The following is a 144,179-nucleotide window of genomic DNA, read 5'->3' as shown; positions in this document are numbered from 1 at the left end:
GATCTGGCCCACACAATCAGCTTTTGCTTGGCCCACATGCCGCAGTGAATTACGGGACATGATTGGACCAAGTCTGGGTTCCATACAAGAGCCAAACATGGACCATATCTGGGCTAAGTCTTAGCCAAGTTAATAACCCATAACTGAGCCTGAACTGGGCCAGATATGTTGATGTGTGAAATTTTCTCTTTACTCAAAAATAATTTTAATGTATTTTAAAAATGGGTCAAGATGGACCAAATTTAAGTGGCCCACATATAAATATTTAACATCTGGGTCAAATACTACATTTGATATCTGGCCCAAGTCTTGTGTGCCACCTTGAAGACGGTGCTACCTCTGCCAAACCAGGGGCATGTTTGGCCCACATGCTGTATGCCAGTGCTGGAAGAATGCCAGCTGTGCCAGCTTCATGCCAAATCTGGGCCAGAATTCTTTGCTACCTGAGATGTTTATACATGCATAAAAATCCTCTCTATGTTAGACAGAAGTTGGGAAAAATATAAAAGAACAAACATTTAAGAAAAGGGCTGATAAAAGCTAATAAAAAACTTCAACTATATATGTAACCCACCAGTCCTACTGCACCCAACCTACGCTGAACTGGGATCCAGCCAGCAAGTTTTCCTTTGTTACACTAAGCTCCCTAAACCCTATTCCCATCCCTGACAAGTAGGGTTGGGCCGATAGACGATGCCATCGTCCATCGCTAATGGCCAATAGACAACACGATGCTGAGCCGGCATCATCGATCCTCCGCACCGCCCCCGTTGCAAACCCGCTCGCAAAAAATACCCTCTTAGGCCCTGTGTACTCTAATACGTCTTAGTATTAAAATGGCATTTTAGTACGAAAATGATCCACATCCACACTGTGTTTTACCTAGCATTTCTAAACAGCCCTCCGTCCACTGAAAATGCACATCACGTGACCACACACACACAGCCACACACTGTCATGCGCTTGTCTGAGCTCCAAAGAGCAGTGCGCGTCAGACAGTTTATCAAGGATGTACCGCTGGATCGCGTCTCACTATAGTTGTTAAACGTGATATTTAATTAATCTTGTCTCTATCTCACGACTCTTCGGTCGTTTGACTCTATCAGGTAACGTGTCACAGCATCAGTACACTGCTTCAGTCTTTCACTTTTACACTTGCACTTAGTAATTTTAGTGAAAACCTCAGATACTGTTGGTTGTGCACCTTTTTAACCAATCAACCTCCCACAGTAAAGGTGATTGACAAGTGGTAATTTGTGTGCAACTTTATTTATTTATTTATGATTTGTTTATGGGTAAAACAAAAACCATGCGGGTCAGGTAGTTGAAACGGTAGGCTACAAATAATTAATTTGTTATGAATTAATTAATTATTCATAAATAATTAATTCACCTCCACCTATGACGACAATGCCATCGTCCATTGCGATGGTTCACATTAGACATCGTACGATGCCTAATTGGTCGACATTGCCCAACCCTACGGACAAGCCCCCAAATGTAACCCACTGGGCCTACGGCACCCAACCCATGCTGAGCAGGTATTAAACCAGCGATTCTATCCATGGGAGTCGGTTGCTCTAACAAAGAGGCTAAAGACCATGGCCTCTAGCGTCTGTGATTATAGCACCTTTAGAGGTCAGAAGAGTGAGGTTTACCTGCATAGCAATTCGCTAGCTGGCTTACGTTACACTCACCCCACTAAACTCCACTCCCATCCCGGACGAGCCCCCAAGTGTAACCCACTGGGCCTACAGTACCCAACCTGTGCTGAGCAGGGATTGAACCAGCGATTATTTGCATGGGAGTCATTTGCTCTAACAAGGAGGTTAAAGACAATGGCCTCTAGCGTCTGTCACTAGAGCACCTTTAGAGATCAGAAGAGTGAGGTTTACCTAAATAGTACTCTGCTAGCTGGCCTCTGTTATATAGACTTATAATGTCAAAAATATGTTTTTGTCCGCATTCAAGTGGCGATAAAAGACATGAAGTCAAAATAAACTGCTTTTTTGTTTAGAAGCAGAGGATTGGTTCTTTTTTTTAAAATATAATATGGTCATTTCATATATTCATAGCAGAAAATATTCTGAGAGTCATCAAATTTAGGTGAAAATGATAAAAAAATGCTGGCAGTGGTTTGCAACTTAAATAAAAATGCTGGCAGGGAGAGTTAATTTTGTTTTGTTGTTTATTTTGTCATTAAAGTTACATTAACCTTCTTTCCCTATAATTAAACGTTGTCGAAACCCAATTAACTAATTTAACATCACTTCTGATCAGACTGAAGAAAACGCATCTTAAAAGCAGGTTTAAATGGGGTTCCTGAGTGTGTGCCTATAACATCACATCAGAGATCTCAGGCTGTAGCTTGAACGTTTGGATTGCATCAAACACTCGCGCCTGCACTTCATCTTCCCCATTTGTTTTTGAAAGGTAAACACTTTATAAACTGGCACCTCCGTTGTTAACGTTAACATTTTCCAGCCATTAATCCATCGGAACCACCATACAACCATCCTTCATGCTCTCAGACAAAAAGGGTCCTCGGCTCACTTTAGCGCGTAACAACCTCAGAAAAGTCATTCACAAATTCTCATTAATTTGCGCATAATTTGACACGGACCTGTTGGAAAAGACAAAGAAACGCCATCCGTCTTTGATCAAGGAACACTTTCATTTGCACCTTGTCTGTAAAAAAGAGACAAGAGTTTTGTATGCTGAAGAAAGACTAGCTTAGTTTAATGAGTAACGGAACGCTGAGGATAATTGCTGATTGACAGTTACACAAAGCGGAGAAAGGTTAGCAATGACGTAACCAGTACCAGCAATACAATGAGCTGAAGTGTCAGAGAACCTGCCCTTTCTATGCCAGTCTCACATGGGTTTCGCTAAGGTTTGTTAAGGTTGAGAACGAAGTGTATAAATGCCTTTCAATCAGTATGAAAGCACAGTGTCTTTCAGGATGGCAGGTGAACATGACCTGTCAAGAAGGTACAGCTAATTTTCGGCTACTCATGTGTTGACTGAACTGACGCAATACAGATTTCATCATCCTATTCAACGGTGTTCACGACTCTGTTCGGCTCTGTTCACATAAAACTTTTGTAAAAATGTTGCATTTATCCTGTCACAAAATGAGTCACGTTGTGTTCTTATTATTTTATTATAAAAGATTGATAACATTTCTTCCAAAAAAATGTCCTTTAGAGCATTTTTTACTTGCTGATGCTGATCAGAATGACAAATGTTTTCCTTTGTACAGGTTTTTATACTAAATACTGATGTCATATTCACTTGGAATACTTTACAAAAAAGGTGGTAAATGTATATGTATTTATTAACATGTGTAAACAATAAACAATACCTTTATTACAGTGTTCATTAATCTTTGTTAACATCAGTTAATGGAAATAAAGTTGTTCATTGTTAGGTTTTTTTTTAACTCAAAGTGCATTAACTAATGTTAGCAAGCACAATTTTGGATTTTAATAATGCATTAGTGCAGGGCCGGAGTGGGACTCCTTTTCAGCCCTGGAGTTTCAAGCCATAGACCGGCCCACTTCAGCTCAAGACTGACTATATTAAATTACGTCATTTCCAATTCAGTTTCTAATGACACGATCACGTCTTTTTCAAGGAAACAGCTGCTTTAGAACTTCAAATGTTTTTCATAAATATGAGAACATTAAAGGGTAGCTAAATCTCCGGAACTGTTCTTTAAAACATCACAATGTCCTTTCCTGCAATATCTGTATATTCTGTGGAAAATTCTTTATAGATATCCAGTCCTTTGTAACGGTGGTCCCACAAAAATAAAAATAAAATATGTACACCTACATAAGTAACCCAAACAGTATTATATGTCTTATTAAATAAATAAATAAATAATAATAATAAAAATTTACTCAGCTGAGGTTTAAACTGGGGTCCACGGTGTCTTAACACAACTTGCTGACCACTGACCCACTGTTATGCTGATAGGTTTGGAAGAAAAAATAAGTATTGAACTGTTATCTACAAAACTCTTTTAACCACAGTATTATTTTCTATTGATGGCTTAATCTTTTTCTCCGCTTTTTACATTTCTGATCAAGTTATGCCAGATTTATTAATGAATCATCTGATTTAAATTAAGCAGGTGTAACATTCGTTAATATTAATTATTCAAATTCTTATTTTCAATAAGGTGCCGCTGTTTGGGGTTGAATGATAGTTACATCATCATTAACCTGCAGGCTGCATTTCTCACGGGGCTGCGAGAAAATAAATAAAAAGAGCGGAGCTGAGGCAAAATAATGAATAAAAGAGTGAGGCTATGGTCAAATCAATAAATAAATGAAAAAAAGTGTGACTGCTGAGAGTGCAAGCAGTTAGGGACACCGGCCCTCCCAGCCAAAAAAACGGACCGGCCCACCGGGAATTCTCCCAGTCCTCCCGATTAGCCAATCCGGGCCTGCAATAGTGGTTTCAAGCAATTTTAATCTACTAGAACTTCTATGTTAAGCTGCTTTGACAATCTACATTGTAAAAGTGCTACAGAAATAAAGATGTATAGAACTGAATTAGTAAATGTTGAACTATGATTAATAAATGCTGTACAAAATCAATCATACTTAATTCATGTTTGTAAATTATTTTAAATCTTACCCATAATTCTTCTAGTATAAAACATTGTATTTGTGTCCAAATTTTATGTATGAAAACATAAAACAAAAATACAAAAAAGTGTATGTTTTATATAATATATTATATTTTAGAGTAGTTTAGAGATTATTATAAAAAGTAAGAATTATTCATAAATCCTAAATGTAAAAGAAAATCCTCTTTTTAGATTAGAATTTACATTTTTAATCTAATATATTGCAATTAAGATTTATTTGATTTCATGAGTTTCATGCTAATGGTCTAAACCAGGGGTGGGCAAACTCTTTCCTGGAGGGCCGGTGTCCTGCACATTTAGCTCCAACTCTAATCAAACACACCTGCTTATAGATTTCTAGTGATCCTGAAGACACAGATTAGCATGTTCAGGTGTGTTTGATTACTGTTGGAGCTAAACTATGCAGGACATCGGCCCTCCAGGACCGAGTTTGCCCATCCCAAATGGAATCAATAATTTATGCTAAGCTAAGCTAAAAGTGCTCTCGCCAGACCTAGAAATCGACTGAATGGAATCAAAATAGGTATATTTCAGCTGTTATTGTTTTTTATAAAATTATTACACTTTCTTCTTACTTTTATTCCAGATATTTATATACAGGAGAGAAAGTTGACCAGAGAGTGCAATAATTTTCCAGTTTAAAGCTTGACTCTGCTGTGGTTACATCGTTTTCTATGAGACTGATGAAAAATTAAAAGTTGCTAATGAGCTAGATGCTAATGGTCTAATCCGATTCAATTATTTATGCTAAGCTAGGCTAATAGTGCTTCCGCCAGACCCGGAGATGAGCTGAATGGATTCAAAAAAGGTCTATCTCAACTGTTTTTGTTTAGCAGAAAATAACTAGTTTACTTTCTTCTTTCATTTTATTTCTTACATTTATATACAGAAGAGAAAGTTGACCAGAGTTTTGATGATTTTTTATTTTAAAGCTTGACTATTCTGTAGTTGGAAAATGAAAAGTTGCTAATAGTGGTGAGCCAAAGAACAGTGAAGTCATACGTTTGCAAATCTCAGGACTGAATCTACTCTATGTACTTACTGCCACCTGTATTGAAGAATCTCACGGTTTTGTTTTATCAGTTTGAGATTTTTTCCACAGATTAAGGTCATGTCTGGTTTATCTGAGCTTTTCGCTCACGTGGAACGGTCATGGGTCCCTCTAGGACAATTTTGTTGTACCAAAACGGTTCGTATTAATGATTGTGATCTCTGTGTGTAATCCAGGACTTGTTTTTGATGCAGAGATTAGGGAATCGTTTCGAATAGGACTGCAGGATTACGCTGGATTAAAGCACTTTTCTTTACACAGAGTCACTTTTCTGAGCCCATTGATTCTTTTGAAGAATGAACGTGATAAGAACGTGATAATTGGCTGGAGGTTGGATTGTACCAGTTTTTTTTACCTGGCAAAGTAAAAGGTAATAGGAATATCTTTTTTAAATGATGGGGAAATTGATATCTTGTTCGCAAAGGAACTCAAATTCAGGAAAAAAAATCCTACATTATTTCAGTCCATTATGCCCTGTTTTTTTAACCATTTTCATAGGGTAAAATTATTGTACTGTTTATTTATAATTACATTCATTAATATGAATCACTGTTTTGAATGAACTGTTATTGGTATATTTTTTGAAATGATTTATTTTTTTATTTAATTTAAGAATTAGCTCCTATTTTAGTTTTAGCACTTCAATATATTTTATTTTTATTAATTTGGCGTGGAGATATTTTTCACTTTTAAACTTGCCTTTTTAATCTAGTAGATTCAATTTAGGTTTATTTAATTTCATGATTAAGAAAAAAAATACAAGTTTTAAAAAGTGGCAGAGAAAGTTGATATTACTATAATTTTTTATTGAAAATCTGAATTAGATTTTATTAGATATTACATGCTTTCTGTTTTCAACTGAAGTTATTATTAATTTAATAATTCATTTGTATTTTAGTTTTGGCACTTCAATAAACTTTATTTCATTTATTTACGTTTTTTACATTTGTAAACTTGCCTTTATAATCTTGCATATCGTGTTGCAGATTTATCTGATTTCATGATTAAGACAAACTATATATTTATTATGATGTGTTCACATCAGACGCGACACAAGGGAATAAATCAGGCTATTTGCATGCAAATATCGTATGACATTAGTGTTTTAAATTCGCTGTATTCAAGTCAAATTCACTTCACAATAGAAGTGGATTCACGTCATGTAATTGTTTCCTGCAATTGCAACTTAATTACAATTACACCTTAATTGTTTTTGTTCAATCCACTTAAATTTGGTAAAAACAAAACAAAACAAATGTTAACTTAATTTCTTCATGTTGTCCCAACACAAATCGGTTGTGTGGAACCCAGCATTTTTTTGTGTATGTAGTCTCAAACACATATTTTTGACTAAACCATGCATCAAATTTTAAAATTAGTACATCCTCTTACCTTCCTCTTAGCACGTAGCTGTCCAACATAATTGTCCGACGAGTCTCCAGGAATCTCTCCTCCCCAAAGTGTAACCCCGACTATAGTGTAGGTGATGCCCATCACCACTAGGGGCAGCATGTAGACCAGCACCGTCACTATGATGTGATACCTGCACAGGTGTGAAGCCAACAAAAACAAGTTGTAAAAAAAAGTGCCCCAAAAAATGATAACGCCAAGTAGCTAATGCTTAGGGTTGGATATTTAGACAATCAATTAGGATGGCGAGTCTGTTTACTCTTCTCACACACCATTTGGTCACTGGTAAACAGGTAATGTGTTTGGTTTTCGGCGTTTCTCGCCTCACTGCCAGATGGCACTTAGTGTAAAGAAAGATAGCAGAAAATGTAAAGCCAGAAAGAGCAATACCAATATTTGAGTGGAAGTACATGCTGTTCATAAATCACAATCAAGCAGAAGAAACGCCAATCAAGCATTGAGAAATTCATCAGAGAAAAACCTCGCATCTGGCTTCTGAATCCTCAGCGAAATCCACCTTATTAGTGATTGATTTGGGGCTTTTTGCAGGGGAATAAATGTCTTACATGAATGAATCCTCAGCCGGTCTTGGCCAGGCGACGTAGCAAATGGTTCTGCGAGGCATGGTTCTCGTGGTGGAGTAGAAACACAGCGGGAAAGCCAAAATCACTGCCAGTGCCCAAATACAGACAATCACCACTTTAGTAGCCGTGGCTGACAGACGAGGCTTCAGAGGATGTATTATGGCCATGTACCTGCAAAAATGGTGAGATGTTAAGTTAGACTTTGAGCGACAGGTATTTTAAAGAATGCACAGAAAAGATGTCTTATAAAGACCAAACTTTAATAATTGCATTTTCCCCTTCATAGATAAGACGTTCTCATATGCTGTTTACACTTTGAGCTATTTACAGTGCACAATATTTGAACATGAAAATGTAGTTTCGTTTTTTTAACACCCTGAACTCATTATTATTCCCATTCAAAAGGGTTAAGTTGCATTAATAGAGTATTGCCGGCTGTTTTACAGATCTAAGATATTTTTCCATCCACCTATTTTAGGATTATCACATAAAAAATGTGCAAGATGAGCATACATTTTGAAAATACACATAAAAAACATAAGTGAGTAGGATAAACTTTGTAATTGATAAGAAAAAATGTGCATAAACTATATGGAAACACTTTCCCCTTAAAATTACACCATAATTTACTCACACTCCTGGCACATCCATGCTATAATAATGATGTTGTAATATTGGCCATATTTCAAACTTTTAAAATCTGTCATAAAACTAACTCAAATGCCACAAGAATCATATATTTCACAAATAAACACACACACACACACACACACATATATATATCAGGAGTTTAAACTGATATGGCTTTAAAATGCATGTAGATTCTTAGTTTGTTGCTGTCGAAGAGACTGAGACACAAGCCGTAAAGGCCCACTCTTTTCCCCTCATTTGCATTTAAAGAGACAGAAAAAAACAGTGATTTGCTTCACCCAAAAATTAACATGATGTTTTAAAACATGATCTGTAGGGCTTTAACTTTTCAAACACAACGTTCTAGGAATACTCAAGTGTTATATAAAAACAAGAAATGTTTACAGATCACATAGAGTTTTTGCTCTAAGGCACCTAAAATGAATGCTTATGTTTAATAATGTTAAAATAATTTTTCTTTATAGAATTATGTAACGACAGAATAATTAAATCTATGATGCAATACGTTATCAGTATATCATTCATTTTTATTCGTTTTAACCATTAGCATGAAAATGCACAATTATTTGCAGCTGCAGATTACTGAACAACCACTGGTGTCACTAATAATATGCACTATCACTGGCCAATTAATTAGGAACACCTTACTAGAAACAGGTTGGACCCCCTTTTGCCTTCGGCACTGCCGTAATCCTTCATGGCAGAGATTCAACAAGGTACTGGGAAAGTCCTCAGAGATTTTGCTCCATGTTGACATGATAGCATCACGCAGTTGCTGCAGATTTGTCGGCTGTACATTTATGATGCCAATCTCCCGTTCCACCACATCCCAAAGATGCTCTATTGGATTGAGCTCTGGTGACTGTGGAGGCCATTTGAGTACAGTGAACTCATTGTCATGTTTAAGAAACCAGTCTGAGATGATTCGTGTTTTATGACATGGCAAGTTATCCTGCTGGAAGTAGCCATCAGAAGAGGGGTACACTGTGGTCATAAAGGGATGGACATGGTCAGCAACAATACTCAGGTAGGCTGGGGCATTGACACGATGCTCAATTGGTACTAATGGACCCAAAGTGTGCCAAGAAAATCGTTTTGAGGCAGCAGATCGTCTTGACCATGTCTACATGCCTAAATGCATTGAGTTGGCTGAATAGAAATTTGAGTTAACTAGCAGTTGGACAGGTGTACCTAATAAAGTGGCCGGTGAGTGTATAACCCATGTAAAATAGATAACAGATCATAACAAATATTAAGCCTGATTCATATTGTTTAATTTTATCTTAATGATCTCTGAAGAACTTTAGAGCATTCTCAGAATGAAGTACTTCTAATATACAATAGTTTATTGGAAAATGTTTCTGTTGCATTTTTTTGTCTGATTTCTAGTTCAAATATCTAAAAATTCTTAAATCAAGAAACATTATTTAGACAAGTAAAAAGCACTGTTTTGTTTTCAGAAATATGTCAAAATTATAGGGGTTAAGCAAACAAAATAATCTGCCAATGGGGTAAGCAAAATAGTCTTGTTTTTGCTTTAAAATATGACCCTTTATCTTACTTAATCACATCATTTTTACGTAATCACTTAATTATTTCTGAGAACAAGACAATATTCGTTATTTGTCTGGAAAATACATCTACATTTAAGAATCTTTAGATATCTGGACTAGAAACAAGACAAAAGAAAGCATTTTTTGCAGTGTATAGGAAGCATTTCAAACACCAATATTGGATTCTCCTACGTTTGTATGGTGTTAAATGAATGCTAATACGATTACAACAATTTAGTCCGTAAGACTCTGCGTCCTGTATGCTTCCTCAAATCAAAGTGTAACAAATGTGAGCGATTAATTTGAATAATCTGAGGTGTAACCTTTTGCTAATGGGAATGAATAGGTGAGCTAGCATATGTACATGAACACTTGCGCATGTGAAAGATTAGGAAGCAATGTTCTCCGGCTCCTGCACAGTCACAGACTGAGCTTGTAATCTTTTAATGAAGGAAAAGCCCCCCAATGCTCTGGATCCTGCTGATCTGTATCAAAGATCTCAGCTCATTAGATGCATTTATTTCCAACGGGATGTTATGAACTTTGCCTGTGTAATTCTGAAAATGGACAGGTTAACAGAATGAAGATAAAGAGATGTTTTGATGTTGCCATATATCGCTGCAGCTCACCTACAGGAAATGAAAGTTGCTCTTTTTCATTGCAGCTAAATGACAGAGGGATCAAATGGATGACGCTCGATTTATGAGCTCCCCCCGAGGAGGCTATGGATGGACATGCAGGAGGAAGGAAGTCTATGCTGGTGGTCCTTAAAAATCTGTTCCTCTCTATGTGCTTTTCAAGCCCAGCTGGTCAATTTTTCATTCATCACTAGATCAACAGGGTTCCCACACCTTCTGAACAATGAATTCTCATGACATTTTAAATCTTTAATGACACTTTATATAATTTCCTATTAAAAGAAAAATAAGTTGGCATTATAGTTCTGAATATTCAGCAGCAAAGATTTAACATACAGTCAAGCCTGAAATTATTCATAACCCTGGCAAATTCTGACCTAAAATTTTTGTTTGAATGTAAATAAAAACTGAAAAATATAATTTATTTCACAATGATGCTCTTGTACATCGTCTTAATATCTTATGGGAGAAGCCTGTGTCATTTTAGGTAAAAAAGAACTTGCTGGTCGAATAAAAGTTTATACTTTAACCTCCCAAGGTACTTTTTTTTACATGCATTTTTTTTATTTCTCTTTGCTATTTGGGCTTATTGGAACCTAATTAGAATAAAAACCTAAGTATCATCTTTTGATATGATTTACTTTTAGAAAAGAATTATGTCCATCCATATATGTTGACTCGTGGTCCGAATTTACATAAAACACTTTTTCCTGTTTTGTAATGCTCATTTAACATAGAAATTTGTTTAACATGCTTATCATAATTGATTATCAGAGAGTAAAAACAACATTTTCTCTCCCATTTGGACAGTTAAAAATAGTGTTTGGGACATTTCATATGCTGCAAAACAGTTGCAGGATGACACTGTATGTCTTTAACAAAATATAAAACATTCAGAGTATTTTAAATAGCCAATTAAGAGCTAAAATGTGCTGTCCACGTATTGTGGACACTCAAGTTCTAGAAGGTTAAGTCAGAATTTGTCAGGGGTATGAATATTTTCGGCCTTAACTGTATATTAATGATTTGACGGTGTTGATATTGCTATTTAACATGAAAATTAAATCAAAAGTGAATTCTGTCATCACTTACTCCCCCTTTACATATTTTAAACTTGAGTTTCTTACTTCTGTCAAACACAAAAGAAGCTATTTTGAAGAATGCTGAAAACCGGCAACCATTGACTTTCATAGTATGTGTTTTTTCTTCTATTAAAGTCAATGGTTACATATATTTTTTAGCTTTCTTCAAAATAGCTTCTGTTGTGTTCAACAAAATTAAGAAACACTTTAAGGTTTGAAACCACTTGAGGTAAAGTATAAGTGAGTAAAATTTTTTTTTTTTTGGTGAACTGTCCCTTTAAGGAACAGGGCAAGTCACTTTAGAGTCTGGTTTACATATTGTAGTGTATGTTAATAGAAAGACCACCAAACAAGTTAATTTGAATGATTTATTGATTTTTTTTTGTTTTTAAATAAAGACAATGCATTTACAGATATGCTAAAATTCATTCTATATATATATATATAGCCAACTTTGTCAACTAAAATAGTCCATTTTACAATAAAACTAAAAGGTACGTAATAGGTCTGACTAAAAATTGTACATGTCAACACAACCTCTCCTTTAATTTAGCAGTACAGACTGACTGTACCAGCACACAATTACATGTCGCTTTCAGGATATATTTGTTCCCTATTATTTTGCACATTTTTATTGAAAAGTGAGACTCAAATCAATAATTGTCAATAATTTAGAAGGGCTCTTAATTCTGACCTCAACTGTATATATATATAATTTTTTTTTAAAGATTAAACATTTTGACATGCCCTTGCAAATCCAGACTCAATGATACCATCCTAAGCACTGAATAATGCATGATCAAAATCTTTTAGCAATAATTAAGAGCCATATAAAGAGGGTCACCTGTCGACTGCAATCGCTGTCATGGAGTAAATGCTGGCAAACACGGCGGTCACAGGGAAGAAGTTGTGGAACTTGCAGTAAACCTCTCCGAAGTACCACTCTCCGTGCGTGGCGTAAATGAAGTTGATGAGCGTGTTGAAGGCGGCCATGGACGCGTCGGAAAACGCCAGGTTGAGCAAAAAATAGTTGGTGACGGTGCGCATCCGTTTATGGGCCAAAATGATCCAAATAACAATGAGGTTTCCGAACACGGCGACCGCGAGCACCGAGCTGTAAGCGACCGACCAGACGGCGACCCGCCACGGCGGCTGCACGAACTGATTTGTGAAATTACGCGTCACATTTGAGCCGCTCTGAGGACCAGCCATGGTAGATTTAACCGTGAAATCCTTCTTAAAATGTTAGGCTTTGGTTCTGGGACATTTAAAAACGCTTCTGTGGTATCTAGTAGCTATAGATCTGGCACGTCCTCGCGCGCATCGCTCCATCCAAAGTGTCCAAAATAGCGGTGACGCGCAGTCATGTCTCATGTATGACGGACGTCTGGAGATGCTGCTGCTCCGGCCACATGTTGCTTCGCGAATGAACAGGGAGACAGGGACAGGAGATTTACAATGGACTTGAAATAGCATCAGTTGTCATAGATGCGTCAAAACAATTCCAATGTGAAAAGACTTTTGAACAACATGAACATGAGTCATTCATTGCATTTCAGAATGTAAATAAGATGTGCACTTATATGTGACTATACTGCAATTAAAGCAAAATAGTTTGGTCTATGATTGTTCAGTGTGGACTACCAGCTCTAAAAACAAAGTATAATCCAGCTTCAGTTCCAAATCTTTCACATGTAAACATGACATTCATTCAGTTTTTTATTTTGGTGGAAAATAATTGGCAAATATTCAATTTCCTTTGGCTTAGTCCCTGATTTATCAGAAGTTGCCACAGCCGAATGAACCGCCAACTATTCCGGCATATGTTTTATACAGTGAATCCCATTGCAGCCGTAACCTAGCCCTGGGAATAATTAGTAACTATTAAAGATGAATTACAGCCTGATTATTTCGAGGACATTAAATAAAAATCTCAGCTGGCCACATTTTAATTCAAGAATGAAAATGAAGACAGAAACAAGTAAGATTTACAATGGACTTAAAATAGTTACACTTCAAGATGCGTCAAAACAATTTCAATGTGAAACAACTGTTCAACAACACAAACATGAGATGTGCACTTGTATGTATCTACTGCAACTAAAGCAATAATGAAAAACAGTTAAAAATAAAAGTGATTTGGTCCATGATTGTTCAATGTGATCTATCAGCTTCAGTTCGAAATCTTCCACATGTAAGAATCGCATATATCCATTGTTTTTTCGAAAGACATGCGCTATGGGAGAATTGAATGAACTAAATTGACAGTAGTGTATGAGTGTGTGTGAGTGTGTATGGATGTTTCCCAGTACTGGGTTGCGGCTGGAAGAGTATGCACTGCATAAAACTTATGTTGAAATAGTTGGCGGTTCATAGATGGCAACGCCTAATACAAGGGGGTTAATAAATGCGTGAAATATTATAGTTTTATATTAGCCAAATATTCATTGAAATTGTTATGATGTTTAAAATATTATTTAAGCTCATGGATAATTTGTAAAGAGAGTGTTTAAATAGTTTAGATAGTGACTGATTTATGGTGTTTTGACATTCTTCTGTATGTGAATAAAAGCATGCAGGCTATGCTGAGTGAAGCGTGTGTCGCTGTCTAGCTGCTATAAACTGTAATTGGCAGACGAGTTGCTCTGTGATGCCTCCCTACATTAATGCACAATCTTTGAAGTCCATCTTAAAATGCCAGTGAAGTGTCAGAAGTCTTGAACTTGTTCAAAAGCTTCTTGTAGTATATGTTACTTCTTCTCAAATGAGCAGTGTTCACTGTCCATAACTGTCTTGTCACAAAATTCCACAATGATCTTTGTCTGTGGGCTGACAGACGACGCAAAACAGACTAGTGTGATGCGAATTTAAATTCAGCGCAAGATGAGCATCTTGTACAACATTTGAATATCAGTGACAAACTATTGAGGTGGCTCAGTAGTTAGCACTGTCGCCTCACAGCAAGAGGATCGCTGGCTGGGCCAGTTGGCATTTTAATCTGAGTTTTGAATGTTCTCCCCATGTTGGCGTGGGTTTCCTCCGGGTGCTCCGGTTTCCCCTACAGTCACATGCGCTATAGGTGAATTGGGTAAAACAAAAAATTGAAAATAGTGTATGAGTGTGTGTATGTGAAAGGGTGTTTTCCAGTACTGGGTTGCGACTGGAAGAGCTTTTGCTACGTAAAACATTTGCTGGAATATTTGGCGGTTCATTCCAGAGTGATGACCCCTGATAAATAAGGGACTGAGCCAAAGATAAATGAATAAATAGATGACACACTGTTTGGTTAGCCTCTTATGATAATTTACTCAAATTCATCTCAGTAAATAATCTTCAGTTTATTCACATACAAGAGCATGTTTGTCAAAACATAATTAAAGACTTAAAGAGCCCTGTATAATAATTATGCAAAAGAATTTCTTAAGGATCCAATCAAAACGAAACATTTGCCGGAGAGGAAGACTATTTGAATAAAGACACATTTTCTTTCATTCCCCCCCTCAAATACTTCTTCCTAAATTGCCAGGCAGTGAGTTGTCAGGTAGTCCTGACCTTTTTTAAAAGCACTTTTTTTTTTTCAAAACACAACATGACTCATGTGGAGAACTTTCTGAATGTCATTTTGAATTTCACCGAAGAAAATATATTAATGTTATAACATGAGGATGAGTTTTATGACATAATTTCCATTTTGTTACTCTTTTAAAATACACGGTAAAAAATGCAGGGCTCTACACAATTCCTTCATATTGTCCAAACACAAATAGACTAAGTTAACGCAATCATTTTGCTAATTTATGTAGATTGAACTTAACACAATTCAATTGTCCCAAATCACTTGCAACGAGCAACAAAATAAATTTTTTGAGTGTAAGACCTGCGTACTCCCAGCTAACAAGATACTTCATTATTGTTTCATCAAATTATCGCATTATAGAACATTAGAATAGATTTTTAAAAATAATTTAGGCCTATATTCCTGAACAGTCACACTGTGAAAAACGTAATGACAACAAATATTTTTATGTTGCTTTAACTTATTTGAACAGGTTAACAAGGTTTCAACTACATTTTGTAAGTTATACTTAAACTTATATAGTATTGTGGAAAAAGGAATATATCATTTTATATTTTTGTTTCTTTTTCTTTTCATTAAACAACTGTATTTGTATTGCTTAAGGTGATATGCATTAACCAAACTTCTTCTCGAGTGTAATATGTTTTGCATACTAATAAAGCATTTTTGCAAAAGTAGATGAAGCTGATAGAAATGCAAAGGCCTGTTTGTTTAAAATTAACTTGAGGTCTGCAGAGAAACGTCCTGTGATCACAGAATTTGCAGTTGAGAAGTCTTGTGCTTTTGACGTTGTGCAGAAAATTAGTAGAAAAAGAGGACGTATGTATGGGTGCGGCCAATGGAGGACTGGAGAATGACGAATTCCACTAAGCTCCACCTGTTAATATCAGCTACAATTAAAGAAGAAAAACCTTTCCCGACCTTTTTTATTGAACACGCATAGAATTGATTAGATATTCCAACAATAGTTACAGTAAGTTTAACTTAGTATTTTTAATCAGTTCGATTGATGTAAGTTGATGACTATAAAAGATCATTTGATTCAACTAAATGAAGCAAGATTTTTTTTAGTCACTTTTATGGAAGCATTCCACATTTTCATATTGGAAACAACACATAAAAGGTCACAAATCTATCTACAGTATGCTAATGTTTTGATAATGTTAATGAACTATATGCACAGCTAGTGTTTTTCAGCCAATCATGAACTTCCAGTGAAAGCTTTATGTGACAGTTTTCAATTTTATAAGGTTTCTTTTACAGCAGGGGTGTCAAACTCAATTCCTGCAGGGCCGAAGCCCTGCACAGTTTAGTTCCAACCCTGCTCCAACAAACTTACCTGTAGGTTTCAAACAAGCCTGAAGGACTCAATTAGTTTGATCAGGTGTGTTTAATTAGGGTTGAAACTAAACTGTGCAGAGCTGCGGCCCTTTTGGAACTGAGTTTGACACCTGTGTTTTACAGCATGGATGTTGTACTGGAATTAAAATAAAATCAGTTAAATAGACTTAAGCATCTATTAGGTTGTTAAAGCGTATAAAAAGACGATAGACCATTTAAACGCAGGTGCTGTCATTAGCAGCAGGCTAGTGCAGTAATTCCATTGAAAATACTGGGCTAAAAGTAATTTCCATTTTTTAAAGACATGGCACACAAAAATATAATTTAATGCAGTGCTTCTTGTTTGGTCTGATACACACTTTATATCATATCTCAGCCAGGCAGAGAACATTACTGTTTTTTAAAGAAATCAGATCTTAAACGCGAGATGAGATGACAATTAACCGGAAGGCCTGGGGCTGGCTGACTGACATTAAAAGTCCGTGTGCATATACCCCATTGAACAAAAATCAACCCAGGCTCAATGTGGATACATACCCAGATCTGCATTTCTAGAGACAGTGAAATCCACAACCAGAGATACGTCTTCTCGCAGTTTTTGCAAATCCTGCAAAAAGAGGCTGCTGTGTACGCTTTCGATGATCTTAAATTTCTCTCGTGCATCCTCTTCTCGCGAAATCCAACAGAGGGCGCAATATACACTTCAGCCTACCAGGCTAGCTTGCTGTCGTCTGACTGACAGACCTACTAAACCCACCCCCTTCCCTAAACCCAACAGAGTGTTTTTAAAAGCATTCTAGAAAAATAAAAGCTGTCGTGGTTGCGTGATTTCACCATTTATTTGCTTTTGTATTACCTGGTTTCTGGAATCATTCTTCGACAGATTTGAATTCAGTTGTTGCAGTCAACTCCGAGTCCCAAGTCCAACGGCGTACACGCTCTCCAGAAATGTAGACCTGGGACCATATCAACAATAACCCTGTGTTGACAAAAATTCCATTAATGATTCTACAAATCTATAAATTATTTATTTCACTTAATTTGATATTGACTAAATTAATTTACACCTAACTTAGCCAAAAACGTTCTGATCATGCAAGTTTGTTTGTTTGTGTGTGTACTTACTCTCATGCCTGTGTTTGTCTGTGTGTGTTTTAACCACAGAAAGGCCATGTTACACATCTCCCCACGCACACAGGGTTCAGGTGGTTTTGTACCTTTCATCTTGGACCATTTCATTAATCCTCCGACGCTTCCGCAGGTGTTTGAGCTCTCCAGGAAGACGCTGCCCTTTTATGCAGATCTGGCAACCTCCACTGTCGCAGGAGTCCACCTATCCAGCTCTCTATGGGCGCCTGGGGAAAAGCTCTTCCAATTAAAAGGGATTAAACACTGATTGAAGCACACTTAATGAATCAGATCAACAGTTGCTTCCACTGTTTCACAATGGGGAATGATGCAAGTTTGTGTGTTGGTATTGGGGAGATTTTAGCAATTGGAATCTGATGGGGAAATCACTGTACACAACAGGTAAATATAAAGAGGGGGAAATTAGTAATGAGCACGTCACCATTTTTTGCCAAGGTGCTGTTAACTTGAAATTTCTTTGTAACAAACAAAGAAATCCATATATGGAAAGAAACAAAACTAATTTGTTTACAATTGAAGTTATGTGTAATGAAATAAAATGACAGAGAAAAATGTGTTGAACACATGAAGAAAGAGAGGTGTAGTTTGGCAGTAAAAGCTCAGACAGCAGCTGAAATCTGTCAGTAGTTCTTCAGCAACCCTCTGTCTTTCATCAGTGTAAATTATGATTAGCTGCTTCAGTCCAAAATCTACATTACCAGGATGATGAAGATGTAACCAGGGTTCAATTCCATGTCAACAGCTCCTTCAGAAATATAATTCCCAGGAAAAAAAATGACGTCAATACTTATTTCCCCCTTTCTAACTCTTGTTGCTTAATTCTCAATTAGCAGGTCGGCACAATTAAGTGGAAAAGAATTGTGATATGGTAAGATCACAATATACTGTGTGTTTCAGACTGAAGCTTGATGCTGGTAATGGAAACAGCTTTTTATAGTGTCTTGATTTGCTTTACATGTTGTGTGTTGCTTAACATGTATACAGAAACAATGTTCCTAACAATTTAAAATGAGAAGCAGTCATAAACTTGCTTTTGTAACAAAGGAGATGCTTTAAGATTCTATACTCAGATTTTACACCCAATAAAAAGGTTGTTGCTGGATATTGTAATTGTATGTGTCCTTCAAAATTAAATCTTATTATCATAGTCATATTTAGAGAAAATACAGTACTCAGGATAAATGAGTAAACCCCCTTTAAATTGAAAAAAAAAAATCTTGATCTTGAAAAAGTGATTTTTGGTGCATTTAAACTATTTTTTTTATTAAACAGATATCCTTTAAAATAAGAATTTGGTCACCTAACATATCCTCCTCAGACCCAAAGAAAAAATTTTTTTTTCTGTGATTTCCTACATTCTTTGGGTTAAAAAAAATTCTACAATTTAGAGTTTTTACATTTTGTTTTTATTTTTAATTTTACATCATGTCCACTGTAGTGGACCACAGGACCATTTTAGTTCGAAACGACAGCCAAACTCAGACAACAAAACTGTACAGAATATGGCTGTAAAGGCATAGCCTATTGATTCAATATGGATGTAACAAAAACTAAAAAGCCATTTTTTTCTTTTTTGTATTAAAATTCCTGAAGATTCCTAAGTTTGAAAGAGAGCCGAACAAAAAAAGATATATATAAATAAATAAAAAATCTCATTCTCATAAGGATATGTAAATGAGTTATTGCAATAAAAATTACAAACAATGAAATTTCAACTAATTTTATTTATTTAGATTTTTCTTGTTTCATTCATTCATTTCCTTCAGCTTGTTTTTATGCAGCGGATGCCCTTCCAGCCGCAACCCAGTACTGGGAAACACCCATATACTCTCACATTCACACAAACACTCAGAAAGTATGGCCAATTTAGTTCATCCAAATCACTGCATGTGTTTGGACTGTGGGGGAAACAGGAGCACCCAGAGGAAACCCACGCCAACACTGGAAGTACATGCAAACTCCACACATAAATGCCAACTTGCCCAGCCAGGACTCGAACCAGCAACCTTTTTGCTGTGAGGCGACAGTACTAAACACTGAGCCACCGTGCTGCATTTTCCCTGTTTATTAAACTTTAATATTTTCCCCTTACATATTAGTTTAGGTGTACTAACTTTCAGAACTGTATACTTTTAGAAGTATTTTGGTTAGATTAGTTCCAGTTTTGGCTTACTGGCTAAACTAATGTATGTATATGCACAAATATATTATTGTAAAGCATCCTATAGAACATTGTCATTTAAAAGAATCTGTGAGGGGTTTCTCGTTTATGCTCAGCATTGTATATATTAAAAAACCTTTAACCAAATTCATCTGCCCTTCAAACAAGCTTAGTAAATCTGAAGTTTTTAAACTCTCCGAAAACATAGAAATAGCAAAATTGCATTATAGACAGCAATAGAAAAATCAAAGCAAATCATAAAAAACATGCACGCATTACGATAAGGATGAAAGACTAAGGATCCAATTAACCTCTGCTGCCACGTGTGAAGCTGTATTAAACAGATACCAATGTTGTGTGGCTTGTATTCATCTATAAAATCACAAAATAAAAGAATAGCTTACCCAAAATTTACAATTTGCTGTTAATTTAGTCTCTCTCAAGCCATTCAAGATGTACATGACTTTTCTTTCTTCAGAAGCACATTACAGAAGATTTGTGGATGAAACTGGTAGTGGAAACAGGAAGCTCAAAATTTGCAAAGGCTGTGGATTAAAGGTAATAATGCTGTAAATAATGATCATTTCTTGCAGAGACCAATCATATTACTTTTTAAGAACTCATCGGGAGCCACAGGTTTTATTTTTGCCTTACCTCTATTTGTTTTTTGACTCTAAAAGTGTCAGCAACTATTAACTTGAATTATATAAAAGGAAAAAAATGCAGTTCTCGGTTTTCCTCTTTATTTCCACTTCCTCCGTCAGCTACAATCCTGCTGCGAGACCTCCTGAGGAAAACAAAATCTGTTAGTTCAGTAGGTGTTAATGAAGCAACCAGGTGGTGCATTGAATTTATAGCTTTGCACTGGTTTTAATCTAATGCTGGGTTTCGTTCGGAAGGGCTCATCCCTATGCCCTAATCCCTTCGAAGAGTCCCTCTAAAGGGATTAGAGTAGGGGTGTCCAAACCTGGTCCTGGAGAGTTTAGCTCCAACCCTAATTAAACACACTTGGACCAGCTAATCAAGCTCTTACTAGATGTACTAGAAACTTCCTGGCAAGTGTGTTGAAGCAAGTTAGGGCTAAACTCAGCAAGACACCGGCCCTCCAGGACCGAGTTTGGACACCCCTGGATTAAAGCATATAGTTGAGTCCTCAATTGAGTGCAGTGTGTGACACCAAACAACTTTACTGCTTAAAAGATGATGGCCCAAAATGTTTATCAGATGTATACTGTATGTAAAAATCCTCCATTCCAAAGGGTCTTTCAAAGCAGCCAGTTTTGATCACTTCGGTTTGGAACGACATTTCAATATGGCGGCCATGACTTTGTTCACTCTGAAATGGCCATCAAAAGGTTAAGTATCTCATTTGAAACGCACTGATAGACTCTATAAAAAATGCAAGTTGTGATGCTGCTTCTTTCCATTACAATGAATGAATGTAAAATGTTTAATAACAATAATACAGACATAAGTCGCAAAAAGAGCCTTGGCATGCATGGTTGCAAAGAACTTATGTCAAAAGTAAAAAAAATAATCATCGACAGGCTCGTAGCCAGCCTGGTAAATGGGGGGCTTCTTTTTTCTCAAAACGTGGACCTTTTTGTAGCTATTTATTTCATTTTCTATTCAATTATGAGGTTAAAATACTGCATTTAGAGATAGTTTAAGCACTATTTTTAGCTTGATTAGCTTGTCGGATGGTCATCATAACCACATTTTTTGATGCACTAAAATATTTCTTAAAGATTTAGAATTATAAAATCTGAAAATATACTTATTTTTAAAATACAAATTAATTACATCATATATTATTAGGAAAGAAAATAAAATCGGTTAGTTTTGAATTAAAAACTCTTGTTATTTATTACGCAAAAAGCAAACCAAGCAGCACATTCAACTTTCCTCAGTCAGAATTTGCCCATTTGAACATTGATCAATTAAAACTTAATAGTAATAATACATTGTAAAACCCATCAGTCAACTTTATCAAAAGAAATGAGTGTAGTTGACTCAAAATTGACTGAAAGTTAATTCTATTCATTCCCAAGGAGTTTTAAACTCCGTTTTGAAGGTAATGAGTTCATTGAATACATCATAACTTCAACTTAAATGGAGTAATTTCAGAGTATTCATATAGATTTTTATTTATTTTTTAACTCAAATGGTTTGTAGCAATCGGTTTCTTCAGTTGGTTTGAGTTGCCTTAACTTATTGGGTTTTACTTTGCTCAAATAGCTTCTTTGTACAAATGTATTAAGTTCACAGTACTCATTAGGATTAATTTTTGAACATAAATGGTTTTTAGCAATCAGTTTCTTCAAATGGTTTGTGTTACTTTAACTTTTTGGGTTTTACAGTGTAATAATAATAATAATGTAGAGCTTAATATTTTTTTCTAGCTTATCGGGTAAAGAGTACTTTTGAAAATTCATAATTAACAATAGCTTAATTAGTAGTAAAATTTGCTAATTTCTTTTCAAAATTTGAATAAAAGCTCATTGTTAAAAGTTTTCTGTTTATCAGCAATACAGTAGGTCAGTAATGAAAGATGACTTCACTTACATCAGATTCCACTTGGTCTTAAAGCCTTTGATGGGTTATTTTCACAATTTATGATGGCTTAGCAGTCAAAATAGGACAAATGAGCTCAAGTATGGGACAAATTCTGGAAGCTTGTCAGTTGGTTGTGGGTCTTTTGAACCACTTAAACCCCCTTGCTAAGATTGACAATGATTGATTTTAATCTCCTAATTCAGTTGCTGATGTGGTTGCCACTTTGTCCAAAGTACTGTCCATTTTCCGAAGGATGTCCAATTAGGATCCACAGGTTGAAAACATAGTGACAGTCAAAGCAAAGTGACTAATTTAAAAAAAAAGGAAGCATTTAATGAGACGAATCTTGTGCGTCTCGACTATCTGAAACTCCATAGCATGTCACTACCATCTTCACAGTACACTCTTGTTGCTGAAGCTCTCAGCAGGCTCTTACTTCACATGTTTCTGGCTCTTCAGAACATAGATTGCCTTCAATCTCTGATTACATCCATTGTGCACACAGCTAGTTTTAAAGACCGCTTTCTCTGGCTTCAACAAGAGAAGCAGCAAACCACAAAAAAAAAAAAAAAAAAAAAAAAACGGACTAGCTGATTTCATTCAAGTTCTCTCCAATCTTACATCTTTAATTTCTGGGGAATTTCTGAATCAACTCTAGCCGCCTAAATTACTCCTTTCAGTCAAACTGCAATTGTCAATTTGAGTGGCACTGCTGCCGAGATTGAAAGAGAAAATTGTTGGCAGCTCCTATGCTCTTATGTGGAAGTATGACATATATGTATGATGTGGGACCAAATTGCTGTAAAATACGTTATTTATAGTCATTTCCTTTTAAAGTTTGAGTGAACGCCTATTTTATATCCATTAAGAGAGAGATAATAGGGGAAAATATTAATTATGTAAACATTACATTATAAGCTGTAAGCAAAACTATTGGGAATACGAATCTAAACATACACTTTTTGATCGCTGATTAGGAAAATGACTATACTTTACAGTATAATCTTCTGGCTTGAATCCCAAATACATTCCTCATAAACCCATTTCAGGTCTTGGGCTGTGTTTAAAATCACCCCATACTTTCTTTCATAAGGTTTTATGAGAGAGGACACTTTTGGTAGTGGTGACCAAAACTATTTTCTGCTGCTTGCATTCGAGGGGGACATTAAGCTTTGACATTTTGATTACATGCATCACAGTGATGCGGCAAAAAATGTCTAACTGGCATATACGGCTTGAAGTCAGATGGACTGTATGCGAAAACTGGAAAATGTTTTATTTAAAGGATGAAAGGTAGGTATGCATCATTGCACATCCCTCGCAAAAAGATTGCTTTTAAAAATATTTTAAAGTCATTTCCAGTGGGAAGTTAAATGTTATCCCCAAAGCTCTCAATACTTTGTTGCAGATTATTAAAAGCTGCCTTGGAAGTTTGTGTGATGCACACTTCCACATACACTGATAGCAAAGTCACAGCTTAATAGAGCAGAAAAGCAACATTCACCTTCCTATTGCTTTTAGATGTGGTCAAACACATTTAACAAGTAAAAAAATTCCCAAAATGAATAGCAAAGGTCATACAAAATAAAATCCCGCATCTCGTCAGGAAATAGTGCCTGCAGCTAAGTCGCTCCTTAATCTATTTTTCAAACTGATGGTCCAATAAGGGTACAGCACACTAAATCTCTTCATTTTTAAGAGTTCTCACTTAGCTGATGATCGATTATAAAGCTAGTTTGGCATGCTGCCCCAGGAGAGAGCCCTGAGCTTATAAGATCCTCGAGCCCGGGCTCCCTCCCGTTTGCAAGGCGAGAGGGGAGTTTGAGCTCAGGTAGATCTCGAGAACTCCCCTGCTGTAATGAACAGATAGTGATTGCTCTTAAGAGATAACTACTTACAACTCAGTCAATTAACTTAAGTTGCATGTTTTTGGACTGTGGAAGGAACCCTGGGGAAACCCATGTGAGCACAGGGAGAACATGTAAACTCCGCACAGAAAAGTCGGCTGGGTTGGTAAAGACTAGAACCAGTGACGCTCTTGCTGTGAGGCAACAGTGCTAACCACTGGGCCATGGTGCCACTCATCTGGGAAAAGAGGAGTAGGGGTGGAAGGGGGGATTCTTCAAAACGAGGATGGCTGTTATATAGAACTTACGGAATTTATAGTGGCTTAGGAATCGTCTGATTGGTGAATCATAAATTGAATAATGCAGGACCAGCCGCAAGCAATCATCAGTGAGTGACCCTCTCGAAATTAGTTTATCAACAAACTTCACTTTTAATGTACTTGCAATATTTTGCAATCACTTAATACCCTTTACTGGTTACAAACTTGTAATGTTTTAATTTTTCTGTGTGTACAAAAAGAATATCATTTTTGAAGAATGCTGGACTTCCATTGTTTTTTTTTACTCTATATTTGATGCCAACACATAACAGTTTCCAACGTTCTTCAAAGTATCTTCTTTTTTGCTCAAAAGAAAAAACTCATGAAAATCACTTGAGAATAAGTAGGAAATGTAAATTTTTGGATGAACTACCTCTTTAAGTAATGAGTAATAATATTTAGCAGCATGGCTAGGGCTAGGAAAAGGGTTATGTTTAGGTTTAGTTACTTGTAATCATGCATATAATTACAGTAGGTACTTGAAATGTGTAACAAAGACTGTAAAAAGATGTTTTCATCAATTTAAAATTGATCATTAAGCTGTTTAAATACAGCTTATGATGTGCTATATTCCATGACATTAACTCTTTTGGAGTCTCTATCAATGAGCAGTTGAGTTGAATTAAGCGTGATTGTTTAGGAGGAGATTCACAGTGATTGGAGTTACTCCAGGAGCTTTGAAAATTTATGATGTAATGAAACGTACTTTCCAGAAGAGGGCAGCAGAGTAAGCATGCTGAAAAAAACATTGTACATTTAGGGAACAGTTTAACCCAGTGGTTTCTAATCCAGGTCCCGGAGTACTCAATTTTGGCGCATTTTAGTAGTCTCCATAATAAAACACACCTCATTAAACAGATCATGACAAGGAAATAACATAAAACTACTAAATGCACCACTACAGAATGTTGTACACCCATAGCCAATGACGTTCATAGTAAGGCAACAAATAATGTTAAATTAATGGATATTCATTTTCAACAGTCTTCAAAATATCTTCTTTTGTCTAATAGACAAACTCAAATAGGTAAGAAGAAATTGCAACATGAGTAAACAATGACAGAACTTCAGTTTTTGGGTGATCTATACCTTTAAGTAGGAGGGAACTGTGACAGGAAATGCTGGTTTATTAAACCACTTCCCATCTAGCTGTAATGTTTAGCTGGTAACCAAAGCACTGCAGTCCTCTCATTTGACATGTTTCTCCTCCCACTCTGTCTCGTCCTTCACCACATGCTCTCCTTTAAGCGCATGCATTAGTCAGCAAAACATTAGCTCCATGCTGAAGCTTCACGGTCAGTGAAATTGCGAGCTTCAGTGACCACATCATTATGTGTGAAAGATGAACCAGAGCTGATGACTGAAGAAAAGGCTGAGGAGAAAAACAAGGTAAATGATTCTTTAGTGTCTTGCATGCCGTCACACCTCATTGTAAATGTGTCCAAAGTTCTTGTAAATCAGTAAAATGATTAGGAGGAAGAGCTACCACATCGCATCCCAGAAACAACTGGAGGTTAGGAAGTTTTACTATCACATTTGCTTGCATGTTGTTGTACTTGAGAGTTTGCAATGGTCTTCAATTAATCCACATTGCTTAGGATAGCAACAACATACTTAAATTTTATAAGGAACAGTAACACTTCCTCTACCACTGCAGCTGTAGTCACATGCTCTTAAACCCAGATACAGACATGGGTTGACACTAGCCATATTAGACTTAACATTTGAGTAGTAATAATAAAATGCTTTCAAACTTTTTAAAGTTACCCTGTTTTCCCTAACTGTCAGTAATTCTCAATCTGACCCACTTCTATTGTGCCACCCTTGCAAACAGCAACGCATAATATTTTGTTTTTCTCAAAGAGATTTAAGCACTATTAATGATACTTTAGTTGTCTATTAACTTTTGCATCAGGCAACAACATAATATGTGAATTTCAATTAAAATACAGGGTCAGGGTTTACTGTATAATACGGAACATGCTCTATGGACTGAATTTATGCTTTATTTTTATTTGCAAATGCAAAACATTCAATGATTTTCTTTTTGGCTTAGTCCCTTTATTAATCAGGGGTCGCCACAGCAGAATGAACCGCCAACTTATCCAGCATATGTTTTACGCAGCGGATGCCCTTCCAGCTGCAACCCATCACTGGGAAACACCACTACACTCTCATTTACACACATACACTATGGGCAATTTAGCTTACCCAATTTACCTGTACCGCATGTCTTTGGACTTGTGGGGGAAACCATAGCACCCGGAGGAAAGCCACAACACAGGGAGAACATGCAAACTGCACACAGAAATGCCAACTGACTCAGCCGAGGCTCAAACCAGCGACCTTCTTGCTGTGAGACCACAGCACTGCATCATCGCGTAGCCCAAATGCAAAACACCTTATGAATTTTTCAATAATTACTAACAATAATAATAAAGACATACTTAGTAAATGTAAATATAGTACAATTTAGTACTGAGAATATTACTGAAATATTAGATAAATATGTATTCAAATGACTGAATGAGCTTTTGATGAAATTATTTAGGACAGACTTTTTAAAAACTGCTTTGACAAAATAGTAATGGTGTTACCTGTCTGTTGTAGATGGCGTCTGTGTTCCTGCCAGCTCTGGGTGGTGTGGCTGTTTGTGGCGGCACTCATGGAAATGAGCTGTCGGGTGTGTACCTGGTGCAGGAGATGGAGCGACAGAGGAAGGAGAGGGGAGACGGTGTGTGGCCGATTCCTGTAACAACTGTACTGTCAAACCCACGGGCTGTGAAGGAGTGCAGAAGATATATTGATACAGATATGAACCGCTGCTTTAGCAAAGCTGTGCTGAGGTGAGATGTGGAACCGCAGCATTAAGTGTTGTTTAAGTGGAACAATGCATTGTAAAAACAACAACAACAAAAAAACGGCTGCACCACACTACTAATCATTTTCCATTTGTTTTTAAAAGATGTAGATATAGATGCCTTGGCTAAAACAGTTCTAAATTTGGGCTGTCAGTGGAAATCGAATAGACATCTAAAATCCACTAGTCCTCAAATTGACAGGAATTACACATCTGAAGTCTGTCTTATTATTTGTGGACAATAGTTAAACGTCAGTTACATGTTTAAAGACAGTCCAAGTTTAGCATTGTTTAGCCAACATGTCTATTGCTGCGTCTGAAATTGCCTACTAAGTAGGTACTGCATTTTAATTTAAATGTACAGCTTTGCCATTAGAAAAGTATGTTCTATATATAGTATGAATGTCAGTAGAATGAATGGAAGTCAGATGTACTACAGCTGGCATTTTGTCATGATCACATAACCTACTCGCGTCAGTTCCATCGCATAACTCTTATTCATGAATTATTTTGTGGTGCACCATAGGATAGCATAGTGTGCATCGGATGCACATTCTAGAATCTCGCAAGAAGTAATAGGTCATCCCTTCTCACATACTGTTTTTCAAATTCTATAAAAACACACATACTACTCAGTTCGCAAACTGTTTTTAGCGTACTATAAAGTATAGAAGTATGCAATTTCGGACGCAGTCTGTTTAGATGTCTATAAGAAGTCTTTAAATGCACAAAGAAAAAAAAATCTAAATTTAGGAGAGCTAAGCAGATATAGCCATAACTAAAATAAATAAAATGGTTTCCTGTTTTTGTAGACATAAACCACATTGAACATTTTTATTTTGCATCCACACTAATGATAGTTTTTATTCTGCCAGTTTTATTTGGGTGGACAACTAGATTCGATTCCAGTGTTCATTTCGAAAATGGTTTGACACCAATAGAAACTTGACAGATCTGGTGCACCAGTAACATGACTGAATGCGTACGCTATGATCTGCTCCAATACTGAACAAATAGCAAAATGCAGCAGATTAAAATAAATATAATTTTTTAAAAGATTTATTTAAGATATATATTTTTAACGATTTACTTTTGTTTTTATTTGATATAACAGCTGGATGACAGGAAATTAAGTGGGAGAGAAGGCGCGGGGGGGGTCCATTGTGATTTTTGAGTACCCCCACACAGTTTGATAGACCCAGAAGCTGCTTCATGTGACGTCACACTTAACAAACGGATATGCCGACATTTTGGTTATTTTTAAAAATATTTTTGAATACATTTAATTCTCATATTTTTTGTCAACAATAATGTCCTGTGTGTACTTGTAAAATTAGCAAATCAGAGTGTACACATTCAGAGTTTTCTGTCACGTTAATAGTGCAGTGGAGCTGACAAACTTCTGTTTGTGTCTAACAATATCCAATGAACATTTTTCGCCTTTACTTACATTGTAAAAACTAACACTTTTTACTTCTACATGTTTAAACATGAGTTTGAATAGATATTGATAATGTACTTTGATCAAAGCACCACTAATTAATTTATTTGAAAATGGAGTAAATGGATTTCCACATGCAAAAATGGTAATATATGTGTTAATCTCTCTCAAAGTACTCCTATTACAGACAGCAGCCCATATGAAGTCCGACGTGCTCAGGAACTGAATAATCTTCTAGGAGTGAAGGGATCTGACGATGTAATGGACATGATTTGTGACCTCCACAACACCACGTCTAATATGGGTCTCACACTCATCCATTACTCAGCTAGTGACTGGGTAACCCTGCACATCTGCAAATACTTACAGGTATGACCTTCACAAATGTGCTTCATTCTGTAAACTAAGTGAGCTTTTGTCAATGGGTGGGTTGGTGTTGACGCCCCCCCAAAAAATCTGACTGCAAGACAAAACATATGATAAATCCAAAAAAATAAAACGCATTTCATCACTATATATTTAATCATGCTTAATATCCACTTTAAAATCTGGTTCCTGAAGCAAAACCAGTTAAAAACAAACATAACAAGGTTGTTAATGTTCCATATATAAACGTATGGACAACCATGTCAATGAGTAGAGCAGGTATATTGTGTCTATGCATGTGTGTTTTGATGTTGTCTGTTGTCGTGTACATATTTAAGACTAAGATAACCAAAGTGCCTGTGAGAGTGCTGGTACTGGATTTCCCCATTAATGATGCATATAACTTGGAGTCGGTCTCCAAGCATGGCTTTAGTAAGTGATGGTGATCATCTCAATGCATTTGCTTTATGTGCACAAATGGAGTCCGATGATGAGAATGGTGGTCTGTGTTTCTAGCTCTAGAGGTCGGGCCGCAGCCACAGGGTGTTGTCAGAGCTGACATCTACGTTATTATGAAGGAGGCTGTCGACTTGACTATAGACTGGATTCATAAGTTCAACTCAGGTACTGGAGGATCTAAAAATGTGGTGTTTTTTTGCAATGATATTGTGTTAGAATGTGTGTTTAATTTTGCTTACAGGGACAGTATTTGAAGGTGGAGATGTGGAAGTCTTCAAGTTTATCAAAAGTGTGGATTATCCCAGAGATCCTGAGACACGAAATCTCACCGCTGCTGTTCATCCTCAGCTTCAGGTGATGATCATTCTGCAAAAATGATTTATATGATTATGTAGAATTGACAAGGCATGTTATTAATATACATATTCAAATAGTCAATGATTAATGTTTTGCGGAAAGCTACTTATAAGAGTAATATTTTACCATCTTGTGTTACTTTAAAAATGTAACTAAAAGTGGTACTTGTTTACTTTTTAAGGTAAAGTAATTTGTTATGGTCAGGGTTCATACACTTTTTTACTAGAAAAATGCAAAGACTTTTTTAGGCATTTCAAGTAAATTTTTCATGACCTAATGTTTCATGTAATGTCTACGTATACGTGGTAAATAACAAAAAAAACGATCCATGTTCAAAGTTATTACAGCATATGATAAAACATGCAGCAATCTATTTAGTTTAAATTAATCTTTATATCTATGTAAAATGTGTTTAGTGTCTATGTATGCAGTAATAATCTTAGTAAAAAATCTTAATTTTATTTGTCTAAAAATCATCTCATTTGTAAAAAAGAAAAAAACAATAAAGCAGAATTTCTCTATAGGTATGAGTTGGTTAGTCTGCAGTCATTCAGCGTCTTCAAGAAGTCTATGAGTCTGCGAGACCCTACAGGAGTCTCTTACACGAGTCTTTCACAAGTCTAAAAAAAGTCTGAAATCAATCAAGTCTAATGGAGACCGAGCCGTCCTGTCTATTATGTGTTTTAGGAGGGGGCAGAGTTTGTGGGAGGAAACATAGAAAACGAGCATGACTAGTTTTAGTTGAAGATCTTGTTTTAGGGTCTTGAATAGATCCTGAGGTTTCACCTTTCCAGACCAGCTTGAAAGTATCACCTAAAAACAAAGGCACAGTTGTTTGGACCCTTCCCTTAGCATTTGCATCACTTCGGCTCAGCCTGTGCTCAGGCGGTCAATAGGTTTTAAATATCTCTTACATCTTAGCTAGAGGTAACTAGATTATATAAATTTATATTCCCACAGTATTTTGGATGGGATGGACATGTTAATGTTAAATGCATCTAAAAATCACTATTTCTCTTTTTAGGATAGAGATTTCTGTCTCCTGAAGAGGGGTGACCCTTTGTTTTTGTCATTTTCTGGAGAAACAGTGACATGCGAGGAAGAAGAGCCACTTCATCCGTTCTTTATCAATGAGGGTGCCTACTATGAAAAGGGAATCGCTTTTCATCTGGCCAAAAAATGGACACTGACAGTTCCATCAGTACAAGTGCAGACAACAAACTCAGCATGATTACCAGACAATCTAACCTCACTGATCTAACCAAATGATTTCACATGACAGACTGTCTTTTATCAAATTAAAATAGCAAATAATTGTAAAACAATGCATAATCACAAATATACATCTTTTGTTGCTGATTTCAAAAGCTGTGTTCAATCATACATTTTGACTTTTTTGCTCAAATTCAGTGGTGGCTTTTACAATACATAACGTGGCTCAAAGTTATTTTTAATGCAAGGCTGGAAGCAACTTCTACTGTTTATGCATTTACAAAACTGTTAATTTATGTTTTCATGTTAATAAAGTTTGTTACACCCTAATCTTTTTGTTTGTTTGTTTGTTTTCTTGGCTTTTAACACAAAACAACTGAGAACCACTCTTCAAAGTAAGGTAATAAAATGCAAATATTTCTTGGATTTAAGTCTTTTTTTCCCTCAGTGTCGTCCTAAACTACGAAACAAATATGTCATTTGTTTGATGAGTGATGAAAGGCTGCAAAAAAAAAAAAAATCATTAAAAGCAAAATGCCCTTATATGGAGATAGTTTGTTTAGGCGTGTCTTATGCAAATAAATTTCCTTGCAAACACAACTGTTCATTTAAGCAAGATTTACCCCAAACCAGTTCCAACAAAAAGAAAAGGTCAACTTTTGTTTTAGTGAATTAATCTTAACGTCAAACCTGGTTTTAATTGATTTGAGTATGAAAAGGTCAAAAACACACAAATTACTGTTATTGCTTCCAGATAGGAAACTACAAAAACACAATTTTGGCTACAGGACCGTCTATGTGCAGTGTTTTTCTATTAAGTGACATCACCAACTACTGCTTTCATTTATAAACACAGTGAATGCACAAAACTGGCAGATAGCTCTCTGCAACTTTCACATGGTCGCCCACTGAAGCTAAGCAGGGCTATGCCCACTCAACCCGCGGTCTATGTGGGTCCTAACTCTCCAGTATAGTGAAGAGGACTCTACTGCTCAGTGAGCGCTGTCTTTCGAAAAAAATGTTTAAAAGGAGGCTCTGACTTTCTGTGGTTGTTAAAAATCCCAGGATTTCCTTTGAAAAAGAGTTCATCCTGGCCAAGTTTACCCACTGGCCTCTTTACATCATGGCCTCCTAACCATCCCCATATCATTATTGGCTTCATCACTCTGTCTCCTCTCCACCAATCAGTTTTGGTGTGTGTTGTGCGCTATAGGTGGATTGAAAAAACTAAATTGTCCATGGTGTGTGTGTGAATGAGTGTGTATAGATGTTTCCCAGTACTGGGTTGCAGCTGGAAGGGCATTCGCTGCGTTAAACATATGCTGGAATAGTTGGCGGTTCATTCCACTGTGGCGACCTCTGAAATAGCGACTAGGCCGAAGCAAAATGAATGAATATAAATAATCTACATACCTATTAGTAAATTAAAACCCACTGCAATTTTTGTAAACATTAAACATCAGGCTGTGCTATAAGATAATGTTGCCATGTTTACGTCTAGTATTGATCTCATTTTGTTTAAACATCCGAGCTGATTTTTGCATTGACAGCAGCTGTTGATTTTGTAAGGAAATTAAAAACAGAAACGATGACAGGAAATACTGGTTTGTTAGAAAACCGCCTGCCTGCATGGCTTCCTCTCTCATTATGTACGGTTGTAAAGTTAAGGTAATAATCTCTAAGTTCTGCAGTCCTCTCAGTTGTCATGTTTCTCCTCCCCTTCTTGCGTCCCCCCCACACACACTCTCCTTTTAGCGCTTGTATGAGTCAGCAAAACTCTCATTTCATAGCAGTGGAACTGAGAGTTGCTAGGGCGTCAAACATCATGTGTGAAAGATGATCCAAGGGTGGCGGCTGAGGCAAGGCAGAAAAGGAGGAGGTACGTTATTGTTTTGCATGTTGCATCAGTGTGTCTAAGTGGTCGCTGAAGAATGTCTTAAACTGTTAACGTGTGTGTAGGCGCATCCCCTGCAGTGCCGTGGCCCCTGCAGCTAGAATAGGCCTGCACTGGCTGAATGTGTGTCAACACGCATGCCCTGTCACACCTCACCGTATGTGTCCAAAGGTCTCATATCCCTTGTGCAACTTCCCTCAGTAAGACGATTAGAGGGACAGCGTTGGGAAGAAGGAGCAAATCAACACTTCTGTCTTAAATATAACGGTAAGAGGTTTTGCTTTCAACTTTTGCATTATGTGTTGCATGTAATCGCATGACATCTGCAATAAATGCACAATGCTCAACAGAGCAATTTAGTGTCTGAAGGAAAACAGCAAAACTCCCTCCAGCAATGGAGCTTAAACTAATACTACAGTCACATGTTCTTAAAGGTATACACACTCAAATAATGATGTTTGCTGTTTTTTGAAACCACTTATTTATAAAACAAGATTAAACAACACAATTCTTAAGTGTTTTTTTTTTTGGGGGGGGGGGGGGGGGGGGGCAGCTTAACTGTTTTATGTGCAATCCACGTCAATTCGTAAAAACTAATGTTAACTTAATTCCTTCATTTTGAGCCAACACAAATCGATCGCATTTTTACAGTGTACATGCAAAAAACTACTCGCAAACTGAGCGTGAACGTTATAAAGGTGCTCGCCAGTTGGCCAGTTTTGTTTAAGAACAGCAACATTACAATATTTACATGGTATTCATGGTTTTAGTAAGCATTATTGTAACATGATCTATGTAAATAGAGTTTCACAAATACACTCAAAAAATGTTTTTTCTTTTGCTGCTTGTTCAACCTAATTTAAAAGGAGCTCAAACGACACAATTCTTGAGTGTTTTTGGGGAACAACTAAAATGTTTTATGTTCAATCCACTTCAATTTGTAAAAACTAATAAGTTAACTTAATTCCTTCAAGTTGAGCCAACACAAATCAATTGTATGGCACTCAGGATTTTTACAGTGTACATGCAAAAAACGACTTTCATTATAAATAAAGCTTCTCGTTAGTTGGCCAGTTTTAGATAATTAGAAACAGCAACATTACAATGTTTACATGGTTTTTGTAAGCATTATTGTAACATGATCTAGGTAATTAGAGATTCACAAATACACTCAAAAAATGTTTTTTGCTGCTTGTTCTAACTACTCATTTAAAATGAGCACAAACAACAACATTCTTGAGTTTTAAGACAGCTTAATTGTTTTATGTTCAAAATTGTAAACACTATTAAGTTCACTTAATCGATTTATGATGGAACAACTTAAAGGGATTGTGTGGAACTCTGCATTTTGTACAGTGTAGTCTGTTATAGAAAACTGTTAATGACTATCTTCTGTCTTTAATGTTGTGATAAGATAAATTTATGTAGGATGCACCTTTTTCCTCCAGATTTTAATTTGCAACCTACCTGTGAAATATTTCATAATGACTAAGCCCATGCGGAATCTGCGCACGCATATCATTTTCGCAGATTTTTAGACTGTTATTAAGTTTATTTATTTACTAGTGTAAATGTGTGTAAACTTATATTTATTCAGTTTTTTTTATTAATTTCAGTAATATTATTGACTAACATGAAAGTGTTCATTTGATTTATTTATGACACAGTTTGTAAATTAATATTTTCTGTCTTTTAGTAGATATATTATATGAGAAACTTGCTTGTTAACAAATAAGTGGATTTAGATGGATTTGCATTGTAAACATTAAATAAAAGTTAAAACGCAATTAATTTGTATTAATATTCATATATTAAGTTTTAAGTTACGATACTCCCAAAATAATTCTGCATAAATCCAGAGATTTTTTACAAAATTCTCAGCAGAAATAGCAAAAAAATATGCGCAGATTCAGTCTGGCCCTACTTATGACTAATAGGAAAAACATTTGACAGCTCCATTCAATTTTTGTGGTATATTTATAAATGTTTATACCATTCTTTTCTTTTTAACATAAATTAAAGTTTGTGTTTCATTATTAATTTTGTTTTGAACTATTTTAGGACTTATTGAAGATCTTTAGTTAATAATAAACCTGCCTTTACTACATTTACCCTGTTTTTCAGTAAATAATTGTTTTCCTAGAGCCAACAACTGCCTTTTGTTCTCATTAACAGTGCTGGGTTCAGTGTCGTCTGTTCTGCTAGCTGTGCAAAACAGTCAATGTGTGACTTTGTGGTGTTCTTTTTCTGCCTCAGAGAGAACCCAGCTCTGTCAATCTCGGCGTGGGATTATAAATGATTCTTCTGTTGTCTATTAACTTCCTCAGCAGTTCATCTACAACAACAACTCCTCAGTGAGCAACATAGCATGATATTGCTGGTTTGAATTAAAGCTGTAGAGCTTAGAACAGGTTCACCTTTATTGACTCCTGCCTCGAGCTTGTAAAAACAAAAGAGGAACACATAGAAAGTAAAATGAACGTTAAAATATTAGTTTACTTTTAACTTGCTGAACTGTTACACTGGCCACATTCTTAAACTGCTCATTTTGTCCCCCAAAATAATTAATAAGTAATAAAAAATAGTTTATGTACTAAATATGCCTACCAAACAAATATATATAATAATCAAGGCAGACTATTAAAAACTTAAAATAGTAATGGTGTTACTTGTCTGTTGTAGATGGCGTCTGTGTTCCTGCCAGCTCTGGGTGGTGTGGCTGTTTGTGGCGGCACTCATGGAAATGAGCTGTCGGGTGTGTACCTGGTGCAGGAGATGGAGCGACAGAGGAAGGAGAAGGGAGACGGTGTATGGCCGATTCCTGTAACAACTGTACTGTCAAACCCACGAGCTGTGAAAGAGTGCAGAAGATATATTGATACAGATATGAACCGCTGCTTCAGCAGAGACACACTGAGGTGAAATGTGGAACTGCAGCCTCAACTGCTAAGATGCTGGTCAAATATACGTTAGCTTTTTTTAAATAATAAAAAGAACACAATACATTTTTATATAAAATTAAATTATTAATTTTAAATAGTTTTTAAATATAACTTTTTATCATGACTTAAAATAGCCTAATATGCATTCTATGTACTGAAATAACTACACCTACATTATTAGGCTACTGACTAAAAACAAGCAAACGTTAAATGTTATTTTGTATTGTGTTAACACCAAGAAAACTAGGCCATCATCTAAACGTTTGAATATATATGTTTTTTGTAGCTCGCTGTTAAAGTTAACGTTAGACAAGTCATTTGTGTTCTATCTAACGTAATCTATCTATCTATCTATCTATCTATCTATCTATCTATCTATCTATCTATCTATCTATCTATCTATAAAACGTTTAATATAACACATTAAACAAACAAATAGGCAAGTACATTTAGTAAATGTAGATTTGTTTTCCTTAAAACCTTCGTCAAGGTTTTGTCCCTCTTTGTATTTAATTGTTTACAACATAACTTGACGCAGCTTTTAATTATTGATAACATACGCAAAGTCTGACCATGAAATTAAACTCTAACGTTAGCTCTGATGTACTTAACGGTAAAAAAAAACGTCTTCAGTCTTATACCTCGCCAATAACATAAAACAAAAGTGTAAAAATGTATATTTCATCGACGATAATTACGTTACCTTCATTTCTTGAAGATTGAGTTTGAGAGCCGTTGACGTTGCGTCAGGGGGAATTCATATTTACCGCCTTGTTCTGTCGACCAATCAGCGCGATTATAAACTGTCGTCCCAGTTAACTGTCGTATTTTAATTTAATAATTTTATACACAGTAGATGTGGTTCTTTTCCGTATTTTTATTTATTTATTATTATATTTATTATTATTTATTTATTTATTAGATTATTGTGTAGTTTATTTGTTGATCTAGGAGATTACTGTTTAAGGGTATTTTTTTAACTTAAATTACTATGTAGTTTATTTGATTATTTAGTAGATTGTATGGTTTACGGACAGGTAGTCTACCTATATAACCTAACTGCTGAAATAACTGATGTGTACATACTGTTTTGAATGTGTATTACTTCTATATACATAATATGTCAATCTAAAATCCTCACTTTCTTGAAGTACTCCTATTACAGACAGCAGCCCATATGAAGTCCGACGTGCTCAGGAATTAAACAATCAGCTTGGTCCAAAGGAGTCCACAGGTGCAATAGACATGATTTGTGACCTTCACAACACCACATCTAACATGGGTCTCACACTCATCCATTACACAACCAGTGACTGGGCGACCCTGCACATCTGCAAATACTTACAGGTATGAGCTTCACAAGTGTGCTTCAATAAACCCCATACTGTAAACCAACGTCAGTCGTTCTTAACTGGTGCTATGATTCCATATTTGGCAAAGAGTAAGGTGGATTAACATATTATTGTGCATTTTAAGTAAATATTAAGTATACTATACTTGATTTTTAATGTAAAATCTTGGTCTTAAAGCTCAACAGGCACCTGATTTCAAAACAATATTAATAAACACACATCAAATTCTTGATGTCTATTTGACATACACTCATTGATGTTCTTTTGACCACCAAAATAACAACACAAAAAGTATTATGGCTAATTTAAGTAAAGTTTTATTCATCAGAAAGCTTCAATTACACATTTACACTGAATGTTGTTTTCCATACAATGAATGTAAACTACCTGGATGTCAAAACAACATCTAATTGACATCTAACCTTGTCATTAAATAAACAGCTGAAATATTGGTTACAGGACAGTCCTGTAATCTGTTTAATCACTTACAGGACAGTCTTGTAATCAATTTTTGATGCGTTGTTTGTGTAAACGCTTTGTCAATTTGACAATCAAGATAGTCAACTGACATCAAATCGATGTTTTTTGATGTCGTTTTGATGCCCACCAAGAGCTACACCAGTTAAGAACCAAATGAGTGGCCAAATTCATGAGTATGGTAGAATTTTGGTGTCACTGCATGTGTGTTTTGATGTTGTCTGTTGTCGTGTACATATTTAAGACTAAGATAACCAAAGTGCCTGTGAGAGTGATGGTACTGGATGTCCCATATAGTGATGCATATTCCTTGGAGTCCGTCTCCAAGCATGGCTTTTGTAAGTGATGGTGATCATCTCAATGCATTTTGTTTGTGTACTCATCATTATTCAACCCCAAAGGCACGCTCAGCTGATGAGTATCATGATTGCCTGTGTTTCTATAGCAATTGAGGTCGGGCCGCAGCCCCATGGTGTTGTCAGAGCGGACATCTATGTTATTATGAAGGAGGCCGTCGACTTAACTATAGACTGGATTCATAAATTCAACTCAGGTACTGGAGGATCTAAAAATGTGGTGTTTTTTTAGCAGTGATATTGTGTTAGCAAATGTATTTAATTTGGCTTTCAGGGACCGTATTTGAAGGTGGAGATGTGGAAGCCTTCAAGATCATCAAAAGTGTGGATTATCCCAGAGATCCAGTGACTCGAAGTCTCAACGCTGCTGTTCATCCTCAGCTTCAGGTGATGATCATTATTTTTATTATTACGTATATTTTACACACAGAATGTGCAGAAATTGTTATAAAGCTGATAAAGTTGTCCAGATCTGATGGTTACTTTATTTATTGCATTAATTAGAACGGCATTTAAATTTGATCTCTATTACACATGTAATTGAGGCCAGCTAGTAAAGTGCTATGCAGGTAAACCTTACTCTTATGACCTCTAAAGGTGCTCAGACGCTAGAGGCCATCGTCTTTAGCCTCCTTGTTAGAGCAACTGACTCGTATGCAAAGAATCACCAGTTCGATCCTTGTTTAGCGCGGGTTGGGTGCCATAGGACTGGTGGGTTACACATGGGGGCTCGTCCGGGATGGGAGTGTGGTTTAGGGGGGTGAGTGTAACAAAGGCCAGCTAGCTATGCTATGAGTGCTATGCAGGTAAACCTCACTCTTCTGACCTCTAATACTGTGTTCACTCTAGATGCAGTTCTCGCGGATAAATCACGTTATTCGTGTGTAAATAGACGCGTGAACATTTTTAGTTTTCTCGCATCAAATCTGCTTCACAATAGAAGTGAAATCGTGTCATGGGCAGGGCTTCTGTCTGCCTGGTGACTGTGGCTTTGATGCTAAATGGCTAACATGGATTTTATTGAGGTAATAAATGTGTTTATGTGCTTTATGAAGGCTGAAAAACAGCGTCGATACATTTGGAGCCGTGTCTGGTTCTGTCAGAGGTGCACTTAACTCGTTCATAAACTCCTCCTGAAACTTAACAAAATGCTCAACTTGCGCCACTTCATTAGCGCAAATCGCATCATTCGCGCCACCTCATTCACACATATCATGTCGCAGGATGTCTATTTGCGTCTTTGCATTGATTTAACATGTAAATCACTCGCGCTTGATGCACTTTCCATGTCTGGTGTGAATGCAGCAGTAAGGTGCTCTAGCAACAGATGTTAGAGGCTATGGTCTTTAGCCTATTTTTTTAGATGAACCAACTCCCATACAAAGAAATCCCAGCTCAGACCAGGCTGAGTGTAGTAGAACTTGTGAATTACACATGGGGGCTCGTCCGGGATGGGAGTGAGGTTTAGGGAGGTGAGTGTAACGGAAGCCAGCTAGCGAAGAGCTATGCAGGTAAACCTCACTCCTCTGACCTCTAAAGGTGCTCTAGCAACAGATGCTACAGGCCATGGTCTTTAGCCTCGTTAGAGCAAATTGTTTGATCCCAGCTTGGAGCGGGTTGGATAGTGTAGGACAGAGTAATAGTGATTTTTAAGTGATTTTTAGTGACTTTTTATTGCATTAATTAGAAAGCCATTCTAATTAATGCAATAAAGGTCAGGTAATAAATTATAAAATTGTAATTAATAATTATTTCAATACTGTTGTACTCAATAAATGCCAGTTGAAATAAACCAAAAGTCCAAGGTGCAAATAATTAATGGTAATTATTTAAAATGGGAAAATATAAGCATTACAGAATACTTTTATTGGGCTTAAAATGACCCAGTATATATAATAAGCAAGTTTATGTCCAAAAATGTTTTTGATTTGGTATAAAACATCAACTAAACATGCTTATGCGAAATACACCCAAAAATCTGAGTTCATTTTTCCCTCCCCAGGATAGAGACTTCTGTCTCCTCAAACGGGGCGATCCTTTGTTTTTGTCGTTTTCTGGAGAAACTGTGAAATATGAGGAGGAAGAGCCACTTCATCCCTTATTTATCAACGAATGTGCCTACTATGAAAAGGGAATCGCTTTTCATCTGGCGAAAAGGATGAGGCTGACAATTCCAGCGGTGCAAGTGCAGAAGGACTGAATGAGGAAAGAGGAAAGACATTAAACCCAGCATGACTATAAGCAATTGAATGATTTATGTGATTTTTACCACTACTACAATCACTTCAAAGTGATTCACTCAGGTATAAACTGTTTACTTAAAGACATAATTTACCACAAAAAAAAATTTGAAAATGGCTTCATTTACTCTCCCTCCTTTTAGAGTTTCTTCTATTATTGCTGCCACCCACTGACTTCCATGGTAGGGAAAAATATGGAAGTTAACATGGAAGCATTCATCAAAATATCTTCTCAAACAGGTTTTGAATGACAGAATTTTTAATTTTTGGGGGGCTGGAATTACCCCTTGAATTAGCTCTATGACAATGAGTGACGTTCAACAATGATGTTTTTGAATGAAAAGATATTTATTGTGACCAGCAAAATGTTTATCTGACAATAATGCTTACAAAACTGTATAAAAAAGGCAAAACCGTCTGAAGTACTTCGAACACCGGCTTGAAGTCAGTCACAGTGGGTTGTGAAGAGTGTGAGGTATCGTCATGACTGTATTGCTCATATGCCTGATCGCTTGGAGAAAACAGAGCCGCTTATGGGCTCGGAACAAAAAAAAGACTAAACAAAAAGCACATTAACATGAACAAAAGATGACCTCAGGTATTACAACACAAAGATCAAACCATGTGGCACAATGAAATCAACTGAATGCTGGATGTGCACGCTGCGATTTTACAATCAGTCTTGATTTTTACTCGTAATATTTATACAAGTAACCCCAGCTAAATCTTCAGTTGACTGTAAACCCCAAAACATCTTCTCACGCATCAAGTGTGCACGATATACATCAAAAATGATCCGTTTCAATCAATTTTGAATGCATTTTTGGCTTTTCATATCATAATCAGCATTGATAAAATCAGCAAATGGTGTCGAACGCAGCTTTATGGTGAAAACCTCACAATGCGCACCAGCAAAATGTTTCAAAGACGTATAAATAAGTTTATAAACCACAGATAAGATGGATGTAAATGGCAACCTGAACCAACACAACTGTATTCTAAATAAACTCACTAAAAGTATGTTAAGAAAACATTCTCAAATAGAAACTAAATGGTAAACAAACACGGCATAACCAATGCAAAGCACAAGAGAGAAAAATAATAATAAATAAGCACAACACATTTCAGGAGACACAAAAGGCTCGAGTGGTTAATGCATATGACGGATGCAAACATTCAGTCTTTCAGACCAAGGCAAAACCTACTGCATCTTGGGATTGCAAAGCTCTAAAACGCAATCTCTTCATGATGCCAGTGAGTAGCTACAACACTGGGTGAAAATAAACAAACTTAAATCAAGGAGGGGATTAAACTAAATCTGATACATCCTATAATACGTTTAGTCAACAGACAAAATGTGACTAAACAAAAGCTGAAGCCCTGAAGAGCTACTGTGTAGTGTTTATAGATCAGAAGTGTCCAAACTTGGTCCTGGAGAACCAGTGTCCTGCATAGTTTAGCTCCACCTTCTCCCTGGAAGTTTCTAGTATACCTAGAAAGAGCTTGATTAGCTGGTTCAGGTGTGTTTAATTGGGTATGGAACTAAAATATGTAAGCCACCGCCCCTGTAGGATTGAGTTTGGACATGCCTGTTATTAATGGTTTTCTGTTGAGTGATATTGCTGAGAGGTTTCATTTCTCAATAAATAGCGCCACTGCGGGAACACTTTACTTGGAAGAGGTGTTCATAAGACTGTCATAAATCCTTTATAATCATGATATGTCATTGAGATTTTATGTGTGCTTACGACAAACTGTTATAAAGTGTCATTTCGCGCAGTCATTTTAAATGCAAAGATGACATTGACAACTTGACAAACAATTACATCACAACCAGTCTCACAATTTGAGATTTACAAGCCAACATACTCACATTTTTAAAACTACTTACTTAACGTGAGCTGAAACATCACAATTCTTAACACAACTTAATTGTTTTATGTTCAATCCACTTAAATTTGTAAAAAAAAAACAAAAAAAAAACAATTAAGCTAACTTGATTAGTTTGTGTTGGGACAACATAAATGAATTGTGTGGAAACCTGAATTGTTTACAGTGTAACTTGTCATAAATCTGTCATAAACATGATCGTCATGAAGACATTATAATTGTGTTATGAATAGTTTTCTGATCACGTTTTCAGAGAAATAAGCTGTATTTATCAATAATATGTCTCATTAAAAGTGTTATTACTAAATTGGTAACACTTTATTTTGATGGTCTATTTGAGTATTAGTAGACTGTATGCCTAATATCTGTTGATACTGCTCCTTCAACAGGCATTTTAGACTATAAGAAACTTTGCCAGTACATGTCAACTTACACTAACCCTAATCTAACAGTCTACTTATAATCTAATGAGAATTAGTTGGCATGTAGATTCATTGTAACTTGAATTCAACAAACGGACCATCAAAATAAAGTTGTGACCAATCATTTTTTAACAGCATCGTTAATATTTGATGATGTTTTAATGACAAATTTACCACTGTAGTTGAGGTAAAAATATACATCAATGAATGACGTTGTTATAAAATTCATGTTATTTGTAATGACTCATGACAATCATGTTTATGACAGATTTATGACAGGTTTTGTTGTTTTGGTAATGTCAAGTTGTCATGACAAATTCAAAAAAAGGTTGCATTTGTTTATGTTAAGTTGTCGTTACAAACAATGTCATCTTTGCATTTAAAATGTCTAAACTGAGCGAAATTGCTCTTAATGATAGTTGCCAATAGCATTCATAAAATCTTATTCAAAGGGGAAATGGAGCACTCAAGTTTGCATTATTTTGTACATTGGATTCCACTTTAATGAAAATATAATAAACAAACTCGATTAATGTAACCATTTAGCAGAAAACGGCATATTTTACTACATATTTTAGACCTAGGACGCCACTATCTTGGAATGCCGCTGTGTCTGATGTCACAGGGTTGGTTCCGTTCCTTCAGCTGAACAGATACTATGGAAGTAAGAGACTGATCATGAAAATTGAACAGCCTAATTACACAATGCGTGAAGCTGGTGCAAATATAAGCATCAGATGTGTGTCTAATATAAAAATAGATATTTATTTTCTTTTTAATTACTGATCATTTGATGTGCTTTGGTCCACTCTCTTTATTATGCTGCCTGAGTCAATGGGTTTCAACAAGGTCCGCTACTGACATAATGGGGGCGGGTACTTTCACTTTTCACTGCTACTGCTGCTCAAATCTGTTCGTGTTCGAACCAAACTAAGATCGCCACGGTTTTTCACATGGCAGATTTTTATCCTTCATACATGTTGTGAGAGCGAGCTGATTAGCTTGAAAAGGGAATATGTTATGACATAACCGACACAGACGTGACTTAGTAAAGCGTGAAGTCATGTATGATTTTAATTGTCGCACTAATCTGTCCCTGGAGCAGCGTGAGTGGACCACAGGGCATCAAACAAAAGGTATTAAAAAATGAAATAAAATAAAATAAAAAATTACACAACTTAAGACACTTAAATGCTTGTATTTGCACCAGCGATGCACATCCACAACTTCATGGTTAAATCAGGCTGTCCAGTCTCTGTGTTCAGTCCGTTACTGCCATGCTTGAAACCCAGACAGGTAGTCAGGCAGCGTAATACAGATAGTGAACCAAATAGTCAGTAACTAAAAGAGGCAAAAAGAAAAATAGAAAATGTATTTTTATATTAGACACACATCTGATGCTTGTATTTACACCAGCTCCACGTCCACAACTGCACACATTGGGTTAAATTAGGCTGTTTCAGTTTTTGTTTTCAGTCCATTACTTTCACAGTATCCGTTCACCTGAGGGAACAGAACCAACCCTGTGATGTCAGACACAGCGACATTCCAAGATGGTAGCATCCTAGATCTAAAATCTATAGTAAAACATGCCGTTTACTGCTAAATGGTTACATTAATTGTTTGTTTATTATATTTTCAAGTGGAATCCAATATACAAAATAATGTAAACTTAACTGAGTGCTTAATTTCCCCCTTTAAATATATTATGTCTTATGAACACCCCTTCAAGTAAAATGTTACCACAAAGGCTAAAATAAGTGGTTAAAAAGGCAGTAATATAGCAGGAAGATCCTTCAAGTGATGCAAGTATTTCACAGGAGTGCTATAGGTGGACGGCGCTAGTTTAGCTTACTAATTTTGGGCTGATGGTATCCTTCATTACTTCATCACAGCTTTGTTAGTGGCAAAAGCAGCTGTGAATAGGCTGTGCGCGTTCCTTGAACCACTTCACCAACTTTATAGTCAGTCCTTGGTTGTTCAGGCGACTCTGTAGGCTGTCATTCGAGTGTAGTGTTGGCGGTGGCTCCTCGCAGCCCATATGAAAAGCGCAGCCGCCATGACCTGAAGCGGAGACGACACCAGCGCCAAAAACAAGGACCAGCCTGGAGAATAGTCCATTCCTTCGGGCAGCTCTGATATATCATGAAGCAAATGCAGTCCCGTGAGGAAACAGCAAACGGTCCCCAGGGAACACAGGCCTGCGTGTAGAATGATTGTTAAAGTACACATGAAGTCAAAACTAGCCGTATTGATTTTGTTAGCTTATATTGCTAGTTCTATGGTGAACAATTCATCTGTGCATTTCATTTCAAAATTTAAATCTGAAAACACTTCCTGTTTTCAGTTGAATTCTCAGATTATGTCTATCTGAGGTATCGGGCGTGGCTAACATACTTAACCACACCCCTCCAGCTGTCAGTTTGGACAACAGACATTGTGAGGAGGAGTCTGTTAGGTTGTAAAAACTCTCCCCAAACACTTTACCCAATCTTTCTGAATGAAATGCCTACTTTATTACACCCAATCAGCTCGCAGTAGAAAAAACAAGCCACCGTGGGGTGTTTTCTCATTCCGTTTCTCTCCCTTTTCTCACTTTGTCCTAATCAAGGGCAAGCTGAGGGGGTGTTTTTTAGCCTAACTGTCCAAATGAATCTTTCTTCGTTTCTAAATGCTACCACCTAAGATCTGTCTCCCCTGAAAAGTTGTTTGTGATGTTTTGTGTATGGTCTGGGGGGTCCAATCTCGCTATACGAAAGTGTAGTGACAAATAAATTGAATCTGAATCTGAATCTGAACTGCGTCACAATACAGAAAAAAAAGCAGTTGCAGCTTCCAGTTCAGAACTGAACAGTCTTCTTCCTGGAAGTAGCTGTAATTACTCCCCTATTATACATAATGAACCGTTGTCTTACCAGCCATCAGATGCAGCAGCCCTACGAACAGTGTTGGAGTAATACTGCGACACAGACAGGCACACACTCCGATTAATGCCGCGAGAAACACCAAACCCACGGAGATCAGCGGCAGCAGGAACTGACACTTCCACAGGTCTGAGAACACACACATCACAATCATGAATGATGAATCTAGAATCAAATAATGACCACATTTATTGATTATGGAATAAATATTATTTATATATTTGTACATATATATATTTATTTTTTCAAATATACATATATTTATTAGACCTCAACGCATTCTAAGGAGGTATGGGTGTTAGGCTATATTTACACTAATGTGTATTTGTTTTAGAGCAAGGGTCACCAATCTCGGCCCAGGAGGGCCGGTGTCCCTGCAGGGTTTAGCTCCAACTTGCCTCAACACACCTGCCTGGGTGTTTCAAGTATACCTAGTAAGACCTTGATTAGCTTGTTCAGGTGTGTTTGATTAGGGTTGGAGCTAAAATCTGCAGGACACCGGCCCTCCAGGAACAAGTTTGGTGACCACTGTTTTAAGAGTGTCACAAAAAGTTCATTGACAAATTTGTGTGCAGATGGTCGTAAATTTGGTGCAAGCTTGCTATGGCTTGTTAAAGGGTCACAAAACACTGAAACACATTTTTTTTAGATGTTGACAGTCATATATGTGTCCTACATTGCTAAAAACACTATTAGGAGACATATACTAGCAATCATTGGAGTGTGGAGTCTGGAATTGGCTGTCTGTACCGGCCGGTACAAAGTGACGTCATTGAGTTTTCAGCACATATTTGTTGATTAATTCACGAGAAAGACTTGGTTTGAACCAATCAGTGCGCTCTATTGTGAACGAGATGCAACTTCATTAATATGCATGGTATAGCTTCGAAGACTCTTTTTACCCGTTAACAGTGTTCAGAGAGATGCCACCAGGGCCGGAGCAAGCTGAACTGCCGCTCTAGGCAGAGGACGATCATGCCGCCCTCAACCCCAATGTGAAAACGAAAGTGACCTGGTTATGAAAATGAAGTGACGTGTCGCGGACCTTTATTCTGCCGCCCTATGCGCGGATATAACCGAGGACGCGCGGGTGCTGAGGGAGGGAGGGAGGTGTTGCGGACACTGCGCTCTCTATTCTGCCGCCCTATGCGCGGATATAACTGAGGACGCGCGGGTGCTGAGGGAGGGAGGTTTCGCGGACACTGCGCTCTCTATTCTGCCGCCCTATGCGCGGATATAACTGAGGACGCGCGGGTGCTGAGGGAGGGAGGTTTCGCGGACACTGCGCTCTCTATTCTGCCGCCCTATGCGCGGATATAACTGAGGACACGCGGGTGCTGATGGAGGTGTCGCTGACGCCGCCCTCTCTATTCTGTCGTCTATGGGCGAATATATCTGAGGACGCGGGTGGTGAGGGAGGTGTCGCGGACATAACTGAGGACGCGGGTGGTAAGGGAGGTGTCGCGGATGCCGCCGTCTCTATACTGCCGCCCTAGGCGGCCGCCTAGGTCGCCTTTATGGACGCGCCGGCCCTGGATGCCACGTTGTGTTGCCAACCGTAATTCAAACAAATACTAGAATTGTTCGGAGACATGGGTCTGCTAACACGCAACAAAAATATGTTTGCCCCACGTCACCCCCAGCTTCCACCACATATGACTATTGCGGATACACACATTGCGATATCGGTGATCAAGCAACATATTATGCAGCCCTAATATATCCTAAACTTTACAATAGTTTTAAATATAGAATTAAATATAAAAATGAAATATGCTAGTCAGGACATACATGTACGCAGCAGATCTTCTCCGGTGTTGATATTTCCAGGTGATTTATACTTAGATTCCCACTGCTGCTGCAAAGTAAAGGCCTGACATTTAGTCACCATCACTGGATCTGGAAAAAAAGCACAAGCCAAGCGAAGAGACAGACAAAGCAAAAAGTAGTTAGCATCTTTTTTTAACTTAACACACAGTGATAACTTCTAATCATGGTAGTGTAGTGTTATTTGAGGTTTTAAACTGACAGGGTTTAGTCTGTGGACAAAAATATGAAGTGAATCTTTCTTTACCCTCCTTATCTTTTAAAGCTGAATTAGTCTCCTTACCAGGTGCTTTAAACCAATGCGAGTCTTGATGCACCCGAATGCAACGCCACCACAGACCCAGCGTGCCGTTCAACTGGAACAGAGCTTTACTGTAGCTCATCTCATCCACATCTTCCCCCTCAAAGTCCAGCCGGAGGTTCTGGAGGTCTGAGCCGTTGTTGATGTCGTTGCTGGCCGGCTGGCTGTGGTACTGGAACCAGTGCTGAGTGCCCATTGCAACAGACAGATAGACAGTGGCAAGCAGGCTCAACACAGAGCCGATCACCAGCGCTGTGGCGTAACGGTTGTCCACCATGTTGTTTTTTGTTGCAAAAATGACTTTCAGATGGCTAACAATTAAGTTTAGCAGATGAGTTTGGTGAGAGATGCAACGGTCATATCGTTTGTGCTGTTTAAACACTGGTTTCTTTTCATCTTCCAACGTTTATCCAATTCAGATCGTCTTATCTCAAGCTCATCAATGCGAAACGTCTTGACTGACAAAGCAATGTGTGATCTGAAACAGAAAGAAGTGTGATTAAATTATAAAACTGACAAACAAAGCGCGTTTATGAGGTACCAGTTGCTTTTAAGTTGGAATGAGTCACAGGATTTACAAAGGTTTGCCAAAGACACTCCTAGTATTGAGTCATTTATTAATGCAGCTCAATAACCATGAACTAAACTATCTATTTAGCCTTTGAAATAATGTGTAATTATCACTGCATTACATTGTTTCAGGTTAAAGCCACTAAACTATATATAATAACACAATAAATGATGTCGTTAGTCACTTGTTGGCAACTCAGAGACTTATAATTACAAAAAGGTACAACAACAAAACACACTGTATAAAACTATCACTTTTAAAATATTTACTAACCACCAATTAACATTAGTACATACATTACTTATGGCCGTGTCAAAGAACATGTTTTAATACTGTAACCAGCATTAAAATTATTTTTCATTAAAAGATATTGTATGGTAATGAATAAATTGATTATGTGAAAGTGTTTTTATCAGGTCGATTTAGGTTAGGTACTTTAATATTCAGTAAAAATAGCAAAAAAATGAATTTAGGTAGCGCTTAAATATATAAAAGACATACAATATAATTGAATTCAATGTGTAATTATCACTGCACTACAATGTTTCAGGTTAAAGACACTAAACTATATATAATAACACAATAAATGATGTCGTTAGCCACTTGTTGGCAAGTCAGAGACTTATAAATACAAAAGGTACAACAACAAAACACACTGAATAAAACATAACACTTTTAAAATATGTATTTTGTATATTTCAATTTACTAACCATCACTATCATTCATTAATACATTACTTACCGTGTAATATAACATATTTCAATACTTTAATCAGTTAAAAGTAATTCAATGAAAGAAATTGTACGTAAATAAATAAATCGATGATGTGAAAGTGATTTTACCAGGTCGATTCAGGTTAGGTACTTCAATATTCAGTAAACAGAATAATAAATGAATTCAGGTAGCGCTTAAATATATAAAGGACATTTATTTCGGCATACAGTATAATTTGGACATATTTAAGGACCGCAGATGCTCAATGTTTCACATATTAAAGTTGTTTGGTGTTTACTAGCATTAGCGCTAACATGCTAGTGTGTTTTAGCGACATACTCGACTTTGACGACTTACAAAATAACGTAATTAAAGTGTTATGTACATATAATACACATCAATGAGCATTTTATCAAAAATAAAAGAAAGCTTTTGTTCAAAACAATAAAAGATTGTCGCGACTGTCACTTACCATATTGCGCACACCCTTCGGGCTGATGATGACGACTCCATTTCCTGTTACGATTATCAGTGCGCGTGCACGTCACAACAATGACCTCAATCCGCACGGACACGAGCATAGTGTTACTTGAGTATCACAAATGTAAACCAAAGGAAGACTAAATAAATAAATAAATAAATAAGTTAAACGTTTTCTTTACTGTCATGCTATCAGAGCCCTTAAAATGAGGATTATTTCTCTTCTCCATTTTAGTTATGATTGGATTTCAGTTAACTTTCCATTCAACTCTTTAGTTTTTTCAAACCAAACCATAAGAATAGTAATACTTTAACAATACATTTACCATAAGAAATATAGCAACCACAGTTTCATTTGGGGCATTCACATACAAAAGATGAACAAAACAATAATATATCTCATCATTACTGAACTAAACTCAACTGTGAAAACTAGACTGACACAGTTTCAATCTACTATAACTTTTATGTTAAGCTGCTGTGACACATTAATGTACATTGTAAAAGTGCTATAGAAATATTGATCAATTGAAAAACAAAAGCAGCTTTTTAAACATATGTTTTATTTACACATAACCATGATTTCTGTTTAGCATTAATAATACAAAAGTGCATGCCATGTTTCCTGTCTTTTCTTTCACTAAAGCTAAATTTCTGTTATTGATCGCTTCACATTTCTAAATGGGTTTAAGTTGTTACAGATTCGTTTTGTGATTTATGTTCATTGTTCCAGTGCTGGGTATTTGATTTATGCACACTTTTTGTGCAATGGAAATGTCTGATCCCTTCATATACAGTTGAAGTCAAAATGATTATCCCTCAGTGAATTTTTTTTCAACAGAGCAAGGACTTTTCTTACACTGTTTTTCCTATAATATTTTCTTCATATACAGAAACAGATTTTTAAAGACATACAGATTTCTAAAAATCATCCAGCATCATTATAAAGTGTGATATTTCAAAGCACCAGCCAACATGAGGTGCAAAATTAAAATCAATGATTACCAATGAAGGCACTTCTAAACATTGTAGAATGTTCATCCAAAATAAAAAAGAAAGCTTTAGTAATATTTAAAATAACAGTGCAAAAAATAGAATAATCTAAAATCTGTGTTTGAAAATGTGTTAAAGAGATCAGTGTTAAGGAAAGTTACTTAAGAAAGTAACAAAAAAGTAACTAATTGAGTTACTTAGTTACTTTATATTGTAAGTAATGCCTTACGTTACTTTTGCGTAACATTTTCAGAATTTGCAGTTTTTTTTTCTCCTTTTTAAAAAAAAGAAGAGCTCTCCATGCCGTATATACAGATTATTGAAAGTTTAAATCAATGTGTTGCTACTTTTGTACTTTTTGTCTTATTAGTTAAGTAAAATCAACAACCATTGAGACAAACCCCTTTTCCTTTTCTTCAAAGTGTTCAAAATAATGTACGCATTGAGTGCATGATTCAGTGTGCCTACATTAATTTTATTTTAAGAATTTATTTTTATTAGTCATTTAATTAAAATAAAAATTATCTTGCTTTACATTTAAAAAAAGTAACTTAAATATTATCACTTTTTTTTTTTAAGTAATACAATACTTGCTCGTTACTTAAAAAAGTAATATTATTATGTAACTCATGTTATTTGTAATGCATTACCCCAACACTGAAAGCGATAGTTCACCCAAAAATAAAACTGACTTACTCTTAAACTTTTATGAGTTTCTTACTTCTGTTGCTGAAAACCTGTTACCATTGACTTCTATACTAGGATAAACAAATAGAATGGAAGTCAATGGTTACAGGTTTCAATCTTTCTTCAAAATATTTTCTTTTGCGTTCAAAGGAATAAAAAGAGTGTGAGTGTGCATCACAGGTGAGTGGGCTTTACAAACCACCTCTAAAAAAACACACTCTTCCACCTCACTGACACATTAACCAACACTTGCCCCAGTTTTGCACCAGATACATTCTTACAGTTACTCCATATCATTAATTCATTTACCATTTATTTATCAGGAGTCACCACAGTGGAATAAACCATCAATTATTCCAGTTTTAAGCAGCGGATGTCCTTCCAGCCGCAATCCAGTATTATAAAAACATCCATACACTCTCTCTCTCTCTCTCTCTCTCTCTCACACACACACACACACACACACACACACACACACACACACACACACACACACACACACACACACACACACACACACACACACACACACACACACACACACACACACTCTCTCTCTCTCTCTCTCTCTCTCTCTCTCTCTCTCTCTCTCTCTCTCTCTCTCTCTCTCTCTCAAACACTACAGCCAATTTAGTTTATTCAATTCCCCTATACTGCATAGGGGAAACCGGGGCACCCGGAGGAAACCCACGCCAACACGGGGAGAACATGCAAACTCCACACAGAAATGCCCACTGGCCCAACTTGGACTCAAACCAGCGACCTTCTTGCTGTGAGATGACAGTGCTAACCACTGAGCCATATTAGCATTTGTGTGTATTGCTTTTTCTTGTAGAATCCCTGAATACCTCTTCAATTGTAAGTCGCTTTGCACAAAAGCATCTGCTAAATGTAAATGTAAACAACAAACAGGTTTTAATCAGAGTGAGATGTGAGAAAATGGTTTAATTTTTGGGTGAACTATCCCTTTAACATCATAATGAGTAGCAATATACATCTTCTACTGCACATTTTTCAATAATACAGTGCCTGAGCAGCCTTGATCAGCCCCTGATCATTTGCAAGATATTATATTTCACAGTGATCACACAATCCAGCTGTAATTTAATCCATATAGTGCTGATGATCTCCAACGTCATCCCTCAGATTCCTTCAAACGAACAAAATTTGTTGCACAATATAAACAATTTCTGCAACTGGAAGCGGCTGTAAACTCAAAAGAGGTCTTGTTTGTTGAATAGTTGTCTCTTGTATTGGCCGTTCACGGTGCCGTTTAAAATAGGAGTATCAGTGAACTCCACCATGCAGGAACCTGAGGAGCAAGGAGACGCCTCAAGCTCCAGGACGGTTATGTTGTTTTGGACGGAGGTGCTGAGCAGGTGCGCCGGGACAAAGAGAGTGATCTGTGGCCCACGGGACGGCCAGTAGCGGCCAACGTTAAATCCATTTATCCACACTTGACCCTGAAATGAAAATGCAAGTTATGTTTGTTGTTTATTTTACCAGTGCTAATGAATTGTTATTGACTGCTTCACATTTATAAATGGCTTACAGCATGATCAACAGTGGGAGCTTAAAAATGAAATGAACTGGTGTGACAATTTAAAACCAAATTAGGTTGAAATAAATGATACAAAACTAAAACTTATTTTCCCACCAATTTAAAAGCCTTCTTTGCAACTGGTATTTAAATACCTTTACTTGATTAATTAATTTATTAATGCAGATGTAAATGGGGTCTAGAAAGTTTTGTGCTTGTTCACTTTCAAACTTTCTTCCACCTCCAGAGGTCGTGTTTTAGTGTTTACAAAAAGTAAAAATCAAATGTTCTCTTGCTAGTCCTGGCTCCAACACAGTGCTGTTAATTAGGGAATGAAGGCTAAATGTTTTCGCATCATGTTCTGTTGCCTCCTCTCATGTGTATACACTTTCAGAATAATTTAGTCACTATAAATGCTTTGATAAAATTATCAAGGCATTTGGTTATATATTAGATAATTATTTGACTATAAATTTTATATATATATATATATATATATATATATATATATATATATATATATATATATATATAGTTGAAGTCAGAATTATAAGCCCTCCTGTTTATTTTTTTCCCAATTTCTGTTTAACGGAGAGTAGATTTTTTCAACACATTTCTAAACATAATAGTTTTAATAACTGATTTATTTTTCTTAATGATGACAGTAATTAATATTTGACTAGATATTTTTCAAGACACTTCTAAACAGCTTAAAGTGACATTTAAAGGCTTAACTAGGTTAATTAGGTTAACTAGGCAGGTTAGGGTAATTAGGAAAGTTGTTGTATAACGATGGTTTGTTCTGAAGACTATCGACTATCGACTATCCTAAAGGGGCTAATAAATTTGACCCTAAAATGGTTCTAAAAAAAATAAAAACTTTATTCTAGCCGAAATAAAACAAATAAGACTTTCTCTAGAAGGAAAAATATTATCAGACATACTGTGAAAATTTCCTTGCTCTGTTAAACATCATTTGGGAAGTATTTATAATTGAAACCAAAATTCAAAGGGGGGCTAATAATTCTGACTTCAACTGTATAATAATAGCCGTCCTGTGCTTTCTCTTCAGAGAGTAGATCTAAAATAGTTGCAGTTTAAATGTAAATAATTTTTTATATAAATGTTAAAATTGTATACATGTTGTATTAGGAAGTAATAATGGCAAGAGATTTAAACCGTTTATACATTTTTATTTATAAAGTAAATCTCTTCAAAAAATAACGCTTTACATACACGTTTAGCTCACCACATAGCTTTACATAACCTTTTATGCATTTTCTAAACAAGTAAAAAGAAAATTCTTTTAAAATGTTTTTCCCTTAAAACAAGTTAAATAATCTGTCAGTAGAGTAAGCAAAATAAACATGTTATTAGATTATTTTGCTTAAAATATTTAGCTTGTTTTAAGCATAAATTTAAGCATTTAATTTTGAGTGAAAACAAGACAAAAATGTTTACTTGTCTAGAAAAGGCTTCTTGATTCTTATACTAAAACAGACAAAAACTCCAAGTGGAAAAATCAATATTTTCTGCTTGAATTATCATTTCGGAAGTCAACAAATCCAGTCAGTAGAGTAAGACAAATAAACTTGTTTTTAAATGATTTTGCTGAGAATATTTTGCTTTTTTAAGCTGAAATTTGCTTAATTTTCATATTTTTTTCTGAAAACAAGACAAAAGGAAAAGACAAAGAAAAAAAATATTTAGTGCAGGGAAAAGAAGTATTAAACCCATCATGTTTTTTCCTGAAAATTATAATAAAATTATAAATTACATAACTACATTTATGAACTAATTAGATTTGTTTTCTTTGCATATGGATTTATTTGGTTTCTATCAACATTTAGGGAAAATATCAAGTCCACAGCACCTTTAGAAATATGTTTTCTGAGAAAAATAGTGAAGTTATCAATACTTATTTTCCACTCTGTACTTGTCTAGAAAATGCTTCTTGGTATTATTACTAGAAACAAGGCAAAAACTCCAAGTAAGAAAATCATCATTTGCTGTGTGAATTATCATTCTGGAAGTGAACAAATCTAGCTGTAAACAGAGAGTCGTACCTTCCTCCAGTCGGGGAACTGGATATAGGTGTCCTGAGGGAGATCAGGGATACCGTCAGGAATGATGAAGCTGCCTGTGTAGAAGGTTGGAGGTGAAAGAGCAGGCGGAGGTGTGCTGGTGGAGCTGGTGGAGGAGGAGCCTGAAGCTAAAAGCAAACCCTTGCTGACTGCTTCATCGACACTCAGGGAATACACAGTCCAGTTAACCAGAACATCAGCACCGAGTGTCAGATTAAACACCAGACCCTGAAGAGCACAGAGTGAGATGATAAACAGAGAATTATGGAAGAGAAAGAAAGTATATGGAAAACAGCAAAGGTGTTTAAAAATAGATCAGAACTGGGAAATAATTCAAACATACTTTTGTTCGATATTTAAAATGATCTTTCTTTCTTTATTCAAGTTCACTGCAAAAAAAGCTTGTCTTACTTAGAATTTTGTCTTGTTTCTAGTCCACTCTGGCACAGATGTCCAGTCTGCACGCTGGAATACAGGCTATTATGTCATGACCGTGACGCAGCTTCAAAAATTCATTTCAAACCGGAAGTAAGAATTTGCTTGAAATAACACAAAAACAACCAATTTACACTTTTTAGTGAAATATAGGTGTCCTAATAGTGTTTTTAGCAGTGTGGGACACATATACGACTGTCAACAGCTCAAAAAATGTGTTTTGGTGTTTCGTGACCCTTTAAATCAAGAAGCTTTTTCAAGACGAGAAAAACATATAGTCTTGTTTTAAGAAATAATGTCAAAATTAGCTGAATTTTTCCTTAAAACATGCTAAATAATTGTGGTAATGGGGTAAGCAAAATAATCTTAGGACAAAAGGAAAAACACAATTATTTTGCTTACGCCACTGGCAGATTATTTTGCTTGTTTTAAGGCAAAAATCACTTAATTTTGACATCATATCTTAAAACAAGACAATATTTTTGCTTGTCTAGAAAATGCAGTTTGATTTAAGAATTTTTAGATATTTAGACTAGAAACAAGATGAAAAATTTAAGCAAAAAAGCAATTTATTGTTATTATTTTATCTTTATTTACTGTTTTTATTTTAAGTTAATGCTATGTGTGTGTCGTCATGTTTATAAAAAGCTCAATAGAAACAGTAAAAATGCAATAGCCTTGCAATAATAATATTAATAATAATAATAATAAAAAGGGTGAGGCAGTGGCGCAGTAGGTAGTGCTGTCGCCTCACAGCAAGAAGGTCGCTGGTTCGAACCTCAGCTCGGTTGGCGTTTCTGTGTGGAGTTTGCATGTTCTTCCTGCCTTCGCGTGGGTTTCCTCCGGGTGCTCCGGTTTCCCCCACAGTCCAGACATGCGGTACAGGTGAATTGGGTAGGCTAAATCGTCCATAGTGTATAAGTGTTTGTGTTAATGTGTGTGTGTATGTTTCCCAGAGATGGGTTGCGGCTGGAAGGGCATCCGCTGCGTAAAAACTTGCTGGATAAGTTGGCGGTTCATTCCGCTGTGGCGACCCCGGATTAATAAAGGGACTAAGCCGACAAGAAAATGAATGAATGAATAATAAAAAGAAGAAAAGGAGGACGACATATTTGACATAACTTGAATGATCATCCAACCCAATTTACATCAGGCTGAACGATTTTACAGATAATTACTAAACATGTGGATGAAAATATTTATATTAGTTTGCCTTGAAGTCATTAATTCCTTTGCCGTAGTTGATTCTGCCCATGTTCTCCACCAGGACGTCCACACGGCTGCCAGCTTTCCCTGTTATATTGATGCTGAGTGCCTTGTTCCTCTCCAAAATACCAGCAGCAGTCTAAACAAAGAAATGATTTAGGAAACGCTGCACAAAATCAAACAATTAAAAACAGACATTACTCTGGTCTTTGATGTGAATGTCAATTTTATTTTGATAGATGAACTATGTAATTCTAATCTTTTTAATGCTTCACTGAGGGATCAAGTAAATCACCATCATTTGTCTTTGAAAGTAACTTAGACACATAAAATTAAGATAATATATAATAAAATAAAACTGCTGCTCACGCCATCAATGGAAATATATGCCCGATCGTGGACTCCATTCAGAGGGGACGACAGCGGCGTGGGCTTCACGCAGTTAACTGGTAGCACAGTTTGATAAAGCACGAACCCAAACGCCTGTAAGATAATCATACATTCATAATCAATGCACAGATTTAACCATGAACATCATCTGAAACCTTCTGACTGAGCATTAAAAAAAATAAAATCACTTAAAAAAAAAAACTAAAACTAACTAAATAACAATTAAACCTTGTGTATTGTTCAAATGTACTAGCCTTTCGTTAAGTTCAGGATGAAAATGTCCACTAAATTAAAAGCCATCAACTTTAAAGGAAGGAGGATTAAATAAGTTACATTAACATGAACTAAATCCAGGATTTTGACTCTTTACGTTCTGAAAAAACATGTGAAAAACACAGAAAATGACTTATTTTCAATGTAAAGGGTAATTGTGGCCTGGATTTGTTTTTACTTTTTATAACAGTCTTGGACATTTAAAAGATTAGCAAAAACATGCACTTGTGGAGCATCAGATTCAATTTTGTTCCTCCCTCATTTACTGTTTGTGGCTGTTTTTGACCCATTGCTTTCCATTATAATGACATTTTTTAATAGCAAAGCCATGACTGCATATAACAGTGATGGGTAAACTTTTTAGACCCGAGGGCCACATCACGTTTTGCAAAAAAGTAAAGGACCACATGTCAAATCCTTCAAAAAATAACTTATTTATAGTGGCAGTGTTCATTGAACATGTAATATCGGACAGAAACATGTCACATTAACACAAAACAGATTTTTTAATAGTTATTATTGAGTCAAATTTAAAAAAATCAAATGAATTTTTTTTTTGTTTGTTTTTAGCAGACGCTTTTATCCAAAGCGACTTACAAATGAGGACAAGGAAGCAATTTACACAACCAAGAGCAACAAAGAATAAGTGCTATAGGCAAGTTTCAGGTCTGTAAAGTCTAAGAAGGGAAGTATTAGTAGTATTAGTATATATATATATATATATATATATATATATATATATATATATATATATATATATATATATATATATATATATATTTTTTTTTTTTTTTTTTTTTTTTTTGGTACAGTTAGTGTGATATTCAGAGAGGCAATTGCAGATTAGGAAGTGTAGTGGAGACTAAATAGTTTGCACTGCTATTTAAATTTACTTATCAATCATCATAAAACAATGAAATGTAATAATAATAGTAATAATAATAATAATAATAATAATAATAATAATAATAATAATAATAGTAATAATAATAATAATAATAATGTAATATTTTTTACAGTGGGGAGATATTGTCTGATAGAAAAAAATTTCATATTAACACATTAAAAATAATTCTTAAAGTTTACTATTCAGTCAAATTTACAATAATCTAATATGCACTGCTTTTAGAATATACAGATCAATCATTATAAAACTTGATGAAACCACAAATCTTTGATCAAAGAACTTTGTATGCATGCAAAATATATTCTATGACAAAAAGTAACGCATTTAACAAGCAATTATTATACAATTTAAGTCAAATTGACAACAATCTCATTTGAGCTTGTATTAATATGCTCATATCAATCATAAAACTTATGAAATAAAACGGAAGAAGAATCTTAGTCTTTGTTATTCCAGGTTACGTTATTATGAGTGTGTTACTGTAAACAATGAGCCTGAAAATAAAGTTATATTAAAATCAACAGCAACACTCTCACTTGTATTGCATCATTAAACTGCTAATTCTGCACCAAACCGTTACTCAGAAGCAGCATTTTAAAAACTCCCTCACGGGCCGGATGAAAGTGTTCAGCGGGCCGCATATGGCCCGCGGGCTGTAGTTTGCCCACCTCTGGCATTTAATAATGCATTCTTGATTGTTAGTGGTTTTCCCTGCTACAATTTGTAATTTTTAACCCTTTAGATAGGCCTGTGCAAAGAAAGTGTTAAATAAAGTATAACAGTAAATGTTGTGCGTGCATAAATACAACAACAAAAACTATATGAGTAAACAAAAACAAAATCATCTCAAAGCATTTTCCAGCAATGTGTGCCAAAATAAGATTTGTAACCAGAAATCATTCCGTTTGCTGAAACAAATTGCAAGTTGTGGCCAAATTAAGACTCAACAGCAAAATCTCCAATATAATATAAGAAAGGCATACCTGATTCATTTCAATAAATGTTGGAGGGTAAAGTGTTTTTACAGGGCCGGAGAAAGACAACACATCCAACGTCTCTGACACAGTCTTTAGCTGAGGATAAAAAGATGATTTATTTAAAAACAAGTCTTATATACAGTATACCTATATAGACATGCAAATATACAGAAACAACATACTTTCTTCATTTGCACTTTTCCATATGCAAATTTAGGTGTTGATGGAGGCAGAATTCCTTCTGGTACATCTTTATACTATATATAAAATAAAAACAACCAATCAACTTTATGATTTGCAACACAATGCAGTTACATTTTTCTATTGTTTGCTTTGTTGTGTCATGCATGTACGCATTTGTGTACAGTTGAAGTCAGAATTATTAGCCCCCCTGAATTATTAGCACCCGTTTATTTTTTTCACCAATTTCTGTTTAATCGAGGGAAGATTGTTTCAGCACATTTCTAATCATAATAGTTTTAATAACTTATTTCTAATAACGGATTTATTTTATCTTTAACATGATGACAGTAAATAATATTTTACTTGATGTTTTTCAAGACCCTTCTATACAGCTTAAAGTGGCATTTAAAGGCTTAACTAGGTTAATAAGGTGAACTAGGCAGGTTAGGGTAATTAGGCAAGTTATTGTATAACGATGGTTTGTTCTGCAGATTATTGAAAAAAAAATTAGCTTAAAGGGACTAATAATTTTGTCCCAAAAATGATTTTTTAAAAATTAATATCTGCTTTTAATCTAGCCGAAATAAAACAAACAAGACTTTCTCCAGAAGAAAGAATATTATCAGACAAACTCTGAAAATTTCCTTGCTCTGTTAAACATCATTTGGGAAATATTTAAAAAATAAAATAAAATCAAAAGGGGGCTAATAATTCTGACTTCAACTGTATGTATGAGATCTTTTTATCTTTTTATTTATATACTTATTTAGTTGTACTTGTGTTTTCCTGATACTTTGTTCGGTAGTGTGTGGTTTTATAGTGTTTGTGCATGTGTATATATGCATTTATGTCGTTTATATTGTATTTACAGTGTTATTTAATTCTGTTTGACCTAAGATGAAATTTATTTTTGATGCATTATTTTTGATGAAAAAGCAAAATAAAATAAATAAAAATAGATTAGTTCCAATACTATTAACAAGTAGTTTATTACCTGCATAAAATTAAGATACTGCTTGTATCTTAATGTATTGGCTACTTATCAGTACTTGTAAAGTACATTACCTGCATATTATTAAAATATTGGCTGTTTATTAGTACATATAGACCATTTTGAGGGATGTAAACAAAAAACAATGGTCCCAACGTATTTCCTGTTCCACATTTTTAACTTCGATAGCATCTGAGAATCCAATAAGAGTCCCATATTGATAAATAATGTTATGACAACCGTTTAACTTTAGGTTATGAGTGAATTGCCTCTTGTTACAGCTATAAAACAGTTTAATAACATGCAGGAAATGTTTATGGGTCAAACACAGTACATATTCTGCATGATCTTATTCTGAATCCTTAATAGCCAATATCTAAACCCAACTTTTACCTTAATAACTATTATTTAGCAGCAAATATGAGTTTATTGAGGCAAAAGTCACAGTTATTGGCTTGTTATTAGCAATAATTGTCCCTTAAAATAAAGCATGACCCGAAAAAAAATCTAAATCCCCCCCTCTCAATTTACCATTTTGATGACTTCCCTTATGGCGAAATATTTCTCAGTGAGATCTCCAGCCTCTGTAAGAGGAGAGTCATAGTCATAGCTGGTGGGTTGAGGACCATAAGGAGTGTTGGCACCTATAATGTGGTAAAAATAGAAAACAGACATGAATATGGACACGTTTTAATTTATTTTTAGTCTTGTTTATGTATAAATCTCCAACTTACCATTCCAATAGCCAAAGTTAGTTCCACCGATGAACATATACCTGACAAATGAATTACATAATGAACTCAAATGCAATGATGCAATACATTTCTGTTGTTAGTTGTTATAGATGAAAACTCACAGGTTGACATTGGCTCCAATTTCCAGAATTTCATTGAGAGTCTTGACTACAGCAGATGTAGGAACCACCGAGTGTTTTTCGCCCCAATGATCCAACCAGCCGGGGTAAAACTCAGAGTTCACCTGCAAAACCCTTCCTTTAGTTTTATTAGTACAGAACACACATCATGCTTGAATTCTGACACAATGTAGTTCAATTAAGTTAGCCAGCCAATATTATAATATATTTTATAATCAGTAAAGTAAATTATGTTTTCATATAATTGATTAAAAACAAATACAACAAACTAATTAACATATAATTTGTTTTTTTAACATATGAAAAAAGGTCTACAATTATTCTTTTCACAGCTGATCAGATCACAAAAAGGTGATTCCTGTTCACACCTGTTGCTGTAATGAATCTTTTCTACACACTTTTACCCATTTTTGTTATTTATTTTAGGGAAGGGTTGACAGGTAGATTGACTGATTGATTTTATTTGACAATTTTAACAAAAATATACAAACAAGTCCAGTTAGACTAATTCACACATATTTTAAAAACTGTTGAGGATAAATACACAAAAAAGCCACAGGCTTGTTTCCATTGTGGTCCTCGATATTCTTAAAAAATGAACGAGCAAATCATAAATGGAGTGTGAACATCATCAGCTCGGCACCTCGGCACAATCAAATTCTCCACTTCAACTGTAAAACAACTACTAATTTCCCTTCTAAAAACACTCAATCAATCTGAATCTCTTTAAAAATCGTGGGCAAAACATTTCAAGCAGCAGAGCTCGTCCACAAAAACAAATTTCTACCTGATTCGCTCTTAAATCTATATAGGTAAATATCCCTGCTACGCGCTCTTGTAGAATGACAATGTACCTCACTAACTAAAACATAATAATTAAGAGAATATTTTGGGACCATATTCTTTTAAATCTTAAAAACCATCACTAATTAAAAAAATGTGCATATATATATTATTCCTTACATATATACATAATATATTTACATATATTTAGCTGGGCACTCAAAGTGGTTTACACATAGGGGGGAATCTCCTCATCCACCATCAGTGTGCAGCATCTAATTTGGCCAGGGGTTAAAACCCTACTTTTTTGAAGAATATCCTGGGATTTTTAACGACCACAGAGAGTCAGAGCAGAGTCTAAGCAGTATAGAGTCCCCTTGACTATATTAAGGTGTTAAGACCCACTCAGACCACAGGTTGAGCGCCCCCTGCTGGCCTCAGTAACACCACTTCTGGCAGGTTTCCGATGTTGTTTCCTATTTAGGTACTGACTGCTTAGCTTCAGTGGGCGACCATGTGAGAGTTGCAGAGAGCTAGCTGCTCTCAGAATATAGGCCTATTCAGATATCTGATCAAAAACGCAAGTGCAATTTGCATATGAGTGTAAAAAAGACATTGAAATTGTCATTTAAGTAGCAGGTGTAAACAGAAAGTTTTCAGTTCTTACCAAAGGCCCACGTGGCTCAACATGCCTCTGTGCTTCAAACGCAGCGGTTACATTTGCACCTGCATAAAATACAAATTGGCCAAAAATAAAACAGCATTGTTTAACATTACGAACAGCAACAATTATTTTTAAAAGTTAATAATTCATTCATTTTCTTTCGGCTTAGTTCCTTTATTCAACTGAGGTCGCCACAGCGGAATGAACCGCCAACTTATCCAGGATATGTTTTACACGGTGGATGCCCTTTCCGCTGCAACCCAGTACTGGGAAACATCCATACACACTCATTCACTCACACACACTCATACACTACGGCCAATTTAGTTTATTTAATTCACCTGTACTGCATGTCTTTGGGAGAAACCCACGCAAACACAGGGAGAACATGCAAACTCCACACAGAAATGCCAACTGGCCCAGCCAGGACTCGAACCAGCGACCTTCATGCTGTGAGGCGACAGTGCTTACCACTGAGCCACCGTGTTGCCCCTTATTAGAAACTACTTAATTAAATTTCACAGATGGGCTAATCCTTTTGACTTCAACTGTAGGCGATGAATGGGGTATGCAGACCTGGGCCGAAGTCAACAGTGGCGTAGAGGCCCTGGAGGGATCCACATTTCAAGTAACCCAGACCTGCCCCATCAGTAGTGAACAGCACAGCCTCTTCCCCGAGATAAAACCGGAACAACTGGCTCAGATGACGCATGTAGTTAAAATCACAGGCGAAGTAGCTGCCGTACTCATTCTCTACCTGCATGACAAAGACAAATAATGCATAATTCCCCGAAATAATAAAAACAATCACACATATAGGTAGAAGAACTTGTGTTTGACATGAAAAGTGAGAAAGTTGCATCTTTTTAAAATTATATTGAATGCTAGAAAACACTTTACTTTAAACTCCACATGAACTGGAGGTTAGAGCCCTCCGGGAATTAAGTTTGAGACCACTGCTCTGAAGCGAGCTGGGTATTATCTGTGACAAAGTGGGCCTTGAAGCAGGGGAAAGAAGACAAAACCTGGTGTCTGGTTAGCTAGCAAGAGTCTCTTTATTTAAAATGACCACAAAAGAGTTCAAATTTAAATTCTTTCCGGTGATATATACTTTAAAAGCATCCATCAAAGTGCTCTCAGTGTTGAAATCTTGTTTAATAGTCTTTAAAATGTCACATTTTGATAAAATATGTTGTATGGTAAAGGAAGCTTCACAGTGGTTCCATGTTGGTGTTGAATCATTCTTCAATAGATCCAATAGAGTCAACCTACAGAGCCAAATTTGGCATCTCATATATCAGTTTGAAATAAAAGTAAATTAAATATAAAAAGAGTCTTTTATATATGTTCTGGTTGATTTTTTGCAGTTTATTATATGTATCGTGGTACAGTTATCCCATTGCACTTTCCATTTTTCATACACTATATACTGAAATGAACTATGAATCGTATTATGCATGTGATGTTTATATACTGTATGTTATTCAAACCTTAGTGCATATGTGCTCATTTTACTGGTGTGATTGTTATATAACCGTCTTACCTGCACGGTAATGATTGGGCCTCCATTCTGGTACAGGTAACGCTTTATGATTGGCAACAGCTTCCCCATCCACTTGTCCACTGCTGCAAGGTAATCTAGAACAACATAAAGGAGCTTATGATCACACATTTCACTCATTTAACTGCATATCTGTCCAATATGAGGTCAATCAGAAACTTGTGTTATCACCTGGATCAGATGATCGAAGCACAATATCCTTTTTTTTCAGCAGCCAGGCAGGCAAACCACCCTACAACAAGACAAATAGAGCAAGCGTAAGTTAGAATAAATTGAATAAAAGAAATAAAGCATTAAAATTTATCTCTATATTAGTGATTGTAATAGATTTGAGAAAATTACCTTGGACACATTTATAAAAAACTATGGATACATAAACTATGACAAACTGGATATATTTTATAAGAATTTGTTGAGATTGTTATTGCATTCAGGAAAATGGATAATGCATGAATAAGAGAGAGAGAGAGAGAGAGAGAGAGAGTATTTTCATATCTGGACCCTGGACGACAAAATTGGTAAATTGCACAAATATATTTGTTGTAATAAACCATAAACACATTAGGGCTCTATTTTGATATTACATGCGCAAAGTCCAAAGCGCAGTGTGCAAAAGCATTACGGGTGTGTCCGAATCCACTTTTGCTATTTTAAGGATGGAAAAATCCACTTTGTGCCGTAGCACATGGTCTAACAGGGTTGAGCTTATTCTCTTAATGAGTTATACGTGTGTTTTGAGAATAAACCAATCAGAGTTTCATCTCCCATTCCCTTTAAGAGTCAGTTGCGTTGCGCCATAGCGCATTTGCTATTTACATGGCAGACTTTGTAAGTGGAAAAACTGAGCATTTCACTAGAGAGAAAACAGTTAAACAGAGCATCTACAGCGCGAGAATGAGAGATAAGCCTCCTCAATATTTACTTTCACTTTCACTCTTGTGGAGTGCAAATACATTTGCTATTTAAAAAGCGTGGTGCAAAACGCCAAAACGACTCTTACGCCGAGCTGAAACTAGCAAACAACAATTGCGTTGCGCCCTGTGCCACATTGCGCCGAGTGTTTGATAGGGCCCATTGTATTAGTCAAAATGACTGACTTTTTTAATGCCTAAAAACATGTTACATGAAGATATTTTATAAATAACATACTATGGATATATCAGAACTTTTTTGATTAGTAATGTGCATTGCTAAGCACTTATTTTAGACACCTTTAAAGGGAAAGTTCTCAATATTTTTATTTTATTGTTTGCACACAATTATTCAGTTCTGGAATTTAAGTTTCTCTGTGAAATATTGCCCTATCCTAACATATATTCTCTGCCTATAGAAAGTACAGTGTTTTCTCACCATATCCCACTCGGCACATATGTAGGGTCCTGGTCTCATGATGACCAGCAGGCCGATGTCTTGGCAGAGCTGGAGGAATTGCTCCAGATCTCGATCTCCACTGAAGTCGTACTGACCAGGAACTGCTTCGTGGAAGTTCCACGGCACATATCTGTGGATCATTTGCAAAATCCGAGCTGGAATGAGTTGGAAAGACTGTTGGAAATCCTAAATATTCTACAAGACTGGAGCTAAATCATTGATGGTTGTGCTTACGTCTGGATGGCGTTCAATCCAGCCATGTACATCTTGAGTAGCCGGTCTTTCCAATAGACTCTAGGGATCCGGCTGTAGTGGATACTGCCAGATATGTAGCGGAATGGCTCTCCATCTTTAAGAAAGCAGTTTCGATGGTAATCCACAGAAAAAGTGGGAGTTGTGGCGTACTGAAACAACAGGCAAAACAAAGTGCTTTAAATGAACAGCTCACCCAAAATTTAATATTAAGTCAATATTACACCACTTCCAGCAGCAACCTAGCTTTGCCATATGGTCTCACATCCAGGTACTGACCAGGTGCAGCCCTGCTTTATGTCAGTAGGCGACTATGTAACCCTTATTTCCCTTAAGTCCCTTATTTATCAGCTGTCACCACAGCGGAATGAACCTCTAACTATTCGGGCACATGTTTAACGCAGCAGATGCCTTCCAGACGCTACCCAATAATGGAAAATGGTTGACTATTATTGATTTTAAAAATGTCATGATGATACTGGAGTACGATAACCCAATGTTGGGTAAAATATACACAAACTCAACGCTGAAATCACAGTTTTTTTTCCAGACCAGGGGCGTTGCTAGGGTCGAAAGGGATAAGGGGCTTAGCCCCAAAGAAATTACCCTAACCTGCCTTTAAAGCCTTTAAATGTCACTTTAAGCTGTATAGAAGTGTTTTTAAAAATGTCTTGTCAAATATGACTGTCATCATGGCAAAGATAAAATAAATCAGTTATTAGAGTTGAGGTATTAAAACTATTATGATTAGAAATGTGCTGAAAACAAATTTCTCTCCGTTAAACAGAATTTGGGGAAAAAAATCAACAGGGGCTAATAATTCAGACTTCAACTGTATGTGCTCTTCCAACCATTTTATGTATTTTCATAAGAAAGTCGATTTATAATTTGATGCAAATTGACATAGCATGTTACACTAGAATATAGCTATATAACAATGTGCTAGATGAATAAACTCAGTGTGATTTAACTATTACAGAAACAAATGTGACTTGCTATCTCATATATATATTATATCTAGAAAGCTAGAACAATTTACGTTTTTTTTGTACTTACTTGCATGTATTTACATTGATATGATGCCCATTTTACTGATTATAGTTATTTTAAATCACCAGAACTACACACATTTTATACTGGGGAAACAAGTTTCATCAGTAGTTAAAAATATTCAGTTTCGCGAAAGAGTTGTATTATTACCTCATTAGCTTCAGCTCCTCAAAATAATGAATGAATGAAGTGCAGTGGCGGGATTTTTTTAACACCATGTGACAACAGAGCCACTCCCACCTGCCGGTAGAAACAGGTACTGCTGAACAGCTGACGATTTAATTACCTAACACAAACGCTGCGTTAAGTGGAATGTTCGTGATGTATGTGTTCATTTTCAGTACTTAGATAACAAAATAAATGTTATACAACATATTTTTATTTAAGTGCAATATATTCCAAGAGATCAGGGGCTTTTGACAATACATCAGGGGCTTAAGCCCCCAAAGCCCCCCCCTCTCAGTTCCTGGAGGGCCGCAGCCCTGCACAGTTTAGTTCCAACCCTGCTCCAACACACTTACCTGTAGGTTTCATACAACCATGAAGGATTCAATTAGTTTGATCAGCTGTGTTTAATTAGGGTTGGAACTAAACTGTGCAGCGAGGCTTTAGCGCAGTAGGTAGTGCTGTCGCCTCACAGCAAGAAGGTCACTGGTTCGAGCCTCAGCTGGCTCAGTTGGCGTTTCTGTGTGGAGTTTGCATGTTCTCCCTGCATTAGCGTGGGTTTCCTCCGGGGGCTCCGGTTTCCCCCACAGTCCAAAGACATGTGGTATAGGTGAATTAAGTAAGCTAAATTGTCTGTAGTATATGAGTGTGTGTGTGAATGAGTGTTAATGGATGTTTCCCAGAGATGGGTTGCAGCTGGAAGGGTATCCGCTGCATAAAAACGTGCTGGATAAGTTGGCAATTCATTCTGCTGTGGTGACCCCAGATTAATAAAGGAAATAAGTCGAAAAGAGAATTAATGAATGACTGAATGAATGAATGAATAAATGAATGAATGGATGGATGGATGAATGAATGAATGAATGAATGCATGAATGAATGAATGAATGAAAACTATGCAGAGCTGCGGCGCTCCAGGAATGGAGTTTAAGACCTATGCTTTAAAGGAATATTTCACAATTAAAAAATGTAAACTCTGTCATCATTTCCTAATCCTCCACTCGTTCCAAGCCTGTTTAAGTTTATTTCTTCTGCTAAGCACAAAGGAAAATATCCTCAAGAATGATGAACAAACAGCCATATTAGCCATTGACTTCCTTGTTTTATGTATTGTGGAAAAAAATCAGAAGATAAAAAAAGAATTGAGGAAGAGGACACTAGGAAATGCTTGATTATTTCAACACAAATTGCGTAAAATATAGTCAAACACAAACGTTGGGTTAAGGTTGGTCCTATAAATATCCTTTAAACAAAATGCACCAATGCTTGGTGTCTATCCATATTTAATTGAGTTAAAATTACTGAGCACAATTGTCATTTTTGGATGAATTATCCCTTTAAATATCACATCTGATAAGTGCGAATTTTGACACATTAAAGTAGAAATGTTAATAATCTAAATAAATAACATCTCTACATAACAAACCAAAATCATGAGGATATAGGCTATATTTGATGAGTGACGTCCTCACATGACATGTCACAAGACACTTGACAAGATATGTACTGTAGCCTCCTGTATGTCATTACCATGTTAAAACCAGAGAACTGCGACCAAACATCATAGCACAGAAATACGTCTATAAACAGAGTCTGAGTGCACGAAATAAAAAGTATGACACTTTTCACACTAGATACAGCACCATTTACTAATTATAAGTGATGGAGAGAGCATATGCACACTATTATGTGTCCATTAATAGCTAACCTGAACAGGTTTGATTTAAATTATACTTTTCAAACAAATAGATATGGTTAATACTTACCGTGGTGGCTGGTATGATAAGGAGCAGAACCGAGACTAGTCCGACACCGGGAGTCATGGTGTTTGAAACGGTAAACAGCGGTGCGGAAGTCAAATGCCATTTGTTTTGGTTGCTGCTAAAGCTAAGAATCATTCTTTAGAGTCGAGTCTTGAAGCAAATGAACTAGTTCAAAGAGTCGATCTGAATAAGTCATTCACAAATTGAATCCAACAACTAGACCAGGGGTGCCCAAACCTTTTCTTATAAAGGGTCACCAAAACCAAACTGTATTACTTTAAATTCGCCATGAGTAAAAGAAGGTCGCTGGTTCGAGCCTCAGCTGGGTCAATTGGCATTTCTGTGTGGAGTTTGCATGTTCTCCCCGTGTTGGCATGGGTTTATTTTCTGTGCTCCGATTTCCCCCACATGTCCAAAGACATGCTGTACAGGTGAATTGGGTAAGCTAAATTGTCCGTCTTGAATGTGTGTGAATGAGTGTGTATGGATGTTTCCCAGTGATGGGTTGCAGCTGGAAGGACATCTGCTGCGTAAAACATATGCTGTATAAGTTGGTGGTTCATTTCACAGTGGCGACCCCAGATTAATAAAGGGACTAAGCCGAAAAAAAAATGAATGTTTCAAATAATAAATGAGTGAGGGGGAAAGTTATGCTTATAAGTCTCCATGTGTTTTAAGGCGTGTTTATAAAAATTGGACGTCTTAATAGGGATTTTACAACATTTAAAATTAAATGTTAGTAAAAAGTGGAGAGATAGGGATAAAGAAGACTAGATAGATCATCATACATTGTAATCACTAGTCTTGAATCTTTGAATCGATTCATTAATCGACTCGCGAGAAATGATTCAAACATCCATGACTAGTTACTCTCCCAACCACTAGATGATGATGTCGACTCTCTGTTGGACTCTTGTCCTTTCTTCGACTCTCTAGGAAGCACTGGAGAGATACACGTGTGTTTCCGCACATGTAAGGATTGTATTAGTTCATATATTTCTACGTTGACACGACCCCAAAGATGTCCACATGTAAAGAATCAGACGGAGGCGATGCTGCGAATCTAGAAGGATCCGATAATGAAGTGGATTCTCCGGTTGTGAGTCGCACACGGAGCGGTCGCAGAATACGGACACCCGCGGCCAAAGCCCCCGTCCGCAGGACCAGAAAGTCAGTAGTCCCAGAAGAAGCGATAGACATCCATGAGGAACCTACAGAAGATGCTAAAACTGACCAGAGCAGTTCATTGACTGAAGCCGCGTGTCCAGATGTAAATACAGCTGCAGCAGCAGAAGCAAGTCAGGAGTCTGCAGTATCAGATAATGCACTTTTAATCGCTTCAGATCAGACCAGCGAGAAAGAAAATGTCGCAAATAACAAAAATATAGGATCCAGTGGTCCAGTTAACCCAGAGAAAGCGAACAAGGCCAAAAAGAGGACTCACTCTGAGTCCAGTGAGAAGAAAAGCAACGTGGTTCCTCTGGGAAAACCCAAATCTGGAAGAGTGTGGAAGGACAGAAAGAAGCAAAGGTAATTTATATGGTCACCATGTTTATTTTACTACAGTTTGTATTAATAGTAAACAATACAGTTAATTTCACTGAATAAAAATACCAATGTAACATGTGAATAGTTTCTAGTTATAAATAAAATGTTAAAGCAAACTGTACTAATAAACCAGTATGAATGAAATGACAACAAAACATTTATAACTGAAACCATGTAATGGGTTGAAGTTGGTTTTATATTCCCACGTTCATTCAGTGTCAACTTGTGATGTACTCATTATATTGTTTACCATGGTACCATTGGGTCTGAAATCACATGTTGGCTTCAAATCAACAGTAGCATTATTTATTTGACTGAACACTTTGTACTTTCATAGTCTTTGTCTTATAATATGACCATTGACCATTTATGTGAAGCTGCTTTGACACAATCTACATTGTAAAAGCGCTATACAAATAAAGCTGAATTGAATTAGAAATGGCAAAGACTACTTTTCTGAATGTGTAATTTTAAGGAGTAAGTCAGAATTCGCAAAAATAAAACCAACTTTATCTCAATTGGTCAGATAATGGTTTGTTTACATCCCAGCAAGCACTTAACATTCATTATTGAGGTAAAGTTGGCTTAATATTAGCTCATTCAGACTTTCTTCTTAATAATGTAATTTCAGTAGTCTTTGCAATTTTGCAAATTCTAAATAGTGACATCACATTAGCAGCCAACGACTATCAAAGTACAAAATTAAATAATGCTAATGTTGTTTTCAAGTCATACTTGCATGTAATTTCAGACCAAATATTCAAAGAGTGTGGTAAACAATATTGGGATGTCCTAGCATAGCATGTCACAAGTTGTCATTGAATGAATGTGCAAATATAAAACCAACTTTACCTCAATCCATATGGTTCCCTTTTAGATTGAGGTAAAGTTGGTTTTTATATTTGCACATTTGTTCATTTTTGAACAGTGACAACTTGTGACACAGTCCCTTTTTTGTTTGGTCTGAAATCACGTGCAAGTATGACTTCAAAACAACATTAGCACTATTTATTTGACTGTAAACAATGTTGTACTTTAATAGCCATTGGCTGCTAATTAGGGATGCACGATTAATCGAAAAAAGGTCTCGATTCTCCCCTACACACGAATCAGCCAGTTACGATACAGCCAATTATATTTTCAAGTCCAGGATAGAAGCGTATATGCGGTTGCACAAGACTTCACGTTGTTTCACATACGTTGCTCAGCAACATGGACACCTCTAAATGGGGTTAATAGTGTCACATTCTGTATTTTGGTATAATTCACCCAATATGTCATTTTTGTCTTCATGTAATGATGTATTTACGGCCATAAAATCACACATGAGATAGCGCACTGTTTGTTTACTACCAAGAGGATGCGCGCGTTCCCGCCATTCACTTCTACTTGAGTGAACAGAACCTGCATAGGCTGTGAATAATGGTTGATAAAGTTGTAAATAACGTTCAGTTTGTTGAGGTAAAGGCTGCCTGAACATTTAAATATTTTATTAATAATAATAATCACAACACTGATCTCAAAATGACAGCAGCCATGACGTGAGCGTACTCAACAGTGAAAAGCAAAAGCGAGCACATCATTTATGATCATATCACGTTTTAGAGTTATGATTATGACAAGCATGTTTTTTCTTTCATAGTCAACACAAAGTGTTGTGCATGAAAATAAATGTTTACAATGTCAGTACACTGCTCTAGTCTATATAAAGATGAATATAATGCAAAAGGGAATCTGATAATGACAAATGTTTCATTTTACCACTGAAAAAATGTTGAAATGATGTTGTCAATGACAAGCACATGTCTCAAACATAATAGTTCAACTTAAGAATTATGAATAGTTGTATTCTGATGTCTTCACTTTACTGGGAATTAACAAACAGGACAACTTTAAATCCTAAGTCCACCAATCCAAGTCTATACAAAATATAGCATTTTAACCAACAGTAGAGCTACACATAGGCCTAATATTATAATTGTTTATTTACCATATGTTTGAGAAGAAGCAGTAATAACGGCCTACCCATATTACCCTTTATTTTACATCTACTGAATCGTGAGAAAATCGTTATCTTAATTTTAAGCAAAAAAATAATAAAAAAATCATGATTCTCATTTTAGCCAGGACAATTTAGAATTTGCGAAGACTACATTGCTGAAATTAGGTTAAGGAAAAAGTCAGAATGTGTGAATATTAAGCCAACTTTTCCCCAATCCCATTTCAGTCCCATTTGGTTTGTGCACATCACATCAAACACTTAAACTTGCACCCATATGGTTCCAATTTATTAAGCCTTTGTTTAATTTTGATGACCAAAAGATAATTTTCTGGAAATGTTCTCTGTTATTTAATAAATTTCTTAGTTAAAGTTTTTCTTAGTTTTTTTTTTTTTTTACAATTCTATTTAAACCTAAAAGAAGACATCCCTGAATTGTTTTGCTGACCTCCACTGTCAAAAACAATACTGGTTACTTTCCATATTTAAGCTGAATTAAATTAACTTTGAGTCATTTGAACTTAAATTAAACTGACTTAAAGCAGCTTGCGTGACTTATAAAATGAAGTTGGAACAAGATTAACTTGTACATAGCTAAAAAACTATGTTGTCGTGACTAATTGATTATATAATTTAGTTTTTTTACAGTCTAGGCGGAAATGTTTATATAAAGAAAGTTGGCAAAGCAATGGAGAATGTCGAATGTTGGCTTTTTTTAGCCAGTGGTTTTCCTAAGAACCAGGGATAGGCCTTTTGTTCTGTATCATTGATATAATCCTGTGTTGTCATATATCAGTCTGTATTTTGGCTGATGATCTTATTCATTTAGATCAAACATCATTAAACAGTTTAATGGCGTTGGCACAGGTCACCTTTATCAGGCTTGCGGTTCCACTGCTAAAATGCAACCAATTGAACTCTTTTTGGTGTGCATGTTTTAGGACAAAGTTTAAATCGATGTTATAGGTTGTTCACATATCATATGAAAAGCATTTCTCACAAAACAGATGCTTTATACACATAAGTACTTCTGTATAAATGTTCATTACTAACCTTTCTATGAACATGATTTGATTATCTATGCAGATATAATCAGGCTGTAGTGTAAAATAGCCTACTGTAATGTCTGCAATTATATAAAATAAATAAATAAATGCAACATATATGAACACATACAGACCCTTACATTATGTTAGCAATTACAGAAAATCTTCACACAGCAGTCATTTAGTCCTTATTTGGGTTCAAAACATTCGCAACATAGCCCACAGTCAGTGCAAACCTCTCATTTGCATCTTTAAGGCTGATTTATACTTCTGCGTCAAACACCGGCGTATGCTACGGCGCTGACGCATAGCCCTTCGCCGTGGCCATCGCCGTCACTGACGTGCACCTCTCAAAAAATGTAACTACACGTCGCAACGACGCGTAGCGTAAGCTCTGTGATTGGTCGGTTTGGTAGCGCTGACGAGTCTGGGCGGGACTGAGAGCCGCGCGAGCGATTGTTTACATGTGTGGAGTCCCGTGAAGGAGCTCCGGATGGAAAGTTTTGTTTTGTGTTTACCTCATAGTTAAAGTTGTTGCACGTCCGCCGGTTCCTGCCTCAAAGTGAGCGAGTTTGAGCCCCTTGTACATCCCGGAAGTGTTCAGGAAAAGCAAAAAAAGTAGCGAAGAAACTCGACACAGAGGAACATTTACACCTCACTGCCAACTAGCGTTTCGGAAGTGTTAATGCAGACCGACAGAGACAGCGCGCAGAAGTATAAATGCACAGCCACGTGCGTTGCATGCGCCGTTGGTTATGCCGGTCAACTGACGCAGAAGTATAAATCAGGCTTTGAGCTTCACCAGCACGTGTAACCTCTGTTAGAAAGTAATTCCCTCATTCTGAGTTCATAGTAGTCCAAAAGGTGTTAATAATAGTTAAACATTGCACTTTTACATGAGCGAGTGACGTATCTTTTTGCGTTCAGCTGCGCGTCTAGCTCCGCCTTTGGTACCTTTTTGTCGTGCTATGTACCCTTTGCAAAGGATGCCCAAAAAGTGGTACGGTGCACTTTTAGGTACCTTTTGACAGTGGAAACGGCCATAAAACTGTACCGAACCATATTGTACCATACGGTACGAAACGGGCCATAATAGTAAGTTCCCCACTTTAAGGTTCACTTACCTGCTCTGTTTTGTCTATATACCAGGGCTGCATGACATTGCAGTATTTTGTTTTTCTGCTATTTATTTTGGAATAAGAATATATTTTCACCAAATGACTTGAGTCGCTCTATTTGAGAAGAATTCAGGGACAGAAATTGAATAATCAAATGTAAAATTGCTCTACATCGCATTTTCATTGTATAAATAATTCAATACAAATATTTTTTATTAATGTTTCAAATGGTATAGTCCCTTGTGCCTGAATGTTTTAAACTCTCTTGATATACTCATACAGTCACAGACCTTAAAACATGTAAATGATGAACATTTGCTCCATTATGGCCTTTTTCTGAACTCTGGCTCCTGGTCAAATATAATTCCAATTCAACATTGCAGATCTTTGCAATATGTCTGTTGTCGATGCGTACATTGCGATATCAATGCTAAAGTGATATATTGGCAGCCCTAGCATTTACTATGTCTTATTTGTTTTATAGGTTCTCCGCTCTGTTGCGAGACAAACCTCTGTGCACATCATGGGAGAAGAAGATGGAGGCCAAGAGAGAAAAGCAGCAGGTCAAGCTGTACCACCAACAGCTGAAAGATGAGCAGGCCAGAGAGAAAGAGGTCAGATTCTGCCATGACTTGTTTACTGAAATTAATGTTGTCCAACACTCTCGTGTCTAAGGGTTTCCTTGCTTGTTTTGGGGGAAAGCATTTGGTATCACATAGCAGGGAACTAATGTCTTCTTGTTACATACAATATTGTTCAGAAATAGCCTTTGCACAGCTTTTAAAAAAGTACAGTAAAACTAAAATATTGTGAAAAAAATATTAGAATTTAAAATAATATATGTTTTTTTCCTAATATAGTCATTTATTCCTGTGATTTAATGCTGAATTTTGTGCATCATTATTCTCCAGTGTCTCATAATCTTCCAGGAATCACTCACACATGCTGATTTGGTGCTTTTTAACACATTTTATAATATTACTATTATTATTAATGTTAAAAACAATTGTGCTGCTTAATGTTTTTAGATGTTAGGATCGATTTAAAGTTTAAAATTATTGCATTTATTTGAGAGAAAACTTTTGTTATATAGAACAGATGCCTCTATTGTCACTATTTTTTAAATGTAATGTGTTTCTGCTAAATATTAGTGTCCATTTCTTTTAATTGATGCGTTATATAAGCAGTAAGAAACAGAAAGCTTGTGACCTGTAAAGAATGCCAAAAGGTTTTTCCCGAAAAATGTGATTAACTTTCAGTTTAAAATGGGTAATTATTATCTGAAATCACGTGCTTTTCATTAATGTATTAACCTTTTTTTAACCTATTTACCTATTTTTGCAGGAAAAGAAGAAGAGGAGAGAAGAGCATCTGAAAAGACGAGCAGAAAATGAGAGAAAAGCAGAGATTGTGCAAGTGGTAAATGCAGAATGGCTTTTTATCTTCAGATTTTTATTGTTTCTCAGGCTGACCTCAAGTTAAAATACTCAAAGTCGATTAATCTCTGTTTATTTAAGTCATTAGTCGACTGATTGCATTTTTACAATATTAACTTTTTTAATAGCAATAAAGTTATTAAAAACAGTGTTCTGCATTCCAGGTGTACTAAACCACAATAATAAAACATTTAGAATCTAAATTAAGGATTAAAACTGATTTAAAGTGAAAGTTGCTTAAGTTCATGCTATGAACGTGTCTGAGGAAAAGAATGTAAAGACATTTAAGTAATTAAATAATCAAAATCACAAAATACAACACATTTGCATACATCACAACTTATTAATATACAATGCAAGAACAAATATAAAACACCTTTTTTAACTTTTTTAACCTTATTAACTAAGCCAATAAATTAACAAATATGACACAAACTGCAGAAGTATAATCTAAATAAAAAATTCGACATAGAGAAGTCAGGTCATGTTGGCATAAAAGCTGTTTTGGTGCAAACAAAAAAAGTTTTAAAATGTTTTGTGAGTATTATTGTCATTCATTTTGGACTTATATCTTACCCTGTCAAAATGAATCCATACTTTGGAATGGTCAACTAGGGCTGTGTGATTCATTAAAATTGGATCGAAATTGCAATTTAGACATTTCTAAATCACCTGACAGCACAATTTTCCTGCAGAATGGTATTTGAACCAATCATAACACAGCTCACCTAAACGGCGCAAGAACAGGAGACTGAATAGCCTGCATATACAGGGATAATGCGTTCAGCACGGGAGGACTTAGTGACAAAAAAAAGTCAACTGTGGTGTGGGGTTAAGTTACTTTAGAAACAGGAAGGCCGATGTATGGCAGAACAATTTGTAAGTCAGTATATTGCGCCAGAAGCGAGTGGAAAGTGTCAGCGCATCTCCTCCTTCAACATTTTTAACATGCTTTGTGGGAACCATCAACCATTTTCTCAGGAGATGACATGCACACCAGGCATACGCGCATGTGCCGTTCTCAATAGCCACTTTCACACATACAGACCTTTCCGGAAAATTACCAGCAATTTTCCAGAAAGGTCTGTATGTGTGAACAGGCCCTTTTAGAAAATACCGGTAAATTTGTTCCAGCAATTTTCCAGAAAAAAGAAGTTGTAACATTACCGGTAATTTGCGGGAATGCTGCTCTGATCTGAACGCAGAAGGAAGATTGCCGGAAAGAGCGCGTACACGTCTAGAACGTGCTGACGTAAGACGTCTACTTTAGCCAATCAGAACACTTAGGCTCATTCACGTAAGTGCAGTTTATGAAATTAAAAGCCTTTCAATATTTTCCAGACGCATTTAGCTGCTTGATGTTAGTCAGATAACGTTTCTGTTCATTCTTAAAGCCAAATGTATAAATAATATCGGTAAAATGCTTATGATAAGCCGTTGTTTGTTTACCTTTAAGCTCTGACATGTGTGCACGTAAAGGAGCCAGTGAGCGCCAGCTCACACACATAAGTACATCTCGACATGCCAAAGTGTTCCTCCATATGTTTTCATCGAAGTTGTTCACAATACTGATCCATCCACAGAATATGTAATGTAGTCAAATGTTTACAAATACAAGCGCAGCTGTTTATTTCTGGTTAATGATGTCAGAATTTACCGGTATTTTGGAATGGATGTGTAAACCGTCTTTTCTGGAAAAATTCTGTAACGTCCGTGTCTGTGTGAACAGCGCTTTCTTAATTTACCAGTAAAGTTGTTCTGGAAATTTTCCGGATATTTACCAATATCACTGTGTGAAAAGGGATAATATGTGCACGCAATCCACGCACCTCCATTAGATATAATGGACTTGTGCGCGCAAAAGATGTGATTTGTGAACGTCTTATTTCACAGCAGTGTCACAACGACGTTTATGATCTATACGTGACAAAACAAATCTGTTTATATAAACGCAACTACTTCTGATATTTGGTCAAGCAGAACATCAAAGCCTTACTTGCGCGCTCACACACACACACACACTTGTTTTACCATAGGTCTGTTTTCGAGACACATTACAGGTCTTTGATAAAGTTATAATTGTTTTTCTTTTGAAATGTTTCAGATTCACGCTGTAAACACAGATTCAGTCAGTCTGTGACAAAATCGTGAGTAAAATCGAAGTTGCAAATTGTCAATAAAATTACGGTGGTTTCTTTTGCCCATATCCCACAGCTCTATTGTCAACCCGACATAATTATTAGCACTTTTTTAAACTTTATTACTGACTTTAAAGAAATCTTATTTCGTCTATTAATAGAAGGAAACTGTACATGTTTCGTAAGCCGCAGTCACTAGAGTTTGAGCACTATACTGTGAAGGGGGCAGGATTAAACAAGATGATTAGACATTTATAGAAGCGAGTGATTGGTCTATATTTTACATTTCTGTAAAATATTCTGGTCATGTTTTGATATCGATTGATCTGGCGCAAACACGGGGTGTGATTTCACAGCTCACAGTTCACCAAGCTTGTACTTTCCAATGCTGCGAACTGCGAAACTTGTCGCACAAGCTTGCGATTTCTGTCTGTCGCATTCGCATATGTATGAATGAAGATCTATGGGGCTAAAAGTGCAGTGTGACCGCAGCTTAACGCTGCCACATGTTTCTTTATCTTCCTAACTCTCTCCTGTTTTGTCTATATCAGATTAAAAATACAGCAAAGATCAAGAGGATGAAGAAGAAACAGCTGAGGAAGATTGAGAAAAGAGACACGCTCTCCATGGTGCAGAAAACACCCCCTAAAGTCAAGAAGAGCACAGAGAAAACCACCAGCAGCTCCTAGAGAATGTCTCTCTACAGATGTGTGAAAATCTCCTCAAACATCGACATGCTGAAATCTTTTGTGGATCAATTCAATATGGAGGGCTCATCATCTTTGATCTGTGACTCAAAGTAGACCAGATTATGTCAACCATTGGGATAAAGCAACACACTGAGAAACTCGAGTCTGATCTAATGTCTGTACAGCAAGTTTAAACGCAAATAAATGTGTGTTGGTGTAACCCGTTTCCGGTCATCTTTTTAAGAAATATATCTGAAAATGCATTTCCTAAATCATATAAAACTGTTTAATTTATAATTCTTATATGTTAAAGAACTATTTTTGTTCTCAATTAATTAGTTTTTTTTAGTAGAAGAGGTTTCATTTTCAAAATTGGCACACATCCAGGGGATTTTCCAATTGCTTTGTAAAGTTTTATGTGACAATATTTATTATACTCTGAAATGCTTTCATTATCAGTCTCTGTTGATTTTTGAACACTGAGGTGACGTGATCGGTATGTTTCTACTGTGCTTCTTTATAAAATACTTTCCGCCTTCACTATTTATAGTTGAATGTCAGGGTTTAGTTGGCAAAGGATATTAGTCTGACTGGTAAGATTATTTGAAATGCATTTCAGTGGAGAAACTCATTTAACATTGGTCATGATATTTTGCTTAGATTAAACAACATTAAACAACTTTAAGATTCTGTTCCTCATAAATATCTAAGTTTATTTTCAGGCTCAATGCTAAAGGTTTTGAAATCCAACACGTAAACGTTGGCAGTGTGTCAGAAACTATACAAACACTGCTTGATCTGTGCTGGTCAAGATTGTAATATCATACATAATAGCAATGACCTATTTCTAGAGTTATCAAGACAATTTTTATCTGGAGAGACTTCAAAGAAGTTATTTTTAAATGTAAATTTTGTGAAAATATATATTGGAAAAATTTTTTCCAAAAATAGTATAAAAAAATGAATAGTTTTTATTTTATTATGCGCATTATTTATCAACTTTATAAATAATAAAAAAATGTTTTATTAAACTGGAAGAGCCCCAGGCCACCCTCACATGTGCGGTGGCTGAAAGATGTTTCGTATATTCAAGCTAGAGAAGATTAGATACTCCCTTCAAAGACAGAACATTCGTTAAAATTTGGAAGCCCTTTTTTTTTTTACGTTAAAACTTTCTATCTGAATCTAGACTGATCACCTTTGCTAGCTCTTGACAATAAAATACATAAATTTGTAATCTTTCATCACTTGAATTGTAACATTAAGATTGTTGCAAAAATGTAAACATCTGCCCAGCATTTAGTTGTGTAACTGGGTATTATTTAATAAAAAAAAAAAAAATTTCATTATTTTAACATTTATTATTATTTTCTATATTTTCTATGTTGTTTGTAAAATGTAAAAATGTTAAAGAAATCATTAATAATAATAATAAGTTATTGTAAAACGTTTGCAAATTATTATTTTTTTCGGCATTAAATAGCCAGAAAAGGCTGATATGGCAATAAACTCAAAATTCTTTCTCTCCCCAACTCATCTTCAGACCCAAGCACGTGTGACCACTCGACGTGTGAGGAGAGGCCCTCAAAACACGGTATCTGTTCACTACCATGAGCTTCTGGAAAACACCAGCCACACCGTCCTCCAGGTTCAAACAGCTGTTTCTCTAATTCCCGAAATCTTCACTGTATTCATCAATAATGGCGGAGTTGGAAACCTGATTCCTGTGGTTGTGCACACCACTTATACCATTGAGCAAATGCTGCAAAATGCTGGCCTAGGGAGCTTGAGTCTAGTCTTAAATGGCCAAACAGTTCATCCTCAGCAGAGACTTTGTGATCTCAAGGTGAAGCCCAATGCCAAGTTCATCTCCTACCGGATTTGCCATGGAGGTTAAAGAGACTTGGTTAAAGCACCTTCGTCTTGAAGAAACCCCCCCACCCAACCCTACTTTCCCTCCTTTCAAGCGGGCGTCACGGTGGCCAGCGATTAGCGCTGTTGCCTCACAGCAAGAATGCCCCTGGTTTAATTCCTTTCCAAACCAGACGGCATTTCTGTGCGGAGTTTGCCTGTTCTCCCCGTGGTCGTGTGGGTTTTCCCCGGGTCCTCTGGTTTCCTTCCACAGTTCAAAAACAAGCACTCTAAACAATTTATCCAAATACTTTAGCTAAACTCTGAGTACACCTTTTAGCATCCATATCTGACACTTAGATACAACAAGAAAGAGGGAGAGTCATCGAGATCTACCTGAGCTCAAACTCCCCTCTCGCCTTGCAAAGGGGGGGGGAGCCCAGGGCTTGAGGATCTTATAAGCTCAGGGCTCTCTCCCGGGACAGCACGCCAAACTAGCTTTATTATCAATCATCAGCTAAGTGTGAACTCTTGAAAAACAGAAAATATTTTTAAATAGTTAATTTGTGATATTCAAGCATTAACATATTTTAAAACATAAACACTACTGTTAATAAAAGCATCAAACCTGTCAAAATGATGAATATGATTTGCTCTTGTACATGTTTGTTTCAATAACTACAGTTGCTTATATTTAAAAAAGCCTGGCATGTGGAAAAGCAGAACATCTGAAAAAATGAGAAGAAAATCCGAAAAAAAAAGCAGAGATCGTAAATGCATAATGGCTTTTTTTCCCCTCCAGATTTCTATTGTTTCTCAGGCTGACCCCAAATAAATATGACTAATAAAAAGTCGACTAGTTTCATTTTTACAATAGTAGTTTAATTACTTGGAAGGTAATTAGAAAAATTGTTCTTCATTACATAACTAAACCACAATAATAAAGCATTTCAAATCTAAATTAAGCAATTCAAAAGTGAAAGTTGATTAAGTTCAGACTACGGATGTGTCTGGAAATGAAAAATGTAAGAACTGCCTGAATATTTAACTGATTTAATGATAAAAATAACAGTTACAACAAAATTTGCATAGATAACAACTTATATACACAATGCAATAATAAATATAAAACATTTTTTTTTTTTACAAAATTAACCAAGCAAATAAATGAACACACACAGCAAACTGCAGATATAGTTGGAAAAAATCTGATCTATAGATAAAGCTGCGGTCACACTGCAATTTTCTCGCTATAAACTTCCATTCATACACACATGAATGCGTCAGACCAGAAACGCAAGCTCATGCTACAAGTTTCACAGTTCACTGCATTGCAAAGTTCAAGCTTGAATTTGAGCTTGCAAAATTCTGTTGTATGGCCCTGCGAAAAGATGATTTGACATTTATAAAAAAAAGCCAGCGATTGCTCCATATTTAAAATTTTTGTTTAGAGAGGTCATGTTTTGATCCTCGATTGATCTCACGCAGTCAAATGATAAGATTTCAAAGGTCAGAGTTCACCAAGCCTAACCTTTGCAACACAGAGAACTGCGAAACTTGTTGCACAAGCTTGTGTTTCCACGTTAAGCCATGGTCACACTGCACTTTTCTCCCCATAGACGTCCATTCATATGTACGTGAATGCATTAGACCGGAAATGCAAGCTTGTGCGATAAATTTCTCAGTTCGCTGCGTTGGAAAGTTTAAGCTTGGTGAACTCTGACTTGAGAAATTGCATCACTTGACTGCGTAAGGCCAACCGAGGATCAAAACATGATCTCTCTGGACAGAAGTTCAAAATATTGAGCAATCGCTTGCTTTTTTAAAAGTCCAATCATCTTGCTTAATCCCGCCCCCTTTTCTTGAAGAGCTTAAAAAGGTCATGTTTTGATACTCGGTTGGTCTCACGCAGTCAAGTTATGCGATTTCGCAGGTCAGAGTTCAGCAAGCTTGAACTTTCCACTGTAGCGAACTGCGAAACTTGCCACATTACCTTAAATTTCTGATCTGATGCATTCGAGTGCATATGAATGGAAGTCTATGGGGAGAAAAGTGCAGTGTGACGGCTGCTTCAGTCTGTAACAGCCAGGCCAGGTTCTTCCCACTCACAGTCATCCCCATCACTCCAATTACCATCACCTTGACTTCTGATTAGCCCCACACCTGCATGTCATTCCCAGTCAAGACTCCAGCACTATAAATACCAGCACCTCAGTTCATTCAGTGTCTGACCTTGTCGATAGACAGAAGTACTAACCCGAGTGGTCAGTGATAGATTGTTTCCTGTCATCTCCAAAATATTCATCTCTTCTTCCTAGTGAGGTTCCCATCCGGTTGTCTGTCTCTCAGTCCCTCTGTGTAACTAACTTTATCTCCTTAACCAATTAGTCTATATCATTTGGTCCATCTCTATCATCCACTGCAATAGAATGTCCTTATAATGAACTCATATACTCACAACTCTGGTCTCTGTTGTCTTTCTGTGGCAAAAGTGAGGTCAAGTTGGCATTATATAAATTATATCAGCCATTGTGATTAAACAACACACTGAGAAACTCGCGTCTGATGTAATCTCTGTACAGCAAGTTTAAAGGCAAATAAATATGAGATGCTATAACTTATTCCAGTCAGCTTTTTAAGAAGAATATCTGAAAATGCATTTCCTAAATCATTTAATTGTGTTTAATTTCTGCTTCTCATATGTTAAAGAACTGCTTTTGTTAATGTTTTCAGTGAGAGAAGAGGTTTCATTTTGAAAATTAACACAAATGCAGGGGATTTTCCAATTGTTTGGAAAGGTATAATGTGACAATATTGATTACCTTGTGAAATGCTTTCACTATCAGTCTCTTAGGAGTTTTTTAAATGCTGAGGTCACGTGCCTGGTACTTTTTTTAAACTTTTTTTTTTTTTTTTAAGTGTAGTGAAGTTGACAAAGGATATTATTAGTCTGATCCTGATGTTTGGGCGGAGTTTGAAACTATGATAAAAGGAATGTTGCAGTAAGTGGAACAGACACACCATACAACACAGAAGAGCAGAAAGATTTCCTCTGTTAGACAGCATGGCTGCAGCTGATATTGAACGATTGGTAAGATTATTTTAAATGCATTTCAATGGAGAAACTCATTTAACATTGGTCATGGTATTCTGCTGAAATTTAACACCATTAAGCTTCATAATAAACTTTTGTAATTTATTGTAATATACTCATAAATATCTTGGTTCATTTTCAGGCTCGATTCAATAGGTTTCTGGATTTAAGACGTGATACCTGGCGTTGTGTCAGAGCCATTCCAGATGCTGAGCTTGATCCCTATAACCCACTGAAAAAGGCCATCCATGTCTCTCTCAAGGTTGAAAAGTCTGTTTTGCCGGATGAAAAATTACTCACAGTGAGCATCAACAATGGCCCAAAGGAAAAGAAGACCGTGGATATAGAGCGCACTAACACCGGCAGGGAAATGCTACAGAAAGTCCTAAAGCTCACACCAAAGCAGGTAGAGAACCTGTATCTGGTCTGCAATGGCAAAACAGTGCCGCTGGATCAGAAGCTGTGTGATCTCCAACTGAAGCCGCAGATTACATTCATCATCTGCCAAAAGTGCAATGGAGGTTAAAGAGACTTGGTTAAAGGTCCAGGGCTTAGTGCTTTTCTTTTTCCTCCCTTTTATTTGAGTTAGTTTGTATTCTCATGTTGTGGGCTGTTTCCTGGTCTTTATGTTGTTAATGGTCTCTATCAGGTTTGGAAGAATTTGACCTAATCACTGTAATAATGCAGCACTAGCTCTAAAATCAAATAGAAATCGATGTCAAATGTGTCATTTAAGCTGAAAGAAATCATATATATATTGTTTAAATCATGGTTGGGTTTAGATTAAATATGTACTTCAATGTTTTTTTTACTCAAAGAAAACACAAAAATGCTATAATTAGGAAGTAATTATGACAGTGTTTAAATTAGGTGGTAAAAATGTTATTGTCATCCTTTGTTTTGACTCAGTGAGGTTAACAGAGTTCCGAATTTATGTATTAAATTAATAGAAACTGTTTATAAATAGACGATTTGTGATATTCAAACTCAGACAAAAGCACATCAACAGATTTTAAAACACAAACACAACTGTTAATCAAAGGATTAAACCTGTCAAAATGATGAATGTGATTCGTTCTACTGTAAATCTGACACTTTTGCTTTAATAAACATTTAATCACTTTTATTTAAAAAAAGCATGGAGGTCTGCTAATTTTGTGTCTGTGATTCAATGTAGGCCATTAAAACGTATGTTAAATGTATGTTATAGAAACAAAACACTACAAACCTGTAAAAAAACTGTTTCCATATAGAAAATAAGAAATGTATCTGAAAATGTTTCCTAAATCAAATAAATTGTGATTCATAAAAAAAAATATCATACAAAATGTGACAGTATTTAGCCTATTATTTTGGAAAATGCTTTCATTATCAGTATCTCATGTGTTTTTTAAACGCTGAGGTGACATGATCGCTACTTATCATTCCCAAATGATGCTTCTTTACAAAATAATTTCCGCCAGTCAAACCTTCACTAAATAGTATTCATAGTTAAATGTCGTGAAAACAAATATATTAGTCTGGTGCTGGTGTTTGGGTGGAGTTTGAGACTGCAGTAAATACTGTTGCAGTAAATCGAGCAGAACACACCAAACAACACAGAAGACCAGAAAGATTTCCTCTGTTAGCATGGCTGCAGACAGCATGGTTGCTTGATTGGTAAGATTGTTTGAAATGCATTTCAACTCATTTAACATTGGTCATGATGTTTTGCTCAGATTAAACAACATTAAACTTTGTACTGATCTATTCCTCATAAATGTCTAGATTTATTTTCAGGCTCAATGCTTTAGGTTTTGGAATCCAGCATGTAAACGCTGACAGAGTGTCAGAGACTATACAATCATTGTGCTTGTCAATATTGCAATAGCAACATAACTGTTGAAACATAACTGCCCTATTTTTTTGTTATCAGGACACCGATTTTTATCTGGAAAGGTATCATTTTTAAATGTGAATCCTTTAAAAGTGTAGATTTTTTTGTCAAAAGTAATTTTTCAAAAACTTAATTTTTTATAACTACTTTCTCTCCCACACTCATTTTCAGGCCTAAAAGGTTAAGTGTCAGCCTCAAGCACTTGTAAACATTGAACGTGTGAGAGGAGAACCATTGAACCCTCAAAACAGGGTAATTGTTCCGTATTATGGGCCGCTGGAAAACACCTGCCACGCCAATCTCCAGATTCAAAGACCTGTTTCTTAAGCTCCCAAAACCAATGTGTTCATCATTAAAGGCAGAGTGGGAAACAGAGCTGTGACTGTGAACATCACTGATACCATTGAGGAAATCCTGCAAAACAACAACCTAGGGATCCTGAATCTGGTCTATAACGGCAAACCAGTTCAGCCGAATGAGAAGCTATGTGACCTTCAGGTGAAGCCCGGCGCCACATTCATCTCCTACCAGATTTGCCATGGAGACTAAAAGAGACTTTGATAAAGAACCACGGCTTAGTGCTTTTCTTTTCCCTCCCTCACATTTCAGTTCATTTGTATGCTTATATTGTGGGCTGTGTCATAGTATTTCCTTGTCTTTATGTTGTTAGTGGTCTCAATCAGGCTTGATTTGACTTACTAATACTGTAATATGTGTAATAACTGTAATAAAATTGTAATAATTCAGTACTGGCTCAAATCAGATAGAAATTGATGTCAAATGTGTCATTTAAACAGAAAGAAATAGGATATATACAGTTGAAGTCAAAATTATTAGACCCCCTTTGAATTTTTTTCTTTTTTTAAACATTTCCTAAATGATGTTTCCAGAGCAAGGAAATTTTCACAGTATGTCTGATTTTTTTTTTTCATCTGGAGAAAGTCTTATTTGTTTTATTTCAGCTAGAATAAAGGCAGTTTTTAATTTTTTAGGAACCATTTTAAGGGCCAAAATTATTAGCCCCTTTAGGCTGCATATTTTTTTCGATAGTCTACTGAACAAGCCATCATTATACAATACAATAACTTGCCTAATTACCCTAACCTGCCAAGTTAACCTAATTAACCTAGTTCAACCTTTAAATGTCACTTTAAGCTGTATAGAAGTGTCTTGAAAAATATCTAGTCAAATATTATTTACTGTCATCATGGCAAAGATAAAATAAATCAGTTATTAGAAATTAGTTAGTAAAACTATTATGATTAGAAATCTCTAAAAAAATCTGCTCTCCATTAAACAGAAAACATGGAAAAAAATAAACAGGTTTTAGGTTAAACACGTACTTTAATGTTTTTTGTTTGTTTGTTTGTTAGTTTTTGTTTTACCCAAAGAAAACATCAAAAGGCCATAATTAGGAAGTAACCATGACAGAGCAATTGCATCGTGATTCTTTATGTAAACTCTGTGAGGTTAACTGAGGTCAGAAATTAACAGTTTTTAAAACATGAACACTACTATTAACAAAAGCATTATGTAATGCCTGATGTATTATCTGTACAACTAATCAACAGGTAATTAAATCTGTTGATTTGATGCTTTCAGACATCTTTTTTTATTTAAAGAGATTTATGTGAAAATATAACTCAAACACATTTCCTAAAATCATCTTAATATGTTTAGGTTCTGTTTCTCATATGTTGAAGAACTGTCTGTTTTATTGTTTTCAATGGTGAAAAAGGTTTCGTTTTCAAAAGTGACATAAAAAAACACAGAAGGGACTTTCCGCTGGTTCGGTGAGATTTATTGTGCCAATATTTATAATCAGTGTAAAATGCTTTCATTATCAGTATCTCAGGTGATGCTAAAGTAACATGATCTGTACTTTTGAGTCCCAAACCATGCAACTTTTAATACAAATTCTCCCAGCCATGCCACAACTAAAGGGTTTTCACAGTCAAGGGAACTCTGGTGAACTTGGCAAAGGAAATCAGTCATATCATCAGAGGAGGAGTTTAATTCTCATATAAAAAAAACACTTTCAGTTTACCAAGCACAAAACCCACCAGACAGCACAGAAGAAAAATACCAGAAAGAAAGATTTCCTGTGTTAGACATCATGGCTACGATTGTAGGATGGCTGCCAACATTGGTAAGATTGTTTTAAAAGCATTTCAGTGTAGACACTAATAAAATGTTATTGATTTAATTTTTGATCAAACTTCATTAAATTGTTTAATACTCTGATCACTCATTTTCAAATGGCAAGCAGAATGAGATCAGGGCTCAGATAAATGTTTTGAGGTCAAACTATTCTTGTAACTCGAGACATAAGATGCAGAATTAGACCCATTGAGGTCATTCTTAGATGTTTACTTAAAGGAGAAGTACAAAATGTCAATGTTGCAATGCAAATGAATTGTTTTTAAGGTTATCAGACAACAATATTTATCTAGAGACTTTGTTTTTAAATGTGAATCCTTCAAAAATAGTAGATTTCTTTTTTAATCAAGAGTAAATAAAAAAATTATTAGATTTTTATCCTATTTCATTATTATGTATGGCTGTTGATATCCTTTAATTTTATAAAACCTTTATTATAAAGTTATCAGACAACAATAATTATCTGAAGAGACTTTAACAGAATTTTATCAAAAGTATTTATTTGTGTATTTTATGTATTATTTATAGTTGTTGATGTATTTTTATTGTTATAAACCTTATTTTTAATGTTATCAGACAATGTTATTTTTCTGAAGAGACTTTAAATGAATTGTTTTTACATTTGAATCTTTCAAAAATGGTGGAATTTTTATCAAAAGTAATATATATTTTCCGTCTTTATGAATTATTTATTGTTATTGATTTTGTTTTATTGTCATAAGCCTTACTTTTTAAGTTATCAGACAACAATATTTATTTGGAGAGAGCTTAGAGGATTTTTTTTTACATTTGCACCCTTAAAAAATTGTTAATTTTTTTAGCAAAAGTAAAAATAAAAATGTTATTTGTATGCATTATTTATTATTGTTATTGATGTCTTTTTATTGCTATGAACCATTATACTATATAAGAAAAAATATTGTTTATAAAATGTTTGTCAAATTAATGAAATTTTAGAATATTAAATAGCCAGGAGACCATGCAGATATGGCAAAAAAAGTTTTTGTGTTACTTTACTAAAAGAATTAATCACGACTGCCTCCAACTGAGCCTACTAAAATCGTTATGTATAAAAGTTGTGCATCTACAAATTACATTCTGTAATTTCAGTAGTTTCCCAGTGAGGGTTGCAGCTGGAAGTGCATCCACTGTGTAAAACATATGCGGGAAAAGTTGGCGGTTCATTCCGCTGTGGCGATCCCTGATTAATAAAGAGACTAACCCGAAAAGAAAATGAATCAATCAATTTTAATTGTTAAAACAGCAAAACAGAAGGCAACAGAAAAACAAATAAATTCAAAACTCTCTTTCTCTCTTTCCGCCTCAGTTTCAGGCTCAACGTGTTGGGTGTCAGAATCAAGCACATGGACTTCCCAGAGGAGACCCTAAAAACACAGTGCCTGTTCCCTATCATGAGCCGCTGGAAAACACCAGCCACACCGTTCTCAAGCTTCAAGAGCCCGTTTCTCCAGCTCCCAAAGTCTTCTCTGTGTTCATCATTAATGGCTCAAAGGGAAGCAGGATTCCTGTGACCGTGACCAGCACTGACACCATTGAGGAAATGCTGCAAAAACACAACCTTCAAGCAAATCCCAATCTGATCTTCAATGGCAAACCGGTTCAGCTGTCCCAGAAGCTGTGTGACCTCCAGGTGAAGCCTGGCGCCACATTCATCACCTACCAGAAGTGCCATGGAGGCTGAAAGAGACTTGATTAAAAGACCAGGGCTTAGTGCTTTACTTTTCTCTCAGATCTCTGTTTAGTTGTACTCTTATGTTGTAGGCTGAAGTATATAGTCAAAGTGAAGTTTCTCAAACTCATTTCGAGAGGAGCACGTGATATGACTGATCACAGCTCGTCTCTCTTCTGTAATCATTAGTAAGCCAATCAGATTAATCCAAACTCACTATAAGTAGCCTGTCTAAAACTACTGCCTTATCTTCGTTTTTCTGAAGAAACCCCCCATCCACCCTATCTCCCCCCTTTTTTCCTCCTTTACCAGGGGGAGCTCTTGAGAACCTGATCTTGTATCCCTTTACATAGGCTCTGGGCTCAGTTATCTCCGAGCTCAGGGTTCTCTCCTGGAACAGCATGCCAAACCTGCTATTATTATCAAGCAATATCTAAGTGTGAACTCTTGAAGTGAGTACTGTAGTATGTTTCCTTGTCCTTATGCTGTTAGCTGTCTTATATTACGTTTGCTGTGATTTTTACTCCGTTTAAATAATCTGTAATGCAGCACAAGCCCTGTTGATGCAAACAAAGTGATATAAAGCAAAACAAAGCAAATAGTGCCAATGTTTAAGGATGTGAGGGATAGACGTTTTGTTAAAATGTTTGGTTTAGGACTTGTGTACTTTATTAGGGGGTTTACCAAAAGAAATACCCAAAGTGTACGTTCAGGGAGATACCAGGATACACGTTTCATTTTCACTTTTGATTTTGATAGATCTGGAATAATACAATATGAATTGAATATTAATAACATGTTTCAGTGTTAAAAATACATAATAATATATCATAAAAATAGTAAAGAATTTCTATTACTTTTTTTTTCAGATGATTTGTAATTCTTGCTGTTCAGTCAATATAAACACCACTGTGAATTGATTGTGAAATTTGTGAAACTGAGATATGACTTTCTGTTTCAATAAACATAAGCACTTATCATTTTGGCATTATTTTCTAATTCAGTGATATTTTATTACAAATAGCATCATGAACTTGAGCTGAATCATCATATATCAATGACATTAAGCACAATATTAAACCATTTTACACCATTGTGTACAGGTTTATTGTTACATGCATCTATACAATCATTATTTTGGAAATCACTTGACATCTGTACAGTCATAAACACTCCAGTTTTGGTTCTCACAACTCTTTGTGCATTCAGGTTTAAGTCCCCACTGGGATATAAAAACAAGATCACACACACAAACACTAAACTATTTAGGACGACATAATGACTAAATTTACTAAAAATAAAACCAGGTCTGAGAGATTTTGTAAATTTGGCTAATGCTCATTGTGATTTCCATCCATGAATTTAGAACTCTCTTCTGACAGCCATTCATTCATTTTCCTTCGGCTTAGTCTCTTTATACATCATGGGTCACCACACTGGAATAAACCCCCATGTTATCCAGCATACAGTATGTCTTACACAGTGAATAATTTTCCGGCTGCAACCCAGTACTGGGAAACACCCACACACACTCATACACTATGGCCAATTTAGGTATTCAATTCCTCTATAGCACATGTGTTTAGACTGTGGGGGAAACTAGAGCACCTGGAGGAAACCCACACCAACACGAAGAGAACATGCAAACTCCACACAGAAATGCCGACTGAGCCACTAAGCCACCGTGTTGTCCAAACCAGGTCTATATTTAGTATATTTAGCAAATGCCTACTGTATTATTTTAGGATAGGACTCTCATGTGACAACCGTTTTTGGTTGACAACTCTTTCAAACAGCACCAATAACACATTTATTAAATATGTATCTCTTTTTAACCACTTCTGGAGCCAAAAACATTATATTTTGTTGTCAAAGGGTTTAACACAACTCATTTATTTGTATGTTTTTATTTATTGTACAGTAACTCCTTATTAACTTCTCTCTAGGAAACATTACCTTTTTATATTGTGTTCCTGTCACCTCTCAAACTTAAAAGGTTTTTCGTTTTAATGCACAAAAGGTCAACCATATGCAGCGTCCGCTGGTTAAGATAGAAAGCAGACTGGTAGTAGTCTGTAAATAATTCATTAAATAAATAAGTAAACACATTAATCACATTTCCCCATTCTCTTTCCAAATCTCAGATGACCTAATTTCAGCATGCAGGACATGTGCTGTCTGGCGCAATAGCAGAAGTGTAATCTCAGCTAAAAGAGTTTAAAACATGTATGTTTATATATATAAAAGGTTATGTGTCAGCTGTAAAGTAGTTCCTAATTTCTTGCTTTTTTATACTAAAGGTTAATGCACAGAAGGTCAGTCACACACTACGCCAGCTAAGGGTTACGATTTTGAAAGGAGGTGCTTGGTGTGGTCTGTGAAATGGTTGGAGAATATATTCCTTTGGAACAAATCTTTCTTTATTACATATGTATCCTGAAAATGTGTCAGTGAATGCAAACAAAGAGAAACTTAGATTTCAGTTTTATACAAGCTAAACGTGTTATAGCTTTGGTATGGAAAAATACCCGAAGACCTGTTTTTGCACAATGGATAAAGGAAATGTCTGATAATCTTGCTCTTGAAAAATTAACACACGTTATCAGAGGTACAGCAGAGACTTTTAAAAAAGTGTGGTCCCCTTTCAGTTGCTTTATAAATGGATAGAAAAAAAGCATGTCTTTCAAAAGATGACTGTAATTTAAAGTTCAATGTAATCATTTTTTTTTGTATTTGTATTTTTTCATAGTATTGTATTTTATTCTATTTTATAATTTATTTTAAATGTTATTTTTGTTTAATAAATGTTGGAGTGGGAAAGAAAATTCTTAAATACCATAAGTTAATACTCTGTTCTGTTTGTTGGGTTTTGTAATATAATTAAAATCAATAAAAAACAAAGTTGAAAAAATAAATAAATTAAGGGTTAAGATAGAAAGTACACTCACCGGCCACTATTAGGTACACCTTACTAGAACCGGGTTGGACCCCTTTTTGCTTTCAGAACTGCCTTAATCCATCATAGCATAGATTCAACAAGGTATTGGAAAAGTTTTTTCTATATTGACATGATAGCATATCACGCATTTGATTTGTCAGCTGCATGTCCATGATGCCAATCTCCCGTTCCACCACATCCTAAGGGTGCTTTATTAGATTGAGTTCTGGTGAATGTGGAGGCCATTTGAGCACAGTGAACTCATTGTCATGTTCAAGAAACCAGTCTAAGATGATTCACGCTTTATGACATGGTGCAGTATGCTGCTGAAAGTAGTCATCAGAAGATGGAGAAACTGTGGTCATTAAGGGATGGACATGGTCAGCAACAATACTCGTAGGCTGTGGCGTTGACACGATGCTCAGTTGGTACTAATGAGACCAAAGTGTGCCAAGAAAATATCTCCCACACCATTACACCACCACCACCAGTGTGAACCGTTGATACAAGGAAGGATGAATCCATGCTTTCATGTTGTTGACACCAAATTCTGACCCGACCATCCAACTGTTACAGCAGAAATCGAGACTCAGGCAACGTTTTTCCAATCTTCTATTATCTGATTGTAGTGAACCTGTGAGAATTGTAGCCTCAGTTTCCTTTTAGCTGACAGGTGTGGCACCCGGTGTGGTCTTCTGCTGCTGTAGCCCATCTGCCTCATGGTTAGACGTGTTATGCGTTCAGAAGTGCTTCTCTGCAGACCTCAGTTGTAACGAGTGGGTATTAAATATTGTTGCTTTTCTATAAGCTCAAACCAGTCTGGCCATTCTCCTCTGACCTCTGGCATCACCAAGGCATTTGCGCCCACAGAACTGCCGCTCAATGGATATTTTCTCTTTTTCAGACCATTCTCTGTAAACTCTAGTGATGGCTGTGCGTGAAAATCCCAGTAGATCAGCATTTTCTGAAATACTCAGACTAGCCTGTCTGGAACCAACAAACATGCCACGTTCAAAGTTCCTTAAATCACCTTTCTTCCCAATTTTGATGCTCTGTTTACACTGCAGCAGATTGTGTTGACCATGTCTACATGCCTAAATGCATTGAGTTGCTGCCATGTGATTGACTGATTGGAAATTTGCATTAATGAACAGTTGGTCAGGTGTACCCAATAAAGTGGTGAGTGTAGAAAGTAGGATGCTTTAAATAGGGGAACACATTAATTACATTCACTCCTACTCTACCCAAAACAGAATGGACCCCCCTTTTCAGCATTAGAGTGTAATCTCAGTTAAAAGTGTTTAAAAGGTCTAAACAAGTTCATGTGTCTGTCAGCTGTAATGTTGATCCTTATTGAGGAATTATCACGAGAGTCAATGATAATAATAATAAAAAGCATTTAGAAGGAAATTCCCGTTCTTTCTGTGATCCCGTGTCTGGATAGTAATCAAATCATTTATTGTACATCAGTGAGTTTTCGAGAATCACCTCTGTAGGGCTGGGCATGTACTGTAAAGCCAACAAGGAAGACAAGTTTACTTTCTATTTTGACTTACATGCATAAATCTGACACAACAACAGGAAACCCTATCAGAAAAGAGTTCCTACTCTGAATAGTTGACAGCTCCGTTGCAGAATGGCTACAGAGGTTTACCCAGCACAGGTAAGATATTTTAAAGTATTTAGTCACGCTTTATATTAAGTGTACTTAATTACTATGTTCTTACATCAGAAAACAAGTACAACACTTGTGGTGTTCATATAGTGTTGCCACTTATGGTGCTACACTGTCAAAAACACTTTAATATTAAATTTCAATATTTTAATATTTTAGTTGAATCAAATGAGCTTTTCTAGTCATCACAACTTCCAAAACAAGAGCGTAGAATTGGCATGAACAGAGGGGACACCAATATCCACCAACTACTATAATGTCCCTACCAATAGTTTTATCAGCTTCTAAACAAAGTAATGATTCGTTAACTCTTAACCTACCTGTCAAGTTCAGTGTAATACCATTAACCAATGCTGTACAATTAATCAAAATTCAGTTTCAATTTTGGCCTCCATGATTATATATATATATATATATATATATATATATATATATATATATATATATATATATATATATATATATATATATATATAAACAATAATCGGGATAAAACAGTTAAACTGCATCACAGAACCCTGCTGCTCGGCTGCAGTAAAATCATGTAAATTGACTTTTGTAGCCTGGAACAGGATGTTATTTGTATTATTAAGTGTTTATTTAATATTAATATGTACTTTATTCATGTTTTTAAAAGCGTGATACAGAATTTGTACTGTTCCATTCATGCACGCTAGGGATGTATATCCACACCATTATCAGGAGAATATCTATGCCCTTGTTACAAAATATTAAGTATAACCTAAAAAAATTTAGTTGAAACCTGATTAACTTTTTAAAATAGTTATAAATAAAGCAATATAAAAATATTTGTTGTCTTGACTTTTTCCTGATTAAATCTTCTTTCTAGTGTGTTGAAGTGGGATTCAGATAAGGTTAGGGACTAGGTTTGGGGGTATGGGTAGGTTTAAGGTTGAATTAAGGTGCAAGTGATGGTCAGTATGTGTATTTATAAATGTAATGACAGAAATTAATGCAGATCTAATTACTAAAATTATATTGTTTAAGTACAGTTTACACTGTAAAATGATTGCTGCCTTTTTTTAGTTTAATTAGATAAATTTAGGTTAAGTTTAATTAAACTTATCTAGTCATCTCAACTTACATCAATCAGACTTTACATATGAAGTTAAAGTTTGTATAACTTATGTTACAAATGTAGTTGAAACCTGATTAACTGGTTAAAATAAGTTAAAGCAACACACAAATATTTGTTGTCTTGACTTTTTGTCATTACATTGTTTTACAGTGTGTTGAAGTGAGATTCAGGATTTCATTGTTTTTGGCCAGGTTTAAAGTTGAGCTAAAGTTTAAGGGATGATCAGTTAAAAACGTAATGACAGAAATTAATTACAGGCCTAATTGTAAGCAGATAATTTTTTGAATATATATGTAATGTACACTTAAAAAAAATGAATGCTGCCTTAATTTGTTTTAGTTGAATCTAATTAACATGTCTAGTCATCTCAACTTACATCAATCAAACAGACTTTACATATGAAGTTAAAGCTTGTATAACTTATGTTACTAGTTGAAACCTGATTAACTTGCTAAATTAAGTTAAAGCAACACAAAAATATTTGTTGTCTTGAAGTTTTGTCATTACATATTTCTTTACAGTAATAAATGCATTGTGTTAAATGATTAATTAAAATGTAAGTAGTAATGAAGGTTGCTTAAAAACGCGTAGACTGGAAGCTGTAACCTTGTTTTGTATTGTGATGCAGTTCCTGGAGAAACGGGATGTTAAATGAGCAAACAGTGGGCGTGGCTTGTTATTTTTCTACTGAGAGCTGATTGGATGTAGTAAAGTAGGCGTTTTTGATTCAGAAGGGTCTGGAAAAGGGTTTGAGGAGAGTTATTACAACCTGACAGACACTTCCTCCTAACCATTTCTGTTTGTTGTCAAAACTGACAGCTGGAGGGGCGTGGTTAAGTATGTTAGCCACTCCCAGTACCTCAAACAGACATAGAAATAATCTGAAAACAAACAGGAAGTGTTTTTTCAGATTTTAATTTTAAATGACATGGGCAAACCCTTTTATTTTTCCTAATGACATGCACAGATGAATTGTTCACCACAAAACCAGCAAAGCGAGCTAACAAAATCAATATGGTTAGTTTTGACTTTATGTGGACTTTAATATAAAATGAGAGCAAGTATGGTTTTGTGTTTGTTTGTGATCCATCTTCTGAAGAAGCTTGTGTCAATGATTTTATATTATCTTTCAGATTCCAAATCTCCTCCAGCCTCCAGCATGTGGAGCCAGGCAGCATTTCAGAGGAGATCCTAAAAACACAGTGCCTGTTGCCTATCATCCCCACCTGGAAAACACCAGCCACGCTGTTCTCCAGGCTCAAGGGCCTGTTTCTCCAGCTCCCAAAAGCTTCACTGTGTTTATCATTAATGGCTCAAGGGGATCGAAGATTCCCGTAAAGGTGAGGAGCTCGTATACTGTTGCCAAAATGCTGCTGAAGGCCCTGATGGTCAAAACAGACCTGAATCTGATCTTCAATGGGAAACCGGTTCAGCCGAATCAGATGCTGTGTGATCTGCAGGTGAAGCCCGGCGCCACATTCATCACCTACCAGAAGTGCCACGGAGGCTAAAAGAGACATTTCTCTGAATCTCTATTGTTCTGTTCTCTTGTTCTGTTATCTGAATAGCACTTTAAATAGGCACTATATATACAACATCTTTGCTTGTCATTTCTTTTAATGCCGTTATCTTCTGCATTCTTTTGATTCAGACTGATAATCTGTAAAGCAACAAAAGCTTTTGACGCAAATTAATGTAACCTAAAGCAAAACTGATCAAACAGAATTGCAGCTTCCAGAAGTGTACTCTGTTAGACATTTTATTGTATTTTGTACTGTTGCCAGCAAGTTACAGCAACTACCCCCGTACAGTAACTTACCTGTAATTGTTTTACAGTAGCAGATCCCTACTTCATTTCTTTTTTTAGTTTTACTTTAATTTAGCCTTACCACAGCCCCTTTTTATGATAACATTTTTATTTTTACAATTAACAATTTTTACAGTAGCTTTACTGTAATTATTTACATGTTACACTAGCAATACAAAACCTTTATTTTTACTATTGAATTTAATCAATTCCAAACAAGTGGCTCATTTTTTTCAACTTTCTAATTTTTGTCTTCAACTACAGTAGCAGTGCTTGTTTACTTTGATTACAGTAGAATACCGCAAATTTCTAATAGGCAGTAAGTAACTGTAAAGTTTTAAATGACCCACAATGCAGTGCATATTGCAGCAGTGAACTGTAAAGACTGTTTGTGGTATTTTACTGGGCGTTTTGCAGTAAAAAAACTGTAAATTTGCTGCAAAGTCTAATAATAATAATAATAATAATAATAATAATAATAATAATAATAATATATATATATATATATATATATATATATATATATATATATATATATATATATATATATATCATTGAAATATTGTGTTTAAGGCCAAATATGTACTTGCATTGTTTTTATTTTTGTTTGAATGGGGATTTTTAGGAAGTAACCACAATAACTGTTAACTCTTCATTTACATTCTTTATTATGCTGTGATATTCACTGAGAGTTGAATAATGCAATAATATTACACTCAATAAATGACATTTACTGTTTGTTTAAACTACTGATATAAAATGAGCTGAAACAACACAATTCTTGAGTTATTTTTGGGACAACTTACAGTAATTGCTTTCAATCCACTTACATTTGTAAAACAACACAAGAAGTTTGCTGAACTTCTTCATTCTGTCCCAACACAAATAGATTGTGTGGATACCAAACATGTTTTTACAGTGTAGAATCTTTAGATAAAAACAAGCAATTTTTTTTTTCAGTAAAAGATAATTTTTCAAATGCAACCTCATAAATATCTCACAATAAAACTTGTATTAAATGAAAGAGGAGATGTCTTTACAGAAAATCAACGTTAATGGAAATATTAAGCTTGTCAACTTGTCAAATATGATTTCCTTTCTGTATATTTCTGTTTTAATAAAGATCAAGCCACTGGTTAAAAAAAAGAAAGTCTTTATGCATTATTTTCCAATTTAATAATATGTTTTTATAAAGAGCATTTTGAGCTTCAGTGGAAGCAAAAACACCTGAAACCAGTCACACAATTGATTTCATAACATCTACAGTCAAAGACAAAATTATTAGGCCAACATTTTTATTATTATTTTCATATTTCCTAATTGATGATTAATGGAAAATTTTTTTTACATAATAGTTTGCAATATATTTAATGTTCAGCTTAAAATGCATTTTAAAAGGCTTAAATTAGTTTAACAGTCATTAATTGATTTGTTCTTGAGCCAATTGCAAAGAAAAAGATTACTTAAGAGGGGCAGTGGTTGGTGTGTTCCAGAAAATAATGTGAAAAAATGCCTTTGTTATGTTAAACACAACAAAAAAGTTTGCCAGTTTGAGTTTGTCTTCACATAAATCCATTAGATATCCATTTATTTTCCTAAATGTTTACTATATATAGGACATAAGTCATAGAAATGCTTATTAAGGTAAATTGATAGTAGTCTGTCAGCAAGAAGGTCGCTGGTTCGAGTCCTGGCTGGACCATTGACATTTCTGTTTGGAGTTGTTCTGCCCGTGTTGGTGCGGGTTTCCTCCGGGAGCTCTGGTTTCCCCCCACAGTCCAAACACATGCTCTATAGGTGAATTGGATTAACTAAATTGACTGTAGTGTATGTGTGAGTGATATTGTAAAGATCTTTCCCAGTACTGGGTTGCGACAGGAAGTGCATCTGCCGCAAAATCATATGCTGGAATAGTTCAACAGTATCTGGATGCAGCCTTTATGATGCAAGCTGAGACTGCATCACTCAGCGATGCAATGTCAGACAAAATGCACTCAAATGGAGCTAGTGACGTCACTGTGATGGGTAGGGTTAGGGGTGGGGTTAGGTGAGCCCATTAAAAAGCATTGGATGCAGCCCAGATTGCACTGCACCAGGTCTCAGCCAGACCCCTCTCGATTAGTTGGCGGTTCATTCCGCTATGGCGACCTCTGAAATAGAGGCTAAGCGGCAGAAAAATGTATGAATGGATGAATAACATGAAATCATTGTAAATACTGTAAAAAAATGTCCGTGCCACACATAAATCCATCAGATGTCCATTTATTTTCCTGAATACTTGCTTTATATAAACATAATTCATAAAAAAGATGAATTGATGGTAGTCTCTGTGAGTTATGAAAGAAATAAACAATGCATATTCCCTGAAATCGCCCAAATTTAGGTAATCCAATCTCCCCAAAACACATTGGTCAATTTATTATGCAGGACATCATGAGTAGCCCTGCTATAGTTTAGATTAAAATGTTCATGCATGTATAAAAATATGTATCACCTAATGTAGATGCTAACTGCTGCATCATCACCATACAACAACAACAACAACAACAACAACAACAATAATAATAATAATAATAACAACAATAATAATAATAATAATAATAATAATAATAATAACAATAAAAAACGGTTTGTTTAGTTAAGTTTTTTAAGGGAATTCCCATTTTCTGTTATTCCATGTCTGTATTATAATCAAATGACTTACTTGAAATCATCATGCTTGTGAGAAGCCATGAAGGGTTGGGCATGTTGGTAAGCTGGGTACTTTTTTCACTGTTTACATGTGACTATAAATCCAAGCAAAAGTACAGTCTCTGTACACTGTATTTCTTCACTGAAGACAGTTGACAGCTCAAGGCAGAATGGCTACTATGGTTTACCAAGTACAGGTAAGATGATTTCATACATTGTGTGTGTGACCTTTGTGTGTGAATTATGAGGACATTGCTGATGCACTCATTTTCCAAAAGGCTTATAAATCAAACAGAATGATGCACCCATTTTCCTCTATGGTAGGGTTAGGTGTAGGCTTGGGATATGACAATTTAAATACAGTTTTTACGATATATAAGCAATGGAAACCTATGGAATGTCCTCTCAATTCAATTCAAGTTTATTTGTATAGTGCTTTTCACAATACTTATTGTTTCAAAGCAGCTACAAGACGTGCACATGACTGCATTACAATCAAAATCAGAAAAGTGAAAGCTAATAATATTCAAAACTTTATTAGTTACTAACTTTAACTTAATTAACTAATAGCTTTTAACAGTTAGATATTATAAACAGTCAACCTGCAGTTTTATAGCATATACTATATACTATATCTATGTGTGCATGTCCAATGAAGTGTATTTTAAGTTTAAACCAACCTGTGTGTATATTTATATAATGTATATATATATATATATATATATATATATATATATATATATATATATATATATATATATATATATATATATATATATATATATATATATATATATATATTATTTAATATATGTGCATATTTAATATGGTCCATCATCTGAAGATGCTTGTGTCAATGCCTTATATTTTCTTTCTGACTCCAAATATTTTCTAGGCTCCAGCATGTGGAGCCAGGCAGCATGTCAGAGGAGATCAAAACATGGTGCCTGTTCCCTATCACGAGCCACTGGAAAGCACCAGCCACGCTGTTCTCCAGGTGGAAAAGCCAGTTTCTCCAGGTCCAAAAAGCTTCTTTGTTAACATCTTTGATGGCTCAAAGGGAAAGAAGATTACTGTAAAGATAAGGAGCACTGACACCATTGGGAAACTCCAGAAGAAAGCAGAGAAGCTCAAGCCAGATTTTGTGGGATGCGGGAATCTGACCTTTAATGGCAAACCAGTTCAACTACAACAGAAGCTGTGTGATCTGCAGGTGGAGCCCGGTGCTACATTCATCACCTACCAGAAGTGCCATGGAGGCTAAAAAGACTTTTTTAAGCTCTTCTGTTTATTTTTTTTATGCTTGCGTGTCTATTATGTACTATATGTCTTCATATAACCGTTAGGTTCGATAAGTTTTGTTTACATTTGGTCACATTTTCATAAAAATTATCTTTTGGTTGACTATATAAATAATCAATATAGTTTTGGGTTTTTGTTCATATATTATATTTGGGTTATAGAAAATACCAGATTTTTATTTTTTTTACATAAAGTCTAAAATAATATTTAAAAAAAATTGTCAAGTTGTTTCTTTTTAATTGTCTTGTAAAGAAATGTAGTCAAATTACACATTTGGAAAATAAACTTTAATAACCAAGCTACCTTTTTTGTGTATTCTTTCCACATCTTAACCAACAACATAACAGCATGCTAGTGAAAGCAAAAGCTATTAAAAAGTGAAAGTGAAAATCTTGTGAGTTTGTTTGTGTATACCGTGCAGACAAGCTGTCATGCAAATAACTTCTGGTGCAAGAGATGGTTATTTATTTAGCGTCTCGAGCTCCAAACTGGAACAGGTTGCAGGCGGAAAACATTTGATTTACCAAAAACAAATTAGTTTCATTTTCAATCTTCATATAGTAAATTCAGTATCAACACTGTAAAAAAACAAAAAATAAAAATAAAAAAACTAAAACAAAGTTAACTCAACTGAAATTTTTAAGGCAACAAACTTCAGGACATTTTTGAGTGTACTCAACCTTTAACCTAATTACTGCACTTGGCTTGATTTAACTTGAGTAAACGCAAAAATGTCCTGAAGTTTGTTGCCTTAAAATTTTAAGTTGAGTCAATTTTTTATTTACAGTGTACAGGTATACAGTTGAAGTCAGAATTATTAGCCCACCCTGTCTATTTTTTCCTCCAATTTCTGTTTAACAGAGATATTTGTTCAACACATTTCAAAACATAATAGTTTCAATAACTGATTTATTTTATCTTTGCCGTGATGACTGTAAATAATATTTGACTAGATATTTTTTAAAACACTTCTAAACAGCTTAAATTGACATTTAAAGGCTTAACTAGGTTAATTAGGTTAACTAGGCAGGTTAGGGTAATTAGGCAAGTTAGTGTATAACGATGGATTGTTTTGTAGACTATCGAAAAAAATATGGCTTAAAGGGGCTAATAATTTTGACCTTAAAATGGTGTTTAGAACATTAAAAACTGTTTTTATTCTAGCTGAAATAAAACAAATACGACTTTCTCCAGAAGAAAAAATATTACCAGATATACTGTGAAAATTTCCTTGCTCTGTTAAACATCATTTAGAAAATATTTAAAAAAGCAAAACAACCCAAAGGGGGGCAAATAACTCTGACTTCAACTGTACATGAGATTTAAAAAATTACCAATAACACAAATAACCAAATAATAAGATGGGTTAAGTAAAACTTTCATTGTAGTTTATGGTAGAAGTCATGCTAATGTAGTACCAAATAACCTATAAAAAACATTTATATGTTAAACAATGAGGGACACTAGTTTGTTTCGTATTCAAAAACAAAAATACCGGGATTTCCAGCAATCTTTCATAGATGCACAAAACGCACAGTCATCATATTGTCTGGTGTTTTTTTTTTTTGGTTGCACTGCTGAGCTCTGGGTTCTTCGAAGTCACGTGCTTGATGAGAAACCAGAGACAAGATCTGTTTATTAGTGCCATTATAGGTACTTTCCAATATAAAAGTTTTTCTTTCACTGATGTAATTTTTCAGGTAGTGTCAACAGTACCCTTTATGTCTTTATCACAGTTACTAATAAATATCAAATATATCTAGTGCAATGATATGAATGTTGTTGTTTGCATATTAGTAGACAGCTGTTTTAAGCCAAAGTCTATCACAAAAATGTCCAATAGTATCTGGATTCAGCCTTTATCAATCTCAGCTTGCATCAATGCTCTCAAATGGAACAAATGACAACACTGTGAGGGGTGGGTAGGGTTAGGGGTGGGGTTGGGTGAGCGCATTAAAAAGCATTGGATGTGTAACCCCACCGATCTTACGCCACCCAACCCACTCCGAGCTAGTTTCGAACCGGCAACCTTCCGCATGGGAGTCGGGTGCTCTAACAAGGAGACTAAAGACCATAGCCTCTAGCATCTGTCGCTAGAGCACCTTTAGAGGTCAGAGGAGTGAGGTTTACCTGCACAGCACTTACTAGCTGGCCTCCGTTACACTCACTCCCCTAAACCTCACTCCCATCCGGGTCACAGCACCAATGTAACCTCACCAGTCCTACGCCACCCAACCCACTCCGTGCTGGATTCGAACCGGCAACCTTCCGCATGGAAGTCAGCTACTCTAACAAGGATACTAAAGACCATGGCCTCTAGCATCTGTCGCTAGAGCACCTTTAGAGGTCAGAGGAGTGAGGTTTACCTGAATAGCACTTACTAGCTGGCCTCCGTTACAGATGCAGCTCAGATTGCACTGCACCAGGTCTGCATCCAGACCCTTCTCCAAAACGCCAAGCCACATTATAAATTATTATAGTAATTGATAGATAAATATTTTAGTGCTTTTGAAGCATATTATAGTTAATTAATTAAACTACGATGTTAGAAATTATTCATTCATTCATTTTCTTTCAACTTGTCTATTTCAGAGGTTGCCACACTATTCCAGCATATTTCTTACGCAGTGGATGCACTTCCAGCCAAAACCTATAAACACCCTTACACACTCATTCACACACATGCTCATATACTACGGTCAATTAAGTCTATTCAGTTTACCTATAAAGCATGTGTTTGGACTGTGGGGGAAACCAGAGCTCCCAGAGGAAACCCGCGCCAACATGGGGAGAACATGCAAACTCCACAGAGAAATGCCAACTGGCCCAGCTAGAACTCGAACCAGCAACCTTCTTGCTGTAAGGGTACAGTGCTAACCACTGAGCCACCATGCTACCCTGTTGTGCAAATACAGTTGAAAAACAACTACGCAATATAAACAACCAATGCTGTACTAATTTGAATGTATATTATACTACAATTCCCCCATTTAAAGTATGTATTAGTCTTTTTTTCACTTTAATATAAGTAATGTTGTAGCATTCATTAACAAAAGTGTTTTAAATACTTTAATATATACAGTCGAATACACTTATGGATCAAAAACACTATAGAATTTACCATAAATGCCAATTTCCAAGTTCATTCATTTATTAATTTTCTTTTCAGTCCCTTTATTAATCAGGGGTGGCCAAAGCAGAATGACTAAAACTTATCCAGCATATGTTTTATGCAGCGAATGCCCTTCCAGTCGCGGGGGCACATCAGATCATTTTGGCAGGGCACTTTCTATACAAGACTAAAAAGGGAATGTGCACTGCACAGGTCGAGCCCTATGTGTGCACGTGCCTGCGGCTTACCCTCTTTATTCATCAGGGGTCATCACAGTGGAATGAACTGCCAAATAATCCAGCATATGTTTTATGCAGCAGATGCCCTGCCAGCTGCAACCCAGTACTGGGAAACATCCATACACATCATACACACACATTCCCTACGGCCAATTTAGATTATTTGAGACCATTTCAATGTGGTGATGTCGATGGCCCGTGGATATTTCCAACTTGTTATCAAACAACTCAATCATAACTTAATGTTAAAACAGCTTTCATAACATTATTTATCAATATGTGGCTCTTTTTGGATTCTCGGAAGCTGCAGAAATTAAAAATGAAAAACTGGAAATAAGTTGGGGATATTTTTTTTGTTTACATCCCTCAAAATGGTCTATTCCGCATTTGTTTGGTCTGTGGGGGAAACCAGAGCACCTGGAGGAAACCCACACCAATATGGGGAGAAAATGCAAACTCCACACAGAAATGTCAACTGGCCCAGCCGAGACTCGAACCTTCTTGCTGTGAGGCAACAGTGCTAACCACTGAGCCACAGTGTCACCCTGTTTACCAATTGTTTATTATAAATAAAACTGGTAATGGATTAGCCTAAATAAGGAGCAACTTATATAAGAAGAGTTTTAGGCAGGCAGGTTTTAAACAAACTGTAGGATAGGCCTAGCTTACTTTTCCTTTTCCTGCTGATGCGACTGGAAGTCATTAACAAGCCAGGTAAGCTAAATTAGGGCGACCTCTATTGTTGATATCTTAAAATTGCACATTAAGTAAAAATGAAATATTCTTGGATTAATGTTTAACAATATACTGTTTAATAATAAAACAACAACAACCCTATATCAAAAAAACTAATGTCACTTATTTTATGTTTTAAAGCAACTGATTCTGTTATTTTATTTTATTGTAATTCAGTCAGTTTGATTAAACTACAATAGTAATATACACAAAAGAGGCCTACATAATATTCTTTAAAACGGACTCATATTCACAATCATAGCCATGATGAGCCCTAATTCTTAATTCCCGCCTTTTTGTTTTTTGAACCTGTAACCGTCAAACTCACCTCAGTACTGATTTTCTGGTGCTCAACTGTCCAACTGCACAGACAACACTCTTTCGACAGGTAAAATACTTTTAAGATGTCTCGGCTATCCATTTTCTCTTTAAATGCTTGTAGAAGTGAATTGTGATTTAGTACTTATTTGTTTGTTAATTGGTTGGTTAGTGTATTTTGGAAGATGAAAATAGTAAAAAAACTTTTCCGCGCAAACCATGCAATATTTAAAGGGATTGGCATGAAAAAAATAAAAACGGAACACCCGTTAAATAAAACCACAAGATGTCTCTGTTATACTGAAAACAACTGAAGCTTTAGCCTAGCCTACTGTCATCATGGCTGACGGTGGTAGCACACAAGTAGCTTGTGCAATAACTGGTTAGTCAATCACTTATCACTCTTAAATGTTTTTTTACTGCCACTTATTTATATGTAAACGTACAATTTTGAAACATAAATTATTATAACAATGTAAAAATGTCTGCTATTGATTTGTTTCCGTTTTCGGCAGCACAGATTTGTTATTAAAAATAAAAGTCCACTTTTTGAGTGTGAATGATTACATTTTGAAACAAAGATAGATTAAAATGTTTAAAGCAGAGGCATATTTTCATTCACACATCTAATTTAGCATTACTGGATGATGTGGGTCATACAAAAGTAGCCATAGGTTTTAAACATAATGCAAAACAATATTTAAATTATATAGAGCTTTCTATTTGTTTTTTAGAACGTCTCCTGATTTTTTAAGCTTTTTTTCTGACCCAAAAATATTAGTTCATATACATTTTACTGACATCCATTGGAAATGCCATGTGAAGTTTATTCACCAAAACAGGTCAGAAATATTTCAAACTAATCATATTCAAACATATTTAAGCATTATTAAAGGATTTCAGTGCAGTCACACATTAATTTTCATTTTATATCATCATTCTTGGCCATTGTATTCAATTTTACCCATTGGTCTGCAAGAAGGATTTATATAATACAATTTGTGTCAGAGTAATACTATTCATGCCAGAGCATGTTTTTCAAAGTAATGTATATTTTATTGTGTTCTTCTAAGCATTATATTTAATATGCTTTATTGTACAAAATGAATATATCCGGGGTGACACGGTGGTTAGCACTGTCGCCTCACAGCAAGAAGGTCGCTGGTTTGAGTCCTGACTGGGTTAGTTGGCATGTCTGTGTGGAGTTTGCATGTTCTCCCGGTGCTGGCGTGGGTTTCCTCCTGGTGCTCCGGTTTTCCCCTACATTCCAAACACATGCAGTATAGGTGAACTGAAAAAACTAAATTGGCCGTAGTGTATGTGTAGAAATGAGTGGGTGTTTCCCAGTACTGGGATGTAGCTGGTAGGGCATTCGCTGTTTAAAACATATGTTCAATAAGTTGGTGGTTCATTCAGCTGTGGCGACCCCTGATGAATAAAGGGACTATGAAAAAAATTAATGAATGAAAATATTTGATCTAGATCTCATCTTTGACCTAAAACTACTTGCAACCTTTGGTTTCTAAAATGGAGAATTTTCTAAATTCTGATCGAATGAGCAATGTCTGAGCTATTACTCTTATTATTTTAAAAATAACTTAATAAGCTAATTAAACATATTAAACTTAATATCTTAAACACATGAACCCTTAGGAACTTGCTTGTAACCGTAATTCTACCAGGAAGAATTTTTTAAAATTCTTGTTACTCACATTGCAGCATTTCACAATTAAAAAAGAAAGAAACAGCGAACAGCACTTTGAATTAAATATGCAATTATTAGCAAAAAGCTGAATAGTGTTTATAGTGAAATAGTGTTTTAATAGTGTTTTAATTTAAAACCAACTTGAATTATATTTATTTAAAGCCTTTACTTTTTTTTTTTTTTTTAACTCTGTGCAAGTAAAGGAAGTTTTTGGTAATTAAAAGCCCTCCAATGCCGCTTCAGGCTCTCTGCACCTGCTCTTCCAGCATAATTAAAGCAGAGACACGCCCTGCTTTGAATAAACTCAAATTTGCATTGTGGGTAAACATCACCTGACAAATGATTGTGCATCCTTAAACTGACAATGTGCTCACTTCTGATCAGAGTAGTTCGGCCTCCACCAAAATAGAGAAGTCTTGACCCTGCCAATGTAAACTCACTGATAGACAGGATGAAGATAACATGTCGAACATGCTTCAGATTCCCCAAAAACAGTAAATCAAGTGCAGAACAAATGCATGTTTATCTGCTGAAGACATAGCTAGGGCCAGACGGAATCTGCAGACATTTTTTTTGATATTTCTGCACAGAATTTTGTAAAAAATCTGAGGATTTATGAATAATTATTTTGGAAGTATAACTAAAACTTAATATATGAAATAAAAAAATAATACCTTTTTAACTTTTATTTAATGTTTATAATGCAAATCCAATTAGATCCACTTATTTGGCAAACAAAAGCAAGTTTCTCATATAATATATCTACTAAAAGACAGAAAATGTTACTTTACAAACTGTATTGTAAATAAATCATATTTACATTTTTTATTTTAGTCAATAATATGACTGATTAATTAATTTAATAAGAGAATAAATATAAATTTTATTTATTTATTTATTTTTATTTATTTATTTATTTTTATTTATTTATTTATTTTTAATTTGTATTTATTTATTTATTTTTAATTTTTATTTATTTATTTTTATTTATTTATTTATTTTTATTTATTTTGTTTATTTTTTTCATTTTTTACATGGACATCACAATTTCACGGGACAAAAAATTGCATTTGTTTAAGTGTACCTCGTACACAAAATTGACAAAATGAAAATATAATAAACATATATACACAACATTATAATTCTTCACATAAAATTATTGAAGGCAAAAGCAAAGGGAGCATGATCCAACAAACTAATTGTAGATTTGTGCAAACAGTGCTATTTTGTTTTTAACCACTTTTTAAGAACACTACTAACAATATTTATCTTTCTTTCTAATTTAAGGTTAACAGGTAAATCATTCTACAATTTGGCTCTCTTTACAGGAGCGGAGAGCACGAGACTCCTGAAAATTCCTGAAAGACCCCAGTGACAGATGAGCCTCTGATTTGATCCCGTGAGCCAGGCTGAACATCCGCTGACCTACAGTACTCACACCTGCAGTTTCTCCACGATGAACGTCCAGTGTTCTCCAGCATCCGGCGCTTAGATTGCAGCTCTGCACTAGAAGTTTGGCCAAAAAGTGATCATGTCCAACTGAGCCTGGTTTCTCTCGAGGTTTTTTCCTTCACTTTCGTCAATTAGTGAAGTTTTGTTCCTCGCCACTGTCACTACTGGCTTGCTTGGTTTGGGACTTGTGCAGCTGCGCATTGATAGATTTGCTCTTCAGTGTTTGGACTTTCAGCAGTGAAAATTAAACCACACTAAACTGAACTAAACTGAACTTCAAAAATGGACTGACACAGTTTCAATTTACTTATATATTTTGCTGCTTTGACGCAATTTACATTCTAAAAGTATTATAGAAATTAACATGAATTGAATTATTATTATTATTATTACTATTATTATTATTTAAAAATGTATTTATCCCAAAAGGAAAATAACATCAGCTCACCATACAATAAATAAACAACAAATGTCATTAAAAAATTGCCTTACAAACAGTACTGCAACCCTTAGTTTCAATCTTTAAAGTACACTGGTCTAAAAAACACCCTATGAATAATCTAACTTGACATTGATTATACAATATAATTTCTCCAGTAATTTGTTTTATTTGTCTTTAAAATAATTCCAGCATTTTTGAACAATTTTTTAGGGATTTTGCTGTTTATTTAAAAGCTTTCTATTGGAATTTCCATTGGTATTTGTTGTTATAATGTGTTTTTGTAGTATTAACTCTAGTATTTGATAAGTATTTTTTGACGTGATATTAAATCCATCTAAATCCAAAAACCAGACATGTTAGCAAATGAGTCACCATTTGAGAATGACCATGACAGCAAAGCTAATACCTGTATTTATTTGTCTTTCAGTAAACTTCCTGTTGCTTTCTCTGAACATTGTGTCAAAGTAGCCGTCCATAACACCTGTTTATCACTCAAGTAGATACCGCATGACAAGAAAAAGACAGAGCGCTTTGTATTGCAAAAGAAAAAAACTCCAGTCTCTTTTTAAGACTGTTATGTTTCGATGGGTCAGAGAATGTAGCTGCTACACTAGTTTGTACAGTTTGTGCGCAGGTATGTGACGTGAGAACAGAGACTACAGGTGTGGCATGCATTGTTGTATTGTGACATTTCTCAGCCTATCAATGCATCTGGCTAATCAGGTGTTTCTTATCATAACACTAAATTCCTAATGTAATGTTATGCTATATTTTGAGTTATCTGATAAGGAAACAAGTGCGTACAACATCATATAATCTCGAACTGTCGAATAATATAACTGAACACTTGTAAAGCAGGGAGAACTGAACTCAAGTATCCATCCATTCAACCAACCAACCAACCAACCAACCAACAAACCAACCAACCAACCATTTATTCATCCATTTATGAAATCATCCATCCATTCACCCACCAGCTTTACTAAACATCCTTCCATCAGCTGAATTCTGAATATCTGTCTATCCACTCATTTAACCATCCATTTTTCCAACCACCATCCATCTATTTATCCATCTGTAAATGGATTTATCTATCCATCCATCCATCCATTTACCATCCATCCATCCATTGACTTTTCAATTTATCAATCAATCAATCAATCAATCAATCAATCAATCAATCAATCAATCAATCAATCAATCAATCAATCAATCCATCCATACTTTGACTTTAGTATTCATCCATCCATCATCCATCTACCAACTCAATTATCCATTCAACCAACCCTCTTTTTATCCATCCATCTATCCATCAAATCATTCATTCATTCACTAACCAAATCAACTAACCATCCATTTATCCATCAACTCAATTATATTTCCTTTTATGCGTCTCTCCACACATTTAATCATCCATTTTTCCAACCACCAATTGACTCCATTATCCATCCATCCATTTATCCATCTGTAAACTGATTTATCCATCCATCCATTCATCCATCTATTGACTTTATGATCCATTCATCAATCAGTCCATCCATCCTTTGAGTTGAGTATTTATCCATCCATCCATTTATCCATCCATCCATCCATCCACCAACCACCTTAACTAACCATCCAATCATCAACTCAATTATATTGCCTTTGTTTATCCACTCATTTATCTATATATATTTTCCAACCACCCATAGACTCCATCATCCATTCATTCATTTATCCATCTGTAAACTGATTTATCTGTCCATCCATCCACCCACCCATTGACTTGACTGTCCATTCATCAATCAATTCATCCATTCTTTGACTTGGGTATTCATCCATCTATCTATCCATCCATCCACCAAGTCAATTATCCATCCATTATCTATCCAATCAACTGTCTTTTCATCCCTCCATCATCCATCCATCCATCCATCCATCCATCCATCCATCCATCAAATTATCCATCCATCCACCAACCAACCAACTCAACTAAACATTCATCCATGAACTCCATTATTTTCCCTTTTATCTGTCTATCCACTCATTTAACCATCCGTTTATCCATCTGTAAACTGATGTATCCATCCATCTATCAAATGACTTGATTATTCATACATTCATCAATCCATCCATCCATTCACATCAATTATCCATCCATCGTCCATCTACCAACTCAATTATCCACCTAACAATCTGTTCATGCATCAGTCTATCCATCCATCCATCCATCCATCCATCCATCCATCCATCCATCCATCGAATCATCCATCCATCCATTCCTTCATTCATCCAACCACCAACCTGCTCAACTAACCATCCATTCATCAACTCAATTATATTGCCTTTATCTGTCTATCCACTCATTTATCCATCTTTTTTCCAACCACTCATAGACTCCATTGTCCATTCATTAATTTATCCAACTGTAAACTGATTTATCCATCCATCCATCCATCCACCCACCCATTGACTTTATTCATCAATCAATTCATCCATCCTTTGACTTGATTATTCATCCATCTATCCATCCATCTGTCCATCCATCAACTCAATTATCCATCCATCCATTTATCCATCAACTCAATTATCCATCCATCCATTTATCCACCAATTCAAATATCCATCCATCCATCAAAATGTTTATCTATATATCAATTGATCAATCCTTTGACTTAATTAACCATTCATCCACCAACTCAATTATTCATTCATCCATCCATACATTCATCTATTGACTTGATTATCCATTTATCAATTATTCCATTCATCCTTTGACTTTATTATTCAACCATTCATCCACCAATTCCATTATCAATTCATCCATCCACCCATCCATTTATTCATCCATTCTTCGACTTGATTAACCATCTATCCATCCATCCATCCACCCACCCACCACTCTATTATCCATCCATCCATCCATCCATCCATCCATCCATCCATGCATCCATTCATTCATCAGCTTGATTATTACTCATTAAACTTCACATTGTTAGAATCTGACTGAAATGGATGCAATTATTAACTTTTGGAATTACAATGGCTCCAAAGGCTTTGGAAGCAGAAACTGAAGATTATAATGAGAGAAATTAACATCCGACAGAAAGTAATTAAAGGCTAGTAGTTTTGCAGTCCAAGTCCTTTGCCATGTTCAGGTTGGAGGAGAGTCCTTGCCCCAGGTGAAATTTCACAGGGTGTTGTTCATGAACGAGGGAAGGATGGAAGGTCTCAGTCGATGTACTGGTCAGTCTTCATTCCAACTCTCACCTTTATTGTAATGAACTTTGAGTAATGACCGAAAATACTTGCTTGGGAATACTTTGGGTTCCCCACAAAGGAGCTAGAGGAATTGTCTAGACATATGGAAGTCTGAAGTAAGCCTTTCAATAGCAATCTCATTAGCATACAGTAACTATTACAGGAAAACCACATGTGGAGTGTCAAATAATCTTTACGTTACAAAACCATTTCCCTTAAATGCGATAAAATCAAGAATATTAATTATCTTTAAAAGATCATGAAAGCCTCAACATTTTTTTGAGATTTTAATATATGTGTGATAAACACCCCCCCACACACCCCCACTTCAAGTTTAAGTCAACCTCAAGCCTGGAATTTGTGTTTAACAACTGCAACTTAAATGGGTGTAAAAAGCCATGAGCAAAAGGTACAAGGAAGGGTGTGTCAGGGCAAGCAGTGGTTTAAGAGAAGAGCTTTTTTCAGTGGCCCATAGTGATTAAAATCAGAAGTAAAATGTGAGGAAATGCAAAGTTTGCTTGTTTTAAGATTAGGACACACACATGCATACATTGAAAGGTCAGAAAAGCCCTCAGAACACTTGAACATTTGAAAGTGTCAGTCAGAGGATCTGTCTAAGCAGGGATATGAACGATCCATTGAGAGATGAGCTAGCAGACACAGTCTTCAAATACACGTGGAAACAGTGGCCAGTCGGCAGTGTTTAAGAATTAACTCAATAGCAAGTGGGAAACGCTGCTATCATATATTTTTTTTTATTTTAGTACCACTTGGTATCGAAGTCTGTACTATTGAGAGCACTTAACTGTCAGAAACTCAATCTTGTGAATAACAATGAGACATTGAAGTACTTTCCAGCACTATGCCACTTCACAACCCGTGACATTGATGCAATGCAGATTTTGAACCCAGAACCAAAAAACTAGGCAAAAGAGTTAGCCTGTTTTACCCTAATTAAATAAGCATATTGACCTTATTCTAAAATGCGGAAGTGCGCCTGTTTTCGCGATTGTCTTAGAACTTCCGATTCAGTCGCCTATGGGAGAAACGACTAGGAATAATAAACGGCAGAAAACGGTCAAACTACTTGCTCTACAAACAAATGTTTGCATGACTATACAGACCAAGTAGAATAATATAATGTGAAATTATCAAATTGCTACATCTAGCAGCGTAATGAGCCGTTTTTAACATCAAAAAATGAATGGAAGTGAATGAGACCGGAAGTCTCGAGCCAAAAAGATTTAAATGGCAGCGCCCGCTCGTCGGCAGAGAATAAGGTGAATAAAACAGCTGCTGGAGAATTCTAAACTTACACAAACCTACTATGTACATGTTGTTGTGTGTAACCTGAATCAATGCACCACTTGGCAACATTAATGCTAACATTGTCTTAATTGATGTCCAACATATATATCTGTTAAAATCTCAGTTAGTCCAGAAACTTTAATTGAGGGTTTCATAACCTTCTAACTTGTATTTAATTGACAAGTACAAAGATGTCAATATTTTCACTGACCAAATAAGCTTTATTCAGGAAATACACATTTATTTAGATTTTGATGGCAGCAACAGACTTTGAAAATGTTGGGATGTTGGCTTTAGCCTAGTGGTTAAGTGCGCTGACATCAGGGCCGGAGTGGGACTCCTTTTCAGCCCTGGAGTTTCAAGCCTCAGACCGGCCCACCTCAGTTCACGACTGACTATATTAAAATAAGGTCATTTCCAATTCAGTTTCTAATTACACTATCACGCCTTTTTTTTTTTTTTTTTTTTTTTTTGAGAAAACAACTGCTTTAGAACTTCAAATGTTCAACAACCCTAACAGTATTATATGTCTCAACAATAAAAATGAAAATAATAATATACTCAGTCAGGCAAGGATCAAACCCGGGTCGGCGACGTTGTAATCTAACGTGCTAACCACTGGGCCACAACAGTTGAATAGTAAGAGGTGACTCATAACATTATGAACCTGCAGGCTGGTTATATATGAAAAGAGCAAAGAGCTGTAAACACATTTCTGCTCCTTTTTTTTTAAACAAACCAGGGGACAAAAAATAAAATACTTTACTGTAATCAACCACAAGCCACAAATGCTGAGGATGAAACTGAACCTTTATTTAACACAGAATAGGATTTTTACTTGGACTTTACCACGTAATATACTTTTGTTGAATAGTTTGCAGCCTGTATTCAGAATTGAAATGCAAAACATACAATAATGAGTAAATTAAAGAATAAGAAGGCTGTGGTCAAGTAAATAAATTAATTAATTTAAAAAGTGTGACTGCTCAGAACAACAGATTCTGGAGCTAGGGACACCGGCCCTTGCGGCCAAAAATCGGACCGGCCCACCGGGAATTCTCCCGGTCCTCCCGATTAGCCAATCCGGGCCTGGCTGACATATAGCACCATGGTGCTCATGACAACCCAAGTTTGATTTCCGGCTCAAGGTCCTACCCCGATCCTTTCTCTACTCCGAATGCTTTCCTGTCTGTTCTCCAATATCCTATTGCAAAAAAAGTTTTACAACCCCTATAAAAGTTATAATTAAAAACAATGTTGGAACAGTTTTGTTTTTAACACACCATAACATCAACTGTTTTTTGAGAATCGAGGATACTAATTGTTAAAGTTTGGTATAAATTTTTACAAGCCAAACTTTGTCCAATTTAACATGATACAAGACTTCAAATGCTCAACAGTGATGACAAATGAATGTTTGCTTTCACATCGGTCTCTTATGAAAGTCTGGATGGTCCCTTTGGATGTCAAGTTCTCAGACTCATAATCCACAGAAACAAGCAGACTCCTTTGACACTTACACCATTTACTTAATTATCTGAGAAGATTATGTGAGATTAATGCATAATCCTGGACCAGGCCGCATCCTGTGCAGATGCTTTGGTGGTCATGGACGAGTGGACAGCATTAGACTGATCATGATCGACCACAGTGACAGACGAGTCTGCACATTGATCCACCTGCGACAGCATGAAAACCCGCCGGTGACCTACTCATATCTGCAGTTTCTTTATGATGGACGTTCAGCGTTCTCAAGCCTCCAGCGCTTAAACTGCAGCTCTACACAGGAAGTTTGGCCAGAGGAGAAGTGGTCGTGCTCAACTGAGCCTGGTTTCTCGCAAGTTTTTTTTTTTTTCATTTTTGTCAATTGGTGAAGTTTTGTTTCTCGCCACTATCACCACTGGCTTGTTGGCTTTGGGACTCGATGGATTTGCTCTCTAGCGTTTAGACTTTCAGCGGTGAAAATTAAACCACATGAAACAGAACTAAACTGAACTTCAGCTCTTAAATCTGGACGGACAGTTTCGATTTACTAGAACTTCTATGTTAAGCTGCTTTGACACAATCAACATTGTAAAAGTGCTATAGAAAGAAAATGAATGGAATTGAGCTTTGATCAATTACATAAGTCATGTCAAAAGCAAAGGAGGTTGATGCCAAGTGATGCAGCAGCAACTAAAAAAAATCCCAGCTATCATGGTTCTCAAAAATAGCTACACTCATCTAATCAAAAAGATGACAGAAAGCATGAGGAAACATCTCACTTCTCATATGTTCACACCCTTGCCAGCCACATGGAAGTCTTAGGGCAAAAAAAACCCACTGAACTAACACGATCTGTTCCCTCCAGCTGTGAGAATGCAGACAACCTCCACCCATAATTCTCAACAAACAGCTGACTGCACTAAACAATCAGCATTTTCTATGCTGATTTACCGTCACTATGAATGCATGCCTGAGTTGCATTCAGAGGTATTGTTTGCGAAGTGATTATAACCTTTGATTATAACTAAAGTCTTGTCATGTGATATTTTAGTCCCTTCTATTCATGTGGTTACCATTAAGTCAGTCATTTTATATTGTGACAGTAAATGCTGCATTTATATGCGGATGTCACCGCTGACATTTTGCATCATGTACACGTGCGTTGGTCCTCTCAGCAGCACGATGGACAAAGCTTGTGTGCACTTGACAGGCTAGTTCCTAAAAACACATCTACACTCACTGGCCACTTTATTAGGTACACCTTACTAGTAGGGGTTTGGACCTCCATTTACCTTCAGAACTGCCTTAATCCTTCGTCGCATAGATTCAACAAGCTACTGGAAATATTCCTCTGAGATTTTGGTCCATATTGACATGATAGTGTCACGCAGTTGCTGCAGATTTGTCAGCTACACATCTATGATGCCAATCTTCCTTTCTACTACATCCCAAAGGTGCTCTATTTGATTTAGATCTGGTGAATGTGGAGGCCATTTGAGTACAGTGAACTCATTGTCATGTTCAAGAAATCAGTCTGAGATGATTCACGCTTTATGACATGGTGGGTTATTCTGCTTGAATCAGAAGATGGGTACACTGTGGTCATAAAGGTATGGACATGGTCAGCAACAATACTCAGGTAGGCTGTGGTGTTGATACGATGCTCAATAATGGGCCCAAAGTGTGCCAAGAAAATATCCCCCACACCATTACACCACCACCACCACCAGCCTAAATCGTTGATACTAGGCAAGATGGATCCATGCTTTTATGTAGTTGACACCAAATTCTGATCTTACCATCCGAATGTCACAGCAGAAATTGAGACTCATCAGATCAGGCCACGTTTTTCTGATCTTCTATTGTCCAACTTTGGTGACGGGCGTAGCACCCGGTGTGGTCTTCTGCTGCTGTAGCCCATCTGCCCCAAGGTTAGATGTGTTGTGCGTTCAGAGATGCTCTTCTGCATACATCTATTGTAATGAGTGGTTATTTGAGTTACTCTTGCCTTTCCATCAGCTGGAACCAGTCTGGCCATTCTCCTTTGACGTGTGGCATCAACAAGGCATTTGCGGCCACAGAACTGCCGCTCACTGGATATTTTTACTTTTTCAGACCATTCTCTATAAACCCTAGAGATGGTTGTGCGTGAAAATACCAGTAGATCAGCAGTTTCTGAAATAATCAGACCAGCAAGTCTGGCAACAACAACCATGCCACGTTCAAAGTCACTTAAATCACCTTTCTTTCCCATTCTGATGCTCGGTTTGAACTGCAGCCGATTGTCTTGACAATGCCTAAATGCATTGAGTTGCTGCCATGTGATTGGCTGATTAGAAATTTGCGGTAACAGTTGGACAGGTGTACCTAATAAAGTGGCCGTTGAGTGTATATCTTCAATTCTGTCTGTGATTATGTGATTTAAATACAATCAGAAACGTCCATACTTCGGAGTGCTTGCCAGTCCTGTTTCACAAATATGATACAATTACATCTTCAATGAAGTGCTCTTGCTTTTGTTTAAGGATTGTTTTATTACTCTCTAAAAATGCTTAGGTGTGACAGAGGCTTCTTAAATGGTATTTCACAATATATATATATATATATATATATATATATATATATATATATATATATATATATATATATATATATATATATATATATATATAAATATCATTCATTTATTTTCCTGTACATACAGTATATAGCTTACACACACAAATACACACACAAACACACACACACACACACGCACACAATGTAGGGGAATCCGCACTTTTGGGTAAACGTTTTAAATAGTGTTTAGTTAATATAAAAAAATAATATGATGTTTACTTACTTAAGGATGTTTTCATTCATTATTCATTTTTAAGCACATTCTCAAATGATTAACCTTCAACATAAGCTTCAACTGGAGCGTTGAACTGGGAGGTGTTCATATGATCAGCAGCATCCATTTTTCATGTTGAATCTACATTGTCTTCAATTTAAATGAGTTTAAAGCAGGCTTTTGTTAAGGAAGTTTCAGTTTTTGTGTAACAGGTTTCCATTGCAAATTTGATGTACTGCACTGCAGTAAACGCGTGCTTAACGCATGACATGATGATATCTAGTTCAACAACTTCCACCGCGCTGCCATGGTAACCAGAGCTCTGACGGTAACCAGATGGTAACAACAAAACTGTTGGTATCATATACTGCATGCAGATTTCAGGTCAGTTCATACTGCATTCAAAATTGCAGCAGACGTCGATCAAATAGCGTTTTTAACTTAATTTCTTGCGGTTTAACTGTATCAAAATAATTTTAAAAATCACTATAATTATGTAGATTATATAAATTAGCCCTGAATGGTAAACACATGTATTATACAACGTATATAAATAATTATATCAGCAAAAATTACAAAAATAAAATAAAAGTAATGTAACACTAAAGCCTTTTGACCATCAACCAATGATAAGAGCTTGGGCGAGACTGTCAGTTGTGACCGACCAATGACAGACAGGAAATGTTTTCAAAAAGGGTCCGTTAATTCGCTGAGCTCTTCCGTTATCTGACGCAAAACAATGCACAAAATGTATTATAAACAATTAAAAAATAAAGGTACACTACAGGAATGTGCTCCTAACTAAAGTTTAGTAATTCAGAGTTGTTTATTAATCCAAACACGTGATGGCACTAGAGGCAGCTACAGATGACAGCACCAAATCAGGTAGGAGCAGCTTAGCTTTCCCATTAAAAAATGTATGAGATTGGTTGTGTTTATAATAGAGGTAATTTGTGCAGTGACACACTCCCCATATTGTTTACCATGGTACTTTGAATATTAAGTCTGACATAAGTATGTCTTCAAGCACTTTTTAATTGACTGTAAACAGTGTTTTACTTTGATAGACATTAATATGCTAATATGCTGCTAATATGAATTCACTATTTAGAATTAGCAAACAATACTTTACTGAAATTATATTATCAATGAGAAAGTCTGAATGTGTGAATATAAAACTAACTTTACCTCAATATTTTATTTGGAACAGTAACACTTCATCTACCACTGGAGCAATTCACCTTATTGTCCGCGGACAAGCAGGTGCAGCCATAATTGAATCTTTTTGGCTTAAGACTTCCGGTCTCATTCACTTCCATTCATTTTCAGATATTAAAAAACAGTGTGTTCTGCTGTTTAATGCTGCAAACTGATATTTTCTAATTATATTTTTCTATTTTGTCTGTAAAGTCATTATCAACGTAGTTTGACCATTTTCTGCCGTTTATTATTCCTAGTCATTGCTCTCACAGACAGCTGAATCGTAAGTTCTAAAACAATCGCAAAAACGAGCGCACTTTCGCATTAAAGAATTTGGTCAATAGTCATGCTCTCAAACCAGGGGTGCTCAAACTTTTAAGTGGCCAAAAACCAAATACCATTGAGAGCCGTGAGCCGAAGGTAAAGCTGTCATGGGTAATTTCCTAATTTATTTTCTAATATTTAAAAATAAATAGAAAACATTACTTAAAATCATATTAACTCATTTAAATGATAACGTATTGCAATAAAAACATTATCAATCACATTTATAACACATTGGAGTTCAATGCTGAATACACTAGTCATACAGAATCTGCCTTTGGCTGTTTTTTCAATTGCAAGAATGCAGAAAACGGACTTGCGTTCTTGTGAAGACCGGTCTTGCCAGGTCACCTCAGAAGAATGAACTTGGGAGATGGCGAGAGAAATGAGAGGCTGCGTTCTTCCTGATGGTCACATGACCTTCACACATTTTTACAGAAAATTATTTAATCATTACGGCATTAACGCAACAATTTTTTGTTTTCCCCTTTTCAAAATATATACTATGCATAAAGATCTTACAAATATATGTTGCACAATACATAAAACAAATTTAATACGAATTTCAGCAAATAAACAACCCTAATGTGTTTAATAAGATTTTCATGGTGATGTTTATTTTCACCGTCTCATTTAGGGAAACTCCTGAAACAAATAAGTTATATCTCTAAACTTTAATAATAAATCTATATGAAGTGATGGATTTCTCACCTCGTTTATTCAGCTGCAATCACTTCTGAGACTTCTCAAGTGAGCTTCTGCGTTGATGCATCCTTGGTATTTAGAACACATCCTGTAAATTTCACGCATCCTCTGTTCTTGTGGTCTTGAGTTTTAGAAACTGAACTTTGGCAATTGATGAAGACGCGAAAACATGAGGACGCAAGATAGCTAGATCACTGAAGAATGCATATTGAGAAACAGCCTCTGTCTTGATTTGCCCACCAAATTCTCTGCATTGTTGGGTGACCGTATGTATGCCCGGAGACACCATTTAATTGAAACATTTAATATCAGTTAGCTTTAAACAATCAAACAAACAAAGGGTTACATTGAATTTACTTGAAAATCTCCAAACCATCCCCATCATTCTCCCTCTCTTCTCAGATGGTATGGCGAGCCAAATCAATGGGCCAACTTTGGCCCGCGGTCCACTACGGGCACCATCCCACTACGGGCATGTAGCCAGCCTATAGTGAAAATGATGTTTTTTTTCAAGTGGACCTTTTTGCAGTTATTTAACTCATTTTTTATTTAATTAGGAGATTTTAATGCTGCAATTTAGTGACATTTATGGATGATCCCACTTTTTTGATGTGCCAAAACATCAAGAAATATGAAGAGGCAACTTATTTTTAGGCTACTTTATAATATGTCACCATAGGGGGAAAAATTGATATAGTTTTAAATTTAAAACTGACTTATTGTCATATATTAGGCAAATAACAAACTGGCCAGCACGTTCAACTTTCCACAGTCTCAGAATTTGACCATTTGAATGATAATAATTATATATAAAGCCCATAATAATGTAAAGAATCACGATTTTCTAGCTTTTCTTGTAAAAATGTACATTTTAAAGTTCATAAATAACAACAATAACCTAACAAGTGTTAATTTGGGCAGCATTTGGTGCTTCACAACTTTTTATTGGTCATTTTTTAATTTCAAGAATAAGATCCAAGATTTGTAATAAAAGTTACTTATAAAATGTTTTCTCTATAAAAACAATACAGTTGACTCTACTCACAGATTGGTGTTAAAGCATTTTTTGATGTGCTATTTCAACACAATCTCACAGAAATTCATTACTTTTTGCTTTAGTGGCTAATTCGTATGGATTTGTACAATCTAGTTTGTACACTTTAGTATGATTTTCTCATCACCCAATGACGGTTGGGGTTAATGGTGGGGTTAAGTGCCACGCCTCCTTTTTAAAATCGTATATTTTAGTATGACTGAACTCGTAAGAATTCATATGGATTAGCCACTAAACTGACAAAACATAAAATACTTATGTTTTCTTGTGAGATCAGGCTGGTTATTTGGATATCTTATGATGGCATATAACAGTCAAAATACGACAAATGAGCTCATGTATGTGACAAATACTGGATATTTGTCAGTTTTTCGAACCACCCAAACCCCCCTTGGCTACGGTCCTGCACTATCAAAGTCACAATGCTTATAGGTTTAATGTGAGAAATGCACTTAAGTCCAATTAATGCAGTCAAAACCCAAACAGGAATCATATAATCTGAGCAAAAGTACAAAAGCTTGTCCTCACTGGCACGTGTCACAGTAAATGGATTAAATTAGTCACTGGCCTTAGTTCAGTGTTTTGAGAAAACAGTGAGTTTATACAAATCATTTCCATGGAATGTTTAATATGTTGGCAGGATGTACCCTAGCAGGTTTGTTTGGATTGAAATGAACTATTGTAATTCTTCATTTGAGTGTGTGAATGCTCACATCTGAACCAAACAAGCTGAAGTAGATTGAACATGACAAAAACATCAAGTCAAAGCAAAAACAGGACATGTGGTAAGATGTGACCATGAAAATAACAGAATACTCACACCAAGTTTTTGCCATCACAATGTATATGTTGCCCATTACAATATGGAATCAGTCTAAAAAAAAGAATACATTTACAACATAAAATTCATACATGCACAGCACAATTCATATTTACAAAAGTTTATAAATACAACACACATTTTATAAATTCACAAGTAAAAATTATAAATATTTTCGGCAGATGAATTGACTTTGTGTATTTACGAACTGTTTTAAACTTACGAATTGGTTTTGTGTATTTATAAACCGTGTTTTGAACTTACGAAGTGGATTTATGTATTTTTGAAATGTGTTTTGAATTGCGAATTGGATTTTGTATCTATCTATCTATCTATCTATCTATCTATCTATCTATCTATCTATCTATCTATCTATCTATCTATCTATCTATCTATCTATCTATCTATCTATCTATCTATCTATCTATCTATCTATCTATCTATCCATCCATCCATCCATCCATCCATCCATCCATCCATCCATCCATCCATCCATCCATCCATCCATCCATCCATCCATCCATCCATCCATCCATCCATCCATCCATCCATCCATCTATCTATCTATCTAAGTTATACATTTTTTCTAATTGGAGATATTCAAGACATCTGGGGAAATTGTATTCATATCGAAGTATAAAAAATATATCGCAATGTTAGATTTTTTTCAATATCGTGCAGCTCTACTTCAGATGCAAATTTAATTCACATTAATTTTATATGTAAATGTATTCATTCATTCATCTTCTTTTCAGCTTATTCCCTTTATTTATCAGGGGTTGCCACAGTGGAATGAACCACCAACTTATCCAGCATGTGTTTTACGCAGCGGATGCCCTTCCAGCTACAACTCAGCACTGGGAAAATGTAAATATATATACATAATATTAATATGGAATTGTTTACATCAATACAATTAGCTAAAAATTGTAGAAATAAAAAATAGAGACATTATTTTACATGATGATTAATTTATTTTTACCAGACTTAATACAAAATGCAGTTTGATTACCCTATATTATTAAGAATAAAAATCATTATTAGTTTTTTTTTTTTTTAGAATGTATTAATTACATACAAGCTTACTAAAAACGAATGTTTTTGTCCTCTTGAAACCATGTCTTTTAACTACCATTTTTCATATGTTTTATTTAGTTTAGTGAATACTACTTAGACAAATAAAAATGTGAACAGCAGATATCAAGGGATGAAAAATACAGGAGGCTGTCTTTTTAATATTTCTCTTTTGTACAATATTGAGCTGCTTTTGAAATAATGTATGTGTGTGATATCGGTTGCTTTAATGGGTCTGTTATACACATAAGGCATGGGCTGGTATAATATTCTGATGGTATGATAACCTTGGATATAACTATCACGGTACGGTATTGAGATTACTGCTCTAAAATGTATATTTTTAAATGGCTGGGTAAAAAAACAAAACCTTTTCCTCCTTTGTACACAATATTTTAATTTGAAAAACATTTATAATATTTTGGAGCAGTAAACATGTCAGGCTAAATAATTCAGATGGATCATTGACTTCTGCTGTAGTAATTTGTTTCAAAGATTTTTCACAATTTAAAACAGCATCTTTGGAGATCTTTTCTGTTGGAGATACTGCTGTCCTAAAAAACTAAAGAAAAAAATGTAAATAAAAATTTACTTATACCTTAGACACGGTATAGCAGAAAATTTTGATAGTTTTAAAACCTTAACTTTTCCAAACTGCTGTATACCTTGAATACGGTTATCGTCCCATTTCTAATACTCATATTGTCATTAGGAAATGATGGTGGATTGATGTTCTAAAGCTGTTGGGTTTATTAAGGTTAATCTTTGCCGGTAAAACCTTGTTGTTGCTGCCTAAAGAATATTTTCTGTCAACAGTTGGCTTAGTGAGACTGAAAGCTGCTGTGAATGTCCAGCTGAAAATGGATGAAAATGGATAACGTATTAGTTATTGTGGGAGTGAATGTTAAAGAGTAACTTGAGTAGTTTGCTTAGATAGGAGCTATTATTAGAAGCTGCCCTAGTATAGATTTAATTTCAGGACATAAGCTTATGATGGATTCTTTGTGTAACTGATACTGTTTGGTCATGTGCATATTGTGTACTATTGAATTTCATGCTTTCTGTTAGAAATGGAAATTCATGTAGAGTTACTCTATATTCAGAGTATTATCATGATGATCATTATGATTGAAGAGACAGTTCACATGAACATTTTCAGAATTTACTCATCCTTCACTTGATCTAAACCTGTTTGAGTTTCTTTCCTTCTGTTGAACACAACAGAACATTTTATGAAGAATGTAAAAAAGCAGCCATTGACCTTTGTAGTCTTTTTGTTCCTACTACGGATGTCAATGGCTGCTGGTTTCCGACATTTGGAAGTTTTGAGTAAATAGTAAGGAAAACTGTCTCTTTAACCTTTAACCTGGAAATATGCAGCAACTTCTGTAATGTGTGTTTTATTGTAATAATGGTTGCTTTGGGAAAATATCTTCTTGAACAGGCCACTCCTTGGCATTGTCTTGTTAAATGTGGTATGAAGTACAAACATTACTTGTACTTCTACATTCCCCAGGTAATTATTGTGCTCTTGGACTTACTACAGTCCCTGCTGAAACTTACTTAATTGTATTTACGGTTTGCTGTCATTTATCAGAAAGTATGTGTTTGTACATCTGTACTTTTGGATGAAAACTTTTAAGGATTGTGAGACACCATGTAAATATATACAAGCAAATATGACATAAATAAAATCATGTCCTTATTTGCTTTCCCTCGTGTTTAGGGCTGTGCGGTATTCAAGAAAAATGCAATAGCATGCTAAGCACTGTGATATTTGATATGCGAAAGAATGTTTTTTTTAAGATATATAAACAACCTCTGTTTTATATTATTTAATGGAAAAGATAGCATCACATCTTTTGAAAGTGGAGCAGCCATGTGTTACTTTTGCATACATTAAAACAAATCAGACATTTTAACAATTTTTACTTTTACATGGATGTCAGTAATCGAATTATTTGCCTTAATATGAAAAAAAAAAACAGTAATATGATTAATGTGTTTACATGAGTTGCTTTTTGAATGTTCCTTTCATGATCCAATTTTACTTGTTATTGCTAGGCCCACCCGGAATCTGCGCATGCAGAATTACGCAGATTTCCGCAGATTTTTAGCCATTATCATTAATTCTGTTTATTTGCATGAGTAAATGTGTGTAAATCTATATTTATTCAGTTTTTAAATTAATTTCAGTAATATTATTGTCTGTGTAAATCTGATTTATGTACAGTGCAGTGTGTACAGTATTATTTTCTGTCTTTTACGAGATATATTATGACAAACTTGCTTTATTTACCAAATCAAGTGAATCTAACTGGATTTGAATCTTAAATATTAAATGAAAGTTAAAAAGATATTATGATTATTTTTTTTTATATATTAAGGTTTTAGTTATGATACTCCCAAAATAATTCCGCAGAAATTCTGAGATTTTTGCCAAAATTCTTTGCAGAAATAGCCAAAAATGTCCACAGATTCCGTCTGGCCCTAGTTATAGCACATAGTTCGATTAGTGTCATTGTGTTGTCATGCTGTCCACGTTTTCTCTGGAATTTCATGTCATTTCGGGTGTTTAGGGTGTTTTCGGGTGTTTATTTTTAATTTTTTGACGTTTACTGTAGCTTGGCACTTTCACTTTCATTCAGGAACATTTCATGCATGTCCACCGTGACAAACGAGATATTGGATGCATGTATGAAGTGAGTACTGCTGGAAGAGTGTTGTTTTAATGTAGTTTGATACTGCACGCCGAATGGAAAAATAAAACTCTGCATTCCACCTTGCAGGTGTCTGTGGTCCTTTACTCACTTGGTAGGTGCAGAGAATAGTGTCAAACAACTTTGTTTATGGAATTTCCTGTCACAAAATGCTGCAAAAGTTCTACACTACGGTAATAGTTTGATTACGGTGTTTACATGTCCGGACTGCACTTCAATGATGCGACTAAAATAGGCATACATATTAATCCAATTTCTCTTTAGTTTGATTATAACTATAGTCGGACTAAGGTCATTAAAAATTGCTTTTTACATGGTAGACCAGTGGTCCTCAAACACTAGGCTGCGGTTCGGTACCGTTCCGTGGATCAATTGGTACTAGGCCACACAAAAAAATTACAAATTATTTCCGTTTTATTTATTATCTGAGTCTGAACGATCTTTTATTTTGAAAAATGACCGTATTCTCTCGTTACATCTCTGTCGCTTGAGAGCCCAAATTTCACCCACGAGCAGCAAAATGAGTAAGAAACAGACGTCACTGAATAGTTTTTTTGCTGAGGAGAAAAAGTCGAGTCAAGGACCCTTGAACTGCCAAGCAATTGGATCCGCAACCCAGTTGTCAACAAACAAATCATGTGAATCCACCATGGCTGTGCAAGACATACCTGCTAACACTGTTTTTTTCCGGAAATCTCCCGTATTTCAGACCAATCTCCCGCAACCCTCGCATTTAGTTATTTCTCCTGAAACACTCTCGTAATTTAACCCCGTTCACATATCGTGTCTTTTCTAGAGTTTGCACGAGTTTGTTATTTCCAATGGAGGTGCGCAGCCAGTTGAATGAATCTCGTGAGTGCACCATGAGTCACGCGATAAGAATTCACCCATCAGCTTGAGCTTGAATGGAATATACAGAATTCGGTAAGACTAATTATCTCAGACAAACACAGAAATAAAACTTTTAGCAGAGTGACAGCAATGTTTCATTTGTTAATGGTCACCTAGTAACCCCTCCTTCCCCCATGGTAAAATTGTAGAGCACTGACCTATCAGGGTATTGTCTAAATTATATTAAAATGAGATTATTGGTGTCCATGTAACTGTATCCGATGTGAACAAACAAACCCCCCCACCCCTTTGCTCCACTGGAGTGATTTACTGTTCTTCTTTGCTGTCTGATTGCTTTCTTAACATAACTTGTTTGCATATTTCAGCATCCATAATAAAATCGTTAGAATTTTTTGACTTGTTTTTTATTATCTCATTCCAGCGTACTTGCTTAACATCATTCTCCATAAGGGATTATGATTTTTTGATTATCTTGAAACTAATATAAGATTATGATTTAATAGACCTTTTATTAGGTTGTACGTTTTCACAAAGGGAGGCACGGTGGCTCAGTGGTTAGCCCTGTCACCTCACAGCAAGAAGGTCGCTAATTCAAGTCCTGGCTGGGCCAGTTGGCATTTCTGTGTGGAGTTTGCATGTTCTCCCCATGTTGGCTCCAGGTGCTTTGGTTTTCCCTACAGTCTGAACACATGCGCTATAGGTGAACTGAATAAGCCAAATTGGGTGTAGAGTATGAGTGTGAATGCAAGAGTGGATAGGTTTCCCAGTGTTGAGTTGCAGCTGGAAGGGCGTCCGCTGCGTAAAACAAATGCTTGATAATTGGCGGTTCATTCCGCTCTGGTGACCCCTGATTGATAAAGAGACTAAGCCGAAAATGAATGAATGAATGAATGAATGAATGTGTGTGAATGAGTCTATGGGTGTTTTCCAGTCCTGGGTTGCAACTAGAAGACCATCCACTGCGTAAAACATGCTAGAATAGTTGGCGATTCATTCCATTGTGGCGACCCCTGATAAATGAAGGACCAAGTCAAAGGAAAATGAATGAAGGATTATTAAATCATTCATTATCAAATGGATGAATCTTGATTATTGGTTAAAAATTAGATCTTATAATGTTTGGGAGCCATTGGTTATTTTTGTGGGTTTACTTATTATTTGTGTCATTTGGAATAAATTCATATAGTTTAATTTCTTCCGATCTTCCTCATCCACTCATGTTAAAATTACTTACTGTATAGAAAAATGTCTTCAAATAGTTTAAGCATTATAACGAACCTAGTATCAAATACATGTGTAGTGTTTGTATAGTTGATGAGTACCGCAAATGGCGTTTGAGGAGAAAGCATGATTGTATCCCCACACATTCCATTGGATTAACACAGATATTATATGAATAATTTCCCTGATGTACATCAAAACCTTTCCCCATTTTCTTAACCCTTATCGCATCTATAAACTTTATAACCTAGAACAGTAAATACTGACAAAGTGAGTTCGTTAATAAGTGCTTAATCTATTCCATCATTGATATACACTCGGCATGTTTAAGTGACCTCTAAAAATCCCATCAGTCAGGCTTTGATTTACAGGACAGTCATACCATTAGAGGGTCACACCATCCTTAAAGAATGTATGAGTATGTTTGCCCATGAAGGTGACACACCCAAGTTACATCAAATCAGAACCACCAATCTTTCAGACCTTAGTAGTGAAGATTTTAGCCATGCATTTGCTTCAGACTTCCTACTTCATAAGAAAACGAAAGTGCGATATTGGGCTGCCAATATACTTCCTCATCATACCAAAGGCAAATGGATAGCCCTGTATGGCGTTAACTGTGTTGATTTAGGTCAACTCAGATTTCATACCAGTCAGTTTGAAATTATTAGTTAATTAAAATCTTTAATTCACTGCTGTTAGTGTCAATAACAAAGTGCTTTAGAAATAGAACAAACCTCAATTTTATAGAAGAAAGAAAACTTTTACTCTGTCATCTGTTATCTCAGTCTGCCTGATCTTTATCTTTATTTTTCTGCTAAACTCCTATGATTTGCTGACAAACCATTTGGAATATTGATGTGCCAATGTTGTAAATAATTAAAGACATTTCTGAAAGAATGATGTGTTCTGTGGTTGCGTGATGGGCTCTTATTCTGAGAACATTTCTATGCCCACAAACATGGCATGAGACAAAATGAAATGTGATTGGTTGGTTAACCTGTCAGTCATTTAACAGTGGGTGGACCATGACCGTTCAAAGTTTCCAGCCGTTAGTCTGAGGTCTGGCTATGCAAGTCCAACAGGCCTTCTTGTCCAACATCAGTGCCTGACTTCAAATGTGATTCTAGAAAAATGGATTGCACATTCGTCACAGAAAGAAGGTCCCTGGTTCGAGCCTCGGCTGGGTCTGTTGGCTTTTTTGCGTGTTTGCATGTTCTCCCCGTGTTGGCGTAGGTTTCCTCCGGGTGCTCTGGTTTCCCCCACAAGTCCAAGGACGTGGTACAGGTGAATTGGGTATGCTAAAATTGATCGTAGTGTATGAGTGTGTGTGTGAATGAGTGTTTATGGGAGTTTCCCAGTGATGGGTTACAGCTGAAAGGGCATCCGCTGCGTAAAACATGTGCTGGATTAGTTGGCGGTTCATTCCGCTGTGGCGAACTCAGATTAATAAAGGGACTAAGCCGAAAAGAAAATGAATGAAGAAATTAATAATTCTAGCCAACCTTTTTATGTAAATAGATTGATTAATTCAATAGATATGCTTTTACAAAATGTTTAGATTTTTTTCCCCAAACTTATTTAAATCACAATCTTATACTGTGATTAAAAAAAAAGTTATACTGAATAAAAAGCCTATGTATAGAATTATATTTGGCTTTTGGCACATTATTTAAAATATGTAGCTAAGAAATAGCTAATAAAATCTTTTTTTTTTTTGGTGGGGCTAGTGAAAATATTTGCTGAGCAAGTAAAAATCTGAACCACTGGCCCGATTGGGTCAATAGAAAAAATCCTTAGCGTTGAATCCTGCTAAAGCGCAATGATTCATTGGTGCTGTTTAGACTCAGTTATTAACTTGCCTGAGTCTAGGCCCAGATAAAGTCCATGCTTGACTCTGGAAGCCAGAATTGGTCCAGTCATGTACCGTAATTCACTGCAGCATGTGGGCCATGCAAAAACCAAAAGATATTATGCTATGTGGGCACTAACTATGATTAGGGTGTCATTAAAGTTCATGTGAAAAGACAGATTTGTTTAGTGTAAAGTCAATGGAGTGTATTGGTTTCAATACCTGGTGAGTAAATTACTGCTGCAGAATTTCCATTTTTGGGTGAACCAAAAACTCTGTGTTGCTAGCATTCTAAACCTAAACATATCATTTACATTGTTTTTGGCCGTAGAACTGCATTCCTCATCTAAACCCCCTGATTGATCAGTTCATTAACAAATAATCCTTGGGTATGGCAGAGGGGGCTTACACGAAGGGTCAGATAACCCTGCCCTTCACTGATTTTAAGTTTTGGGTGTATCCACATTTACACCATTACAACTTGTTTGGCAGGCACTTCTGTGGATTGACTAGCTGCCAAAAATTCTCTAAGAATGTGTATGAAAGAATGTGTGTTTGAGTATGTCAAGATTAAAGTGACACGCCTTTGTCATGAAGACATGTAATTAGTTTAGAAATAAATTGACATCTGTCCATACAGCTCTTCATATGAATTGATTTACGAAAGTCTCTTACATTTGAATAATGGGATGTTAAAACAGAATAAGTAGGTAAACTAGTTGCATTTAAGCAATGAACACTTGACAGTAAAGGCCATAGTTAGCACTTATGGTATTTATTGTGTTTCAAAACAACATATTCCAGACCATACAAACTTAATAAATACATTTAATTGATTAAAACACAATTTTATATTACAATGTTAGAGATTAACAGACCAAAAAAGACACTTTAGCAGTATTTATCCTGAAAAATACATCTTTTACAATGTGTACATCTTAAAAAATACACTAGGAAGAGGATAAGGAAAAAGCTCCACTTTTCCCTCCCTGAGAACAGCCTGCTGTTAAATTAAAATATGCAATAATATTCCTGAGAAAGTATGCAATATCAAGATTATCTTTATATTGCCCGATACCATTATTTGTAATTGTGGTAGAATTATTTACCATGTAACAAAAATACACTTTCTATTTGTTTAATTTGTTACAGTGTGTTTCATGATAAAAACATAGTTCTGTTGATATATGATTAAGGCATCTGTAGGAAAAACTTGAATAATTTTGACATTATAATGAGGCATGCTGCTTGTAGTAAACTTGATTCAATCTTTAATCCACTTGAAGCTGTTGTTACTGCTACTGTTGTTGCTGCTGTTGTCGCTGAAGCTGCAAAAAAAGATCAGCAAATTAGAGGGAATCTTCTTTAATGTCAGTTATCAACCATATTTGCATCATTCCAGTCAAAAAGCAAGCACAAATATAGATAGTTATTGACGTGTCGACAAATAAAATGTTAAAAATTTCCACAACAGTAAAGTTATTGAAGGCTGTAATAGACTGTAATACAGCTTACCTGTACCGTTGACTGAAATTGACTGAGGAATTATGTTCAGTTGATTGATTTGTCCTGCAACCGCTGCTGCCAGGAGTGTGTTTGAAATCTCTTGAGTGGTTGGGTTGGATTCGCTGTAGGTGAAAGTGAGCCGTGTAAAAGTAACGACTGACCCGCTTCTGAAAAATAAAATGTTATACAAGAATATTTTATGCAATCATGTTACAAACTCTGTTTGCTGTCCCCCTAAGGCCCCGGTATACTTTAAGCTAATTTATTTTTAGTTCTTTGTTTGAGGATAAAAAATAAGTTAAAATAGGTGTAGTGACTGTATACGGTATGATGGTATGCTGCAGTAGTTGTAAATTTGCCACCTTGCTCGCATGTACCCTTAAATACATCACACCACAGTGGCTCTTAACCGCCATTGTCACATGTTTTTCTATATGTCACGCACAGACACCAACTAACAAAATGATGTGACGCGACGACGTGGGTTTCTCATCTGGTCTGACAACCCATCCAAGTCTATAAAATCTCTTCAAAATCAATTGTACAGGTGCGGATATATCTGTTGCAGCTCAGCTACTTGACTCTCTAATGTATTTATGTGGCCAATGCTGTTCTCCTGTCTGACCCCCGTGGAACAAAAAGAAATCAAGTGGGAACAATTGCAGGTCAAAGAAGTCAGATTTCCAGAAGAAACCAACTGATTGCAAAAAAGTTTGCTTTTGTAAGCTGTTTTAAAGTGCCAAAACGAACTAAAAAGAACTTCTTTTGGCCAGATTTTGTTCAAATATGAGGTAATTTCAGTTTATTGTTAAATTAGTTTGAAGTATACCAGAGCCTTTATTCCCTTGCTTCCTGTTTCATACACAGTGTACATAAAATATGAGAATCACAATAAAAAGTATTTACTTGAATCCTGTGACTTCGGCTTTCTTGAAGTTTGAATACTTCGCTCTGTAGATTGGTTCAATCTGAAAAACATAATAGAAAAATAAAGAGATTAATTCAATTACAATAAAAAGAGACAGTAGGATAATATATGAGGGTCAGTTACATAGTTGCTTTATCTTTTGTTAATAATGAGTTTAAATATCAAGAAAAGAATCAGTAGTGTGTTGTAGTAAATAGATTTAACTCACCTCAGCCCTGACATTGTTAGCTCTTGTCTGGTACTCCTGAGAGGTTGGGTCATTGAGTGCAGCTGTAAATGTGTCAGAGGAGCTAAACTGCAGTAATGTTACTGTATCAGGTTGTTGTGCAGTTGTGGACGCTGTAGATGCTGTAGTAGATGTAGATGTAGATGTTGAGGACACTGTAGATGCTGCAGTAGCACTAGATGGTGAGGTCGCTGTAGATGCAGATGACACTGCACTTGTAGAAGCTGTAGATGCTGAGGACACTGCACTTGTAGGAGCTGTAGATGCTGAGGACACTGCACTTGTAGGAGCGGAGGATGGTGATGACACTGCACTTGTAGAAGCTGTAGATGCTGAGGACACTGCACTTGTAGAAGCTGTAGATTGTGAGGACACTGCACTTGTTGAAGCTGTAGATTGTGATGACACTGCACTTGTAGAAACTGTAGATGCTGAGGACATTGCACTTGAAGAAGCTGTAGATGGTGTGGACACTGCACTTGTAGATTGTGAGGACACTGCACTTGTTGAAGCTGTAGATGGTGAGGACACTGCACTTGTAGAAGCTGTAGATGGTGAGGACACTGCACTTGTAGAAGCTGTAGGTGGTGAGGACACTGCACTTGTAGATTGTGAGGACACTGCACTTGTAGAAGCTGTAGGTGGTGAGGACACTGCACTTGTAGAAACGGTAGATGCTGAGGACACTGCACTTGTAGATGCTGTAGGTGGTGAGGACACTGCACTTGTAGATTGTGAGGACACTGCACTTGTAGAAGCTGTAGGTGGTGAGGACACTGCACTTGTAGAAACGGTAGATGCTGAGGATACTGCACTTGTAGAAGCTGTAGATTGTGAGGACACTGCACTTGTAGAAACGGTAGATGCTGAGGACACTGCACTTGTAGATGCTGTAGGTGGTGAGGACACTGCACTTGTAGATTGTGAGGACACTGCACTTGTAGAAGCTGTAGGTGGTGAGGACACTGCACTTGTAGAAACAGTAGATGCTGAGGACACTGCACTTGTAGATGCTGTAGGTGGTGAGGACACTGCACTTGTAGATTGTGAGGACACTGCACTTGTAGAAGCTGTAGGTGGTGAGGACACTGCACTTGTAGAAACGGTAGATGCTGAGGATACTGCACTTGTAGAAGCTGTAGATTGTGAGGACACTGCACTTGTAGAAATGGTAGATGCTGAGGACACTGCACTTGTAGATGCTGTAGGTGGTGAGGACACTGCACTTGTAGATTGTGAGGACACTGCACTTGTAGAAGCTGTAGGTGGTGAGGACACTGCACTTGTAGAAACAGTAGATGCTGAGGACACTGCACTTGTAGATGCTGTAGGTGGTGAGGACACTGCACTTGTAGATTGTGAGGACACTGCACTTGTAGAAGCTGTAGGTGGTGAGGACACTGCACTTGTAGAAACGGTAGATGCTGAGGACACTGCACTTGTAGATGCTGTAGGTGGTGAGGACACTGCACTTGTAGATTGTGAGGACACTGCACTTGTAGAAGCTGTAGGTGGTGAGGACACTGCACTTGTAGAAACGGTAGATGCTGAGGACACTGCACTTGTAGATGCTGTAGGTGGTGAGGACACTGCACTTGAAGAAATGGTAGATGCTGAGGACACTGCACTTGTAGAAGCTGTAGATGGTGAGGACACTGCACTTGTAGAAACTGTCGATGCTGAGGACACTGCACTTGTAGATGCTGTAGGTGGTGAGGACACTGCACTTGTAGATTGTGAGGACACTGCACTTGTAGAAGCTGTAGGTGGTGAGGACACTGCACTTGAAGAAATGGTAGATGCTGAGGACACTGCACTTGTAGAAGCTGTAGGTGGTGAGGACACTGCACTTGTAGAAACGGTAGATGCTGAGGACACTGCACTTGTAGATGCTGTAGGTGGTGAGGACACTGCACTTGTAGATTGTGAGGACACTGCACTTGTAGAAGCTGTAGGTGGTGAGGACACTGCACTTGTAGAAACGGTAGATGCTGAGGACACTGCACTTGTAGATGCTGTAGGTGGTGAGGACACTGCACTTGTAGATTGTGAGGACACTGCACTTGTAGAAGCTGTAGGTGGTGAGGACACTGCACTTGTAGATTGTGAGGACACTGCACTTGTAGAAGCTGTAGGTGGTGAGGACACTGCACTTGTAGAAACGGTAGATGCTGAGGACACTGCACTTGTAGATGCTGTAGGTGGTGAGGACACTGCACTTGTAGATTGTGAGGACACTGCACTTGTAGAAGCTGTAGGTGGTGAGGACACTGCACTTGTAGAAGCTGTAGGTGGTGATGACACTGCACTTGTAGACACTGTAGATGCTGATGACACTGCACTCGTAGAAGCTGTAGGTGGTGAGGACACTGCACTTGTAGATTGTGAGGATACTGCACTTGTAGAAGCTGTAGATGGTGAGGAAACTGCACTTGTAGATTGTGGGGACACTGCACTTGTAGAAGCTGTAGATTGTGAGGACACTGCACTTGTAGAAGCTGTAGATGCTGATGGCACTGCACTTGTAGAAACGGTAGATGGTGAGGACACTGCACTTGTAGAAGCAGTAGATGGTGAGGACGCTACACTTGTAGATGCTGTGGACACTGCAGGCGATGAAGCTGTTGACTGTGAGGACACTGCACTTGTAGAAGATGTAAAAAGTGAAGACACTGTAGCTGTAGAAGATGTAGACAGTGAGAACAGTGCAGCTGATGAAGCTGTAGATGGTGAGGACACTGCAGTTGTAGAGGCTGTAGATGCTGAGGACACTGCAGTTGTAGACTCTGTAGTTGGTGAGGATACTGCAGTTGAAGAGGCTGTAGTTGGTGAGGACAATGGAGTTGTAGAAGCTGAACTTGCTGAGGATACTGCAGTTGTAGACCCTACAGTTGCTGAGGACACTGCAGTTGAAGAAGCTGTAGTTGCTGAGGACACTGCAGTTGAAGAAGCTGTAGTTGGTGAAGACGCTGCAGTTGTAGACACTGTAGTTGCTGAGGACACTGCAGTTGAAGAAGCTGCAGTTGGTGAAGACGCTGCAGTTGTAGACACTGTAGTTGCTGAGGACACTGCAGTTGAAGAAGCTGCAGTTGGTGAAGATGCTGCAGTTGTAGACCCTGTAGTTGCTGAGGACACTGCAGTTGAAGAAGCTGTAGTTGGTGAAGACGCTGCAGTTGTAGACCCTACAGTTGCTGAGGACACTGCAGTTGAAGAAACTGTAGTTGGTGAAGACGCTGCAGTTGTAGACCCTACAGTTGCAGAGGACAGTGCAGTTGAAGAAGCTGTGGTTGGTGAAGACGCTGCTGTTGTAGACCCTGTAGTTGCCAAGGACACTGCAGTTGAAGAAGCTGTAGTTGGTGAAGACGCTGCAGTTGTAGACCCTACAGTTGCAGAGGACAGTGCAGTTGAAGAAACTGTTGTTGGTGAGGAGACTGCAGTTGAAGCCACTGTAGTTGCTGAGGACACTGCAGTTGAAGAAACTGTTGTTGGTGAGGAGACTGCAGTTGAAGCCACTGTAGTTGCTGAGGACACTGCAGTTGAAGAAGCTGTAGTTGGTGAAGACGCTGCAGTTGTAGACCCTGGTGTTGCTGAGGACACTGCAGTTGAAGAAGCTGTAGTTGGTGAAGATGCTGCAGTTGTAGACTCTGTAGTTGGTGAGGACAGTACAGTTGAAGAAACTGTAGTTGGTGAAGACGCTGCTGTTGAAGAAACTGTAGCTGTTGAGGACACTGCAGTTGAAGAAGCTGTAGTTGGTGAGGTAACTGCAGTTGAAGAAGCTGTAGTTGGTGAAGACGCTGCAGTTGTAGACCCTGGTGTTGCTGAGGACACTGCAGTTGAAGAAGCTGTAGTTGGTGAGGTAACTGCAGTTGAAGAAGCTGTAGTTGGTGAGGCAATTGCAGTTGAAGAAGCTGTAGTTGGTGAAGACGCTGCAGTTGTAGACCCTGGTGTTGCTGAGGACACTGCAGTTGAAGAAACTGTAGTTGGTGAAGATGCTGCAGTTGTAGACCCTGTAGTTGCTGAGGACACTGCAGTTGAAGAAGCTGTAGTTGGTGAAGACGCTGCAGTTGTAGACCCTGGTGTTGCTGAGGACACTGCAGTTGAAGAAGCTGTAGTTGGTGAAGTAATTGCAGTTGAAGAAGCTGTAGTTGGTGAAGACGCTGCTGTTGTAGACCCTGGTGTTGCTGAGGACACTGCAGTTGAAGAAACTGTAGTTGGTGAAGACGCTGCAGTTGTAGAAGCTGTAGTTGGTGAGGTAACTGCAGTTGAAGAAGCTGTAGTTGGTGAAGACGCTGCAGTTGTAGAAGCTGTAGTTGGTGAGGTAACTGCAGTTGAAGAAGCTGTAGTTGGTGAAGACGCTGCAGTTGTAGACCCTGGTGTTGCTGAGGACACTGCAGTTGAAGAAATTGTAGTTAGTGAAGACGCTGCAGTTGTAGACCCTGTAGTTGCCGAGGACACTGCAGTTGAAGAAGCTGTAGTTGGTGAAGACGCTGCTGTTGTAGACCCTGGTGTTGTTGAGGACACTGCAGTTGAAGAAACTGTAGTTGGTGAGGACACTGCAGTTGTAGAAGCTGTAGTTGGTGAGGTAACTGCAGTTGTAGAAGCTGTAGTTGGTGAGGACACTGCAGTTGTAGAAGTTGTAGTCTCTGTAGACACCGAGGACACTGCAGGTGTAGAGGCTGTGGAAACTGTGGACACTGTAGAAACCGTTGATATTGTAGAAGGAATGGTTGTTGAGCTGACTAATGTAAATGTAGATGATTGTGATGCTGTACTACTGGTGGATATTCCGGAAGTTGTTGTGGAGGATCCAGTTGATGTTGCAGTAGTTTGTGATGCTGTTGTAGCAGTGGTGGATGATCCAGTCGTTGTAGGTGTTGTAAGTGTAGTCTGTGGTGTCTGTGTAGTAGAGGTGGATGTTTCAGTTGTGGCTCCTGATGATGTGGAAGCTGTTGTGTTCTGAGCTGTTGCACTTAGAAAATGCACTGCTATAAAAAGATATTAAATATAGTGTACTGTTAGTTTGCACATTCATATGTAACACCTAAGCAAATTTATTTGTTTCACTCATAATAGGCTAATTAATTCTTTTTCTAGGTATGATATAAAATGTTTTTTGCTTGACTTACCAAAAAAAGTGCAAAATGTTATTAAACTTTTTCTCTTCATTCTGGAAAGTGGCCCACAGCAAACAGAGTCTGCAATGTAAGCAATACACAAAGTTTACACACATAAACACACTGGGTGATCATGGATTATGAAGATCTTTAATACACAATATTATTCTTATATAAATGATCTGTCCAATTGTTTAGTCTGTAAGTAATTTGATAAATACGATTAATTCAAAAAGGCTGATGCATTTAGACGTAAATGTCTATGTTTAGTGTTGTTGTGAGTATGTTTGACTAATTTATTTGCGGATTCTGAATTTTATATTACATTTATTTATTTATTTATTTATTTATTTATTTATTTATTATTATTATTATTATTATTATTATTATTTTAAATGAGTGATGTTAGATGAATCATTTTGTTGATTACTATCCCTTTAGTAACATAGAAAAAACTGAACCAGTTTAATAGCAACTATGTCGCTGACACATTGATATCTACAAACCTAATACTAAATATTATATTTTGTCTGTTATTTTCATATTTTGACAGTTTCCAACTTTTATGAACTTTGAGATATTAAAAAGAATGTATGAAAAAAAAAAAACGTTTGACACTTTTGAATTAAGTTATATACAGTATAGCATGATATACTGGTTTATTCCCATATGTTCATTAAGTTTTATTTCTGATTAAGTAATAATCAACAATTATTATTAATGAATAATGAATTATAATTAACAATTTAAAGTACCCTGTAAAAAAACAACAACTTTATTTTATGGCAGGTAGAGTGCTGGAAAAACAAACAAAATTAATGGCCTGTAAATTACAGACATTTACCATAAAATAACAGAAGGTAAATACAGAAATTTACCGGAAATTTAAGGAAATTTCTGTAATTTAAAAACAATTATTTTATGGTAAATGTCTATAATTTAATGGCCGTTATTTTTTCAGTGTTTATTCCAACTAAATTTTTATTTCCCAAACTTTCTTATGGCTTTTTAATATTAAACACTGGTTTTGTCATGATAGTTGACATAAACTAGGGTTAAAAATAAAGATTCTTTGTCACAGGGTGTCTGTTGGGTCTTAAAAAGTCTTAAAAATGTCTTGCATTACAAAAAATAAATGTTCAGGCCTTAAAAAGTCTTAGATTCCCTGAAATATTGAGTTGTAGGTCTTAAATGGTTTTAAACAGGCCCTAATTTCCCTATGTCCAGGTAAAGCTACCCTATTAAGCCGACACCTAATCACCAATAATCCATCTCAAAACTTTTTTTATATTTAGGTTTTACATTTTAAAGATAGACAATTCACAACAGCTGTTTGACATTTTTTTTTGCAAATTCTACAAATTAAATTAACTAATCAGGGAAAGAAAACTAAAGCAACAAATTCCTTTACATCATAGGTCTCAAACTAAATTCCTGGAGGTCCACAGCTCTGCACAGTTTTGATCCAAACCATCTATAGGTGTTAAAAAGAGTCATGAACACCTTCATTAGTTGGATCAGCTGTGTTCAGTCAGGGTTGGAGCAAAACTGTGCAGAGCTGTGGACCTTCAGAAATTGAGTTTGAGATCTATGCTTTACATTATCTTCCATTAATACAAACACTATTTACAGAACTAGCTTGCCCGTTATAAAAAATCTTTACTTTTAGCCCTGTATAAGACTAAAATTTCACTGATAATGGTCTTAAAAAGTCTTAAATTTGATTTGAAGAAACCTACAGAAATCCTGTGTAAGCATTTCCATGGCACAAAAGTTATTATTTTTTTAATAATAAAAAAAGGTTCTTAGGCTTTGCTCACACAAAAAAAGGAGCTGATTACTGAACATTTACTTGGAAAACTATAATTGGTCTTCAATGACATAATAGCTAAATTAGAAATTTGGCTTTTACCGTCCTTATTTTTGTAAGTGTATAGTTGCAACACAATCTCATAGCAATTTGTACCTTTTTGATTTAGTGGTTTATTCATATGAATTTGACAATTTCATTTGTACAATTTAGTATTATTTGCTTATCCCCCAATTAAGGTTGGCTTTTCGGGTGGGGTTTGGTGCCACACCTCCTTTTTAAAATTGTACATTAGCCACTAAACTGACAAACATAAAAAAATTTTGTTTCCTTGATGTTTGTCACTTTCTAATCAGCATCAAATTGAATTGAAATTGATCTGTAAATAGAATATCATTTTTATAGCTGCAGTTTTTTGTTATTGCTTAAATAATCTTACCAGGTATGTTTTTTATAAAATATATTCAACTCAGTACACAGACTTCTGACATTTTTGTTGACACAAACTTTGATTTTAGAATATTATTACTGTACATACTATTGCTTTTTATGCCGGTAAAAAAATATTATATGATCCTGATCTATTATATGATCATATCTTATAATATCATCTTATGTAGTCTTATTATATTTATCCTCATATAAAATATTATACTGTATAATATGTTAATAAATTGATATTATATAATATTAGGATTTAATATTGTCCCTATTGCTGTATCCAACTACTTGTATATAATATAATATAATATAATATAATATAATATAATATAATATAATATAATATAATATAATAATAAATTGTGGCATCACAAAAGAAAAATGTACCTTTATTTTTATACTGCATTTTCTAATAAATTAAATTAGGATTAATACATAAACAGAATATCATTCTCTTGCATCTGTTTCTTGAAAATGCTTAAATATTCTGACCACGTATATTTCTTTCATTTTATTCAATCAACTCATTACACAGACTACTACAGTTTTCTGACAAAAGACAGAATCTGTTAAAATTTTTGCTACATTTTACAAATTTTCAGTTAAATAAAATGATATAAAATCATTTAATAATGTCTCTTGACATTTTGAGGTAATTAATATAATATAATATAATATAATATAATATAATATAATATAATATAATATAATATAATATAATATAATATTCATTCATTTTCCTTATATATAAAAGTGTAATTAACACACATATATTAAGTGAAATAAAATGTACTTACCGGTCTTTGAGAAGATATTTTATACCGAACACCCTTATTGGTAATCCGCTGTGGCCTCAGTATCTATTAGTAAAGTCCTGCTGGTTATTCTGTGCTGCAGTTTTCCACCTTTCCTGAAGCACCTGTGGTGCTGCTCTTAAATACCACCCAATGACGTCCAAATCGTGTTTTTCCTGAATGATATGCACAGATAGCACAGTCGCCGTGACGGTATGTGTGTGTTTTGTATTGTGACTAAATCGAAGAATTGTCTGGTATGCTCAAGCAAAATGTATTCATAGAAACCATTAGATAACCTGATAAAATCCCATAATAATTTCACATTTTAATTTGATAGTTTTTTTTTTAAATCAATATTTATTCCCCTCTAATTACACAGTATTTTAAATCCATCCCAATTTTGCGAAACAATTCTTACACATGTTTAATCGACATTAGGATAAATATTTGTGAGGAAAAAATGGAGAGTTTAGATGCAAAAACCTCTAAATGCCGTCTAAAAAATTTTTTTATCAGGCTCCTGAAAGTAGGATCAGTAATATCACTTTTATGGCAAAGAATAATTCCCTTTTGCTCTTTAAAGATAAATAACTCAACATAAACAAAAGAGGCTGAGAAAATGTTTAATTTTCATTGGAAATTTCAGACGGTACTTATTATAATAAATATTTAACATCTATTACAAAGCCATAACCAGTTCATCCATAACAGCCAAAAAAAAGCTGTTTTAACGAATTAGCCTACTTAAATGTGTAATGACTAAACTATGAACCGATTATCATGCAGAGAGTTTCTTTTTAAGGAACATGCGTCAACTGATCATGACTACTAAACATAAGGGATGTCAAAAGAAGCCAACACAAAAGGCACCAGGTTTACCGGAGCATTCCTGACATTCCTCACACATTCACAGACCCTTTGGCGATTGAACTGGTCGGTGAAGTATCTGTGATGAATAGATAGCACAGATATATATAGCTGTACATATATAAGATGTATATTTATGACCCTTATAATATCTGACAGATATAACTTGTGATTATGGCTGGAAAATAAGCGGGTTTCCGAGCAAAATGCCGACATTCGTAAACTCTTAAACGGCTAATAATTGAAGTGAATATATTTATTTAGAAAATCCATAACATGAAAGTAAGATTTAGACAATTATTCGTATAATAATGCGGACAGTGTTTTGATTAACTTGATTTATTAATGAACTCCCTAAAAACGCGTGTCTATTTTAAAAGAATATTCTTCAAATGAGTTGGCCAATAAAAAGTCTAAATCACAAAGGAGGCGTTGAATCACATTAAGATGCTATTCAAAACGCCAGTAAGTTATAAGTGGGCTATAATAAAAACCTAAGTGCGTTCATTTTATTTTAAGTGTCATCCCCTTAGAACGTCAAACGAAGTAAGTTGTCATTCTTCTCATTACAATCAAGTCTACGTAATGAATAAGCTATGGGCGCGGTGGGTGGTACAGGTAAACACCCTGCACACTGATGCAACACTTTTTTCTTAACTCTAGTGATGTTGTGAGATTTTTTCGATAAACAACTCTACGCAAGAAAGAATGAAAAGACGTGCATTTGAAAAGACATTGTGCCATAGTCATACCAACCTTTATGTAGGCTACCTTAACCTACGTAATTGGGCAAACATGATGTTTAATTATTAGTTGATTATGAATAACAGCAGATTAAATGAATTATTTATTTATTTTTTGCTAGACTATCAGACCCGTAGCCAGCCGGGTGAAAGGTAGTTCCTTTTTCTTAAAATATGGACCTTTTTGCAGTTATTAGCTTAATGTTCTATTTAATTATGAGGTTTAAATAACTTTTTGCTGCATTAGCTTGTCACATCAACCGCATTTTTATGTACCAAAAATATTTCCTAAAGATTTAGATGAAAAATAAATATGAGATAATACATATTTTTCAAATGCAAATGTATTACGTCATATATAGCCTATCATTAGAAAGTTGGGATGCTGTTCAAGTTTTAAAATAAAAACTAGCTTATTGTCATTTAGGCAAACACAAACTGGCCAGCACATTCAATCAGGCTGAAGCAACAGCCAGAGGATTCTGCTTAATTGGTCTCAAAGCCTTTTGGTTATTTTCACAATTTATTATGACATATTAGTCAAAATAGCAAAATTAGCTAGTGTGTGGGACATTTTCTGGACCTTTGTCAGTGTGGGTGAGTCTTACCGAAATCATATGTTGGACTCTAATAAACGGATATGTGATATAATCTATGAACTGTTCTCCTCTCTCTGGACAGAGGGGTTCGGGTGGTTCGAAACACCCTCCCCTCATTGACAAAGGTCCAGAAGTTGTTCTATTTTGAATGATATGCCATCATAAATTGTGAAAATAACCATCGATGAAGGCTTTAAGACCAAGGGGAATCCTCTTTTGGCTGTTGCTTTAGCGTAACTGAGGACATTTGAATGTGCTGACCGGTTTGTGTTTGCCTAATAAATGACAATAAGCTTTGAATTTAAAACTTGAATAGCACCCTTTTTCTAATGATATGTGATGTAATACATTTGTAAGTAAAAATAATATTATTCTTTTTTTCCATTCTAAATCTTTAAGAAATGTTTTTGGTACATCAACAATTGTGCTTGATGAACACCCGACAAGCTAATCCAGCAAAAACAGTGCTTAAAATGTTTAAACCTCGTAATTAAATAGAAAATGAGGCTATAATTGCAAAAGGTCCACATTTTGAGGAAAAAAAGAACCACCCCTTTCATCAGTCTGGCTATATCGTTATGATCAATTTTCCATTTGTCGCTCGTGTTAATTATAAACCCATAATCATGATTTTTTTGTGCCTATTTATTGCAACATAGAACTGACCGAAATCCCGTATTAACAAGTAATGCTTTCTTCCCTGTTCCTGGATTAAAAATTACAACACATATCATACTGCAGTCTAGTTCGACCAGGAAATTGTCAAATAAGTAATCAAGCAGGATAGCCTACTTTTTATGTTTATTTCTTACTGTTAAAATATTGTTATTTTATTATTATTATTTTTTATTTCGTTGTCTTTTTGTATAAAATAATAATAATTATAAATATATTAATAATAAATATAGCATAATAATAGTTGGCTCCTCACAGCATTAAGGTCGCTGGCTCGAGCCTCGGCTGGGTCAGTTGGCATTTCTGTGTTGAATTTGAATGTTCTCCCCGTGTTGGTGTGGGTTTTCTCCGGGTGCTCCGGTGTCCCCCACTGACCAAAAATATGCGCTATAGTGAATTGAATAAACTAAATTGGTATGTGTGTGTATGGGTGTTTCCTATCTCTGGGTTGCAGCTAAAAGGGCATCCGCTGTGTAAAACATATGCTGGATAAGTTGGCGGTTCATTCCGATGTGGCGACCCCTCAAGAATAAAGGGACTAAGGGAAAAAGGGAATAATAATAACAGGCATGATAATAACAATAAAAAAATATTCAAGCAGCATACTTTTTAATCAGTGTTTTAAAATGTTTTAAAGCAAGACGACACTAGATGAGAGCAGGTGCAGGACATGACGTATTAAATACCTACGAAAGATTCAGAGAACAATAGCGCTATCTACTGGCGAACTTGTAAAGTGCACTTACACATTTAAATAACGAAATAAATAGCTGAGCAATTATGAACTAATTTTAGTTTTGACCTTTCGAT

General features: G+C 35.9%; 11 protein-coding genes and 1 long non-coding RNA gene across 67 annotated transcripts in view; 8 read left to right on the top strand and 4 right to left on the bottom strand.

Moving 5' to 3' along the window:
- The window catches only part of tacr3l (tachykinin receptor 3-like), a 62,711-nt gene extending 25,748 nt beyond the window's left edge, over positions 1-36,963 (bottom strand). For 4 of the 41 annotated variants that reach the window (XM_073945790.1, XM_073945614.1, XM_073945827.1 and 1 more), the window contains exons 1-10: positions 35,839-36,015; positions 29,946-30,072; positions 27,178-27,359; positions 25,670-25,952; positions 20,512-20,644; positions 20,262-20,402; positions 17,765-17,902; positions 17,404-17,526; positions 7,688-7,876; positions 7,104-7,254 (exon numbers count right to left, since the gene is read on the bottom strand). In XM_073945790.1, coding sequence (XP_073801891.1) covers positions 7,104-7,254; positions 7,688-7,876; positions 17,404-17,420 — 357 coding nt within the window. In that variant the 5' untranslated portion in view covers positions 17,421-17,526; positions 17,765-17,902; positions 20,262-20,402; ... (3 more) ...; positions 29,946-30,072; positions 35,839-36,015. Of the gene's footprint in view, positions 1-7,103; positions 7,255-7,687; positions 7,877-12,473; positions 16,461-16,657; positions 17,527-17,672; positions 17,903-20,261; positions 20,403-20,511; positions 20,645-25,256; positions 25,953-26,791; positions 26,934-27,177; positions 27,360-29,945; positions 30,073-35,838; positions 36,021-36,814 lie in introns of those variants that run through there. The other 37 variants (XM_073945608.1, XM_073945801.1, XM_073945628.1 and 34 more) reach the window with 28 other exon arrangements.
- acy3.1 (aspartoacylase (aminocyclase) 3, tandem duplicate 1) lies at positions 25,701-31,605 on the top strand. 2 transcript variants are annotated; one of them, XM_073949185.1, is made up of 7 exons: positions 25,701-25,969; positions 27,191-27,426; positions 29,069-29,250; positions 29,586-29,679; positions 29,764-29,871; positions 29,948-30,060; positions 31,088-31,605. In XM_073949185.1, exons 3-7 carry the CDS (start codon positions 29,143-29,145, stop codon positions 31,292-31,294), a joined length of 630 nt encoding a protein of 209 aa, XP_073805286.1. In that variant the 5' UTR covers positions 25,701-25,969; positions 27,191-27,426; positions 29,069-29,142; the 3' UTR covers positions 31,295-31,605. The 2 variants fall into 2 exon arrangements, with proteins under 2 accessions (XP_073805286.1, NP_001138833.1); NM_001145361.1 differs by having other exon boundaries at positions 25,738-25,969; positions 29,055-29,250.
- On the top strand, positions 33,074-40,655 carry acy3.2 (aspartoacylase (aminocyclase) 3, tandem duplicate 2). Of its 5 annotated transcripts, none has more exons than NM_001002347.1 (8): positions 33,074-33,154; positions 33,235-33,436; positions 35,852-36,087; positions 37,263-37,458; positions 38,185-38,278; positions 38,386-38,493; positions 38,571-38,683; positions 40,299-40,537. In NM_001002347.1, exons 3-8 carry the CDS (start codon positions 35,852-35,854, stop codon positions 40,494-40,496), a joined length of 945 nt encoding a protein of 314 aa, NP_001002347.1. In that variant the 5' UTR covers positions 33,074-33,154; positions 33,235-33,436; the 3' UTR covers positions 40,497-40,537. The 5 variants fall into 5 exon arrangements, 3 of the variants coding, with proteins under 3 accessions (NP_001002347.1, XP_021326628.1, XP_073793782.1); XM_021470953.2 differs by lacking the exon at positions 33,074-33,154 and adding an exon at positions 35,426-35,523 and having other exon boundaries at positions 33,346-33,436; positions 40,299-40,655; XR_012398066.1 differs by lacking the exons at positions 33,074-33,154; positions 38,185-38,278 and adding an exon at positions 35,426-35,523 and having other exon boundaries at positions 33,346-33,436; positions 40,299-40,655.
- Positions 40,656-40,865: 210 nt separating this feature from the next.
- Positions 40,866-49,713, bottom strand: cldnd1b (claudin domain containing 1b). Of its 2 annotated transcripts, XR_012401063.1 has the most exons (6): positions 49,659-49,713; positions 47,883-48,378; positions 47,564-47,671; positions 45,764-45,901; positions 43,163-45,049; positions 40,866-42,346 (listed from the first exon to the last, which is right to left on the bottom strand). XR_012401063.1 is itself a non-coding variant. In NM_001161597.1 (5 exons), the coding sequence occupies exons 2-5, from the start codon at positions 48,175-48,177 to the stop codon at positions 44,829-44,831; spliced, it is 762 nt and encodes a 253-aa protein (NP_001155069.1). In that variant the 5' UTR covers positions 48,178-48,378; positions 49,659-49,688; the 3' UTR covers positions 44,025-44,828. The 2 variants fall into 2 exon arrangements, 1 of the variants encoding a protein (NP_001155069.1); NM_001161597.1 differs by lacking the exon at positions 40,866-42,346 and having other exon boundaries at positions 44,025-45,049; positions 49,659-49,688.
- A 496-nt stretch (positions 49,714-50,209) lies between these two features.
- glb1 (galactosidase, beta 1) lies at positions 50,210-68,916 on the bottom strand. 2 transcript variants are annotated; one of them, NM_001017547.1, is given in 17 exon segments: positions 52,275-52,502; positions 52,534-52,809; positions 54,953-55,198; positions 56,619-56,750; positions 56,981-57,094; positions 59,165-59,254; positions 59,341-59,415; positions 60,864-60,976; positions 61,067-61,107; positions 61,189-61,310; positions 62,657-62,715; positions 63,230-63,410; positions 64,197-64,291; positions 64,386-64,446; positions 65,565-65,715; positions 65,820-65,989; positions 68,819-68,886. In NM_001017547.1, coding segments are annotated over 16 exon segments (1,956 nt in total). In that variant the 5' UTR covers positions 68,876-68,886; the 3' UTR covers positions 52,275-52,502; positions 52,534-52,560.
- Positions 68,917-69,696: 780 nt separating this feature from the next.
- Positions 69,697-79,009, top strand: ccdc86 (coiled-coil domain containing 86). 2 transcript variants are annotated; one of them, NM_001145359.1, is made up of 4 exons: positions 69,697-70,345; positions 75,011-75,140; positions 75,871-75,945; positions 78,652-79,009. In NM_001145359.1, exons 1-4 carry the CDS (start codon positions 69,837-69,839, stop codon positions 78,787-78,789), a joined length of 852 nt encoding a protein of 283 aa, NP_001138831.1. In that variant the 5' UTR covers positions 69,697-69,836; the 3' UTR covers positions 78,790-79,009. The 2 variants fall into 2 exon arrangements, 1 of the variants encoding a protein (NP_001138831.1); XR_012401469.1 differs by lacking the exons at positions 75,011-75,140; positions 75,871-75,945; positions 78,652-79,009 and adding an exon at positions 74,206-74,293 and having other exon boundaries at positions 69,738-73,665.
- Positions 79,010-82,865: 3,856 nt separating this feature from the next.
- si:ch211-217k17.10 lies at positions 82,866-84,871 on the top strand. 8 transcript variants are annotated; one of them, XM_073949206.1, is made up of 4 exons: positions 82,866-82,904; positions 83,374-83,438; positions 83,560-83,731; positions 83,877-84,871. In XM_073949206.1, the coding sequence occupies exons 3-4, from the start codon at positions 83,705-83,707 to the stop codon at positions 84,258-84,260; spliced, it is 411 nt and encodes a 136-aa protein (XP_073805307.1). In that variant the 5' UTR covers positions 82,866-82,904; positions 83,374-83,438; positions 83,560-83,704; the 3' UTR covers positions 84,261-84,871. The 8 variants fall into 8 exon arrangements, with proteins under 8 accessions (XP_073805307.1, XP_073805306.1, XP_073805309.1 ...); XM_073949205.1 differs by having other exon boundaries at positions 82,866-82,957; XM_073949208.1 differs by having other exon boundaries at positions 82,866-82,998.
- A 2,788-nt stretch (positions 84,872-87,659) lies between these two features.
- On the top strand, positions 87,660-90,435 carry si:ch211-217k17.11. The gene is made up of 2 exons (XM_001339238.9): positions 87,660-87,759; positions 89,098-90,435. Exons 1-2 carry the CDS (start codon positions 87,727-87,729, stop codon positions 89,470-89,472), a joined length of 408 nt encoding a protein of 135 aa, XP_001339274.1. The 5' UTR covers positions 87,660-87,726; the 3' UTR covers positions 89,473-90,435.
- A 3,531-nt stretch (positions 90,436-93,966) lies between these two features.
- Positions 93,967-98,125, top strand: si:ch211-217k17.12. The gene is made up of 2 exons (NM_001386627.1): positions 93,967-94,061; positions 96,306-98,125. The coding sequence occupies exons 1-2, from the start codon at positions 94,035-94,037 to the stop codon at positions 96,681-96,683; spliced, it is 405 nt and encodes a 134-aa protein (NP_001373556.1). The 5' UTR covers positions 93,967-94,034; the 3' UTR covers positions 96,684-98,125.
- Positions 98,126-99,817: 1,692 nt separating this feature from the next.
- Positions 99,818-101,022, top strand: zgc:194101. Its single transcript, NM_001128803.1, has 2 exons — positions 99,818-99,867; positions 100,566-101,022. The coding sequence occupies exons 1-2, from the start codon at positions 99,841-99,843 to the stop codon at positions 100,932-100,934; spliced, it is 396 nt and encodes a 131-aa protein (NP_001122275.1). The 5' UTR covers positions 99,818-99,840; the 3' UTR covers positions 100,935-101,022.
- A 17,477-nt stretch (positions 101,023-118,499) lies between these two features.
- On the top strand, positions 118,500-125,803 carry LOC141375088 (uncharacterized). Its single transcript, XR_012382253.1, has 3 exons — positions 118,500-118,726; positions 122,700-122,811; positions 123,835-125,803. It is a non-coding gene; the product is annotated as an uncharacterized lncRNA (long non-coding RNA).
- A 4,619-nt stretch (positions 125,804-130,422) lies between these two features.
- On the bottom strand, positions 130,423-139,738 carry LOC137495322 (uncharacterized). The gene is made up of 5 exons (XM_073909032.1): positions 139,730-139,738; positions 132,306-137,094; positions 132,076-132,137; positions 131,179-131,336; positions 130,423-130,991 (listed from the first exon to the last, which is right to left on the bottom strand). The coding sequence occupies exons 1-2, from the start codon at positions 139,736-139,738 to the stop codon at positions 132,499-132,501; spliced, it is 4,605 nt and encodes a 1,534-aa protein (XP_073765133.1). The 3' UTR covers positions 130,423-130,991; positions 131,179-131,336; positions 132,076-132,137; positions 132,306-132,498.
- Between the last annotated feature and the right edge of the window lie 4,441 nt (positions 139,739-144,179).

Source organism: Danio rerio, chromosome 1 (genome assembly GCF_049306965.1).
Source record: "Danio rerio strain Tuebingen ecotype United States chromosome 1, GRCz12tu, whole genome shotgun sequence".
Taxonomy (NCBI): domain Eukaryota; kingdom Metazoa; phylum Chordata; class Actinopteri; order Cypriniformes; family Danionidae; genus Danio; species Danio rerio.
This window is presented reverse-complemented; position numbering and strand designations above follow the sequence as displayed.

Excerpts from the sequence above, each read along its gene's own strand:
- acy3.1 (NM_001145361.1), top strand. The coding sequence starts at position 25,937 with ATGACTGAAGAAAAGGCTGAGGAGAAAAACAAG. Across the intron at positions 27,427-29,054 it reads TTTAGCAAAGCTGTGCTGAG|TACTCCTATTACAGACAGCA; the intron begins GTGAGATGTGGA and ends TCTCTCTCAAAG. Across the intron at positions 30,061-31,087 it reads CTGTTCATCCTCAGCTTCAG|GATAGAGATTTCTGTCTCCT; the intron begins GTGATGATCATT and ends TTCTCTTTTTAG.
- acy3.2 (XM_021470953.2), top strand. The coding sequence starts at position 35,852 with ATGGCGTCTGTGTTCCTGCCAGCTCTGGGTGGTGTGGCTGTTTGTGGC. Across the intron at positions 37,459-38,184 it reads ACATCTGCAAATACTTACAG|ACTAAGATAACCAAAGTGCC; the intron begins GTATGAGCTTCA and ends TACATATTTAAG. Across the intron at positions 38,494-38,570 it reads GATTCATAAATTCAACTCAG|GGACCGTATTTGAAGGTGGA; the intron begins GTACTGGAGGAT and ends TTTGGCTTTCAG.
- cldnd1b (NM_001161597.1), bottom strand. The coding sequence starts at position 48,177 with ATGGTGGACAACCGTTACGCCACAGCGCTGGTGATCGGCTCTGTGTTG. Across the intron at positions 47,672-47,882 it reads GCATTGGTTTAAAGCACCTG|ATCCAGTGATGGTGACTAAA; the intron begins GTAAGGAGACTA and ends CTTTTTTTCCAG. Across the intron at positions 45,902-47,563 it reads AGAAGATCTGCTGCGTACAT|ACCTGTGGAAGTGTCAGTTC; the intron begins GTATGTCCTGAC and ends GTGTGTTCTCAG.
- glb1 (XM_005160132.6), bottom strand. The coding sequence starts at position 68,875 with ATGACTCCCGGTGTCGGACTAGTCTCGGTTCTGCTCCTTATCATACCA. Across the intron at positions 65,990-68,818 it reads TTATCATACCAGCCACCACG|TACGCCACAACTCCCACTTT; the intron begins GTAAGTATTAAC and ends CTGTTGTTTCAG. Across the intron at positions 55,199-56,618 it reads AAGGAATTAATGACTTCAAG|GGTCTGGTGTTTAATCTGAC; the intron begins GCAAACTAATAT and ends TGTGCTCTTCAG.
- ccdc86 (NM_001145359.1), top strand. The coding sequence starts at position 69,837 with ATGTCCACATGTAAAGAATCAGACGGAGGCGATGCTGCGAATCTAGAA. Across the intron at positions 75,141-75,870 it reads AGCAGGCCAGAGAGAAAGAG|GAAAAGAAGAAGAGGAGAGA; the intron begins GTCAGATTCTGC and ends CTATTTTTGCAG. Across the intron at positions 75,946-78,651 it reads AAGCAGAGATTGTGCAAGTG|ATTAAAAATACAGCAAAGAT; the intron begins GTAAATGCAGAA and ends TGTCTATATCAG.
- si:ch211-217k17.10 (XM_073949210.1), top strand. The coding sequence starts at position 83,705 with ATGGCTGCAGCTGATATTGAACGATTG. Across the intron at positions 83,732-83,876 it reads CAGCTGATATTGAACGATTG|GCTCGATTCAATAGGTTTCT; the intron begins GTAAGATTATTT and ends GTTCATTTTCAG.
- si:ch211-217k17.11 (XM_001339238.9), top strand. The coding sequence starts at position 87,727 with ATGGCTACGATTGTAGGATGGCTGCCAACATTG. Across the intron at positions 87,760-89,097 it reads TAGGATGGCTGCCAACATTG|TTTCAGGCTCAACGTGTTGG; the intron begins GTAAGATTGTTT and ends TTTCCGCCTCAG.
- si:ch211-217k17.12 (NM_001386627.1), top strand. The coding sequence starts at position 94,035 with ATGGCTACAGAGGTTTACCCAGCACAG. Across the intron at positions 94,062-96,305 it reads CAGAGGTTTACCCAGCACAG|ATTCCAAATCTCCTCCAGCC; the intron begins GTAAGATATTTT and ends ATTATCTTTCAG.
- zgc:194101 (NM_001128803.1), top strand. The coding sequence starts at position 99,841 with ATGGCTACTATGGTTTACCAAGTACAG. Across the intron at positions 99,868-100,565 it reads CTATGGTTTACCAAGTACAG|GCTCCAGCATGTGGAGCCAG; the intron begins GTAAGATGATTT and ends AATATTTTCTAG.